Here is a 144,179-nt window from a genome sequence, read left to right as displayed (position 1 = left end):
TAAATCGTATAAATTGTGATATGTAATTTAAATTTTAGTTGTAATCCACCCTGAGCCTGCTGATGTGGGGAGGGCAGAATATAAATCAAATATAAATTAAAAAAAAACAAATATTCATCCTTGAAACTTCACAAATCATATTTATTTCTAAATTAACCAACATCAAATATTTATAAACAATTATTGTAGGTTTCATTTTTTGTATTGATTCAGTGAGAGTTTCCAAAAGTAGGGGAGACTCTGAAACACTCAGTGCTGCAGGGCCATATTTAGATACCAAAAAATATTGCAGTTGTAAATATTTCCATTCAGCAGAAGCTGACAACTCATAAAACTCATCATCACAGCCTATCAATTGATCCACTGTAAAAATCCCGCTATCTGCCCAAGCCTTCCATACACAGGATTTCCTCCTAATTTTTAGATCTGGATTGACCTATAATGTTAATTTAGCATGTAAATATTAGTCAAATTGATATTATTGTGACATTATGAGCCAGAATTCTCTAACAGCAGAAATTGCTGTAGCAGCAGTATTCATTTTAGCATGAACAGACAAGAAGCCTCCAAAAAGAGCTCAAAATGGATAATCCAACTGAGAGGAGCAATCCCAGTAATTAGTACAAGTTAATAAATATGCCTGATGATATAAACTAACACTTAAAAAACCCAAATCCTCCTTCATTAATTGAAAGTTGCATCCTCTTTAAAGGAATCTGAGGAGCAAAACCAATATAATTTTAGATATAATATTCATTTTTGGGGTAATTACCCCATAAAAACAGGTTCTAACATTGCTCATCTGTCCAAATCCAGATATATTGGCAATCAACTTACTGAAATTTAGCATAATCATATGGAAATATCCTTGATACTGATTGTACTAATCTCACACTATGTAATCCACTTTACATAGTCTCAGTGAGAAAGGCAGATTATAAATAAATAAATAAAGCTAGGAATTAATATTCCAAGATAAGTAAGGACATCAGGCATCACTGAAATGTCTATCAGCAAATACAGTCCATAATATTTTGTCTCTCAGTGGCACCAACTCAGTCTCTCTACACAAGACATCTTAAACAAGGACGTCAAGTAACTTACTTGCTATGTGGTCTTATATTCAAGTGTACTCTGTCTCCCTTGCAGTGCATGTGTATCTCCAAGGGCAGAATAAGTGTAAGATCTTTCACTCGATCTTACTTGTGTAAGATGTCTTGTGTAGAGAGACTCTCAGATTTTGTCCAATTAAATGAATAACTCTCCAAAAGTATTAGTCATATTCATTAATACAGGAATGGAAGACTGAGGTTCTGAAATAAACAATAAAAGATAATCTACATAAATAATAATATTAAATTCCAGACAGTTGTGAACAAAGCCATAAATATTATTTTCTCTAATGGCACAAACCAACAGATCCAAACATGGATTTAAAAACAGAGGCATTGTACCTGTGTAGTTGACATCATTCCATATAAGCAGCTTGTACTGGCTTGCTTGGATTAAATATGCTTCAGGGTCATGAGCAGGTCAGGTGTCAGTTAAATTCATGAATTACAACTTAACTCTTGCATTAGTATATTTTCTTGTTTTAGTCAGTGACAGAACATTCTAATTCACTGATGAAGGCAAGTTTGGTGTAGTGGTTAAGAGCATGGGACTGTAATCTGGAGAACGGGGTTTGATTCCCCACTCCTCCACTTGTAGCCAGTTGGGTGACTTTGGGTCAGTCACAACTTCTAGGAGTTCTTTCAGCCCCACCCACCTCACCGGGTGATTGTTGTTGTGGGGATAATGATAGCATACTTTGTAAGCCTCTCTGAGTGGGTGTTAAGGGCGGTATATAAATCAAATATTATTATTATTAAGTATCCCCTAGGGACCTGGTCAAGCCATGTCAAACAGAGATGAGAGATCCAGAGGAGTTAGCCGTGTTAGTCTGTAGTAGCAAAATCAAAAAGAGTCCAGTAGCACCTTTAAGACTAACCAATTTTATTATAGCATAAGCTTTCGAGAATCAAGTTCTCTTCGTCAGATGCCTGATCAAAACTGGGCAGATACAGAAGAGGAGGGGGAAAGAGAGAGAAAAAAGGGAGGGGGCATAAATCACAAGAAGGCAGAATGCAATTAGCATGGAGGCTATCAAAACATTCCTTTGCTTGGAAATGTAAACATTTCCTTTTGGTGTGCAGTCAGTTTGTAGCAGTGAAGGTATCCAATTCCTATGTAGTATAAGCCTTCAATGACCACAGCTCTCCCTGCCAGCTGCATCTGACAAAGAGAACTGTGGTCCCCGAAAGCCCACACCAGGCGTCACTGGGCTCCCCCAGATCACGCCTCTGTAAAGAGAATCTGTTACCTGTGGTAATGTGATAACCATTCATAGTCTCTATTCAGTCCCCGCTTGACAGAGTCAAATTTGCATATGAATTCCAATTCAGCAGCCTCCCGTTGGATTTTGTTTTTGAAAGGTTTCTGTTGAACCACAGCGACCTTTAAGTCTTTGGTGGAATGTCCTGGTAGATTGAAGTGTTCTCCCACTGGTTTCTGGACGTTTCCATTTCTAATGTCAGATTTGTGTCCATTTATTCTTTTGCGTAGAGGTTGGCTGGTTTGTCCAATGTACAGAGCAGAGGGACATTGTTGGCACATGAGGGCATATATCAGGTTGGAGGATGAGCAGCTGTAAGAGCCAGAGACAGTGTAGTTGATGCCATTGGGTCCTGTAATTGTATTCCCTGGGTAGATATAGGGGCAGAGCTGGCATCTGGGTCTGTTGCAGGGCTTGGTACCTGTGCTGGTGACTCTGCTGGCCGATTCATGATTGTAAGTGAGAAGTCGTTTAAGATTGGGGGGCTGTCTGTAGGCAAGGAAAGGTCTTCCACCCAGGGCTTCTGAGAGAGAGGTATCATTTTCCAGGATGGGTTGTAGCTCACTGATGATACGTTGGATCGGTTTGAGCTGGGAGCTATAGGTGACAACCAGTGGTGTTCTGTTGTTAGTTCCTTTAGACACCCCAGGAACCACGACCAGGAAGATTCTACCTACTACCCAAAATCCACAAAGCGGGTAACCCAGGACGCCCAATTGTTGCAGGAAAATGCACCATCACAGTAGGAGTCTCGGGATACATGGACTCTATCCTCAGGCCCTATGCCACCAGCACACCCAGCTATTTACGGGACACCACTGACTTCCTCAGGAAAATACAATCCATTGACAACCTACCAGATGACACCATCCTAGCAACCATGGATGTGGAGGCCTTGTACACCAATATCCCACATGCAGATGGATTGCAAGCCATACGGAATATTATCCTGGACAAAACCACAGCAAACCTCGCCACTGAACTTTGTCACTTCGTGCTCACTCACAATTACTTCGAATTTGGCGACAACTTATATCTACAGGTTAATGGCACAGCCATGGGCACACGCATGGCACCACAATATGCTAACATATTCATGGCGGACTTAGAGCAACGCTTCCTCAGCTCCCATCCACTGGAACCACTACTATACTTAAGATTCCTGGATGACATCTTCATCATTTGGACCCATGGGAAGGAAGCCCTTGAGAGATTTCATCAGGACTTCAATAACTTTCAACCTACTATCAACTTAAGCCTGGACCACTCTACACAACAGGTACACTTCCTGGACACCACTGTACAACTACATAATGGACGAATAAATACCACCTTATACCGGAAACCAACAGACCGATACTCATATCTACATGCCTCCAGCTTCCACCCTAAACATACCACTCGGTCTATTGTCTACAGCCAAGCCTTACGTTACAACCGTATCTGCTCCAATGCTCTCGACCGAGACTCACACTTAAGAGATTTACAACAAGCATTTTTGGGACTACAGTACCCACCAAATGAAGTGAAGAAACAAATTAACAGGGCCAGACTAGTACCCAGAAACAGTCTGCTCCAGGACAAACCTAAAGGAACTAACAACAGAACACCACTGGTTGTCACCTATAGCTCCCAGCTCAAACCGATCCAACGTATCATCAGTGAGCTACAACCCATCCTGGAAAATGATACTTCTCTCTCAGAAGCCCTGGGTGGAAGACCTTTCCTTGCCTACAGACAGCCCCCCAATCTTAAACGACTTCTCACTTACAATCATGAATCGGCCAGCAGAGTCACCAGCACAGGTACCAAGCCCTGCAACAGACCCAGATGCCAGCTCTGCCCCTATATCTACCCAGGGAATACAATTACAGGACCCAATGGCATCAACTACACTGTCTCTGGCTCTTACAGCTGCTCATCCTCCAACCTGATATATGCCCTCATGTGCCAACAATGTCCCTCTGCTCTGTACATTGGACAAACCAGCCAACCTCTACGCAAAAGAATAAATGGACACAAATCTGACATTAGAAATGGAAACGTCCAGAAACCAGTGGGAGAACACTTCAATCTACCAGGACATTCCACCAAAGACTTAAAGGTCGCTGTGGTTCAACAGAAACCTTTCAAAAACAAAATCCAACGGGAGGCTGCTGAATTGGAATTCATATGCAAATTTGACTCTGTCAAGCGGGGACTGAATAGAGACTATGAATGGTTATCACATTACCACAGGTAACAGATTCTCTTTACAGAGGCGTGATCTGGGGGAGCCCAGTGACGCCTGGTGTGGGCTTTCGGGGACCACAGTTCTCTTTGTCAGATGCAGCTGGCAGGGAGAGCTGTGGTCATCGAAGGCTTATACTACATAGGAATTGGATACCTTCACTGCTACAAACTGACTGCACACCAAAAGGAAATGTTTACATTTCCAAGCAAAGGAATGTTTTGATAGCCTCCATGCTAATTGCATTCTGCCTTCTTGTGATTTATGCCCCCTCCCTTTTTTCTCTCTCTTTCCCCCTCCTCTTCTGTATCTGCCCAGTTTTGATCAGGCATCTGACGAAGAGAACTTGATTCTCGAAAGCTTATGCTATAATAAAATTGGTTAGTCTTAAAGGTGCTACTGGACTCTTTTTGATTTTGCTACTACAGACTAACACGGCTAACTCCTCTGGATCTATGACCTTGGAAAGCACCGCATTCAGCCGAATGGAGAGGAAATCCATCAACCTCATGAAGAAACTGGCACAGATACAAACAGACATCATCTTTCTTTCTAAATGCAAAAGACTGGACATTCTACCCAAGGGACTTCGTGTGAGGAATCCATTGAAATCCACTTACCACACAGACTACAGTGAGAAACTATGCAACACCTTATCCAGGAAACTCTTAATTCACCTCATTGGACTGATGTACAGCAAGCAACAATGGATCAAGCAAGAGGTCTCTGAACTAGACTCTTCCATGAAGTGCACCCCCTCTGCACAGACCGGTAACTGGGAGATGTTTGCCACAACCAGAGAAACTATTTATTGTAATCTATTCACTGAATTACAGAACAAGAAGGAGAAGAAATTCTCAAAACTCCTGCCTGCAACAGAGAGCAAAAACACTTGGGATCCAAACAACATCATCAATCTTTCCAGTTACAAGCTGAGCCCAGCAGAGGAATCAGTCCTCTCACGTGGACTATCCTTTTGCCCAGCCAGACCCACACAAACCATACAACTTTGTGGAGACCTGGAGGCCTATTTTAGACGCCTAAGACTGAAAGAATTCTTCAACTACTCTGCTGGACAAAATGACGAACAAAGCACTGAACAGACACCATCACAGCAGCCTCAGCAGCCCCCACCCCCCCAACCCAGCAATACACAACCATCGTTACAAAACTCCAGGAAAAAGAATTCCACATGGACACCACCTGAGGGCCGTAACTCCTCATTGGACTTTTACATTGAATGCTTCCGTAGACGGGCTCAGGCTGAGATAATTGACAAACAACAACACCTAAAGCAGAACCTCAGCCGTGGAGAAAGAGAGGCCATAAACAGCCTCCAAAATAATTCTGGCATCGTAATCAAGGAAGCTGACAAAGGCGGAGCAGTTGTCATCATGGATAAACAAAATTATATACAAGAAGCAGAAAGACAACTCTCCAACACAACATTCTATAAAATACTACCTTCTGACCCCACTGAACAATACAAAAGGGAACTCAATAAAATATTAAAAACACTCCCCATGGACATACAAGAATGCATCCATACAGACACACCCCAGGAACCACGACCAGGAAGATTCTACCTACTACCCAAAATCCACAAAGCGGGTAACCCAGGACGCCCAATTGTTGCAGGAAAATGCACCATCACAGTAGGAGTCTCGGGATACATGGACTCTATCCTCAGGCCCTATGCCACCAGCACACCCAGCTATTTACGGGACACCACTGACTTCCTCAGGAAAATACAATCCATTGACAACCTACCAGATGACACCATCCTAGCAACCATGGATGTGGAGGCCTTGTACACCAATATCCCACATGCAGATGGATTGCAAGCCATACGGAATATTATCCTGGACAAAACCACAGCAAACCTCGCCACTGAACTTTGTCACTTCGTGCTCACTCACAATTACTTCGAATTTGGCGACAACTTATATCTACAGGTTAATGGCACAGCCATGGGCACACGCATGGCACCACAATATGCTAACATATTCATGGCGGACTTAGAGCAACGCTTCCTCAGCTCCCATCCACTGGAACCACTACTATACTTAAGATTCCTGGATGACATCTTCATCATTTGGACCCATGGGAAGGAAGCCCTTGAGAGATTTCATCAGGACTTCAATAACTTTCACCCTACTATCAACTTAAGCCTGGACCACTCTACACAACAGGTACACTTCCTGGACACCACTGTACAACTACATAATGGACGAATAAATACCACCTTATACCGGAAACCAACAGACCGATACTCATATCTACATGCCTCCAGCTTCCACCCTAAACATACCACTCGGTCTATTGTCTACAGCCAAGCCTTACGTTACAACCGTATCTGCTCCAATGCTCTCGACCGAGACTCACACTTAAGAGATTTACAACAAGCATTTTTGGGACTACAGTACCCACCAAATGAAGTGAAGAAACAAATTAACAGGGCCAGACTAGTACCCAGAAACAGTCTGCTCCAGGACAAACCTAAAGGAACTAACAACAGAACACCACTGGTTGTCACCTATAGCTCCCAGCTCAAACCGATCCAACGTATCATCAGTGAGCTACAACCCATCCTGGAAAATGATACCTCTCTCTCAGAAGCCCTGGGTGGAAGACCTTTCCTTGCCTACAGACAGCCCCCCAATCTTAAACGACTTCTCACTTACAATCATGAATCGGCCAGCAGAGTCACCAGCACAGGTACCAAGCCCTGCAACAGACCCAGATGCCAGCTCTGCCCCTATATCTACCCAGGGAATACAATTACAGGACCCAATGGCATCAACTACACTGTCTCTGGCTCTTACAGCTGCTCATCCTCCAACCTGATATATGCCCTCATGTGCCAACAATGTTCCTCTGCTCTGTACATTGGACAAACCAGCCAACCTCTACGCAAAAGAATAAATGGACACAAATCTGACATTAGAAATGGAAACGTCCAGAAACCAGTGGGAGAACACTTCAATCTACCAGGACATTCCACCAAAGACTTAAAGGTCGCTGTGGTTCAACAGAAACCTTTCAAAAACAAAATCCAACGGGAGGCTGCTAAATTGGAATTCATATGCAAATTTGACTCTGTCAAGCGGGGACTGAATAGAGACTATGAATGGTTATCACATTACCACAGGTAACAGATTCTCTTTACAGAGGCGTGATCTGGGGGAGCCCAGTGACGCCTGGTGTGGGCTTTCGGGGACCACAGTTCTCTTTGTCAGATGCAGCTGGCAGGGAGAGCTGTGGTCATCGAAGGCTTATACTACATAGGAATTGGATACCTTCACTGCTACAAACTGACTGCACACCAAAAGGAAATGTTTACATTTCCAAGCAAAGGAATGTTTTGATAGCCTCCATGCTAATTGCATTCTGCCTTCTTGTGATTTATGCCCCCTCCCTTTTTTCTCTCTCTTTCCCCCTCCTCTTCTGTATCTGCCCAGTTTTGATCAGGCATCTGACGAAGAGAACTTGATTCTCGAAAGCTTATGCTATAATAAAATTGGTTAGTCTTAAAGGTGCTACTGGACTCTTTTTGATAGAGATGAGAGATTGAGAGATCACGCCTTCTCCTTTGTGCAACTGGCATACATTATTTACATTATTTACATTTAATAATAATAACATTCGTTTTATATACCGTCCTTCAGGACAACTTAATGCCCACTCAGAGCGGTTTACAAAGTATGTCATTATTATCCCCACAACAAAACGCCCTGTGATGTGGGTGGGGCTGAGAGAGTTCCAGAGAACTGTGACTTGCCCAAGGTCACCCAGCTGGCTTCAAGTGGAGGAGTGGGGAATCAAACCCAGTTCTCCAGATTAGAGTCCCGTGCTCTTAACCACTACACCAAACTGGCTCAAAACTATCCTAAACAGATCGATTTCAGTGACTTTAGAAGGGTGTAACTCTGCTTAAGATGGCGCTGTTAGTGTAGGTGCTGCTTTTTGTGCTTACACAGTTGGCAACATTCATCATGCTAATGCGTGGGGAGAACAAATCTCTTTCTGCCTCAGGATTGCCTAAGGAATACCAGGTCTCCCCCTGCAAATGAACCACATGCAAAAATTATTCCTGATCCAAACAGGTCGCATGACTTTCTCAAATTTGACATGTGACAGATTAGAGTGAATGAGAAGAGGAAAATGTCAAGGAGAGCTGCCAAGAAGCACTGTAAGAATATGTAGGATCAACATGCCCTTTTATAATTTAGAATAATTACAACATAAACAGTTTTTGCATGTTCAGGGTTACTGACCAAGGCTGACAAAGCATTTCTGAATATAGTACAGGGTTCATGAGCAGATTGCACCTGTGTAGTTGATACCATTCCATATAAGCAGCTTGTACTGGCTTGTTTGGATTAAATATGCTTCAGGGTCATGAGCAGGTTGTGTGTCAGTTAAAAGGCTACCAAGATGTTTGAAACTGATCAAAATATCACAGAAGCCATTAATGCTGGGTGGAACTGACTGTAATTCTAGGAGGTTGTGACGAGTCTCCATATGGCTTCCAGAAGCGCAAGATAAGTAGCTAAGGGCTACTGGCTCTGGGAGAAGCTGCTTCAGATTGTCAAAGGAACATGAGATAAGCACACAACAACAAAATACCTTTCAAATCATGGGGCCCTGATCTAGAGTGTTCAGTGGGGTCCCTCATCCAGCACCATGTGACCATAAACAAAACAAAAGACTTTTAAGATTGTATGCTTCCAATTTTGGCACCAAGGCACCCTGAAGAAAACAAAAATAACCTTTAAAAATCAAGAGAGCTTGATATGGTAGCTCCCCCTGATCCTAAACTAACACCCCTGAACCATTGGGCTGGATATGAAGGAACATTTCTGCTGATGAGATGCTGTTTCTGGGGAATCTCCCAGCTTCCAGGAGCAACATCTGGTGGCTAAAGCAGGAGGGAGGAGTCAAGAAAGTTGTGTTTTGCTGATGTCAATAGTAATTATCATCAGGATCGAAGCCATACAAAGAACAGACAAAAATACTGTTAAACTCAGTGGCTCTGCTTTAGCTTGAGTGCACATTCCATGGTGAAAGAGGCACATCCAGAATCAGCGACAGCTCAGTTGGGAGTGCAGCACAGGAGGAGACAGGCCTCCCACTGCTCAGGCCACTGCTACCCAGCTCCAAAACTCCATGGGTAGAAACGGAATACTATTGCCTGTGCTACTCCTTCCAGCTCCAAGGGCTGGAGGGAACACATTGGAGCTTACTGGAGGGAATACACACACCTCCTATACGTTCTATCCCTACTAGCTCCAGCAGCTGTGATGGCCTTTGGCTGCATGCAACAAACATTTTTCTCAGTTCTGAGCTCCAATAGCTAAGTGATGGTGTATACACATTAAATGATGGCCACAGGTCTAAGTCTAACCAAGTGTACCCATGGAAAATCTTATTTGTGGTTTGGCCCTCAGCTTCTGATAGTATGTAACATAAGCCTTGATTAGGAAATACTGCTGAGGCTACACAGTAAAGCAGTGGTGCAAAAGAGAATTTTTCTTGTAATGTAGCCAGAATTCTCTATGTTTAACTGCCTCAAAGTTATGTTACATTCATTCCTCCACTCCTGACAATTCTGTCACTTTTCCCTTGGGACCTCTCATGGGGAATTTCTTAGCTGAACCCCTAAGCTACTGCTCTCTCCAAAATCTCTAATTTTTATTATTTTATATAATCATTTAATAAAGCAGAGCTAAACTGAGAGCCAGTTTGGTGCAAGGCCGGATCTTGGGGGGGGGGGGGGGTTGCCTGCCCCGGGCGCCATCAAAGAGGGGGCGGCAAATGGGCAAAGAGAAGAATCCGAGTTCTCCTCCCCAGCAAACAGTCGCTCGTGCCCAGCTCTCCCTCTTGTTTTTTTTTCTGCCTCAACTCTCAAGAGCAAAGCACACCAAACGGTGGGACAGCCAGCAGAAGGCATGTGTGTGTGAAGGGGGAGGGGAAGGGGAAGGGCTCCACTGCTGCCCCCCCCCCAGGCCCCGGCAGCCAGCAGGCGCCTCCATTTGCTCCATCAAAGAGAGAGCGGCCTGTGCGCTGGCAAGGAGGGGGATCTGCATTTGCCTCTCTTCCCAGCAAATAGGCGCTTGTGCCTGGCTCACTCGCTGTTTTCCTGTCTCTGCATGTGTGCGCTGCTGCCCGGGATGAGAAGAGCTTGAAGTGCCACCGCGCCAAAAGGTGTGCATGGAGGGGGAGAGGGGGCTCCTCCATCACCCCACCAGCTGGCAGGCACCATTCTATTTGCTGTATTTGCTTAGAGATCAGCACAGAGGGAGATGATCAAACCAAGGCAGGAAGGTAGGGGCATGGGATACTAATACTAATATACTTTATACTTTTAAATTTAATTATTCCACATAGCACACTTCTATATGCTAAGTTGTTAAATCAATAAAATAAGACATGATTTGTCAGGAAAGTAAGTTAATGAATTGCATACATATCAATTTCCCCCCAAATTTCCCAGGTTATGTAGCAAAAAAAAAAGGAGGGGGGACCTTTTTCCTATGGCTTGAAAACTTGTGGAAATTTTACACCACTAGTAAGAACAGTCCTTAGCATCCAGCCTTATGGTATGGTGGTTGCCAGCTTCCAGGCTGGAAATCTCCCAGAATTAGATCTGCTCTCCAGCCAAAAGAGATTACCTCAGGTCAGCAATGTATCAGGAGTGTTTGTCAAGACTGGCTATATTGTCTATTGAAAGTGGTGTGGCAAATACCATAAATTATGATGATGCTGTGAGAAGTTTTGCAGGAAAAAAAGCCAGAAAAGTTCACTTTTAGTTGAAGTTAAGTAGTTATCTGCATTTTCTCCTAAGAACATGATGCCCTAGCAAGAGAGTTTACTTTTCATATATCTCTACTTTGCATCTGCTGAGGATTCTTTTGGGTGTCAGAAACTTGCCTTGCCTAACCAATAAATGTTATTTTTCTAGAATTAAGAATTTGAATCTATTTTCTTTATTTGGGTAGTGGGCTTCCATTGTTGGAGTTTAAATTTCCCCTGTCATTGTGAGTTCCCTACCACATTTGTCTTACTGGAACATTGACAGCTTGAGCTTGCAATAGCTCTTGTTTTAGGAGAGCCCACCCTTCACTTGCTCCTCTCCCTTCCAGTATTTTTTGCCATGGAATGACTCTCGTCAGGCCTCTGAGTTCCTTAAACTCTGTCTTCCTAATATCTAACATGCATGTCTGCCTATGAACTCCCTTGGCTCTCTACAACAAAAGGAATTCTAGGAGGAATGCTTAGCTAATGATGGATAAGATAATGTAAAGTTGTTATTATTAACAATTCATAGAAGTCAACGCAATTTATTCTGTGGTTTAAGAGTTGTTTATTATATATCGATATTAAAACATTGATCATATATGTATATATAAAGAAAAAATATAAGGGGGTGCCATTTTTCACTTTTGCCCCCCCTCAAAAAATATGTAGATCCGGCCCTGGTTTGGTGTAGTGGTTAGGAGCGCAGGACTCTAATCTGGAGAGCCGGGTTTGATTCCCCACTCCTCCACTTGTAGCCAGCTGGGTGACCTTGGGTCAGTCACAGCTTCTCAGAGCTCTCTCAGCCCCACCCACCTCACAGGGTGATTATTGTTGTGGGGATAATAATGGCATACTTTGTAAACCGCTCTGAGTGGGCATTAAGTTGTCCTGAAGGGCGGTATATAAATCGAATGTTGTTATTATTATGTTATATTATTCCCAGCACAAACAAGAAAGTTGGTAAAACAGCCCTCTTCCAAAAGGTATTTATCATTTCAGAAAAGGACAGAATTAGAAATTGGGGAAACAATATTAAAACATCTGTCTTAGAATTCCGTTGTTGATTTTATTGTCCTTGGTTTATATGTCAGTGATTTCCTGCTGCATTGTGTTAATCCCTATTGCAATCACTTCAAGAATCTTGGCAACTAAGCGCGTTTCAAATAAACCAGCACAAATAATTGTTTGCACATCTTCCTGCCCTGTTGCCCTTGTTTCTTCCTTTCTTCTCTTGCTCATTTGTTGTCACACTTAACATCAATATCATTCTTTCTCATGTTATACACACATTCACATAATAAATGTCAGCCTGTCAAGAGTATTAGCCTTTCCTTAACAGCATGTTCAGATTTATGGGAACAGCAGTATGCACTGTATTTCAGGCTTATGTCCAGCAATTTCACTGTATTTACATCAACAGATCTCTTTGGATGTCTCCCCTTTACTATTTGACTCAATGTTACCCGGCCTCTCCCTTTTGTGTATAAAGTCCTGTCAAGTTACAGCCAACTTATGGTGACCCCATAGAGTTTTCAAGGCATGAAACTAATAGAGGTGGTTTGCCACTGCCTGCCTTCATATAGTGACCATGAACTTCCTTGTTGGTCTCCCATCCAAGTACTAACCTGGGCTGATCCTGCTTAGTTTCCAAGATCTGAGGAGATTGAACTAAACTGGGCCATCCAAATCAGGGCCAGCTGCTCCCTTAGGCTACTTGTATTACGTTACAGGTAAAAACTCTTTGTTGAGTTTTCATTGTCATTTTGTAACCTTAATTGCTTGCTTAATACGATGTAGCAAACAAAGCCATTACTAAACAGTTATCTAGAATAGGAGTTTACAATTGGATTTCAGAAAGTATTTCAAAGGGAGTTGTTTTGCAACCAGGAATAAATTAGCAATGTGACTCGTCATAGGGGGAAAACTTACATCTTCATAGCCAAGACCAGTCTCAAGATGAACTGTGACAGTATTGCCACACAATGAAGAATTGTATTATTAGAACTTCTGCAATCTCATATGCAAATATACAAAAGTTCAGGCTTGCTAATTTGGGTACCATCTACTTTGGGGCGGGCCATATGACAACATCTAGGGAAACTGGCATGTAAAAGAGAGAGTGGAAAGATGAGTGTACAGGATGGAGAAATGTTTTCTAATAAGTTGTAGAGATGTACATTTCAATATTAACTAATCATATAAATTGAAAATACTCCATTTATTAGTGTAGTTATTATGACTACTGGAAAGTCAATTATGGTCATTAATGGTAGGGAATCTTAATTTTTGTTGCTGTATTGCTTGTTCTGTTTAATACTTATTTGTTGCTGTCACTGTGGGGCATTGATTTTTCTTTTCTTTTTTAAATAAAAAGGTTTATAAGATAAAAAAACAAAAAAGACAAATCATAGAAATACAATAACCCCCAAACTAGCCAAATAAAATGATTAGCAGACAAACAACAGTAGCCAACCGTACAAACAGTGTAACAAAAAAGCAGAGCAAACCGCAAGTGGAGTGGGGGGGGGGACAATAATCAACTCAGAGATGCAAAAATCAAAACTCAAATAAATAAATAAATGCAAAGTCACAATCAACAAGTATCATAACAAGATATAGACATTCAATAAAGATGTAAAAGTTTGCAATAAATAATCGATCATATGCAGGCAAGCCGCTCCATGAAATATATTTAACAACTATAACCAAACAGGTACAGTCCTCCACGATGCTGGATCACAAAGTGAGTAGAAACAGGTAAGTCCACCAAATAGATGTTCACAAAGAGTTCCAAAGACACAAGATAGTATTCTCTCGTTCTTCCTTTTGACAGGGGCAGGGAGCGTGTACTCCATGATTATTTGTCTTTTGCAACATACCTGTCATACCTGTTTTTGATCATTACTTGTTGCTGTTGGGTGGACATTAGTTTGCAGTTTAATATTTAAATGATTGTTTGGTTGTTGGGTTGGTCCGTCGGTCAGTGTGGTGCTTTTGCAGTTGGTGAGGGGCATTATTTTTTTATTACCTGCTATGTTAGTGGACTTTGGGGGTTATCTTGTTGAGCTGTTCTAGGTTTTAATAAGTTTTTAACGCAGGTGAAGGATACACTTTTTTAAAAACAACAAATTAATTTTCTGATTAGGGAGTTTCCCTTGAAAGAGACTTAAGCATTAATGGCAGTTGTTGCTATCAAATAGATAAATAGACCTATATTTTAACTGTACAAAAATTTTAAAAGCTGCCAACCTTGCTCGTGGTCTTGGCTTCAGTGAAGCCAGGTCAGGCAGCTTAGAAAAGTATTGCTTTGGGGTTGACCTTTACTACCATCTGGGTTTCAAGAAGAGAGTTGTTTGATTCTTGAAACAGAATTAAGCTTCTTTGGTAGTATAATTAGAATAATAACATTACCTAAATAAGGCATTTTAAGAAGAGTTCATATTTCCATTTTCAGTTTAGACCCATAACAATTAGCCAGCTTTTAGAGCAGATAGTCAGTAGAGATATGCACTGAGAAAATTTTTGTTCCAATTTTGACTCTGGGGTTTTCAAAAAATGATTTATTCTTATTATTTTCTTAATTTTTAATTTTTATTATTCTATTGGCGCAGAACAAAAAATAATTTAAAAAGAAAAAAGAGAAAAACTGCTGGCTACAAAATACTATTGGCAAATCTATACATACATATCTATAAAAGATTTCCAAATATCTCAAAAATAAGTCCATAGGTAGGGCTCATTTCGAGGGGGAATGCACAGGAACGCAGTTCCAGCAGTTCCCCAAAGAGGTCACATGTCAGGAGGCCCCACCCACCTGACTCTTGGCCATTTTGGGCCCGTTTCATCCTGGATTGGGGATGAAATGGCCTGAATCAGGTCTCTGACAGCCCGAATCAGGCCTCTGACAGGTGGTGGATCACTCTCCCGCTCATCAGTGGCCTGATCTTGACCATTTTGGGCCCCTTTTCAGCCCCTTTTTGTCATTTTGGGCCCAATTTTGGCCCTGAATGGCCAGGATTGGGTCCAAAACAGCCAGAATAGGTGTCGTCAGAGGGTGTGGCATATGCAAATCAGTTTTACTAATGACACACTTCCAGTGATGGCAAGAGGCGTGGCATATGCTAATGAGTTATGCTAATGAGTTCCTCCATCTCTTTTTCTACGAAATGACCCCTGTCCATAGGTAATTGCTTTCTTTATGCAATATACTCAAATGTTGATAAGTTTGTCAGGTCTTCAATTCAGTGATCTCCAGGAAGAGCAAGGGCATGGATGGTCCACTTCCATCAACCATCGATTAGCTTCCAATAGACAGGCAAATAGTTTAACAGTACATTAATATCCTAAAAATAAATTAGTTTTCTAACACAAAATTAATATGACTAATAACTTTCTCCCCAAATGGCTGAATGATTAAACGTCCAAAACATATGCTTAAGAAATGCATTTTGTGAATTACAACACCAACAGTTAGACAGTGTGCTTAAACCTTTAGTAAAAAGATGTTGTGGTGTCCAATGTAGCCTAAACATAATTTTTTGCTAAGTCATAACTTATGGTCCATAGCAGCCTTATCCCATTGCGTTAGCAAAATTGGACACTCCAGATAGTTAGTCCATTAATCTCTAAGGCTCTTTGTGTATCATATATGTTAATTGACCTCAAACATTTATATACAAATATTGTAGATTTCGTTTTCTGTATTTATTTAATAAGAGCCAGTTTGGTGTAGTGGTTAAAAGCGGCAGGACTGTAATCTGAAGAACTGGGTTTGATTCCCCACTCTTCCACTTGAAGCCACCTGGAAAACTTGTGTCAGTCACAGCTCCTTCAGAGCTCTCTCAGCCCCACCCACCTCACAGGATGATTGTTGTGAGGAGGACAATAATAACAAACCTTGTAAACCATCCATTAAGTTGTCCTGAAGGGCAGTATATAAATCAAATGTTGTTGTTATTAAAATCTCCAAAAGGTGGAGACATTTTGAAGCACTCAAAGCTGCTGGACCACAGTTACAACAAACTACAGCCCGACCATAGTTAGACACCAACACATTTGCAGTTATAAATATAGCCATTCAGCAGAAGCTGGCAAATCATATTTAGACCTCTGTCGGAGAAATGAGAAGAATTCATCATGATTACCTATAAATTGATCTAAAGTAAACAATTCCCTTATCTGTCCAAGCCTTACATAAGACAGATTCCTTCCCAATTTTTAAATCTAGATTTAACCATAATGTAAGTTTAGCATGTAAGGTCAAATTGATGTTGTTGTGATATTATGTGCCATACTTCTCTACCTGCAGAAACTGGTGGAGGAACAAAATCCATTTTAACTTAAGTAGATCCTAATGCATTCTGCTTAAAAAGTGGTTCCAAAAAAGAGATCTCCAGGAGAGCCCAATTGTGTTATTCAGCTTAAAATATTCCGTCAGATCTTTCTTACATTTTTGTACTTCTTTGTCTTAAAAGAGCAAAGTGTCATTTAATCTCCATCTTCTTTCTTTCTTCTATTCTTCCATGATAACTCTATCAAATTATGATCTGCAAAAATCTTTGGGAGAATCTCGGGGGGGTTGACTTTTGTGATTAGGATTTTTGATACCCAAAGCATCTGTTTTTGAATATGATTGGTGTCTGTCTGAGAAATACATATAGTCTCTTTCATTTGGGTGCAATAGTCTCCAAACAGCTTCGAGTTCTAAGATAACTACACATTGCCACCCCAGTCAGAATAAGAGACGGACACCAAGTTGGATCTAAGGGCCACTTTATTAACTATTTACAAGCAACAAGCCAAACAGCGGCAAGGACCTAAAAGCGGTACAGGTCAAGCCACGGTGTCCCCCTGGACCACCGCCTTGACCTGTCTGGGCGAGCCCCGAAGCCCCAGGTGGGACCCATCCAATGGATGGGGCGGACCCAGCCGGCCAGGCAATTTTGGTCACCCCCCTTTGAGCTCCTGAACACCTCAGCCGTATAGCAGTGAGGGAAGGACTCGCAGGCTGGGGTTCCCGAAGGCAGCCTGCCTCTGCCTCTGGCAGCCATCACAGCAGTACCAGACCTTTAGGCAGGCCCCTCTTCCCCACAATAGGGAAGCGCCAAGGGTGCTCACCGGCCCGCATCCTACTCCTACTCAAACCCGCCAACGCCAGAACCAAGCCTCTGCTTAGGTCCTGGCGCCCCACTGATGGCCTAGGGCCAACTGAAGTCCTTGCCGCAGGTCGTCTATGAATATTTGATTGCCAGTTTGGGACAAGTGCACCCCATCACCCCTGTAGAGGTCGGCAATTTCGGCCCTGATCCTAGGGTGAGGCAGATATACGCCTAACCCCTCCCCCAAACCTTTCTGGATGGCCCTATTGGCCTTCATCCTTGCCCTCTCGATGGCCGGACGACTTTCAGCCTCCCTCCAAACCCGACGAGGGATCATGGCCGACCACATGATCAGAACTCCCGGCCATCGCGTCGCAATAAGACGCATATCAGACAGCACCTGGGAAGACAGCGCCTTACCCTGTTGTAAGCCGAGGTCGTTTCCCCCCAAATGAATAACGAGGATGTGGGGAGGCGGGCCCCCCCAATCCAAACAACAATGGCAACAGGCCCGGCCACCGAAGGCCACGTCGACCCTGCCACTCGACCGTAGCCTGAGCACTAAGGCCAAGCTGAGACCCGACTGGCGTCCTGCGGGCTTGATGGGCTGCCCAGAAGACAAAGCTGTGCCCACATATCAGGATGCGTTGTCGTCCTACCCCCAGCATGGGACCTAAGAAAAAACACGAATTAGTACAATCAAAAGTGAGAAAGGGGGCGTACATAGGTGCGGAAGGCCGAAGACCGCCACCTGCCTACCCCCTGGATGACTTGTCCAGAATAGCCCATGGCAGCGGCCGTCGATGCCGCTCCAATCCGAAACGAATGCGTTCCAAAACTCACTCCCTGCAACCCCAGCTCAGCCAGGGCCCGCTTAGTCATGGCCCAAAACTGGTAACGGGTTAATGGGGAACCATCCATGTGCCTAAAGAGGCAGCCTTGCTCGGTACCCCGTGCCCGCCAATACTGTCTCAATGCCCTAACTGGGCACAAGTCCCCGTCAGAGCAAGCCCCTAACCTAACGGTTGCCCCCTTACGCATCTGGTCAGTTTTGGACCAACGAATCTGCAACACCGCTGCCTCACCATCAAAAGTCAGGTCGCTTGCCATAAGGGCCCTACCAGAAGAATCCTTGGCAGATGCCACCACAAGCTCCCCAACCCGAAGGGCGCCAAAGAAAGCGGTTAAAGCAGCCGCATGAAAAAGCCTGGCTTCATAGCCTGACTTGCACACTACCTTCCAGACTGCCCCAAGGCCTTTAAGCACTAAAGGAGATATAGGCTCACGCGGACCCTTGCGTACCACGCTCTCCCTAGACCATCCCTCGAGCATTTTCCGTACCCGGAAATCCCCCGTGGCCTCAGGAAATCCCTGGGCTTTACTAACAAAAGCCAGGGCGGCAAGCAGCCCCTTAATGGACTTCACTGCCAACCCGCGGCCCTTCTGCCAAACACAAAACTGCAGAATATGCTCCACCGGGACAGGCCAACACCGACCAATCCCGGCCCCCCGCCGGAACTCCTCCAACTGGCCTACCGCTCTCCAATATGCCCTCCTCGTACTGGGTGCAATGGCCAGCTGGATGGCACGACACGCCTCGGCCTCCCAAGCAGCCAAAGGTCTGGGGGCATCACCGCTGGGCGAGGATCTGCCTCCGGTGCAAGTTGCCAGAAACGCTCCATCTGTTGGCGAGACAAAGCGTCCGCCACACCGTTGCTAACACCAGGAACGTGTCTGGCCTTAAACAATATATTATTCCGCAAGCACAGCAACGTAAACTCCCTAACCAAACGCATAACCCTGGGGGACTTGGACGTTAAGGAATTGACTACATGCACCACCACCAGGTTGTCGCACCAAAAGTGGACAGTGTGGTTGGCCAATTCCTCACTCCATAATCGGACTGCCACTAACATAGGAAAAAATTCTAAAAAGGTCAAATCCCTAACCAAGTCCGACGCCAGCCAGTCTGCCGGCCACTGTTCCGCACACCAATGCTTTCAGAAATAGACTCCGAATCCTGTGGAGCCTGAGGCGTCAGATGTAACTTGCAACTCCGCCTCAAGCAGCAATTCGTCCCGCCACAGGGTAATACCATTATACCCTTCCAAGAACTCATACCATACCTCCACATCTGCACGCATACCCTTCGTCACTCGCAAACGGTGATGGGGGGCACGCAATGGAGCCATAGCGTCGCACAATCGACGCAGAAAGGGGCGTCCTGGAGCCACCGCCTTACATGCGAAATTAAGGTGCCCCACGAGCTGCTGTAGCTCGACCAGGGATGCCTTCCGTTTACCTAAGAATTCCCGAAGACGAACCCTAAGGTCCTGAACCTTGTCCTCAGGCAATCGCATGGATTGCTGAACCGTGTCCAACTCAATCCCTAAGAAAGTAAGAACCATAGAAGGGCCTTCCGTCTTCTCGTGGGCCAACGGCACTCCCAGCTCAGCAGCCATCTCAATAAAGGTGGCCAGGAGCCTGGCGCATTGAGATGATCGTGCCCGCCCAACGAACAAAAAATCATCTAAATAGTGGGCAGAGTCACTACAAGCTGCTCGTCGCCTAAACTCCCACTCCAGAAAGGAGCTAAAGCACTCGAAGGCCGCACAAGAAACAGAACAACCCATCGGCAGGGCACGGTCCATATAGTAACTGCCCTCAAAGGCAAACCCCAGAAGTTCAAAATCCCTGGGGTGGACAGGAAGAAGACGAAATGCCGACTTAATGTCGCATTTTGCCAACTCAGCGCCCACCCCGGACCTGCGCACCACCTTGACCGCTTGGTCAAAGGAAGTATACTTTACTGAACAAAGTTGCCCCGGAATGGCGTCATTCACCGACTCCCCCTTGGGGTAAGACAGGTGATGAATGAGGCGGAACTCACCCTCCACCTTCTTTGGCACCACCCCCAAAGGGGAAACCCTAAAATTGGGGGTCGGAGGGGCCGCATACGGCCCCAAAACCCTACCCTCGGCACATTCCTTTTGAATCTTTTGCCTAACTATATGTTCCTTACCTTGGACAGATCGCAAATTGTCGGCCGTGAACGGGGCCCTAGGTCCCTGAACAGGGATTCTAAAACCATCCCTAAAACCTTCAAACAGATAAACTGCCTCCTTCTTAAGAGGGTAAGCCCGCAACAAGCGCTCAAGGACCCTCAGCCTTACTGGGCTGGGACCCTTTTCCAGGAGGCTGCTGCCCTCCGGAGCCACCTCCGCCCTGCTTCCTGCCACCCCAACCTTGACGGGCCTTGCCACATGCATTGTATGGGTGTTGGCCCGCACAAGAGGGGCACTCATGCCGAAATCGGCACGGCTTCCTTGCACAGGTTCCCTTATACGCATACTCCCAACAGAGCAGCCGGGGTTGAACCTGCTGCCCCGCTCCACCGCGGGTATTGGACACCTGGGAGTTGCGATGCACTACATGGCCGCTGTCTGAGCGATCCACCAAATTGGGCTTTGCCGGGGACATCACCGACAACCACAGTTGCTGGTGGATACGATCCCACTGGAGACTAGAGTTCATGGCAGCCCGCATCCGGAACTCCTCGTCGTACTGCATCCATGCAGCCCCCGAGAAGCTCGTATAGCCCTTCAATATGATGTCAAGGTATTGAAACAAAGACGCAGCCCGACTAGGCTGCGCTCTGGCAATTACCCCCGCATAAATCAAAAAGCCGGGCAGCCAATTGTTCCATGTCCTATCCACCCGCCTCCTCTTCAATCGCTCCTTATCCCTATCGTCCATGTCATCTTTATCTTTCTTCTCTAACTCGCGGTAGAGAAGGGAAAAGATGTCAACATATTCACCCCGCAAAATTTTATCCCTCGTAGCCTGTGTAAGATGGTCCCCCAAAGGCAGGGCCGTATCTCCAAAAGGCATTGCATTAAATGGAACCTGACCATAAGCCAGGGATGGATAAGGATAGTAGCCCCAAGGAGAAGCCGGGCAAGCAGGCTAACCAAACGGCGATCCCACGTAAGCTGCCGTCCCTGGAGCTCCCCAAGCCTGGGGAGTAACCGCCTGCTGCTGCTGAGCAGAAGGTGAAAACCCCATGCCAGGAATGGGCTGCACCCCAGCAAACGAAGAAGATCCCTGGCTATGAGTTGTGTCCTGTGTCGTACTAGTGGACCCTCCCATGGCCCCCAGTGCCCACGGCCCCCAAGGCCATGGGTAAATGTACTGTGGAGTGTTGTCCTTACCCGTCACTTCCACGGGGTCCACAGCCACCACAACAGGAGGTGGGTCCTCAGACCAATCCTGCTCCACTTCCCCGGCTGGTTCCTGGGCCGTCACCACTGTCGCCGTCTGCCCACCGCTGCTTCCAGCTGCTGGTGCCCCAGTAGCACTCTCCAGAGCTGCTAAACGATGCAAAATATTACGGTTAACAGCGTTCCTGGACGCGCGACGAACTGGCCTCCCAGTATTCACAGCCTGCCTAGGTGCACCCCCATCCCCTTTCGCTTGCTCGAGTGCTGCGAGTCGCCTCAAGATATTCTGCTGACACTCAAAAGAGTCGTCCTCGTCAGAAGAGGACACTGCCGGGGGAAGGGGCCGCTTAGAAGGCACCTTTTTAGCAGGCTGCTTACCCTTAGCAGAACCACCCTTTTTGGGTGCCATTTCACCTTGCAGACTTGTTGTAACAATTAGCAACCAGAGGGGACAAAAAGAACCAAGCCAAGCCCTCCTCTCCCAAAGGCCAGGGCAGTACACCCACCAAGGCAGGGAGCCAAGCCTGCTTAGCTGGTCAGCAAACTAAGTGAAGAGTAATTGCACTCCGCACAACGCAAAACTACGAGCCCAAAATGGCCGCCGCCCACCCAGGCCAATCACAAAATGGCTGCCGTAGGAACTGTGCCACCTACGTCCAGAAGGGGAGGAAAAACGGAGGGGGGGGCAGCAGGCCGCCAAGCTGCGAATCCAGCAATCCCCCCCGACTACAGTAGGGGGGAGTGGTTACCCGGACCTGCAAACCCCCACCACCCAAGGACCAAAGCCCACTCAAGGCCCAGCCGCCCTTATTCGGCGCCAGAAAAACCCCCGGCACACACCCGGCACAAAGCCCTCCAAAGGTAAGTGGGAGGGGGGGAAGGGGGGGTATGCAGCGACGCTGCCCACCCAGCGACAACGACCGCCTGTCCCCCGCAAATCCCGCCGCAAACACAGGCAGGGAGGCCGCTTGGCGCGACACCTCCGCCCCAGCAGCCCCGAACCCCTAGCCTGCTAGGGCCGCCCGTGCTAGAACGCGGCGCGGCCCGACCGCCCGGCCGAGAGGCCGCTCAGCCCCGCAGCCGCAGCCCGGCCGGGAGACCGTCCAGCCCCCGGCAGCAGCACGCGGCCGGCAGCAAGCTGTTGCCACAGCCGCCGCGCCGGGACGCCCTCCTCGAGCCGAGGCTCCGCCGCCGCACGCTCTTCCCCGCCAACTGCGCGCCTCGACCGCCTCTCCGATGCTCTCGCCGCCTGGGCCCTGACTGCAGTCGCTCGGTTGGAGACGTCCTTCTCCTCCGAACGACTGTGCCAACTGAGCTGGAAGGGCAGAGCTGCGCAACACGCTCTAGCTCCGCCCTCCCAGCCTACCTTATTAGAAAGGAGGGGGATGGTGCCGTCTCCCCTCCGGTGCGCCAATCAACGGCCCCTGGCTGAGCAGCGTAGCTGCCTGCCAGGAAGGGGCCGAATTTTGGGAGTTTCCCTCCAAGATTTTCTGATCTTTCTTTTTTAAAAATCTAGCACCCCATTGAAAGTCTAATAATACTTGATAGAAATTTTCAAAACATTCATTTTTAATATTATTTGGTGCATACATTGATGCCAATGTCCACACTAGTCCTTTTGATAATTTAATCTTTAAAATCAAATATTTTCCATCATGATCTTTAAATTCTTCAAGGGCTTCCAAACTTTGGTTAGTAATATATATTGCTACACCTTTTTTCTTTGTTAGTGCTGATGCTCTGTAAATGTTGCCCAATCTTTTACAATTTAATATTCTCAATCTTTTTAATATGAGTCTCTTGAACGCATAATTTATCTGCTTTTAATTTCTCAATTGATTAAAGATTTTTGATGTTTAGTGGGCAAATTTAAGCCTTTCAAATTCATTGAATTAATTTTAAGTCTGTTCATTCCCTCCCCTCTTTTTTTCTCCTTTCTTTTGCTGATTGCTCCTTCCTCTTATGTAGTTCAAAAGTCTGCATCTTCTGAGCTCAAGCTTTGATCATTGCTCTTTGCTTCCAGTTCTTGTAAAAGTGCTTCCACTTGTTCACCTATTGTTATTATTTTCCTGCTGTGTGTCAGAAATATTTCTAGAGCAAAGGGAGTTATCCAATGGTATCTTATTTGCTTCTGCTGCAGCACTCACTTCAAATTTCCAAATTCTTTTCATTTCTTTATTATATTTGGTGGTAGATCTTGAAATATTTGTATTTCTTTTCCTTCATGGGTAAAAATATGTAAAATGTCTCAAGGTACCTTGTTCTGATTTTTGTACTTTGAACTGATTCTAAAAATTTGTACAATTTCTAGAAAATCACCTTGCAGTTTCATATAATCTGGTATTAACTTTCAAAATCCATTTTCTAAATCCAAATTACTCAAAGTTTCTGGAATTCCATGGAACCTTATGTTGTTGCTCCTGAGTTTAGTTTCTAAGATTTCTATTCTTTGGTCTACTTCTATCAAGGAGCTTGCTTGTAGTTCTTTGATTATTTTAATTTTTCTTGTACCCCCCCCTGAATTCCTTTTGCTGTGTCTTAATTTCATGGATGTCATGTTTATTTTCTTGGATATTTTTCACTTATTTCTTGTAATCCAGAAGATAACTCAGTCCTTAACTTTTGTATATCTTCCCTTATCCCTTGCTTCAGTTCTCTTGAGAGAGTTTTAATTTTTTGTGAAAGAGTTGATATTATCTTCTCAGTTATTATGTCTATGTCATACTCTGAGTTGAGCTCCACTTTTGTTTTTCTGGTACCTGTTGCCATTTTCTTCAATTTAGCTAATTTTCTTCTTCACTTAAACACCCCATAAAGCTTATCCATATAACAATGTAGTCATATGATCATAGAGAAATAAAATCTTAGTCTCAATCTTAATCTTAAACCATATCACCATATAGTTAGTACCATACAGAGATAAGCTAATATTTTATAAGAAATTTTCCTTTAATTTTCTATAAACAATCACAAGCACTAATGTTTGATATAGGTATCAATATTGGCCATTTCCAAACGGCACCTTGTTCCGGAAAACAGCGAAATCTTGTGCTAAATCTCGTGTGAAATCACGTGAGAAGACGCTGTCTTCTCATGCAATAACAGCATCTTCTCATGCGATTTCATGTGAGATTTTGCTGTTTTCTGGAACAAGGTAAGCCATGTGGAAACGACCATTAATTATTTAGGCAATATAAATTTAAATCTCATATAACAGTATAAATTTTCTTATCTCAGTCTTGAAATCAGTGCTGTCTCCAGCCAATAGATGACGAGAAACATTTTCTTATTTAGATCCTGGATATTAAAGATAAGTTCATTCTTCAACCAGCAGAAGGTAGCAAAGTTCTCTTAATGAATTTTAAACAGATAAGATAGTTCATTCAACAGATGGCAGTTTTAATTATTCAACTGCATTATTTCAAAAAATAAAAACAAGTTCCAAGAGAGCTCAGTGATATTAAAAAGTCAGTTTTATAGCTTTGAATTCTTCATGGCAAACTATAATTCAATCAGTGATATAAAATGTAATACTTTGTAATTCAGAAGCAAGGGAGGGAAAGTTAAAAATTATTCCGAGGAACAGGGCAAAACATCAATTGTTGTGTCTAATTCTATTTTGAAAGGGGGGGAGGAGGCAAAGAATTAAAACAAAGAAAGAAATATAAATATCCAGTTTTGGCAGACTTCCTGGGTACATTTGGAGAGTATTTATAAAATATTTTTATCTTCCTTTAATAGTCAGTTAGATTGCCAAAATAAAATGGTGGCTTATCTCTGTGTTATAGACTGTATCCAATTAAACTCTTGTAAACACAAAGTTTGCAAATTAAAACACAGTTCAAATAATTTTGAAATCAAGTATCAACATAAAAAGTAAATAATTGCATTTAACAGAGAAAATCTTGTTAGCTCTCTCCATCCATACAGAAAGAAGCCAGAAAGATGGAAGGCACAACTTGTACGTAGCTTATAGTTATTGACTGAAGTTTCACAAAAGAGAAAAAAGAGAAAGAATTATTTAAAAACAGTCTAAGCAAGTTCCATTTAGTATATAAACAATTTTTTAAATTGGCAGACTTATGCAGCCCTTTAGCTAATCTCACTCCACATCTGCTTAGATAGTAACTGCATTATCAGGAGACAAATCTCAGTCCTCTAAAAAGGCCCCCAAATCCTTCGATCTTCCCCCTACATGGCAGCTAGAGCACCTCTTAGTTGTAAAGAGGTGGGTTACAGTTTTTCCCAATCCTGCCTGGCAGATACCCAATACATGTCTATTCTGGAATATGATTGGTGTCTGTCTGTGAAATACTTATAGTCTCTTTCATTTATATGCAATAGTTGCCAAACATCTTCCAGTTCTAAAATTCCCATATAACTGCATACATTTTTTGGAAGTTTACCTCCAAGATTGCCTGTCCTGTTAACAGGCCTGCACTGAAGGACAGAAGAGGGAGAAAGCAGCAATTTCACCACTACATGTCCTGCATTCTGCAGGCAAGCCAGGACCAGGCTCCTTGGCAGTAAGGCCTCAAGTTTGCCTGGCTAGGCTTAGAAGCCTAGACTGGAGATGAAAGGTGGAACAGAGGGCTTGTACCTAGTGGACCAGTTCCTCCGGCAGTGCAGCCTTCTCAAGCCTCAGCCTAAATAGGCTGAGAAGCTATCTGGCTTGGCTGCATTTGCTGGCAGGTATTGAGGCTCCTGAGACTGAGCTATGCCTTGGCCAGGAATCTGTGAAGCAGCTCTACTCTCAGAGGCCTGGAATTGTGTGCTGCCAGCCTTGCACTGTGCCTTCTTTGTTCTATCTTGGCCTGGGCCAATGCCACTCTTGCAGAGTGAGAGCAGGTCTTTGAGGCCCAGATTTGCATCTTGCTTGGCTGATGGCTAGTGGTTATCTCCAAGGCTGGTGGCAAAGTCTCCCTGGCAGGGAGGGTCTGGCAGGGTGACTTCTAGCACTGCTGGAGCATGGCTGATTGGTCAGCTGGCACCACTTCAGCATCAGGCACTCCCTGATCCTGCTGGACCTCCAGATTTTCTGGCCTTTTCTTCATACGACTATTGTCCTGCTAGTGTTTTCTTTATATGTCACTAAGGGACAAACTACACATTATGTCTTCCATTGGGTTGCCACAGTGACTTACAGCCATAGAACAGCTGCATATTTCTGCTAGGAACTCCATTTAGATTCATTTCAGAGGCCTGATTCTGGTGTGGGTGATGGAGGGGGAGGAGCTTCTGCCCTCCTATGCATTTGCCTAGCTTGAAAGGGCACAAGCAAACATTCAGTACATGTGCACCTCCCCCCCCCACAGGACAAATAATGCCCTCTGGCACCATTTGGGGTCAGGGAAATGTCATAGGAGGAGGCAGGAGCTCCTGCTCCCCCTGTGCTGTGGCCCCAACTGTGTTTGGGGCCCTGCTGCAGTTCTAAATGGAGTTTCCCATGGAGAATGTGCAGCTGTCATATGGATGCAAGTCTTGGTGGCAACCCTGTGTCATTTGGCCCTAAATCAGTGGGGCATTTCATTGACTGGCTTCCAGTTTAGGGTGGTAGCTGGCTCAGATGCACAATGTAGAGCTCGGTAATTTCAAACTTAAGCTTGCGTTAAGACTATCTGCTCCTTTGAAAACAAAGGCTGTAAAAACTGAGAAAACCTTGATTATAAATCTCAGTCACAGAATCTCTTTGAAGGCCACGTTAGAGAAGGGAGTTAAAGTTATAAATCTTCCTGAAGGCCCTCAGTGTAAGGAGTACTAGTGCTAATAGTACTCCTGTTTTACTGGAGATGAAGAAAAGCAAAAGCCTGAAAGGGACCAGAAATGTATCACTGACCTCCAGCCACAAACTCTCAAAACAACTTCTCGTTGATGAACTTTTAAATGCCAGATAGATGAGTGAATCTATTCCTCTTTTCAAAAATAGATGTAGTGCACTAGAACATTTGGAGGACTTGAATTATCTTAGTTCATCATATGCACAGCCTATGGATGAGCAAGAGGAGTCCCTGGAAGGAAAAGTGGGAGAGGGAATCTCTGTTAGCCCAGAGCCCAACATAAACATCTGCTCCTCCAATTTTATGTCTGTAGAAGGTTCTGGAAAAATTTCAAAAGCAAACCTTATTAAACTGGTTGGGGATCCTTGCCTCCTCACAGCAGAGACAGTAATTGCTATTTTCAAGCAGCTTAATAAGATAACTGCCAAAATGAAACAGCTGGAAATTTGTTAAAGGGAAAGCTGGAAGGAACCAACACTGAAACAATGGCAGCCCCTGAACATCTGCATAGAATAGGGGCCAACCTTTCCCTAATACAAAAAGGGCCCCTAATTCTATTGGGTGCCTCCATTCCAATATGAGTAAAAGAGCAGAAGTGAATGCTAATACAGAGGGTGGCCTGTGGTGGAAAAATAATCAAATTGCCCTTGAAATTACACACGCTATGGTAAATGTGACCCGCTGGAGAAATAAACAGAAAATCACTTATTCTCTATGCCACCTTCTGCAATTGGAAGTGCATGAGTTAGATCTTGAGCGATTTGAGAAACTTCCAAATCTTTCATTCAATAGGAGGTTGGTTTTGTCATTTCGGCAAGCCACCATCCCACTGATGCTGTTAAAAATGAAAGGTTTTCTAGCCACCTTTGGTATTTGCCCAATCAGAGTCTTTCAAGTTGAGAGTAAGAGAACTCTCCTTCTGAGAAGTCCTGGATACCCCTCTCCATCAGAGGCAACCTAGAAGCTCAAGAAACAGAAGTGCATAGACAAAGTCTTGGTATCAGTGAGGGATTGGCTCTGGCTTTGGAAATTCTACGTTAGGAAATGTTGCTCCCTCTGAATTGATTCATGAGATGAGGCAATCAGTACATGCAACAATAAATAAACCTGAACCTCAGAAGAAATTGTTAAACTCTGATATGTCAGGGAATACCCTCCTGCCAAATGCAGTCAACATCTCACAGTATAAGAATGATCAAGACAAACAATATAACAGGGTTCCAAATTTAATGGATTGCTCCTCTGCTATGCTGGACCTGCCCCTCTTCTCTGAATATCGATAGCTACTTTGCATGAACCATGTTGATTCAAGATCAAGAAAGATACCAGAGGGGGAGATTTTATAGATTCATCCCCATCTGCTCTGGAGGATGTGGGTCTGGAGTTAGCAGTACAAAAGGATCATGATTCTCTTAGGAGATCAGAGCCCCAATTCTGGCAGTTTAATCCTGGAAATAACCAGAGATTCTCCCCAGCTATTGAGTTATTATCATGGAATGTACAGAGTGGAACTGCTCATTACCCAGATAGTCTCTTTTCCCATTGCAACTATGATATTATCCCCTTGCAAGAAACTTTGTCCGATAGTGATTTAATTTTAGATGGTTTTAATGCATTTCAGGTAAAAGTGGTATCAGGATGAGGAACAGCGAGACTGAAAGGAAGGCTGGGCATACTTTTAGCAACTTCTTTAAAAGTGAAATGTGTTATGAAGCCCCCCTTGAGACAACTAGCAATGGCAGTAGTCATATTCTGGGCAAGAGAAAAGCTAGTGATTTTAAACTCTTATCTACCTCCTACTAGTTGAAAAATAGAAACAGAGGAGAACTGGTTGTCTTTAGAAAATTATGTCAGGGTCTAAATGTTAGAACTTCCTGAGGCCCTGTTTCTGCTAGGAGGTGATTTAAATGCCCATTTGGGCCCAAATGATACATCTCTGGCTGCTAAATTCAAGTTGGCTTTGAGCACGGCAGAAGAAAACTCAGAGCCCCCTATTATTCAAAGAACAATGTTCAAATTATGCAGGAGCCTGTTTGTTCCAATTTGCCCACAGATTAAGATTTTATGGGAAATGACATACCAGGAAAATTTACTTTTATGGCAGGTTTTAGATCCAGTACAATTGATTATATATTGGTTTGCAGAGCTCTACTTTCTATGGTGTAGGATTTTCAAATTCTCTGTGGTAAGCTGCAGTACTGCAGCCCAAGCTCTGCTCACTACCTGAGTTTGATCCTGGAAGAAGCCAGGTTCAGGTAGCCTGCTCAAGGTTGACTCAGTCTGCCATCCTTCTGAGGTTGGTAAAATGAGTACCCAGTTTTCTGGGGGTAAAGTGTAGATGACCGGGGAAGGCAATGGCAAACCACCCCGTAAAAAAGTCTGCCAAGAAAACATCATGATGTGACTCCCCCTATGGGTCGGTAATGACTTGGTGCTTGCACCTTACCATTTCCCCTTATTTTTATGTATTCATCTAGACCTTGAATATCTCCATCTGGTGTCAAGAATATCTCCATCTGGTGTCAAGATATCCTATTTTAATTGCACCCAGGGCTTTTTTTCTGAGAAAAGAGGTGGTAGAGCTCAGAGGGTTGCCAGCACAGGGGGCAAGTCTTGGCGGGAGGTGGTGCCCCTGATACCACATGTACACGCGCAAAGTGTGTGCATGCTCCCAGAACCAATTATGTCACTTTGGGTCAGTTGGAACAAGGGAGAGTTTTTAAAAGTTTAAATCACCCTTGGTGAAAATGGTCACATGGCTGGTGGCCCCGCCCCCTGATCTCCAGACAGAGGGGAGTTTAGATTGCCCTCCATGCCCAGCAGCATGGAGGGCAATCTAAACTCCCCTCTGTCTGGAGATCAGGGGGCAGGCCACCAGCCATGTGTCCATTTTCAAGAGGTTCCGGAACTCCGTTCCACTGCGTTCCAGCTGGAAAAAAAGCCCTGATTGCACCTCTGGAAAGCTATGAATGCTGAGCAAGATGGTCCTCTGAATTAGCCCAAAGGGCAAAAGAAATTTTAACCCCTGGAAAGTTATCTGAATCTTGTTAATCCCATAACCAATTATGAAAACCTTATACAAGAACTAAACCCACTTCTCTTCTATCCCCATAGTACTAAATCTAGGGAATTATATAACTCATTTAAACCATGGTTTAAATCAAGCTGTGTGACAGCAAAAAAAGTTAACATGAATTTATCAACAATATCTGGTTTCTGAAGAAAATACTAAACAGAAAGTTCAGCTTCAATTGCTGACCCAAAAAAGAGAATATAAATTGTTGATGCTACGCAGTAAGATGGAATATGCTAGAGAAATATGGAAATGATCCAAATGGCAAAGGTAAAAAATACATCCCTTTTTTGGAAATCAATATCTTAATATCTTCCTGCAGACCACCTGACCAATGGACCTCATTTTTCAAAGAGTTATATGAGGATGCTGTGCAAACAATACACCTAAATGGCCCCCTGTAACCTCAGGTGAGATCAAATCCCATATAGAGCTATTGAAAAATACTAAAGCTCCAGGGTATGATGGTATTTCACCAGAACTTTTGAAAGAAAATAAGGACTGGTGGGTCTCTTCTTTGGCCCCTCTCTTTACCTATATTGATGACTCAGGCTGTATACCTAAATCATGAGGTCTGGCCATAGTAGCTCCCTTTTATAAAAAGGGCAAAAGAGAGACCCTAAATCAGGATTGATGCCAGTGTAGTGGTGCAACAAGCCATTGTTACGACATAAATAATTGCAAAATAAAGTAGGGAACCAAGTTCTCATTTAAACAACAGCAGGTACAGATTGCATCAAAATTGATGATGCAAGTGCGTGGTTTCTCTGTTTCCAAATATGCAGTGAGATTAGCACCCCCACATAGCTGTTGCAACACACTGGTTGGCAGATGGGACTGATGTTCTGTACGGTAGGTTCAGTTCTTAGCACTGCAAAATGCCAATAATGTAAGTAAGTAAGTAAGTAAGTAAGTAAGTAAGTAAGTAAGTAAGTAAGTAAGTAAGTAAGTAAGTAAGTAAGTAAGTAAGTAAGTAAGTAAGTAAGTAAGTAAGTAAGTAAGCCTCCAGTGCTACAGACGGCAAAACAGTAAGATGGAGGCGGCATTCTATTCCTTCAGCAGAAATGAGGTAAGAAAAGGAAAGCTTGAAATACTTAGCAGACTCAATAGCTGAAACCGCCCTACTGTTCCCTTTGCTCAATGGAAAATCAGTGAACATCAGGTCCCAGTGAACATCAGGTTCCATCTCATAGCTTTGGAATGTATGTGGGTCTCTTACATGTATGGACAAAGAGGTCCATGCCAATAAGCGCTATGTCAAGAATGACTGTAATAAGGATCTGTACTTGAACCCCGAACACTGAAGTGAATGAGGCAAGCCCTAATAATAATATTATAACATTTGATTTATATACCGACCTTCAGGACAACTTAATGCCACATTCATAGATGTTTACAACGTGTGTTATTATTATTCTCATGACAATCACCCTGTGAGGTGGGTGGGACTGAGAGAGTTCTGAGAGAGCTGCGACTGACCCAAGTTCACCTAGCTGGCTTCAAGCAGAGGAGTGGGAAATGAAACCCAGTTCTCCAGATTAGAGTCCTGTTGCTCTTAACCACTATACCAAACTGGCTCTCTAATCTAATGGAGTACTATGTGAATCTCAGATTTCCTCAGAACTTTCAGCTTCCATGACAGAGCAGGTTGTAGCATGCTCATATAAAAGTAATAATAAAATAAGATAACATAAAATATTTTCTTCTCCCAGCCTTTCCAGACAATGCAGATACCTAGAATTGTACTTGTACTATTACCAAACCATTGCTAGTAGCATGATGAATGAGGGGTAGCCTTTCTGTGGAAGAATGGTCAGCCCTACTCCATATTCTGACAGGGTCAGCTTCAGAAAAAAAATAATGGCATAGTTAAAGAAGAGGTGAGGGAAATCTGATGGAAGGGAGCAATCTTCATCTTACATACTACCCATCTTCTCAAACAGAAACAAACCTACATTTCACATTAAGTATCTGTAATTCAAATAGGGTTGCCACTCCCGGAATTACAACTGATCTCCAGGCCACAGAGATCAGTTCACCTGGAGAAAATGACTACTTTGGGGGGTGGACTCTACGGAACTATGCCATGCCAAGGTCCTTTCCCTCCCCAAACCCCACTTTCTCCAGATTTCTCCAGGTTTCACCCCCCAGATCTCCAGGAATTTCCCAACTTGGAACTGGCAACCCTAAATTCAAACCAAATGGATTTATAGGTGATTTTTAATATTAGCATTTGCCTCACTTCCTTTCAGCCTTGGATGTGCATTACATCAAATATGCTCTCTTTCAGCTGATACTAACTGCAAACCATTTGGTGCAACTTTGGAAAGAGGCTTGCTCTTGTACTCAGTGCCATGTATACTTCAAGTGGATTTCACAAAGTGAACAATCATCCAATAATTATGATGGAGCATCATGGGGAAGAGGTTGATGGAGAATATGAACGTATATAAGAGATTTTCATGCTGCCTCTTCAGAGCACTACTTGAAGCAGCAATCAAAGATTTTGCTGATCCCCCAGCCTCATACAAGCATCCTGTGCTCTCTCTGGGATATTACCAGTGCCACCCTAAGCAGAGGTACACCCATCAGATTTCAATTGACCTAGACAGGTGTGGCTCTGCTGCAGAAGGCACTGTATACCTCGTAGCATAAAGTTTAGATGCCCAGTGAAAACTGCTGCAGATCGTATGTTTCCTGGAGCTAAGGAAAGAAGAAGAATGATCGAGGGACACAGGGAGGGAAAGAGAGAAAGATTGACTGTGTCTCATATATATTCATTTCCTGACACTTTGAAGCCAAAGAAGACATTAAGCAAAGGACAAATAAGCTGGTGCCTTTATTTGTGAAAAGCATTATTAAAAAAAAAACAAGAGGCTGTCAGTATGAGCTGAGGAATTGTGTATGGATAAATATGGTCATCCCTTCCCATCATTTTTCTATTTAAAATTGTTCACCCTGAGTGCAAGCCTGTGTGCAGTCTCCAGAATCTTCAGTTAAAGAGCCAGTTTGGTGTAGCGGTTAAGAGTGGCAGGACTCTAATCTGGAAAGCCGGGTTTGATTTCCCACTCCTCCACTTTAAGCCAACTGGGTGACCTTGGGTCAATCTCAGCTCTCTCAGCCCCACTCACCTCACAGGGTGATTGCTGTAAGGATACAATAAACACTCTTTGTAAACCGCTCTGTGTGTGGCATTTAGATGTCCTGAAGAGCAGTATATAAATCAAATGTTGTTGTTATTGGTGCTATTATAAAAAGTGCAAGCAACAGGACTGCGTAGGACCTATGCTTGAAAACTGGGAAAACTGCTTCAAGTCAAAAACTACCAGTCGTGGGTTATGTGGGCTAATGGGCGTCTTAGTAAAAGGCAGCTCTGCTTAATACATTCATTCATTAACTGCTGACTTCACTTTCCCATCACTGAAATTGGACATGTGCCAGTGTCAGCAATGCAATGTACTTTAAAATTCCAGGTATGTAATCTGTCAATGCATCTTATAAACAGGAAAGGCAATAATTAGTGAAGCTACTTTTTCATGTCATGAAATTACCTGTGCTCTGGGGAAATATTATAATGAACGTCAAGATGCTAAAGTTAGTAAGAATCAGTTTTCATGTTATTAGCAACAGGCGTGGGTAGTAAAACATTGTAGTTTAAACACACACATATACTTCCCATCAACATCCACATAAAGTGATGCTCTTTAAATAAGCTTGTACAGTACAGTAAAGGGCCTGGATTTAACCTCTATATCCTTCACACATACACAAACACACTTCAATGTACATACCCTATCACAGGCCATTTCCTCACATCCTTAGAGGTACAGTTCACCCTCAGAACTGTAGCAGCTTTCCCCCAAGCATACACACATTATTGTTTGCCAGCCGTGTGCATATTGGTTTTTTTCTGCGAATTTACCAGGACCACACTTGCTCCGATGTTTTCTTTTGCTGCGAGTTTTGGGGGGGGGAGGGGTGTTGTTGTTTGCATTTTCTGGCATATGAATTTGAAGTATTTCTGAAGAAACCTCCTACTCCTCTCAGTCTTCACCAGTTCTGTTCAACCACAGACGCTTGCTGGCAACAGTAGCTGCATGTAATCGTGCATGTGCAAAATTTAAAAAAAAAATTAAAAGGATGCGGGCACTTTTAGTCTATAATGACAAAAGTGTTCAACTTCACCTCCAAAACTGCTTTTTTTTAACTGTTTGGAGGTTTTCCTGCAACCTCAACCAAAGGTAAATGCTTACGGGTACTGCAGTTGGAAGATGAATTGTCAGGGCGACTCAGCAAAAAACAGACCTAAAGTGGGAAAAATGTGGGACCAATGGGCTGTACCGAAGCGGCCATATAGACACCCTGATATTATCCATCTGTAAAGTGATATTGCATTGCAGTTTTTTTAAAAAAACACTCAAGATGACTAAAATTTTAAAACAACCTTTGATTTTAAAAGTAGACAAAGCAAGTTAAAACATTAGATAATGAACTGGGGAAGTCTTTCCTAAAAAAGCCAACATAAAATCTAAAATAACAATGGGATAAAAGCAATGCACTGGTAAAAGGCTTGGGAAAATGAAATGTTTTCACCTGACACCAAAAGTCTTGTAATTTCAGTGCCAGGCAGCTTTGGTTGGGAGGGTCCTAGAGTTGGGGTAGTGCTAGACTGACAGTTCTGACCTTGGAGCTCACTCATCTAGGGGCCAAGCTACAAGTGACGAATGACACTTGAACAGCAAGTGAACAGGCTCATATGTATTCCTCCCTGTTCACTTGCGCTCCACTTGCACTCCACTCGATCACTATGATATCGAGTGGAGCGCAAGTGGAGCGCAAGTGAACAAGGAGGAATGCATGCGAGTCTGTTCACTTGCTGTTCAAGTGTCATTCGTCACTTGTAGCTTGGCCCCTAGATTGAGAGAACAGGGCAGACAGAACAGGGCCTCTAATGGCAATCTCAGTCATTGGGCAAGTTCCCATGGGATGGGATGTTCCTTCCGAAATCCTGATGCCAGTATGTGAATAACATGGTAGGTAATAACCATTTTTAAAGCTTTCTCCTGCTGGTAGTCCTGTTTAATGCCTAACTTCCATTGCCAATAAAAGGAGAGAAGACATTCATTGTTACTATGAAAAGAAATATCTGTTATATTTTATTATAGAAGGCAAGGACTGTGTCATCATAAATTATTTCAGTCGCATACATTTAAGGTTGCAATAGGCCTGTAATTCATGTACATTACAATGTATCTTTCTACGGAAATCTACCAGTCATTTCTAATTCCAGTTTCACACATGAAATTCGGCATGAAAATTTCTCATAACCACTCCATTATGGCTTTAATAGAGATACAAATACCCTGTGGCATTCAACATGGAAATTAAACAGAACAGCAAATACAGTATCTGTTCACTTTAAAGTGCCATTAAATGGCTTGCTATGATTAAAAAATGTTGAAAATTTTAGTGCCATAGTACCCTGTGTTAACAGCTATTCTTGTAATTTGCCAGCCATTTTCTTTACTTCTTTTGTAAAGCAGACTATGATATACTGGAAGAAAGGGGTGAATGTTCCTATAGCTAGATGAAAGGTTAATAAAAAGCTATTAACATCTTCATTTTTGAGGGGCAGCAAGTAAAGTTCAAGGATGCAACAGAAGCAGGATGCTACCAGGAAGGATATCACTCACTTTTATTTCAGCAAATCTTTGTCTTCTGAGTTCCAAGTCTAGATGGGCAAAAAGTCTTCAGCAGGAACATGGATTTACTAACATATAAGTCCTTTTCACTTATATAGCAATAAAAAGGAGTATGCAAATGAGGAAAGTGAAGACCTCTTATCTCGCTATGCTTTGTAGTGGCAATAGGATTCCCAGTACAAAGCTATCAACTGGTGGGAGGCTTATGTGGTTGAGGAAGGCTTGCTGGTGATGTAAGGACATCACCAGTGACACACTGATGTCACTCCCCGTGAATCTCAAAGTTACATCAGTGCATTGCCAGGGATGCTCTAGAGCATCTTTGGTGATGTACTAACATCACTTCTGAGTGCATGGAGAATTATGTCAGCACATTGAGCTGTTGCCTATGCCCCCCCCTGCCCCCCAAAAACACTATCCAGCTATTTTCTTCCTACCACCCAGTTATGCAGCAACAGGAAGTGCCCTTTTGGTGGCTGGGGGAACAGAGCAAGGTGGGAGGGAAAGTGCTTCTAATCACAGTCAGGTGAGGCTGAGGGTTTAAGGCTTTAGCCCTCATCACTTTCATGATCCTTTTCATGTAAATATAAATGTAGATGCACAGGTGGAACAGCAATGGAATAGAATGTTTCTCTTACTCAAATGAGCAGCTGATGCAGATTGATTACCATCAGAAATGGTCACATAATATAAATAGGCAAGTACTTCTGAATGTGCACAGGAAAAGACTGAGCCCCCGATGTATTGGCCTTGCACATTACCTGAGTAACAGCAAAAACACCATGCCAGTTATTTCACAATTGTTAATTGTTAAGGTTCTTCAAAAGTGTGATATTCCATATAAAAGAGGACTTTGCTGTTAGTTTTTCCCACAGGAATTGTTTGTGCAGGACTTTTATAAGCTTCATGCCGCTTCCAAGAAGATGAGACTTATGAAGAATTTTCATTTGTTCTTCCTCGTCGTGTTCCTGCATGCCTTCATATTAAATATTGTATCTTGTCTTCCTTACTGGAACTTTCAGTATCATGGGCTACCTTTCTTCAAAATGCTTAACAATAAGATAGCTTGCTACCCAAGTCACTGTTCGTGTGGCTTATTAATTTTATTTCATATATATTAAAACTATTTCATATCTATTCTTTATATTTTTCTCCCACCATTTACCAAGCCTGGGAGCACAGCAAACCCCTTTAGGATTACTAAAAACAAACATGTACAAAAACAGTCATTTTTTAAAAAAATCCCTGATAAGAGTCATTGGAGCAAAATCAGTGTTTCTTCTGTGACGTAAAGATATTAATTCTAAGAAATGCACAACAGAGCATAAATTGATTCAAAGCAGTACGTAGTATTAGACAGAGATTCAACAAACAACAATTATGACTACATAAATCCCTCAACAATAGATGTACAAACATGGCATTACAACATCCATATTCCACAACAAAGAAACAAATGAGAACAGAAACAGTTTCCAGGAAAAGGTAACTGGTTTGTTGTTCTCTTTCCAGCCATACAAACCTAAGAAGATTTACACCTCTCTAAGCCTGTTGAAGTTAATGAAGTTAGAAGGATGTAACTCTGTTTACTGATTGCACTGCTGGTATACTTGATTCCAAATGTGGTTGGAAAGAACATAATACAGTAGTGGCCTTGCTACAGCTATGCAGGTTTGGATCTGCTCAATGCCTGGATGTGAGACCTTATGAGAATTCTACATAGGCCGCCTCATGTTCCGTGGGAGAGGGACCATAACTCTGGGTAAAGCATCTGCTTTGCAGGAACAAAGTCCCAAGTTCAGTTCTTTGTGAGTGATGGGAAAATCCTAAGCTTGCCAGACCTACTAATGGCATGCCCTATGGTTGGCAATCTGTGTTGCCTGCCACCTCAGAGTGGCATTGAGAGAAAAATAAAATAAAAAACAGCAACATTGCTGGTATTTTTACTATAGAGATTCCAGTGATTCCTAGAGCTACCCAATGTCGCATAGTGACATTGTCCCCATCTCTAGCCATTCCACTGGTTGCTAGACTTCAACTTGAACCTTAGAAAGCTGTTGCCAGTCAGTGTAGTGAATACTGACCTTGATAGATTAATGGTCTGACTACTATAAGGCAGCATTGAGTATATGTTCAATCCAAGGGCACTCTTAGATGCGGGGAATCCAAGGTACTTGCCCTGCCCCCCCAGGCTGGGGGGCCCTGACAGCCCACAGTCTGTTCCCTCTGACTAATGGGAAAGAAGAGGAAGAGCTAGTTGTGGTCACCCCATCTGAGGTGTCAGCAGTAGCCAATTCAGAAGCCACTGTACACACTTACTCCTTGAAGGCCTTGGAACCCATTAAAAAGAATTCTGGAGAGCGCTGTAATCAACCAGGTGCAGCCCTTCTGGGGCATGGGCGAAGATCTTACCTCATTTAAAATACTGTGCGCAGTTCTGGTCATCATGTCTCAAAAAGGACATAACAAGTACAAAGAAGGACAATCAAGATGATTAAGGGGTTGGAGCACCTTTCCTATGTGGAAAAAGATGGAGATTTGGGGACTTTTCAGTATAGAAAAAAAGATGGATAAGGAGAGACATGATAGAGATTTATATGCATGGGATGAAAAAAGTGGATAAAGGGAGCCTCCCCACACCCCCCATAATACTAGAACCTGGCAAGGGGTAGGGATCCAATGAAACTGTTGGGAAATTCAGAACAGACAAAAGGAATTGTTTCTTTACTCAATTAATAATTGGAGTGTGGAATTCTCTGCCAGGGGAGGTAGTGATGGCCATAAGCATAGCTTTAAAAGGGAGTTAGACAGATTCATGGCCCAGTCCATCAAGCTCTACCAGCCATGGTGACTGAAGGGAGTCTCCATAGCCAGAGGCAGCAAACCTGTGAATACCAGTGTTAGGTGCCAACAATAGGGGAAGGCCTTGGCCTCTGTCCCATTTGTTTGGCCCTCCAGGGCAACTGGTTGGCTGCTGTGTGAAACAGGATGAGGGACTAGATGGACTACTGGTCTTATCCAGCAGGGCTCTTCTTACGTTCTTAGGTGCTATTCTTAGGGTTTTAAGTGAGTAGAATTACTAAGGGTTACAAATTTAATACTGGGCTTCCTAATTTGGGGACCATGTGCTACTTGGTGTCTCTCAGACACAGGATTACTATGAGGCTAAAATGGAAGAGCGTTTCCTTGGAGAGGGGGCAGGGTAAGAACATAACAAAGAAATCAATTTGTTTGCTTAAAAAGAATTTGCAAATGTGATACAGACATAAAAATAAAGAACAACAGTGACAATTTTCCATCACTGCAAATAAAGGTTCTGAGCACCTGTTACATCTTGCAGGGAACTCCCAGCCCACTCTGAGTTTGGGGTGAGCTTGGGCTCTGCAAATACAAGAGTAAAGGTAGTGGGCGGCTCAGTAGTAGAGCATCTGCTTTGCATGCAGAAGGGTCCAGGTTCAACCTCCCAGCCTCTCCGATTTTAAAAGGATCAGTTTGTAGGTGATGTTTAAGGTCCTCAACTGCAAACCTGGAGAGCTGCTGTCAGTTAGAATAAGCAATACCGATCTTGATAGACCAATGGTTTGGTTCAATATAAAGCAGATCATATATTCACCCCCTTTAGAAAGAAAGTAAATGAGCGAACTGGACTAAAATGCTCAGACTTGATTGCATATCTCCTTGGTCTTCTGAGGAAGGTTGTCAGTTTAGGACTAGCATTGAATCAGAATGTTTTTTAACCTAATCTGATTCTGTGATTTTAACAGAAATGGGATGTGGAGAAATAACCAGGTGATGTTTTTCATGGCATGGAAATACACACGGGGTCTCTTAATATCTGCAGATCAAATTTCTAGTAAAGATTCAGGAAAAGGAGCCAGTAAAAACAGCCGATGCTTCTAATGAGATGCCAGGTTCAGCAGCCCAGATTAGTCAGAGGCACAAGCAACTGCTTGATGAACCTGTCTGGTTGAAAGCTCTGCCCAGAAAATATCTGCTGAACAGATCCATTTTTCTGTTAACAAATCCATGCTCATCACTCTCTTTAATATAGCTAACCACCTATCATTAACAAAAGGTTCCAATGTGTAAGATTACAGAGAAGAAATTTCTAAAGCCAATTTTGGATTATGTCTCATTAGAATCATAGAGCCAAATGTAGCTCGAGGATACATTTAAAAGCTTTAATTCTCTTGCAGCTTATTATTCCACAGTATGAACACTTCATACAATACTTGTTGAGCTGTCAAGCTGAGCCTCCTTCAATTATTGCTACTTTGGTGGCCCTGATCAGTATTTTATTACTATCCTCATCATTATAGTGGCAAACAATTATTGTTTCATGATTATTTATTTATTCAGAAATATATATTACCTGTCCAGAGATCTGTTCAAAGTGACTAACCAGGTAAAAACATTATAATACAAAATTCCATCAGGAGCTGAGGTCTTCCAGCTGCTCTGGCCTGAAAAAGTGCTGCTGCCTGTGGCTGCTGGTGCTGCTGCCTTCCAGGAGAGACTGTTCCTGCCCATTGACTGCTCTGGACGGAAAAGGTGAAAATCTTATACGATATGCCTATGAGGGGGCAGTGCAGGTCGCTAAGAAAAAAGTTCTACACGGTTTCCATTGTGTCTGCAAGCTCTCACCTGGCTCAATTGTTTAGAATAATTAGGTCATTGTCCCTTTCACAGGGAACCTGAAAACATATTAATTCGGTGATTAGCTGTGAGGCTTTTGGTAGCCATTTTGCAGATATGGGCTGAATCCACATTCACCCATTACCCGCTTATAAATCGCTTTTCTTTCGGTTTCCTCCAACCCGCAACTTTTCCTTCTCCGTTCACATTCAGGCTCCCCATCCGGCTTTCTCGCGCGAGCCTCCGGTCACACGTCCGCTCGCCAACCGCTTTTGTGGGCGGTACCTTTTTTCCCTCCCTTTTTTTTTAATTTTTTTTGAAAACACTTTTCCGTTATTTCGTTTTATCGAAATGAGGAAACATCAACAAAGCGACAAATCACGTGAACATCTCGATAGCCACTGGTTAACTTTTTTGGGCGGGCGATTCGAATGGTCTATAAAAGGGAAGGTTCTCGGCAAAATCTATTTGTGGGTGTGAGCGGATGGTTGGTGTGCATGGTGTCGTTGTGGTTACTGTTGCCGATTCGGTTGTGGGTATGGATCCTATAGTCGCCCTCATCGGACAGCTGATGTTTACGTTGCTGGCTTGCCAGACGCAGCTGCTTCTCGCTTACCGGCGCTATTCAGCCCAACGCCGCAGAGCTGCAGCCAGGATTCTGTTCCAGGATTCAGTCTCCACCGTCGCCTGGACGCGCTCCAGAATTCGGCGCCGGCAGCGCTTCCAACATTGGTTCCTGCTTGCGCAGATGGAGGAGCCACGGCAGCACTGGGTATACCCGAGAAGCACCGACTGGTGGGAGAATATCGTGTTGGTGCACTGGGATGACCGTCGGTGGATGCGCCGCTTCCGGATGTCCAAGAGGACCTTCATCGACTTGGTGGAAGCCCTGCGTCCAAGGCTGCAGCGTCAAAACACCTCCCTTCGCTCTGCAATATCGGTGGAGAGACGAGTCGCGGTTGCAATTTGGTGGCTGGCCAGCGGAACAAGCTACCAGGTGGCGAGCGATCTGTTCGGGATTGGGAAGTCAACGGTAGCCTCCGCGGTGGTCGAGTTCTGCCTCGCGGTCGAGGTGGAACTTCTATCGAAGACTGTCTCCTTCGGAAGTGGGATTGGACAGGTAATTTTTATTTTGAAATATCAAAATTTCGCTATTACAATTTATCGTTTAAAAAAAAATTGTGACATTAACGGAACGACCAGTACACAACACTCTGGTGTGTACATCATCCCCCTCTCCCAGTCATTTTAAAGGTAATTTTGAAACCCTCTCAAAATCTACAACGCTATGTGTTTGTTTGAGTGTGAGTGAACATTGCCCACAGACACCTTGAGCATGCAATGGCATTCAACCCTCATAGTGTGTTCTTCCACCACACAAATCCTTTTTTTTTAAGAAAAAGAGGGGCAACAACTGACACACACACACACCCCTCGCCGTGTGATCTGAAGCAGGTAACAAAAAGAATTGTCGTGGAGAGGGATTGCCTTTTTTGCCTCTGTGATATAAATATTTGGTTTACATAGGTGGGGTGGTGTGCAGGAATGCAGTTTGGTATTTCCCCCTACTGTGTGACCCTAATCGTTGCACAGTTGTTGAACACCTTCTCCTAACCCTCCTTTGTCAAACCTCCAAATTTAGGAATCCTGTGAAATATGGGGATACAAGTTTACCCCCCCCCATCCAATTCTTCACGAATCCTCCTAAAATCTCCATGGTTCTCTATGGGGAGAAACGTCTCCCTTCATGGTGGCTCTGGGTGGCATTGTGAAAGCAAAGTAAACACAACGTGCAAGGCACCTTATCCGACCTGTTATCCCACTCTCCAACAATTTCTAGTTAATTTGTTACCTGGGGGGATGTTTTGGTTTACCCCGAAAAACAGTGCCTCATACACCGCCAAACACCTGTCTCCAGGGTTAGAAAAAATAGAGGCCTCTGTGGCCCGGGGTGGAATTTTGAGTCCAGAATGGACCCAATTGTCATGGGCCCGTCTCACACCCGTTCTCGTTCCCTCTAGCGAGGCACAAGACGATCCCAATTTGGTGGGCCACTTAGTGGCCTCAAAAAGATGCTGATTTTTAAACCACCAACGGTCACCTTTATTGCCAAAGGGTGAGAAGAGAGAGACTTGTGTGGATATGTGGATCATTCAATTTAAATTACACCAAACATAAGAGAACCTCCACCCAACATTTCAGAATGCAAAAAAATCCTAAATTCAATTTACAAAAATAACCCTTTCAGGGTGTTTAAGAACTAGACATCGCTGAGTGATGATGATTATTTGATGCACAGTTTGCCTGATAGCACTATGACTTTTTTTTTCCTTTCTTTTTTCTTTCTCCCAGATAATGGACGGTTTCCGTAGAATGGGTTTCCCACACTGTGTGGGAGCTATTGATGGAACGCATATCCCGATCTGCGCTCCTGGAGGCCGCCCAGATCAGTACGGCAACCGCAAGAACTATTCCTCGATTCTGCTCCAAGGCACAGTTGATCACCGCGGAAGATTTGTGGACGCCGAGGTGGGGTGGAGTGGGAAGAACCACGATGCCTTCGTGTTCGCCCACTCCGCCTTCTGTGTTGCCATGGATAGTGGCTCACTAATTCCGGGAAACCCTTTCATGGTGGTGGACGGTGTAAGAATACCCCCGGTGGTCATTGCCGATGGAGCCTACCCCATGCGTAGGTGGCTTATGAAGCCCTACGGGAGAACGGCAACCACACAAGCTCAGAAAATGTTTGACACCCGCCTATCGCGAGCCAGGAACGTGGTGGAATGTTGTTTTGGAAGACTGAAGGCCAGGTGGAGGTGTCTGTCACACCGCCTCCAAGTTAGGGAGCACAACGTCATCGCTGTGGTGACAGCATGTGTTGTTTTGCACAACCTCTGTGAAAGCCGGGGACATCCCATCACTGGCCGCGGAGCAGCCCCAGAGACAATACTTGTTTCACATGGAGAGGGACAAGAGTTGACCACCCATCACAGGCATCTTGCCGAAGGAAAGGTGGTTAGGGATGCCCTGGCCAAGTATATGGGCCTAGATTCTACAAGTTGATGTTGCCTCCCTCGGTGCGGCAAGTGATGGACATCGGCTAACCTGCTTCGAAAAGCTGCTAAACCAAGGGGGAACATAAATGGTCTCAACCAGCAACTCTAATCTGTGTAAATAAAAAAAAAATTTGGTTAACTGAACTCAAAAGACTATTGAATATTGGGGTGCTGTCAGACAAGCGGTGGATGTGAATTCAAGTCCTGGCACATGCAGACAATACATTCCCACACAGCTGAGTGGTCCCCCGCATACATCGTTCACAGTTTGTCAGGGTATTTTTGGCCAAGTCTGGAATCCGCCCCCCCCCCCCAAATTTCCAATTTGGACTGCAAGTGCTCCTCCCAAAGATACAACTTAGCCGCATGTTGCAATCAGGGGGGGGGGAAGCGCCACTTGATTGGTAACTGCTGTGTTTCACTTTTTGCAGGAAGGCTGTTTAGAATGGTCACTACATGAGTGATGCCACTTACACAAAGAAACACAAATGTGATTCTTACTGTGATTTCATTGTATTGTCTGATGTTAAATATTCCTAAACTTTGGGGATTGCGTTGAAAAAAAAAAAGGGGAGTCAACATTGGAAACGATTGGCCATCATCTTATACCCTGATGATTCCATTTGATCCCAGAAAGTTAAGAATTTTAAAACAGACATACATGACTGGGGCGACAACTCCTTAACACACATTTATTTCAAATACAATAGATAAAGACCATTAAGGGGTCACCAGTGCAATGGAATCTGTCAAATGAATTTTGCTGCCAAAAACCATGGTATGTGGCAAATAAGGAGGGCAACGCAGAACATAGCTCCTCAAAGCGTCAGCCTCTCCCTGGCTTTGCCAACACAGGAACGCCTCGCTGCTGCCTTCTTCGGGGTTGCCTGTGAGGCAGGTAGGGCGGTTTGCCCATAATCGTGTGTTGGGGGGATGATTTGACGCTGTTGGGCGAGCATCTGTCCCAATGACTTCAAAGTGTTCACAGCATCAGACATCACCGAAATGTTCTGTTTCCAGGCCTCGGCAAACTTCTCACTCTCCATTTTAGTGTGATCCAAGAATTCCCTCTGAATCTTGTTCTCATCAGCCTTCCAACTGCACAGCATCTCTCTGTCCGTTCGCCATTGGGAAACCTGGACATTGTGTTCCTCTCGAGAACGGCGCATCATATCATCGGCTACTCCATAGAGTGCTGCGTTTCTGCGTCTCCTGTTTCTTAGTTGGAATAGTCTTGTTCCCGGTGAAACTTCTGCTAGGCATCTGTTATCTGCCCCGTCTGCTGTGGATGTAAGTCAGAGCAACAGATCAATAAATTGTTAACATCTCAGACATTATTCAGAAATCTAAGCCTGAAGAAAAGGATGCAACATGTTTTTTGGTTGGCCAGCAGCAGGCTTCATAGTTTGGGCACTTCCCCATGACTTCCAAAACCCACATAACAGATTTTGGCCTAGTTCATCCCGTCGCCCCCGCCGAGGCCAATGTGTTGCACATTTTTTGATAACCATGCATGCACAAGCATCAAGGTTTTTCCATAACGGGAAGGCTTTTACAATGCCACTTGCCATATGGGTTGTGCAGAAATAACATGGAGGACATACTGGCAGCAGTCAAAGCTATTATGTTTAAAACTGCGTTAGTGAGAGAGACCAATTTATCTGCTTTAGATAGCGAGGAGACGTGCTGTGTCCCGATCTGCCTTTTACACCAATGCTGACCAACGTTGCTCTTGCAATGTTCCACAGTGAGCACATTCTGACCATTTTCAATGTTATGCCAAATCAAGAATTTCCTTGAAATCCTGACAACATCAGAACATATGTGGTGGGAGCAACCATTAAAGAGGATAGGTGATCCAAGACGGTGTCTGGGTGTCCCTCAGAATTAATTTTTGGAACCGTGATTCATGTCAGTGCAGATCACATCAACAGTGTTGGCATTATCAATTGAGGGGTGCAAGGTGCGGTTCAATGTGCGCTGCAGATCTGAGAAACCAGCCAACAAATGCGATAAAAATTACATTGACAAAAATCTCACATGATAAATGGGAAATTTCAGCTACCAGTGGGAGAACACTACACTGTTCTGGGAAAATCCAATGCAGACTGTAAGGTAGCCGTAGTTTGTCCCAAAATTTTTTTTTTCTAACCTATGCACCCTGCGTGGCCGATGAATTGCAACACACATGAAAATTTCATACGTTCCATTTGGTTCAGAATGGGGACTATGCATGCTGTTCACAGTGAAACAGGTGACAGATTTTATTGCACCAGGTGGGGTCTGGGTGAGCTCGGTGACACCTGGCGTGGGCTTCTGGGAACAAAATTTTTGTTTTTTTAATTCATCTTGCAGGTAGGTCTGTGTCCATAGGAGGGTCACACGCCAAGGGGATATTATGGTCTTGCTGTTGGGCTTACAGAAACTAACAGGGCAACTGCCTTGGAGGCCAACAGTCGCACACAAAGAATGGAGATTTTGGACATGTGACATAAAAGGAACGATTGTGAGGCACCCTCTGGCCTCCCAAGATGACTCTGCTCTCTCCTCCACTTCTCTCCCCCCCTCTATATTTGACCATGCTCTGTTTCATATGTCAGACAAAGATAACGTGATTCAGGAGAGCTTATGCCACTCTGCAATTGTCTCTTCTCATAGGTGCAACTGGACTCTTTTAGATTCTGCAGATCAACTAAGCTTACCCGTGTTATAGCGTGAACGATGCCCCAGGGGAAGGTCTGAATCACTGTCGTTGTCCTCCATTGCGTTTGCACCTGTAGTGTCGTTTTCTGAAAATTTATAGGTTTTAAATGTGATTGGTTTGAAAAACACGGGGATGTGATATAGATAAATACAATTCAAACATTCACTTCGCAGGCACTGTCTTCTGCGTTGTCCTCTTTTCTTATTTGTATCTGTGCCACTATCAATATATAAGAGATGATAGGAGCTGTAATGGGACGTCTGGTTTTTTTTTGCACCACTATAATGACTAAGAGGTGGCCCTGAAAACCTGAAACAGATTTTGAATGTGCCCTCTGTCATCTACCCCTTATTCAGCCTTTTAGTGGATCGGAATGTCTCACACAGAAAATTGCACCAGTCCATGCACCCGTCCACGGTCTCATATTCCTGTGTTCATCTGTCCCTGAAGCTGGGCACTGGGTTTATATGCTTCGAGTGTAGAGATTGGAGTTCAAGTCAGGCATCCATTAATGAAAAGGAGACTGATCAAAAATATATTTGAATCCAGAGCCAACTCCATCCATGCATTTTGGTAAATATAGAACGGATAAACCGTGGTGTTGCTTGCATGGATGGGCTGGGCAGGAGTGAACAGTTGACCATTTGAAACCATAAGTCTAAGACAACCTCCACGGTGTGGCCGATGATGTCACATCATCCCCATAACTGACAGACCTCCAAACCATCCCATCACTGACAGACTTTCCCATATCTTGCAAACCTGAGGTCGTGCCCTTCTTTTCCCCTAAAACAGGCACTCTCATCTTGGCGTTCCCACTCTCGAGATGTCTTCAGCCTTTCCAGGGACTGTTTTTGGGTGGGCCACCATTGGAGCAACCTGTCAAAAAAATGCTCACCCTTGTCAGCAAGTCCATCTATGGTGCGGTCAAGATCCTCTTCACTGGCATCGGTGGATGATGACGAGTTCTGCGCTATAAACGTGAAATCAATAAAGGTGTTACGATTTCATAGACAGGGAAATGTGAAAAGGAAGAAAAATCATAGCTCTGAACTAGAATAATCAACGCTCCATCACTCACGTGCTGCCATGGGATTTGGAGAAGAGCACCACAGCGGTGCAGCATCTATCGTCTGCATGTCGTGCGAGAAGAGTTCCTCCGATCCCTCCATCACTTCCCTGGGGGCGCTTATCTGCGGGGGTCCTTGGGCAAAAGAAATGCTTCGCGCTATCCGTTTAGGTTTAACACTTGCGTCCCCTCTTAGAATACTGTCCAGCTCACGAAAAAAAGGACATGTAATGGGGCCGTTTCCAGAAGTGGAATTGTGTGCCATGACGCGCTTGTACTCCAACCGCATACTTTTTGTTTTGTTCCTGCATTCCAATGCAGTGCGCCGATGACCACGCGAGGACATCATTTTGGAAATTTTTTCAAAGTTGTCTAAGTTCCTGTGGGAGCTTCTAAGGGCTTCCTGTATCTTGTCCTCCCCCCAGAAAGAAAGGAGGTCCAATACCTCTTTTTCCCTCCATGTCGCTGATCGTGGAGCCACAGGAGCAGTGGCCGACATTTTCAAAAAACAATTGTTTATGATGGTGTCCGCAGATCAGAGTGTCGGTTGCTCTTCTCTCCCCACGTCTGCAAGAAAGCAAATGGAGGGCAGTCCACTGCACTGTGATCCGTCGACCAAGCACTGTTCTCCCGCCGGAAATCCAAGCCGTTAATTGCGCATGCGCTGTAGCCACCACCCGTTCCTTTGCCTAATTAATTTTAATGTGACAAAATAACGCTATGACGAATTTTCGTGGATGCATTGGCACGCCAGGAAGATGTTTCGTTAAAAGGACTGTAATGCGATGTGAAAAGTGAACCAATTTGTTGATAAGAAATCAACCCCTGTTCTTGTTAACAATGCTTTCTCATGCTTCACTGGAACTCAAGTAGCAGAAATAAAAATTATTGGCCTGAAAGGGCCTTCCCATGAGTGTGGGAGAACATAGTGTTCATTCAACAGCATTTGGCGCCGAAATCAAATCCTAAACACCGATTGGTCATCCTGTTTAAGCGCGTCCAATCAGCAGCCTTTTTTTCCGCGCCTTTATGGAGCCGTTATGAGGGCATGCTTATTTATGTAACAGCACATTTTCGGTATTTCGTTTAGGAACAAGTATGGCAGCAGCGGCAAAAGGAGTCTTCTGGCGGGATGAAGAGGTGGAGACCCTGCTGGACCTCGTTGCACGCTCCGGAAAAGCGGCGCGTGTAATGAGGAGCACACATCTGCCCACGAAGCTTATATTTCACAAGCTGTCGAGGCAGATGTGTGCCCGTGGTCACAGCAGGACCCCCGAACAGTGCAGATCGAAGTTCAAGAGGGTGAAGGGGGACTTCTACGGGGCGCTGGAAGCCTGGCAGGGGATCCCTCGCCAGAGTGGAAAGCCCCCGTACTTTGCGTCCATGATGAACCTCTGGGATCTCGCCGGAAGGCCAAGCTGGCAATCCCGTCATCATGCTGGTAAGAACCTCTTAAAAGCATTTAATTTTAAATTAACAACGCTGTTAAGTGCACGTCAATGTGGAGAAACTAGGCAAAAAGTTAGATGGTGGGGGGAGAGCTGAGATTCCATTCCCACCCCCCGTAATCGTCGCACAACGCCGTTTTATTGCAATAGCGGTTTTTTTTCTCCTACAAAGAAACCTTTTTTTTTTCTGCTCGGCGTGAGGGACCCCAAGTTTGGGAATGTGGCATGTGTCGAGCCGCTGTGTTCATCACGGTGCACAGTTGCTGGTGTTATCTTTGTTGCACCTTTTTGTCATGAATGTTCCGATTGCAATGGTTTGATGGAGTGTGCCAACATTTCTTCTTCACTTTGCAGCCCTTCTCCGTGGTAGAGCTCCCACCGCTGCCGTGGGGGAGGCAAGAGCAGACGAGGAGCAGGAGGCGCTTGAGGTGGCTGGGGAGCAAGCTTCCTCTGAGGACCCTGCACACGGATCACAACAGGCACCCCCTGGTAAGCATGTATTTGCCTAATATATTCTTCCCCACCTAAAATCAGGCAGACCAGCAACTGATGCTTTCCCACACCGTGCACTTGACCATCAACCTTCATAGAATGTGTCCATGGATGAGTGGGACCACATTTGCTTCCACACTTCCATGGATGGAGGGGAAGTTGTATATGACAGTGGTGCCCCAAGCACGGAGCATCACCACCCACCGGCCTTTTCCACGATTTCAAAAGTGTGCTGTGAAAAAAAATAATTGCCAGCCTTTTTTTATCTCCTTTGTAACAGCAAGAAAAAAAAATTAATGCTTTCCGATGTTTTATTTGCTGGAGCTATAACAGAGTTCCCATTTTTCTGTAATCATTGAAATGAAATCAGAGAATCTGGAGGTTGATGCCACAGTGGATCAGCCAGGATGTTATGACTGCTGTGGCCAAACCGTTTTACAAGATTTTGATTTCTTCCTTTCATTTCTGAAGCTAGTGCACAGGAAAGCCAACTGGAACGGTCGGAGGAGGGTCCCTCAACCAGCAGAAGGTCTGCTCCCCCAGGAAGAGCCCAACGCAGAGGGATAGGAGATCTGTTCACGGCCATGGAGAGGATGGAGGAGAGGCTAGGATCATCCAGTAAGTTTTTGCTCTGAATGGTGCTGTCACCCTTTTTTTGGGTGCCGTCTCTCAAAAACACTTTTCTTTCCCAAATTCAGTCTCAAATGTGCAAGAGAGGTTGAGCAGCGTGGAGGACCGACTAGCACGCCTGGGGCGGCGAGTCAATGTGATGGAGCGCCGTGAGAGAAGGAGACATCGTCCCTCTGCCTCTGGGGATGCACCCTGATTGTTCTCACCACTGTATATAGTTACCCAAGTTTTCTTCCCCTTCCCCCACAGTTTATTGTTGTGCTGTTCATTTAAAAAAAAAAATTTTTTTGTGGTTCTCTTTTGCTTAATTTTTTCCTTAAATTAAAAAAATATTTTCCATGATGTCACAGTGATATTTTCTCTGTATGTGGTCCATGTCTATGCATCAAAAAGATAGGTGTAATGGCTTTCTGGACTGTCCACTAGATTTCCCAAATAACAATCAATGCCCACCCCCTGTTGGTGCAATGTCCCACATCATCATAGGTTTTCTCTGCACCCCCTTTTTTCTAATTTCCCGCATCCCCGGCAAACACGTGAAGTGTTTGTATTTATCGTGACCTCGAACTTCATTAGCCTTACCTGCCAAAGTTTAGTCTCATGTGTCACATTCTGATTGCCACAGTTGACTTGACACAATTGTAGGTTTTTTGGGACATGGTATATAAGTGGCAAATGGTGGATTACACTGTTCCACAAGCACCTCACAAGCATCCCCCCTGTCATCATGTCACCAGACTCAGTTTTCCAGACGAGGGAAGCACTGACAATTTAAGGAGCATCACCCCAATGGCATAATTGGGCTCTAAATTGCTGATGTTGAGAAATAATGTGATATGACCTGTACTTTAAATGGCCCAAGAAACTGGTTGTTCCACCACATCACATGGAGACATCAAGCTGAAATTTGTTGGCACAGCGTAATACAAAAATACCAATTCTGATTCGTCTGGAATGTGCCGCTCCTGGTGTTACCCGTTCTTCCCTCTCAAAAGCACAGTCCATTAATGTGGGAGATGAAATCAATGGGTGAAACTGGCATTGAATGCATGATTTTCTGAATGGAGTGCTGAATCAATCAGTCCCCAGTGTTTTAGATTGGGTGTGATGGAAATGAACCACACGTGACGCCAAGTAACAGAATTTACAGGCGGGCCCCTATCTGTGCTGGATATCCAGATGTGTTTTTTCTTTTACTGGCGTGGAACAAAAGGAGCTGTTTAAAAGTGGAGGATGCCGAACGACACTTTGAATATGATGTCCAGAATGATTCTGCTGATATCCTAGGTTTCCCATTCATCACTCCAATCGGGGGGCCAAACGTCGTAGTCTCCAGCCTGGTTGGCACACAGGTTTGAGATGGGTTCCAAACACGAAGAACCACAAAGAACCCACAGAACGCCACATCACAACTTTAAATTTAGCATTCTGTCTGTATTCACTGTATCTTCAGAATGCTTTCTCCATTGTGTCCCCAGGCATAACACCAAATTTTACAGCAAAACAGGAATGGAAATACAGATAAGATTTCAAGGGAATGTATTTTAAGTTCATGGATGTCAATGTGGAACTAAAAAATTGGGTCACCAGAAATAAGAAGCGTTTCTTTAAGAGCAACAGAAAGGTGTTCGATTTTCAAAATGTTTTCTGCATGTTTTTGGACAGCATTTCCCCCGTTAATCCAAGATTGACAAACTTTCTTTATCTACTAATATTTTTGCCAGGAACACAATTGATTCCTATTCTGTCTCTGCGGCACGTAAATCTTCCCTCGATTCTCTGATCCTTTTTTTTTTCTAATTTTTTTTTTTAATGAATCTTTGGAATAGCGATATTTTGTTATGTGGGAATAAAAAAAGTATTGCGCCCAGAAAAGGCACCCTAGTCAAGTGTCCCCGTGGTGCTCAACCTTCGGTCGTGACAGGCGCCAGCCACGAGACGCACCCTGACCAAACGATTTAATAACATTCCAACAAAATAATTCCGGGTTGGACTTTCAAAGCTTTTTATTTTGATCAATCGTCACTGCGTCACGATGACTTAAGTTTTAAAAAAGGCAAAAAAATTAAAAGAGACATTTCTCAAGGAACAAGAAACACAGCTGATTTTAAAAACTTGTTTGTGGTATCATTCTAGAGCACTGTATACATGGGCCGAGGCAGGAGGCGTTAGGACGGCAGTTAAATGTGATCTTTGTTGCGCTGGAACACACTACGAAATTTCGCTATGACAGATCAATTAAAAAAAAAAATTAAAAGAGGAGGGGGGGGAAGAGGATATTCGGGTGGTTGGGCCACTAAAAAGATGTTAATGAGAAAAAAGTTTGGCTTTTGAGAAATCGAATGTTGCTGAACCAAGCAACGAAAGCAAATAAAGGGGAAATATAGGAGAAATCGCTCATGAGCCATCTCTGGTGGAATCGGCCAATGGGAATGCAAGGAAAGGAAGGGGAGACTTGATTGACGGCTGTTTAAAAAAGGAGCGCGAAAATTGCGCTCGCAAGCGTTCACATCCATCGTGAAACTCCCGCAAGAAAACCGCTACTAGTAATTCGATGGAAATCCGAGAGAGATGCGTGTAGAGGATTGGGTAATGTGACCGGCACTCTGAAATGCGGATTTCATGTGGAGAACAACCGGGAAAAAAGAGGTAATGTGGATTCAACCAAGGTCTTGTCACTCCGCTGTGACCTGCCAGCAACAATTGATACAGTATGTGAACTGGAAGCCCCTTGGCCATCCTTGGATCCAATATTGCACCAGTAAAGTTGAATGTCCCAGGATGAGGTGGACAGGATCCTGTGCGCTGTTAAGTCCACCACGTGCACCTTGGATCTGTGCCTGTTATGGCTGGTGAAAAATGGCAGTGATGGTATATGGGTTTCCCTGGTTGATATCATCAACTTGTCCTTGAACTCTGGGACCTTCCCAGGAGTATTAAAAAAGGCATTGGTGAGACCTCTCTTGAAGAAGCCATCTCTGGATCCTGCAGATCCTGCCAATTACCACCTAGTTTTGAATCTTCCATTTCTGGGTGAGATAATTGAGAGAGTGGTAGCTGAGCAGCTCCATGCATTCCTGGAGGACTCCTCTATCCTGGACCCATTTCAGTCCAGTTTCCACCCAAGCTATGGGACAGAGACGGTGCTAATTGCTGTTACAGATGACCTTCATTGACTCCTGGATCAGGGCAGGTTGATGCTGCTATTGTTATTAGATTTAACGGCAGCATTTGACAGGATTGAGTATGAGCTTCTGATCCACTGACTCACCAATGTGGGGATATGCAGGACTGCCTTTCAGTGGCTAGTCTCAATTCTTCATGGTCAGGAACAGAGGGTGGCACTTGGGGAGCAGATGTCTCCATGTTACCTTCTGGTATGTGGTGTCCCTCAGGGGGCAATTTTCTCCCCAATGTTGTTCGGCATCTTTATACGCCCCCTCGCCCAGGTTGTCCAGAGTTGTGGATTGGGTTGTCATCAGTTCACTGATAACACCCAGTTTTATCTGTTGATGGATGGCCAACTGGACATCAGAGGCCCTGGCTAAGGGTCTGGATGCATGGTTGAAACTTGGTTGAAAAATTTATTTTATTTCCATTCAATTTATATTCTGCCCTCCCCACATCAGCAGGTTCAAGGCAGATTACAACAAAGTTTAAAATCACATTTCACAGTTTAACAGTTTAAAAACATAAAACACCTTAAATATCATAGATTAAAATAACACACACATATATATAAATATAAACACAGCAGCACATAATCTGGATGACCACCTTTTTGCCATTTCCAGAGCATTTTAACAGGGAGATATGTGAGAGATGGAAGGTATCACTAGAAGGGAGGGCATATGCTTTACTCCCCCGGCTAGGGGGCACTGCCTCGCATCAACCATATGCCTGGTGAAACAGCTCTGTAATAAAATTCTACAAAGACAGAATGGCCCAGGTAATGGGATCCACCTCCCAACCCTTGATGGAGTGCAGTTGAAAACTTCACCAATGGTAAGGTAAGGAGCTTGAGCATGATTCTAGGTACCACACTTTCAATGAAGGCCCAGGTCTCAATGGCTGCCAAGTCTGCATTTTTTTCATCTTTGACAGGACAGGCAGCTTGCTCCCTATCTGTCCTCCCATGACTTAGCTACAGTGATCCATGCAATAGTCACCTCCAGGCCAGACTACTGTAACTCACTCTATGCAAGGCTGCCTCTGGGCCTGACACAGAAATTGCAGCTGGTCTAGAATGCAGTGGCACATGCCCTTATGGGGACAGTGTTTCAGGTATATATACATTCAGAGCTGTGTTAGCTGTGCTGGCTTCCAGTTGAGTTCCTGATCAGGCTCAGGTTTTTTATTCTGACCTTTAAAGCCTTTAATGGACTGGGACTAACATACCTATGGGACCATCTCTCCCAAGATGTCCCTCGGAGGTCTCTTCGCTCTTCTGATAAACATATGCTGGTGGTCCTGGCCCAAAGGATTCTTGCCTGGTCTCAGCGAGGGCCAGGGTTTTTTTGGCTCTGGCCCCGGCCTAGCGGAATATGCTCCCTCTGGAGATCTGGGCCCTCCAGGACTTATTACAGTTCTGTAGGGCCTGTAAAATGAAGATGTTTTATCAGGCCTATGGCTGGGGTGATCTGTCCTCCTTGGCTTTCCTTGTTCTGCCCTGCCTGCCTGGTTTTTTCATGAATATATCCATCTAATTCTATTGATTGGCTTCTCTGCAGCCATCTTATTTAGTTGTGTCAGTTGATAGCCTTCTATCTGGTTGTATTTATTGGATATTTATATGGGTTGTTGTTTTAATATGATTTTATTCTGTAATTTATATTATGTTTTATATAATGTTTGATATTGTTGTAACCTACCCTGAAGATTATAAACCAAAGAAGCTGTTACACTCGAGAGTGTCAAAACCTAAAGACTCAACAGAAGCTCTCGTTCCCACACTGTTAACAACTATTCAATAGGTTTACTGCAATTTAAAGTGCTCCGTGCCCAAAGTGCATTCTATATTACAAACATTACAAAAGTCAATACACAGTAATACACATGATCAATCTTCAATACATCTACAATTCATTCCGGTCAATAGTACCAAGAATAGTTTTATTCGTGTGTCTATAGCAGTCCGTTAACGTTTCCACCTATAATTCCATTATTCATACAATTAATGGGAGTCCATGAACACAGACAGTGGTTCAGTCAAATTATAATTCTTTCTTGAGGTTCTGCGCAGAGCCCAAAAACATATACAGCTTGACAAACTGCTACCTTGGGTTTGTTTCGCATGTAATTGCTTCCTCAGGAGCAAAAGGAATTATTGAACTGTTGTCTCCAATCACATACAAATTATAGGTACATAATCCACTAATTGCTCCCGTCATATGTTGGACGCCATAACCACAATGAGCCTGCTTGCAGGGAGGGAGGGCTATAAATTGAACAAAATAAATAATAAATTGAAATCATAACAACACAAGCATAAAATCAGTAGTAAAGCCAGCAATAAAGCAAGCAAGGAGCCTGCTGGACATAGAAACAGCCAAAAAACATTATTCAGCAGCAGTCTGGAAAAAATGTTTTCGTCTGATTCTCAAAAGAAAGCACATTAGGTGTTAGGTGAACCACAAGAAGGACACTCCAAAGGCAATGAGGCACACTGAAAAAGACATGTCTATGATTGCTACTTGCCTTAACTCTTACCTTAACAGAAAGACTGGACAGAATGGAAGCAAGTTGTCTTCAAATATCCTCACCCCAAGCTGTTTAGGTTTTTAAGCATGAGAAGAACTAATTCTCCCTGGAAATAAACAGGCAACCAGTACAGACATAACGCATGTTTGATCAACTGAAGTTTCTGGACAGTTTTCAAATGCAGCATCATGTAAAGTGCCTTAGAGTAATCTAAGCTGGATATGTTCAGAGCACAGATCACCAGATTTTTTTTGAGTGGGGGACAAATCTAACAGTCAGAGTCTGGCTTCTGTGGCAATGAGGCCAGCCCCAGATATAGTTCCAGAAAAATCATAGCCTTTACTTTCTACAAAAATTATTTGGGGTTACAACCTCCTAATTACTACTGACCCATGTTGGCAGTGTCATGCCATAATGTTCCTACATGCAAGTCTGGGAAACAGGGGAGCTCAACTACATTTCTGAGTTCCTTCTAGCCATCTCATCTATTGCTACCGCTGGCCAAGCATTCATGAAACCTCTTGCTTTACAAGATCAGAGCTCCATGAAGCCTCACTAGAAATTGCAAAAAGAATTCCACTTCAACAACCTAGAGAGGGTGGTTAAATACTGTCCCAAGGACTGCATTATCTCCCTAAACACAAATCCTAAAATGCTGAAATGTTCTAAAGAAGAGAAGTATGGAGCGCTAGTGGAGCACCTATATGGTCCCACTCTCACAAATCTATATCTGATGCCCAAGTGCTGAGTGTTTGAGGCCACAAGATCTTTGTTGCTTCCATTGAACATTATTGTCCTTATTTATCTTTCGTCTTTTTCCATGTAGCCATCCCACAGCGGTAGATACAAGGTGGCAACCTCCTCCCAATGCAGTGCAAATTTCAAACCCTTCCTGAGCCTACAACATAACCAACAGCTGCAATGACCAAAATTTATCTAGTTGATTTATTGTGGGATTGTCAGCTCTCTTGTTCCAGCCTGACACTTGCAAGCTGCTTAACAGAAGTTGTTTGTGGGGCCTTCCATGGACATGCAGTGATAGGGACAGTTCTACTTATGGTTTGCTCTCAGTCAGTGCAGCTTAACAGAACAAGAAAGTCAGCAAGCAACCCCATTCATCTGACTTATGTTCAGAACTCCTTCTCTGATGCTATTCAGTAAATGTATGGATTATTTCATAGCTAGACCTTGTTTTAATTCAGTAAGTAGGGATCTAAGCCCTCCCTCTTGTTAATAAAGTCATTTGTCTTCATCGTGGGGCTCACATTCAAAGGGGATTGAGAAGATCATCCACTGTGTTTGTGCAAGGGGAAGGAGAAAGTTCCCAGTCCCTGCTAAAGAGGGAAAGTAGGACAAACGTCATTAGGAGGAATATTAGCAAGCAGTTACAACTCATATAAATGCAGTGGAGGGATACCTGCATGGAAGGTGCTCTGTGACTGACAGTGCAAAATCCCACCTGTGCTTGGGATTCCTTCCCAGGTTATCCAGATGCTAGCAACATGCAGGGCTTGAACCAAAGACCTTCGGCATGCATAGTTTGCTGTTCTATAGCAGTTTGCCTTTCTTTGCACTCGTCCCTGCTTTGGTATTTATAGCTAGTTCTGAGACCAGGTCTGAATTTTTTTGTCTTCCAGTGTGTCTAGTTGGGCGTGTAGTTAGAGAAATGGTCTAAAATGTATGAGGTGTGGGTTCTAGTCCCACTTTCACTGCTGACTGGCTTCCTGCTGGCCAAAAGGCCCAGCCATTTGGGTATGTCCTTGTCCGGTGCTGGGGCTGGACTTAGGGAACCCCCCAGGGACCCCCAACCCAGAAACAAAGTTTGCAGCCCCCAGTCTAGCCATACCACCCTTAACACTCACCCAGCCAGGAGAGTACATCCCATCAGAGACACCAACAAGCCTCTTTCCTCAGCCCAGGGGAAGAACAACAGCCCAGCCAGGGAGAGAAGAGGCAGAGGGCAGGGACAGCCAGCCAGCCCCAACTCAAACAGCAGGCCAAAGAGAGCAAAGGAGGCACCCGGCCACACTACCACCCAGAGGCCGGCAGGAGAGCTGCAGCAGCACAGCAAACCAACAGACAGGCTAGAAAAGGCGGGGAGTAGCCTGGAAGAGCCATCAGCAGAGCAGTCACAGGTGTGGCAGCCAAGGTAGCAGCTAGGTTGTTAGGGGTGGGGCCAGGAGGTGGAGACTGGGACTGGTGAAGGGATAAGAGGGGAGTCCCCCACCACAAGAGTAAGGGGTTAGATGAGGTGTGGAGAGACAGGAGTATCTTGAGAAGGTAAGGATGGCAGTTAAAGGGGCAGTGGCTGACCCCAAACCCAGAGGCGCTGCCAAACCAGAGAGGAGAGCGTCACAGTCCTTTTGCCTCTTGTTTTATTGCTGTCTCATGTCTATGGCCCCCTTTCCTTGCAAAAAGCTGCTCATCAGTGCACTGCCCACCTCCCAAGCCAAACCCTTGCCTGGGAGAGGCCCTGGCCTTGTTTCTCACAGTTGGGCAAAGGAGGGGTCTGGGTAATATGAATGAAGTGACTATTCTTTTTTCACTGGATGAGCCCTCCATATTAGAACCACACACACAACATTTCAATTCTAAAACTTTATTGATATATTACATTTTTCTCACCCTTCCTTCAAGGGGCTCAGGATGGTATATATGGTCCTCCCTTCTTCCATTTAATATTTACAACAGTCATGTGATGTAGATAAATAGAGACTAACTGACCTAAAGTCTTCCAGTTAGTTTATAGGCAAGTGGAGCTTTGAACCTTGGGTATCCCCAAACTTCATTTAACACTTTTAACAACTACACCACACTGAGTCTTAATAATTTCCAGACAACTGAAGCCACCAAATCATTCCTTTTGGAAAGGAACACATAGAAACTTCCCTAAACCAACACAATGTAGCTTCTTTTTCCAGAGCAAAGTCCATTCTCTGCCTTACTCATTTTTAATATCATAGTGTTAGGCAACAAAGACCAGTGATTAGATCATGTTTCAGCTATTGAAAGGAAAGCACTTCATTCATGGTGTGATTAGTCCAAAGCCAGTCCTCTCCTTTTCTTGCAAATGCTGGAGCTCTGTGATAGCAGCAGTGTGAAAAAGGTTATCCCTTTGAAGACCAGTCTTTTGCTTATGCATGCAAATAGGCTTCAAGCCAAGTGTCTCCTGAATCCTTTAGACAGCTATAAAAGGAGGAAGGTTCTCATTAATCACAGCTGATAAAACATAGATAATTCTGATATTCTAAGTGGGAAAATTAACATACATGGGAGGCAGCATCACGGCAGCATGCTCTGACCGATACACTTCCATTGGAACATTATAGAGCTAATCAGTGTAACATGTACGGGTGTGTGATTCTTTCCATGCAACTGGGAACCCTGCGTTTTACTTCACAGTTTCAAGGAGAAGACCCCAAACACAAGCCCTTGGGCATACACAGGCTCTATAGCTACTGTTGTGGACGTACAGTAAATGGTTCTATCCTATGGGCTTGGCCTAAAATAGCATGCCTCAGGAGAGCCAGAGCCTATGACAAAACAAAGGAAATGATTCTTCATAACTCTCAATACTTCATCTCAATGGGTTTTAAGTGTTAGGAGATGGAGACAAGCACCCATAAGGGGTTGAAGGAAAATAGTTTAAAAGTACATAAACATTTTCAAAATTAAATTACTCCAATACAAAATTAATATGAGTAATGACTTCCTCCCAAAAGGACTGAATAATTGGATATGTCCAAAGACTGGATATGTACAAAATTACCACTGTGGTTTAACTGAAGCAACTTGGAGATGCACAGCCTCTCTATTTCTGGGATATGATATGGAGTGGAAAATCTGTTGCCTTGTACGAGTGTCTTGTTTGCGTGTCATTTGTTTATGTGTGTGTGAGAGAGAAAAGTGTCATTGAGTCACAGCTAAGCTGACTTATGGTGACCTCTGCTGGGGTTTTCAAGGCAAGAGACAAACAGAGGTGGTTAGCCACTGCCTGTCTCTACACAGTGATCCTGGATTTCCTTGGTAGTCTCCCATCCAAGTAGTAACCAGGACCAACCTTGCTTAGTCTTTAAACAAATAAAATAAAAACACTGTAAATCTTCCATTCCCTTTCCTCCAAAGGGAACCAAAATAAAAATACAGTAAGTGCTACTCTGGCATCTCTCATGCTCAGGAAACTCTGGAATACATATGAATATGCATGTGTCAGAGGTAGAATTTGCCACCACAGTCTTGATGCCTCATCACCACAGATTCTTTCTCTTGCTTAGAATAGTTGAAAAGGATTCAAAACATCTAGAAAATATTTATGTTTAGATGGGAGGAGTAGGCAGAGACAAGATAAACCAGTCATTTCAGACTTTGCCTAGGAGTGGCAAGGAAGTATTTAGAGGACTCAGAACAGAAGACTCTGCAAGATAGTTAGCATTTGAGAATGTGTTTTTACTACCAGACAATAAAGGTTGATTAGGGGAAAGCCAGTATTTTAATACTATCTGGACTTTATGATTGCACCTATGAGAAAACTGTGTGTGTGTGTGTGTGTGTGTGTTATGTGCCATCAAGTCGTCTCTGACCTATGGCAACCCTATGAATGAAAGACCTCCAAAACATCCTATCATCTATTAAGGTGCTGTACCTGGTTTTTAACTGTGGGGTACTATCATGTACTGGCAACCTTTGGGAACTTTTGGGGAGCAACATGTGGGGTAGGATAGCATTTCTGGAAATGGCATCTTCGTGTCATCAATGCTTTTAAGAATTTCCCCAAATCCCTGCAGTAATTACCATAAAGTTTGGGAAATTCCAAGAGGGTCACAGCAACAGTGACCAGAGGTGACATCACTGTGTCTGTTATCTCATCACCCCATTTTCTCCCATTGGTCAGCTTATTTCCAGTGGTTGCTTCCTCCTTTCTTTCATCAATCAGAACCAAGTGGAGGCTAAAATGAGTTTATACAAAACTGTGGCACAAGGAGCCTTATCCGTGCCATTTTCCCAACTTGAAACAATTCTGGGGAGCCATACCATGCTGGGATAAACATAAGGTACCCAATCACTACTTGCCTCATTTCCCAAATGGAGCATGAAGTGGCTCCCTAAGACTGTTTCAGGTCAGAAAAATGAGGCAAGGGGGAATCTCCTCACCTCACATCATTGTCTTCATCCATATTGGGTCCCTGAACACATAATTATTTAAAAAATGGTTATGAGTTCACTTCACAAAACATGATGTGTAATTGAAGAGAATGGCTACTTACCTTAAAATGTCTGCAAAGGCAGTGAGAAGTGACTTGCACTGATAATCTAAATCATGTTTGGCACAGAGAGATTTCACCAGGGGGGCTACCTTCCAGTAGTTGTGTCGAGGCATCATGGGAAAGAGACTGTAGGAAGGAAACAGGATGATGCAGCTATTTTATTTATTGGATGGTTTCATTTAAAATACTTTCAAGCCATTTTATTCCTAATAAAAACCTCAAAACAGCTTAAAGAAAGAAAACAAGAACAATTCATATTACAAAATTGTAAAGGTATATAACAACCTAAACAAGATATGAACAACTTCCTTATCCTTTAACCTTAGGGTTCCTATTCCTATGGGGGTCACTGCAGTAAGAGGTCAAGATCAGTAGGCTTACCATTTGCCTGCTGATAATGGACAAACTCCTGGGGATTCTATCTGTTGTCCACCACCACTCCGAGTGGCAGTGCAAGAAAAATAAAGACAAAAAAGGCCCTGACCTACTCACTGACACATCTCTTCTGGGTACAACCCCAAAGTGACAGTGGTAGCTCTAGGAATCACCTCAGAGTTTTACCATAGAGTTGTGGTGATTCCTAAAGCTACCATTATCATTTAAGGATTGTACCTGAAAGTGATGTAATGATGTTGACAATGTTGATGACATCACATGCCCCCACATCTCCACACACACACACACCCCAACCCTCCTTCTGGTTGTCAGCCTCAGTCTAGCAATCCTAAAGATCAGGCAGTGTCAGTTTTTACAGAACTGCAGATAAGGACATAAAAGAAAACACTGCTAGGATGAGCACAGCTGCTGCACAGTCTCATACAGGTAGAGTTGGTCCTTCAGCTATACATGTCATGAATGGTCATGACTCATGAACAGCTTTGAAGGTGCTAAAGAACTAACACTTCAAATTGAACTTGGAAACTTGGAACTTTTTTTGGAAGTCATGGGAAGTTCTCATAGGGAAGTATTGATGAAGATGGTTATATTATGCTTCTAACATCTCTGCTGTATGTTCTATTACCAAACTGCCCTCTAAGTAAGAGCTGATCTAAGACATTGTATTAGCAGCAAATTGTGCAAAAATGTCAAAGATAATAAATGAATGAGACTCAGACTGGGAAATTGTTTAATACCAAATTATGCAACTAGTCTTGGAGTCTACAAGTTTTCAGACGAATTGAAGTCTTTTAAAGGACCCCACAGTAAAATATGAAGGGCTTGACTGAGAGTTGCCAAGTTCCCCTGGGGTTCCCAGGGTTGCTTCAGAGCCTTTATTGTTGCCCTCCCTTTGTTGTTGCACCAGGAATGATGTCATTAGTTAGTCCCGTAGTAACCTCTGGGTCAATTCTTCCTTTTGGCTAAAGATCTCTGCCAGACATGTTCTCAGAGTGCACCCATATCCAGTCTTTCACCATACTCACTGGTGTTCAATTTGGAAATTCAAGTGTCCTGTAAACCAATCATTGAACCAGGACTGCTTCACATTACACGTTGCTGCCAGCTAAGGAAGAGAGTCAGAAAGAAAGATAAATATATAGCTGCAAAGCATTTAACACTCTTATTTATTCCTACCCAGGCTCTGTCCTTCACTTCTTCTGTCTATTCTCTATCATCTAGGCTTGCCATTTCCCAACCCATGGCAAGTGGACTCCCACCCCAACCATCAGTCACATGCACTCAATCAATTGAGCTATGGGGAAAAATGGGGAGGGGCAACATTGCAGATGCTGTGATGTCATTTCTGGGTGATTACCCCAAAGTGAAGTCACAGTGTCCATAATGTTCTAGATCCATAGTGTTCTAGGAATTTCCTCTAATTGGAGAGCTGTCATGGGGAGCGGGGGCTGTGATGTTACAGTGTTTGCAACACTCCCCCCCTTCCAGGATCTGTCCCCCTCTCAAGTTCTGGGGTTCACAGATGTGGCCTTTTCAACCCTACTCCCATCTATGTGAAACCACTGGGAGAGGTCATCCAGAGATTTGGGCTGAGTTGCCACCATTATCCAGATGACACTCAGTTCTTTCTTGCATTTCCACCAGATCTCAGGGAGGCTGTGGAGACTGTGAACCATTGCTTGGAAGCAGTTTTGGAATGGATGAGGGCAGGCTAACAAGCTGAAACTTAATCCTGACAAAATGAAGGAGGGGAGAAGCTTTGACTCAGGAACTGGGATATCTCCTGTTCTAGATAGTGTGGCACTCCCCCTAAAAGAGCAGGTTTGTAGATTGGGGGTGCTGTTGGACCTGGGTCTCCTGTTGGATAAACTGGTGTCAGCAATGGCTGGGGTACCTTTCACCAGCTTTGGCTTGTGAGCCACATATGGCCATTCCTGAGCAGGAAAGATCTTGTCACCATGGCATGCACTGGTAACATCTAAATTAGATTTGTACAATGTGTTCTCCATGAGGCTGACCTCAAAAACTTTCCAGAAGCTACAGTTGGCACAGAATGCTGCAGCTACAACACCAGATCAAGTGTGTTATAGGAACTGTATCACTTCAGTCTTGTTCCATCTTCATTGGCTCTCAATTTGCTTCCAGGCCCAATTCAAGGTGCCTTTAAAGCCCTATATGGTTTGGGGACAGCATACCTGAAGGACTGCCTACTCCCATACCTTTCCACTCCAGTCATCTTTGAAGGTCCTACTTTGGGTGTCCCTACTATCTCAGGCTAGATGAGTGGTAACCCTCTCAATTGAGAAATTCCTGGAGATTTGGGGGCAGAGCCTGGGGAAGGTGGGATTCAGGGAGAGAAGAGATCACAATGGGATATAATGCCACACAGTCTACCCTTCAGAACAGCTATTTTTTTCCATAGGGAGCTGATCTGTGTAGCACGGTGATCACTGGTAATCAGGGCTTTCTTCAGCCAGAACTCGGTGGAATGGCTTCAGAGGAACCACCTGAAGAGGCAACATCAGGCGGTGCTTCTTCAGGGGGAGAGTTCGAGTGGCACCACACGGTTGCCAGCTAGCCAGAAGGAGGCAGGCTCCTCTGGTGCTCTCCCCACACAGGTTCCTGTAGGGCAGGGATGCCAAGCCTCTCTGACAGAGATGCTTGGTAGGCAGAGCCCTAGTGTGCCCAGAGAGGGGATCCAGAAGGCGAGCTGGCGCATCACACACCACATCATCAATATGGTTGCTGTAGACGGGAGACCGTTCTCCATAGTGGATGACTTCGGCTTCTCAGGGCTGCTCCACGATTTCTTTCCCTGGTATGCTGTCCCTGCTCGCACAACATTGAGCAGATCGGTGGTACCCTCATTTTACAGGGCTGCCAGGGTACACACGAAGGCACAGTTGTCCTGGGTTGCCGGGAGAACTGTGCACTTCACGTCCGACATCTGGACATGCCCAAGTGTGCAGTAAGCGTACCTCTCGCTTACTGCACACTGTTGGGAACCTGAGGACCTTCTGGGTGGGGGGGGAGGTGTCTACAGTTAGACAGGGAAGGATGAGAGACTGCCAGGCCGGCTACCGCAAGGCCTTGCTCCATGCCAAGGTTCTCGACATGGCGCACAAAGCAGAGAACATCACTGCCACCCTGAGGAGACAGTTGGATGAGTGGGTAGGCCAGGGCCCCGCCACCGCGGAATGCATGGTGACGGATGGTGGCACCAACATGAGGACAGCGGTGCATCAAGTGAGCCAAGAGGGCATTTACTGTGCTGCCCACAAGCTTCACCTAGTGGTGAGAGATGCACTTGGGTCAGGCCCCACTGCGGAACCCCAGGATCCTGTGGCTCATGACTTCCAGTATCTCCTCCAGAAATGTCGGCAGCTCACAAGTCACTTCTCGCACAGCATGACAGCCACTCACGAATTGCACCAGAAGCAGACCAGGACAGGCATGCCGGAACACATACTGTTCTCGGACTTTACCACTCGCTGGAACTCCACCTGTGCCATGCTTGAGTGCTTGGTGGAGCAGCAGGCTGCACTCCACGTGTGGCTCTCCAAGAGCAGCGGTGCGAGTCAGGTGGGTGAGTTCAGCCAGGAGCATTGGCTCACCATCACCCAGGCAGTGGAGGTCCTGAAGCCCTTCAAGGACTTGACTGTGGCAGTCTCGTCAGACACAACGACCCTGGGTCTGGTCTTTCCTCTGGTGCACACGCTCCAGAGGTCTCTGGCCCCCTTTGTGGACCAAGACACACCTCATGCTGACACTGTTCCAACGGTGCACATGCTGGTGAGAAGGCTGCAGCGGGGCATAGCTGCCAGGCTAACACCTCTCACACAAAAGGAGTCGTACATGTTGGCAACTATGTGCAACCCACACATTAAGGGCACTTTCGCCGAGCAGGATAGGAACCTCACCCAAGCCAGAGATTCCCTCTGTGCGTGGGTGAGGTGCAGGCAGGCCAAGAGGGGACGCCTGTCACCAGAGGGAATGGGAGAGGGGCCCTGCCATGCGGGTCGCTCTTGCACCCACTCTGAGCGGGCTTCCCCCGCAGCCACCACCGGAGTGTTCATGGTGATGGAGATGCTCCGGTGGGCCCTCAGCCCTTCTGGGATTGTGAGTCGTGTGAGAAAGGATTCGGCAGAGGCAGTGGTCAGGGAGTACCTTGCGGAGCCCTGCGAGTTGCTGTCCACCGATCTGCTCAGCTACTGGGCCAAGAAGGAGGCGGTCTGGTCGGACCTCTCCTTCGAGGCGCAGCAGCTGTTCTCATGCCCTCCGATGAGCGTGGAGAGCAAGCACGTCTTTTCCTATGTGGGCGACATTGTCATCCCACATTGCTCTCGCCTTCTCCTATGGAGAGTCGAGCAGTTGACCTTCCTGAAGGTCAACTCTCGGCTCTTCGATTTCTCTGAATTGGACTTCTGGATTGAATGAGGTGAGCCCTCCTTGTGGCTTGCATCCTCTGCGAGTCTAGTCCTGGGGAATCGTGCTCTTCCCTAAACAAACCTGTAGAAGTAGGTGAAAATGGCCAGCAGAAGGTGGGTGGGACTCAGTGGCAAAGGGAATGCACCCTGCAATCCCCCCCCCAAAAAACAGGAATTAAAAAACTGACCAAAAACTGTGACAAACCCTGTGGGAACAAATTTATTCTGAAAAATAATAACATGCCCCAGAACAGTTGATTGCCACTGGAGGGAGAAATAGGTTAGATAGGGCCTGGTTAGGTTAGGGATGCTCATACTTTGCTCCTGTTTACTGTTTATTGATATTTTCCAATGTTGTTTGATGTTTTCTAATGTTATTGCATGCTGTTAAAATGTTCATGTTGAGTGAGTGTGGGTTATGGTGGTGGGGGCAGTTGGGGACGATGCAGGTGGCCAGCTAATGATGAAAGCTACATCAGTGTCTCACAGATGTTTGCAGGTACAGCCTGAAGCTGGCAGGGGGGGGGGTAACCTCTGTAACTGTGCTCCGAAAATGCCATTGTGTTGTGCTTGTGGCTGTGCATGGTTCTGCTCTGTGGTGTTTCCCCACTGGCTGAACTGAAAGCACAGCTGCAGGAAATGACAATGGTTCTGCTGGACCAGGTTGCAAGAGTTTCCCCCTTTCATTTTGGTTTGGGAGGGATGGAGGCTTGCCCTCATGTTGTGCCAAGAAATAAAGTGGTATGGAAAGTGTGTTTTGTTTTTGTTTTTCTGTCCTTGGTTTCTGGCATGGAGGCTTTCAACTGAGAAATTCAGTTGGCTTGAGGTGAGGGGACAGAGGTTTGCCTCCTATGGTATGATTGACTAAAGTAATAGATTCTCTGATGTGAAGTGAGTTGTTTTGTTTTGTGTAGGAGACTGTTTCATGCCCTGTGGTGTGCCCCCCTGCTGTGTAACCTGAAACAGTTAAAGAAATAGTGTTTTTGACAGCAATTGTGTTTTTGTGATTCTCTGATGTGAAGTGAGTTGTGTTATTTTTGTATAGGAGACTGCTTTCATGCCCTGTGGTGTGCCCTCCTGCCAATACCCCCCATTTTTAAAAACCTTTTTAATGCAGAGGTACTCTGAAGTTGTTTTAAATTTTTGATCAGTCAAATTCTGTGTCGCTATGCTGATATTTATAATTTATAATTGTATTTTAATTGTGTAAATGAGATGTTTTTAGAATTGTTAATTATAATAATTGTTTTATATATTTTAACCTTTATGTATCTTGTAATCCACCCTGAGCCTGCTGGAAATGTGGGGAGGGCGGAATAAAAATCAAAAATAAATAAATAAATAGAAATAAATAGTGTAACCTGAAACAGTTAAATAAATAAAGTGTTTTTGACAGCAATTGTGTTTTTAAGATTCTCTGATGTGATGTAAGTTGTGTTATTTTTGTGTGGGAGACTGCTGTTGTGATGTGTTACAATACTTTGCCTTTACAGTTGTACTTTGAAAGTTAGAAAATAAAAATTTTAAAACTTTATTCAATGTGTGTTTGTGTGTTGTTCTCTGGTGTGCAGGTTAGTTCCCATCATAGGGAACAATGGGGAGTGGCTGGCCAGCCTGCTCGAGGGGGTGGGGTAAATTTGGAGAGGGTGGCCGTGTGATTCAGGAGTGCCTTCCCAGGGACGAGCTTGCACCCAGGAATGTGCCCTCCAATGTCGCACCCCTGGCCTGTGCATAATTGCCCTGGGAAAGACAGATTAAAAGTTCCCATCATAGGGAACAATGGGGAGTGGCTGGCCAGCCTGCTGTGGGGGTGGCAGGGAACTTTGGGGAGTATGTCTTTGGGTCTGTGGGGATGGTAGGGGGGGTAGATTTAAAGGGGGGTCAGACCTGTGACCGTAGATGCCACATTCCATGTGTTCTTGCTGTGGGAGTCTGGATTTTCCCATAACAAGAACCAATGGAGAGTGGCTGGCCAGTAACTGCAGGGGTGGTTAGGTTTTGGGGGCGGGGAGGGTTCTTCTGTGATGAGTTGCTTGGGAGTGTGTGGTGTGGCTGGACTGTGGCTGCAGCCATTGGCAGCACCAATCCATGTGTTTCTGCTGTGTGGATGGAAGTCTTCCACACAGTAGAAAGAAATTGCATGGTGTGTTGGTGGGAGAACCATGTCATGCCCCCCCAAAGTGCAATCTCCCTGAATCTTAGGGGAAGGTGGGAGGACAGGTAGGAGCAGGTCCCCTTAAAGTTGGGTGCATTTTGCTTGCAAAATACCACCCCAAGCCAGAAAAGGCCCCTCTTTTTTTCCCTTTTTTTTAGTGGAGTGGGGGAGGAAAGGAGCACCTTCTTTGGGGGTCCATGACATGCCCCCCCAAAGTGCAATCTTCCTGAAACCTGGGGGAGGATGGGAGGACAGGTAGGAGCAGGTCCCCTGAAAGTTGGGTGCGTTTTGCTTGCAAAATGGCACCCCAAGAAAGAAAAGCCCCCTTTTTCCCACCATAGGGAATAAAGGAGAGTGGAGGAGGCTAGGGGCACCTTCTTTGCAGGTCCATAAAATGGTCCCCCAAAGTGCTATCTCCCAGAAACTTGGAGTAGGGTGGGAGGACAGGTAGGAGCAGGTCCCCTGAAAGGTGGGTGCATTTTGCTTGCAAAATGCCACCTCAAGCTACCTAGAAAGATGACTTGTTTTTCCCCATAGAGAATAATGGAGAGTGTAGGAGGATGGGGGTACGTTCTTTGTCCAATCGTTCTGAAACTTGGGGGGGGAGGTCATTAGAGGAGAGTTAGGAGAAGGTACCCACCAAGTTTGGTTTGCTTCCTAAAGAAAATGCACACCACCCCCCCAGGCTCCCGCTTCGGAATTCCCTTTATTCCAAATTGGTTTCCCGATTCAGGTAAACTCGAATCAGGAAACTTAAATCAGGCTGGCCCTGCACACCCCTAGTGCTGACTCTAACAGTAGCCCTGACTTAATGATTCCCTGACCTGTAATAGTACAATAGGGGAAGTACTGTAGTGAAAAATAAATTCCCCAAATGTTTTTAAACAACTGTGAAGTACTCATTATTTTTCATTCAGATGATCACACCCTAAGAACTGGCTGCTCCTATATGAGCCTGCCTAAGTTAAGTTAACTTTCTCAGAGTCAGAAGAGACTGCTAGATGGAGAAGACTGCTAGATGGAGGAAAAAGTGGGAAAGATTGCAATCCTTGTATAAGTGAATTCTGGGATTCAACCCAAATCTTAAAATTTTATGTTAATCTGAATCAATTATTTTTCAACTGTGACTGGGATTAATCATGCCACAATAGTTTACCAATGCAATAGGTTATTAAGGCAGAAGGGAATTAATTCTAACTATAAACATTATGTATGTATGTATGTACGTATGTATATATGTATGTCAGGGTTCACATATACCCAGGTATGCGTATCTTAGTTTTAAAAAAACTACTTGTGAATCCATATTCAAATTGTTAAAATATGTATTTGGATGGGGGTACCCATTCCCACAGACAGTTACCTGTGCAGACACCCAGTCCAAATTCTTGTCATAGTCAATGTTCATTGGGATGTGGTTCATTTGTGTGACCCAGATGAACCAACAAGCTTGCAGGAACCTGCGGGGACAAAGGTTGTCCATGAAATCATACATTTTTGCCTGTACTAAGCCACGTCATACTGCAAGGGTGATGGGGAAGGGGGTGCTTCATGTGATTGAATGCTTCTCCATATAAAAATATGTCTTACACAAAGAAAACTAGCATGTCACAGAGAAGGCAAGGCTAGAGCTTGCCTAGCACACAAAGTGTTTTTCCTTTCTTTTCTTTTATTATATGGAGGAGGACTCAATACTGTGAACTCCCACATGCACTGATAAAACCCAGACACAATGTTGTATCATGGCCATAAAACATTTAAATCACTTTGTCATTGCCAGCCCATGTAGCAATTATCTGTTTGCTCAGAAACATAATTCTTGCTTCTGTCCAGGTGCTTCTTCTCTCTTTCTTCTTATACCTATTTTATTCGTACTGTACTGGGCTGAGTTCCCCACCCCCTCAGGGCACCGATTTCTGAATGAGGAGGGATTCCCCAGCATCCCTTTCCTCCTCTTCTTGCTCCATCTATAATTAATCAGCACTGAGCAGAATTCCATTCAAGACTGTATGGGAGGCTATCAAGGTATATTGGCTTTCACAACTGGGCCATGAATTACTGAATAATATTGAGAGCCAGTGTGGCACAGAGGTTAGAATGCTGGACCAGAACCAGAGGGACTTCTATCCAAATCAACACTCCGCCATGAAGCTTGTTGAGTAATTTTCCTTCTCTGCCTAACCTACCTCACAGGGTTGTTATGGAGTATGCGTGTTTGTGAGTGCAGATATCCAGAGAGCACAACCCAGTGCCATGTTGTTATATGTGAGTTTTAGCAGGTGGGAGGGAATATAATATTTTAGCAAAATGAACGCTCTGGAAACAACAATATTCTAGCTCTGCTTCTGGCCAGCTGCTTTTTCTGTCCTGATTAAACCATATTTATGGTGAAAGGTAATCTGTACTGTCTGCCACTAAGTCTCCCCCTTTCAGGACAGTAGATATCAGGGCCATTTGGGGGTCTTGCATATAATTGCTGTTTCTATGTCTAAGTTTGTTTATTTGTCTTATTGAAGTCAGTATGCCCACACTCAGTTTGTCTGCCTCTGTGTGTCTTAGTGTACATGTTCTTATTCCAGTAATTTCTCCTAAACACTGTGTGTCTTGTGCGCACAGTAACAAACAGGGAGTTGTGCTTCTCTCTGAGAGCGGAACTACAAGTGACAAAAGGCACAGGCTGGACACTTGTCAGCTTCCCTCAAGTTTTGATGGGAAATGTAGGCAGCTTGGCGGAATGTTGAACAAGTGACAGTTGAAAAGTCCACTGGACAGCAGTCAGAGAGACAAGCTGCAAGACTAGGATGCCTACATTTCCCATCAAAACTTGAGGGAAGCTGACAAGTGTCCAACCTGTGCCTTTTGTCACTTGTAGTTCCGCTCTGAGATAGGAGCCAGATTCAAAGTAGCAGTGACATTCTGTGGTTCCCAAATGCCAACTCTCTTTTTGGGAGTGTCAAATGCCAGTTGTGTTACTACCTGGGCCCCTCTATAACTATGCCTAGCTTCCTATGAATGCAAAATGCAACCCAGTACCCACAGTGTAATGCTGTCTGTGTATTTGATGAACCAAATGACTCCCATTCACCTTCTGTGCAACTCTGCCTACTTTTCTTTGGGCGTCAAATGGCTCCCTGTGCTTGTTCTGCAATGCTGCAGTAGCAAATGTATACCTCTGTCTGTTCTAGAAACAAGAATTTTAATTGCCTATAAAATTGAGGTTAATTCTCCAATCTGCTTGAAATTTGGCAGGGAGAGTCAATAGGGTAGGGGGGAATAATGTTTGGTAATGTCATATAAATTTGGGGGGGCGGGGAGAGAAAAAAAGATGCAACCTGAAATGTTTTTCCATTAGAACCAATAGAAACAAAAATCAAATGATGAAAGTAATTAAGAAGTGAAGCACAATAATTTTTGGAAATAGAATAAAAGCAAAATAAAACATTTTGCACAGATCTAAACTGAAACAGTGCCCTGACCCGGATAGCCCAGGCAAGCCCAATCTCACCAAGTTGGCCTTGGTTAGTAATTGGATAAGAGACCTCCAAAGAAGACCAGGGTTGCAGAGGCAGGCAATGGCAAACCACCTCTGATAGTTTCTTACCATGAAACCCCACTAGGGGTCGCCATAAGTCAGTATGACTTGAGAACACTCCCCACCACTAAACTGAAGCAGTATACCTCAAAATGCCAATTAAGAGAGGGCAAATGTAAGGAGTTGGCAATCATCTTAACAGTCCTGTTTGTAAGTGCTTGTAAGGATGCACAATAATGGTGGACTAGATGGACTTTGTTCTGATCCAGCAAAAAAAAAATTCTTCTATCATAATCATAAGCGTTGTGCCATTTCCAACAGTCCTGGGCACCGGAGTATGAAGCTGCAGTCTCTGCTTAATCCCACTGATTAAGATAACCTAATTGCTATGAACGTGGCCAAATTAGGAGGACATGAAAGAAAAATGGACAGCCATGACCATAGCAGCTGTGAGCATCAGTCCTCCATGAGCTCTCCTACATTCCAAGAGAACAAAACCAAAACATGCATATAAATCTCTCTTCTGGCCTTGCATGCAACTAATACTAAAGGTCATACCAAAATAAATGTATTCATCTTTAATGTTCCACAGGACTCTGATGATTGTGCCACAACATATTAATGTGGATAGCCTCCTGAAATGTATCTTTCTGTAATTCATAAATCTGTACACTTTACAAAACAACAGCTAGAAGTGAGTTTTATTACCTGGCCAGCCAGTAGTATGCCATGAAGCTCTTAAATCCCATTAAAGGAATATATGTGAGAGAGATGCGGATATAGAAGATCAACATGAAAACAAACTCCTGCCAGATAGTAGATTAAAAAACATTAATTAAAAAGGCAATTCTGTTAGTCCACTACATCTTATTCTTTATGTGTCAGAAGGCAGCTTATAAATCTATATGAGATACTTGTTATAGTAATTAAACTATTGGATTTGTATAGCATAAAACTGGATTTAGATCCCTGCCCCACTATGAAGCTCACTGCATGACCTCAGGCATATTACTCTGTTGTAGTTTAAGGATGCCTCTCAGGACTGTTGCAATGATTATAAGAGACAACCCCATGTACAACAGCTTGAGCTTTTTGAGGATACAAATGTGTTGAATAAACACCTTCAGGTCTGAACATGGCATAATTTGTAACTCCAATCTGGCTGTGCTTTAACTTAATCCCTTACCAAACCATAGCAGAGAACCTGTTCTTACAGACTGGTTTCCATGAAAGAATACAGTGGAAATCATTCAGTTAGAACTAGTTGTTCACCTGTGTATTTTCTTTTAGGACATGTGTCAAATGTGTAGAATCAAATATTCTGCTCAGGAAGTTAGCTGATCCAATTCAGACTCATACGTCCCATATGACAGGCATCTTTTGGCTTGCATTCTCACTATATTAGCAGCTGGCCCAAAAGTTATCACTTTTATTAATTTGGGGCTGAAAAATTGAAAGTTGTCTCCAGTGTGCCTCCAAGGGCTGACTAAGGCAAAGTCCAATAGGCTACCTCCATCTTCACAAAGGATACACTGCATAAAATAATGCTTCTCTCTCTTTACCAATAAAACAAACTTGGCCTCAAAGGGATTCCCATCTGCCCCCCATCATATTTCTTGTCTGAAGATCAGTTTTCAGAAACAATGACTTGGATCTTAGGCTAACTTTTGGCTTGTGTTCAGCACTTCCACTCCTAGAAGAGGGGAAGTATGAGTTTTGCCAATTTTGCCTTCTCAGTATAGCCCCTTAATTTGGTGGCCATGTTCCTAGTAGTCCATTTTCAGGGTGTATAGATGGCTGCAGAGGGAATGGTAAGTATAAATAAATACACTTGACCTACAGTCAGTATGTGGCATGACTAGGTGATACTCGGGCATAGAATTTACAAACATAGGAGCAGCCATGCTAGTTCCGACCCATGTTCCATCTACTCTAGCATCTTGTTTCACACACTAGCCAATCCAATACCCCCAGAAGGATTACAGGTAGGTCATGGAGATTTTTGCCCTCAAACTTTGATGTTCAATAAACTTCTACCTGTGGACATGAAGGTTTCATTTTAGTCATTAAAACTTATAGCCACTGATGGCTCTGTCTTCTCTCTTTAATCCCATTTTAAGATAATTAAGCTGGTGGTCATCACTATATTCTATAGCAGCATATTCACTCCTTGAGTGAACAAATGCTTCATTTTGTCTGTCCTGAAGCTATGGCTCATCAGCTTCACTGAGTACCCTCAAGCTTTAGTACTATAGCAGAGGAAGAAAATATTCTCTGTCTTCACTTTTTTAATCCCATCTATAACCATTATCATATTCCCCCTCAACTAAATTTTCTCTAAAGTAAACAGCACCTAACTTCTTAGCACTTTCTGGATCACTTCAGTGTCCTTTTTTGCAATTATTCCAGTATTAAAATAACCTTTTTGAGATATGACAACCAGAACTGTCCACAGTATTTCAAATGTACATCATAGATCTATACAAATTAGGGTTGCCAGCTTCAGGTTGGGACATTCCTGGAGATTTTAGGGGTGAAGCCTGGAGAGGGAAAGATTTGGGGAGTGGAGTGGCCTTTGCAGGATACAATGCTATGGAATCCACCCTCCAAAGCAGCCATTTTCTCCACGGGAACTGACCTCTGTGGCCTGGAAACCAATTGTAACTTCAGAAGATCTCCAGCTACCTCCTGGAGGCTGGCAACCCTAATACAAGTGCTTGATGATACCAGTTGTTTTGTGTTCAATCCCTTTCCTAATAATACTTAGCAGAGAATTTGCTTTTCAATGCTAATGCACATAGAATTAACATTTTCTTCAATCTACTCACCATGACCCAAGATCTTTTTCATGGTTATTTACCATTAGTTCAGAATAGTGATGGATGTTAGCATTCCTGTTGAATACTTGGAAATACATGATGGACATTTGCAAGTGTTTAACAGGAAGCTTACAAAATTGTTGTATGCACATACACATACAGAAGTGCCCCTACTACCATCCTTACCACCATCACCCCTGAAGCCACAAACTGTACTTACCCCAAAGTAGTCCATCATGGGGAATGTCTCTTTACACAAGGGATAGGTGGGATCTATTTTCCCCATAAGTTATTATTCCCAATCTTTCCCCCAAAATTTCTTGCTAGGTTGACAAGAATTATATCTATATGGCCTCCCAGACTGAATCAGAAGGCCAAGAAAATGAGTACTCAGTAGATTCTGAGAATGTACTAACAGTGGCAACTGGCTAACCTCATTTGTCATGATGAAAAACACCAACTATGAAAATGCAAATTCAGTTTAAAAATGCTAATTTTCAATCAGAAACCAATAAGCAATTCAAGACTATAGGATGCTCAACTTAAGAGAAAATAGAGGTGTGGTTAGTTTGATTTACATATGCATTATTTGCAAGGATCACAGCAACACTAACTAGGAATACATACCAACCATTTTTTCCTTGTGTATATGAAGTAAAATGTAATCAGTTGAAAGAAAGGGACAATTGCACCTGGGGCAACCACTAGAGGAGGAAACAAAAATGATACCATTATAAAGAGCTAAAAATCAGGTAGTCTTTAGTTTAAATCTCACCTCTGCCATGAATAAGCATTTCCAGATTTTTCATGATAGCATGATAAATCTATTTTTGCCTGCATACATATTATTTTCTGTGGCCTCTGTTCAAACACATTTGCAGGTTTTTGTAATGCTTGAAGAAGCTGCAGAACTCATTTGACCAGAATGGGACAGAGAAAAATAAATATGTATAGAGTAGGTAATGATAAATCTATCATATTTTTCTCAAACCTTTGAAATACTGTCCTTTATTCAATAAATAGACTTAATAATGAACCACATTGTCCAGGTACAAACATTAATTTGCTGCAGATTTGATGGTACATTTTCAAAGAAGCTTCCCACAGTCCATGTTTAGTAGAAAAGGAATAATAATGTGATGCAAGGAGGCAGGGAACTCATGCATTGGCGACAGCTTTTCTCCACATGTATAGTTTGCTCCCTTAGTATAGCCAAGCAGGTCAGAGAGTATCACAGTAAATGCCAATACAACCAAAAGAGAGACGCCATGATAGACGAACTAAAGAGTAGTATATAATTCAATTCAATGTATTAAACACTATTCCATAATATTTTAGTGGAAGAAAGTGAATACATACATATAGGTTTGGTTACATATACATAAGACAAAGCATATTACAAAAGCAATAATAACCCAAGTTTCCTGTGTAAGTTTAAAGTGCTAGTGCCTGTAATTGACAAAAATGTCTATAGAGTAACCAACAATCAATCCAAGAGTATTTTCTTGACTGTGCAAGTAGAAAAAGTCTTCAACATATCAATCTGACATAATAGTATTTTCTTGGCAGTGTAGATGTATACGGTCTTATATCGTATATATTCATTTAAACACCTTCAGCAACTGTCCTCCATTCACCACATACGTCTAGAATGGAGGACGGTTGCTGAAGGCGTTTAAATGAATGACTGTTTGGATGTGTATATGATGAACTTTGATATAACGACTGCCAGGATGAAGAGATGAAACGAGTGGATTTGCTGGCTTCCCATTGCAGTTGTTACTATAATTACCATCGTTGTTGTCTAATATTGTTTTGTATAAGACCGTATACAACTACACTGCCAGGAACTTTCCTAGCTAGCATGCTGTCAGAGGCCCAAGGGTGCTTGAAAAGGGGTGGGACAGTCCCTCCTAGGGTTGCTGGTTCTCCGGTGGAAGCAGAGGATCCCCTGCTCCCAGCCTCTGTCTCCAGCCACCACTCACCTGGCTAGCAGGGGGAAAAGGCAGGAGAGTGGGCCTTCCGGGGTGTGCTCCCAGCACAGCGCAACAACATCACTCCCAGGTGTGAAGTCACTGCACAGGTCCCAGGAATGCTCCCATGCTTTGCACTGGGTCGCTTTGGGCCCCAAACAGTATGAAGCACAGAGGGTCTCCTGCGGCCGGCACAAGGACATCACTCCCAGGAATGATGTCATCATGCCGCACCAGGAGTATGTGCATGAGAGGAGATTTCGGAAGTGAGTGCTGGGTCCCTCCCTCCTGCCAGGAGGGTAAGAGGACCCGGCAACCCTACACCCTCCCCTTTTCTAGCCATCCTAAGGTCTGGGGGGAACTATTCTAGCAGGCTTGGTAGCATAGCCCTGATGATCTGGGGGATGGGCAAGTAGTTCTGATGGATATAGATTTGGAGGTTTTTTATATACTTATTTTTATATACTAAACCTATGCTTTTTCAGTATTACATGCTTTGCACTTTTTCTATGCTCAGGAGCCAAAGTACTACTTGTAATGTAACCTGTAAGAATTTGACACTTGAAACAAGAAGACTTGAAACTCTGTAAGAACTGATATACTGCTTTTAGGGCTGCACTTATATTATATGTTATATTATTCTATATATTCCAATAGAAATCAGTACCAGAGAGCCTTTTGTAGAAAGCTGATTTGATGCAGCAAGCTGGTTTTGGCCACCTGTGGTATTATCTTCCTTAAAGCTGAGAAGGAACTGGGGAAAAGGGCATGAATAGGAAAACATCCCTTCCTATCCACAGATTTCAGTTATCAGAAGATATCAAGGCACCAGATTGAGATTCATTGGCACCCTTGAAAGAATTATGCCCAGAAGAAAGTAGGTAAAAGGTTAGACAGTGTCCTTCCAAAATGAGGGCAGAGGGGAAAAAAACTGTGAAGACTGGAATTCCCCCAAATAGAGGGGCCAGCCCAGAATTGCATCTTCAAATCAGAACTGACCCTAGATATGTTATGAGCCAGTAAGATATCACATATTAGAATATTGTAATATTGTTATGATTATCTGAAAGTATTAATTGCCTGTGTTTCTATTGTAATTTTGATGAGCTCTGGACACAAGGAGACCACCTACTCCTGTGAAAATGGGCTCCTCCATTGTTTAAATTAAACAATCATATATTGCTTCATTCTACAGGACTCCGTGGTGTGTGTGTCTCTTATTGTGATTGGCGAGAGGGACACCTAAGGCACAAGTTTGTGCATAACAGTTCTTTCTGGGATTTGCAGTGCATTGGGTTGTGGAGGGTGGCAAAGGCACTCACCGCTAAAGTACTTGTGCTGGTGATTATAAGGCAAAAATTTCTTCTTCATTTTCCCAAGCTATAAAAGGAGACAGCACAACAATAAGCAAGGTTAACAACAGAGGCAAGATCTAATACATTTCTCACTTTGTCCTTAAATACATTCATACCTATGAACACTTCCCCTCTCGTTCATTCCTTCAGCTAACACTCATTCACATGCCGTGCATTTCTGATTACTCTGTGTCTTTTATGTCTAAATTAACCTTTCTCTGATCCTGTGTTTTTTAAAATCCCTCCAGACACATAACCTTATAGTGTGGATATCCCTTGACCAAACCTAGCACACTTGAATGAGGGAGTCAACTAGCCCACCTCAACCAGCAGTCAGGCTAGAGGAGGCTGGAAAGGAGAGGCTGGGAGCAAAGCAGCCACATGTAGGGCTGCCTGAGGCAATTAGCAGAGAAAGCCCGACAGCCAGCAAAGGAGGCACAGGTGTGGCTGCTCTAGAGCTGCCAGCAAAGCAACCACAGGTGTGGCTGCCTAGGACAGCCAAGACCACGGCTAGAGGGCTGGGAGGGCAGGTTTGGCAGGTGGAGCAGAGGATGAGAAGAGGGATATAAGGGAAGTTCTCCCACAAGATGGGGTGGTGAGTTAGAAACATGGGGAGGGGGGGAGGGGGAGAGTGCAGGGCCGGGCCGGGCCGGGCCGGGCCGGGCCGGGCCGGGCCGGGCCGGGCCGGGCCGGGCCGGGCCGGGCCGGGCCGGGCCGGGCCTCAATCCTTCCATGGAGTGAGGCCCTGCACCATCCCTGATGGCTCTCCAGAGTCGAAGTCAGGTACGCTGGCGTACAACACCACAGCGCCCACAGTAAAACATGACACTCTCCTCTATCATTCTATGCCTTGAAACAATTAGCTATAACTGTACTTGTACAGTAATACATCTATGCTTACCTCCCGAGAGAGTGTCTTCCCTAGGCTGAACAGATGGGGGTGCATATTGAGATCGGGGTCCTTGCGGTAGCAGTTGGGTTTAGCATGGTGCTGGTTGTGCATATGGTTCCACCAGCTAGCTGGTCCACCCTGTGGAAAAACCAGTAATGAAAGCTTCCAACAAGAATGGTACCAAAAATACTCAGACTCTTCATCTTTTATATCTTGCTACATGCAAGGCAGAGCCATCAACTTGTGTCTTGCCGCTCTTGTCTGCTGTGGATCCTTCCATCATCCCATGAAGTCTTCCCATGGTGAAACAGGCTTTTCTTCTGGAGGAAGGCTTCTGGCACTGTAGGGTTTCTCCACACTCAGCTGAATGGAGTGATAGGCTACAACCCATCTATATATCTAATATATTCAGAGCATCTGGTTGGCCACTGTATGAACAGTATGCTGGACTAGATGGACAACTGGTCTAAACTTAAATTCTGCCCTCTGTGGGAATAAAAAGAAACCACGCAAGCCACAAAGACAGGAAGGAAGTTCTGCATATCTGGGAGAACCTCTACATGTACAAAATACAAAATCCCCATTAACCCCCAAATTAAGCCAACTCACCCTCAAAGTGGTCTTTCAGTCTCTACATGCATCAAAAACACTCTGCAAAGGCAACCAAAATAGTGCCTGAAGCCTTGTCAAGTGCCATTTTGGGTTGTCATAGCAATCCAGTCAGGTGCCGAGGTCTGTTGCGCTGCACAACTTGTCTGCAGGTTACTGTGATTCCACTCAGGTATGGATCAGATGGATACCTGATATTTGTCCAAAAGCTCTGTAGTCTATAGAGAGGTCATTCAGCAACAGGAGCCACACACTTTAGCGTCTTCAGTTAGCTATGGCAACTGGAAATGTCACTGGAAATTTCATAACATCATCTTGCTGTACTCAGGACACTATTTTGAGTTTCCACATCAACTTGCTTTGCTACTCAGACCTCCTCACTGGATGAGGAGGGAGAAAGAAGGAGGAAGACCCACTAGGATTCTTCATACATTGCCCACTTGGGTGGCCTTGTGCCCACCAGTAGGACACCAAAACAGAGCTAACCACAGACGAGAGAGAGATTTCTGCATACCTGAAAGAACCCTGCAGAAAATATAGCTTTCCTCTCCCTTCTGAATGTGTTAAACTTCCTTCCATAAACTGATAGCATGCATACATGTGCCTTCCTACTACCATGAAACCCTGGAGGAATGAAAATAGAATGCAGGCACAAGCCCTCACTCTGCAGGAGAACTATTAGGCTTAAGGGAAGCAAGGGGCCTGCCACATGCTTTCCTTCAGTCTATAGCATAATTAGTCCATGAGCTAGGAGTAGGGTTGCCAGGCCCCCTCAATCTCCTGGCGGGGGACAGGGGCCTGGCACTGATCTCTGGGAAGAGGGGGGTTCGCATGTGCAGAGCGCATGTGTGCAGAGCACATGCACGCTCCCACAGGTGCGATGATGTCACTTCAGGGGTAACGTCATCGCGCGGCCCCGGGTGCTGCAGAACGTGCCTGAAATGGGCCTGTTCTGCCACAGATCGGGCCTGTTTTTGAGGCGCTGCAGAGCGCAGGAACGCTCCTGCGCTTCGCAGCGCCTCAAAAATGGGCCCGATCCGCAGCAGAACGGGCCCGTCTTGAGGAGCTGCAGAGCGCAGGAGAGCTCCTGAGCTTCACAGCTGCTGAAAAAGGGCCCGTTTACCATGGATCGGGCCCATTTTGAGCACTGCGGAGCGCAGGAGCACTCCTGTGCTCTGCAGCGGCCCTGATCCAGGCCAAAACAGGCCCGATCCCAGCAGCTGCAGCGCAAAGGAGTACGCCGTGCTGCAGGGGAGCGCGCAAGGAAGGTGCGCGCCACCCGCTACTCAGGTAAGTGGGGGGGGGAGAGTGGGGGGGAGATCTCCCACCCCCACCGGGGGTCTGGGATCCCTAGCTAGGAGCCAAAAATTGCATATTGGTATCAGGTAAGATGACAAACACCAGCCCAACCTAGTCAAATCTTGAACATTAAGCAGGGTCAGTACTTGAATGGGACACCACTAAGAGTCCAGGGTCACAACAACGCAGAAGTAGGCAATGTCAAACTACCTCTGTTTGCATTGAACATCCTATGGGGTTGGCACTTTACACATACACAGGATAACAAAACTTGTTTATATTTTTCTGTCTATATATTATATTTTGATTTGTTAACCCATTCTGATGGTTAGCTTGCTTTTTATGTCATCAAGCTGGCTAAAACCAATTTTTCTTACCTTTTCTAATTTAAGCCATAATTTCAAATGTACTGTTGGAAAGCTAACAAATTCCCATACAAATAACTAATAATGCCTCTGACAATTGCTGTTTTCTCAATATAAGGCATAAATCAAGGAAAAAGTCGATTTTCCCACATTTGTATACATTTTACCATAATTGAAATTGGTCACGTGGCTCACAAGCAATAGCTCAAATCAGAAAACACAGGGAAAATGTCTTTGGCCACCTTGATGACATCATAGAAGTTTTAAGCCACCAATCAGAATGAGTTATCACATCAAAACACAATACACAGCCATGCAGTTTTCAAAAACAGAAGTTTTGCCACCTTCCCTGATACTGACATCTGGTCTAGCCCATAGACCAAATGTGAGAAGTGAAAACTTAGTCAGGGAATGTGTGACATTATAGATAGCTTCCACATAACAATAATTCTCCATGAACTTCTCAGTGCCATAGCTAATGCAGAGGCATTCACTAGGAATGTGCATTCAGTTGTCTCTAAACTGTAAATATACCCCAAAATGTTTTTTCCCAGTTTCTTTCTTTCTTTTTCCTTTTCTTTCTTTTTTTTTGAACATTTAGAACAGTGAATTTTTTCATGACTCCAAACCTAAAAAGTTTTGGGATTCACCTCAAAATCTAGGGCCTACCATTTGCTGCTCTCTGGTCTGTTTTTTGGCTTTTTTTCAGCATTTCCTGGGCATTAAGAGACAGAAAGAAAGACAGCTTTCCCAGGAGGGATCAGGAGAGATGTCCTTGGCCCATCAGCAGGCATTGGACAGCCTCGAGGAGGGTCATTTAAATTGTTGCTTGCCAAGCCATCTCAGCCATTTTCTCTCCGAGTTACTAACTGTTGGCTGGCTGCTTCTTCTGCTTCTGTGTGCCGACCAGACGTGACCTGCCTTGCCCTGCCCCTATGGCCTCTTCACTCGCTTGTTTCTGAACTGGTTTAATTGACTGCTTCGATGAATTGCTATTCACTTTGATTGACTGATTGCTGTTCTGTTATTTGTGGGGGGGGGCAGAGTTTGGAAAAGAGCTCATTTGTGTTTTCTGGAGTGCAGGGATCCGTTTTGTTTTACTGTTTTTTATTTACAGTTGGCTTGGTGGGGGGGTCTTACATTTATTTTTCCCTTTTACTCTTTTTTGTTTCTTGTGGGCCCTTGAATATTAAATCCCTGCTTCATTTTTTTTCTTGTCTGGTTTTTATATACCAACCTTCAGGATAACTTAACACCCACTCAGAGCAGTTAACAAAGTATGTTATTATTATCCCCACTACAATCACCCTGCAAGGTGGGTGGGGCTGAGAGGGCTCCGAGACAGCTGTGACTGACCCAAGGTTACCCAGCTGGCTTCAAGTAGAAGAGTGGGGAATCAAACCCTGTTCTCCAGATTAGAGTCCCACACTCTTAACCGCTACACCAAACTGGCTCTCCAGTATAGGTTAAAAAGTAGACGCAGTTTATTTTTAAATAATTCTAATGTTAGGGTTTTTTTAAGAAAAAATCTCATGTGGGTTGAAAATTTCCAGTGCTGGTTGGTTCATAAAAATTCAAGGGCAACCCAATTTGTAGAGTTCAAAGAAATTCAAGGAGAGGACAGTTTATACAGTTCAAAAAAATCAGTTTTGTTAGGTTTAATAAGGGGGAAAGCATAAGTAAGAGGAGATCTCAGTGGGACCTTGGTGGAAAGGCTAAGGAGACAAACAGTTGGGCAGAGGACAGGAGCATCTGCAGGTCTTCCTTGCCCCCTGCCTGTGTGGATGGTGCAGCAGTTCACCAGTACCTATGCATCTAGCTGGTGTACTGCAATGCAAAGGCCATGCAAGTCTCTCTTCGGTGAAACTGCACCCCCCACAAAGATGCTGGTAGGCACTGGATCCAGAACCAGAAAGGATCTGTTTATAAGGCTACCTCTGCTGCAGCTATTGTCACTCAGCAGCAGTAGGAGGTGTACCCTGAGCTGTCTTTTAAGGTAAGCTTTGAGGTCCTGCTGTCAAGCTCACTCAAAAGATCCAGAGGCTGCTACACAAACAGGAGGAGAGACTTATTTCTTTTTCATTTGGAAATAAATAAATGCCCCTTCTCTAGTTCCTGTGGACTTCTGAAGTCCTTCAGAGATGAGGGTGGGGGGGGAGATACAGGAGCTGGTAAAAGAGGAAGAGATGGAGGTGTATCTTGAGGAGCTGCTATCTCAATACTTTCTCTTCAGGCATAGCTTTCTTCCCCCATCCAACGAGAGGAGGTTTCAATGGAGCTTACAGCTGCAAGGCAGCATGGTTGCTCCACTACCTCCAAGGTATGAAAAATCCTCGTTATGCACTGTACCAGCAGTGCAGGGCTAGGGTCAGCCATCTCTCAACATCTCTTGGTTCATCTCTCAACATCCAGACTGAGGAGTCATTTGAAGAAGCACCACCAGGCAGTGCTTCTTCACGGGGAGAGCAGTGCTTCTGAAGTGGCTGTCCAGCCACCAGTCATCAGTGAGGGGAGTTGCTCTGATCTCCTGTGCCAAATTTGGAATGCCAAATTTCTCTGATGGAGAAGTTTGGTGATGGCACTAGTGTGCCAAGGAGTGGGTAAAAGGAGGCAGACGGTCGCATGCCTAATTGGTGAGATGATCTCTTTGGATAGCAGGCCCTTTTCTGTAGTTGAGCACCTCAGGTTCAACAGGTTGTTCCAGTATGTGTTTGTCTGGTTCATGGTCCTTGCTTGCATGATACTGAGCAAGACCATGGTGTCTTTCTTTTTTAGGCCTGCCAGGGAACATGTGAAGACGCAGTTGTCCCACACTCATGGGAGGACTGTGCACTTCATATCTGACATCTAGACCAGCTCTCAGTCAAAACACGTGTACCTCTCAGTGGCTGTGTACTGGAGGCAACCTGAAGAGGTCCTGGGTAGGGGTGAGATGAGCAGTGCTGGGCAAGTTAAGGTGGAACACCAAACCATCTACCTCCAGACTTTGTTCCATGCCCAGGTATGTGACACAGGGCCAGGCTACAAGTGACAAATGACACAGGTTGGACACTTGTCAGCTTCCCTCAAGTTTTGAGGGAAAATGTAGGCATCCTGGTTTTACAGCTTGGCTCTCCGACTGCTGTCCAATGAACTTCTCAACTGTCACTTGTCCAACATTCCACCAAGCTGCCTACATTTCCCATCAAAACTTGAGGGAAGCTGACAAGTGTCCAACCTGTGTCATTCGTCACTTGTAGCCTGGCCGATAGTCACAAGGCAGCCAACTTCTCAGTGTAGAAGAAGGTCTGCATGCTGGCAACCATGTGTGTGACTCATGCATCAAAGGCAGCATTTCCCTGCATGCTAATAGGCTGGTTTGCTCTGTTTGCATGTGAGGCTGTTGCAAGCCAAGAAGGGCATGCTGGCATGAGAAGAGGAAAAGGTGGTATGCAGCCATGCTCCCCCACTCCCTATTCTGGCCACTTCTGGCTACTGCCAGAATGGCCATGTGGTTGCTAGGCGTTGGGCAGGCAGTTGGCACCAAAGGGAAATGTGTGGCGCAGGAGACAGGAGACAGCAGAATCAGTGGTGATGGACTATTTTATGAAGTCCTACCTAGTACCTAACACTGATCCTTTGAACTATTGGGCCATGAAGGAGACAGTGTGGCCAGACCTGTCTCTTGTGCCCCAATGGGCAACATTGACAGTTAACACTATTTATATCTGCTCCCCTGGAGGTCTGAGTACTTGATCTTCCTGAAGGACAACTTGCCACTCTCCAACTTGTCAAGCCAGGATTTGACAGAGACTAAGTGAGCCTGTGCTTCTGCCAGCATCCTATCTGTACTGTAAAGTAGAAGAAAGCTCATTTCCCAGGTAGGTTAACCATAAAACAACCCTTTGAAAATGGATAGATATTTGTACCAAATTCCAAATTACTAAAAACCCAAAAAATATTTTATCCTCCCCCCCCCCCAGGAAACAATGGACCTTTTCTGGGATTTTTTAAAAAATCATCAATTTCTATAGAGCAGTAACAACAATCCTTTGCCACAATTTGCTAGTTGCTGTAAATTCCCAGCTTTAAAAAAAGTAAGTCTCTAGCCTTTTTTGTTGCAGAGATGTAAGTGGTGCAGCTATTCAGGTTAGACACAAACTTAAATTTATGTTCCTGTATCCCAAATGTATCCTAAAGTATACCTTGAGAGATATTTATACAGTGCAATAATTAATATAATCAAGTGCAATATGGAGGGGGCGATTAAAGAAATTAATTCATTAAGATTTAAATTTCATCTGAACATACACTAAGCCAGGAAAAATAGTATTTAAAAAAAAGCAACACTAACTCTAACTGCTGCCCATGCGTACAAACACAGCAAAAATAGAAAGGTCACTGTATCTAACACACATACCTTCCTTGGTTGATTTGGTATTCAAACCTTACCAGGACTTTTCTTAACATTGTTTTCTCTCATTCTTTTTTTCAACTCTCTCAGTGCTTAGCTGCCACTTTAAAAGCTGCCTTGAAAGCGACTCCTCAATCCTTAGAATTTTAAAACTTCTACCAAACTTCTACAAGTTACAGGCTAGTCAAAGTAGAACTTGTGAGGAAATGCATAGTTTTGCCACCACTCGACAGAACGGCGTGAAAGGGTCACAAAATCAACATTTCTGTCTAAGTTCCCTCAGATATTTGAGGAGATGCAATTGGGTTGTCAGCTGGAAGGAGAAAAACAGACAAGAGCCCAGCTGGAGCTGACCTCAACATCACTAGAGATGTGTGGAATATTTTCTATTTTAGCGTTTCCCAGACTGTGGGTCAGGACCCCAAAGTGGGCATGAAGCCTCTGAAAGTGGATTGTAGGGCAGCCCTCACTAATCGCTACTCCTGCCCTTTACATCATTCTTTTTCTCCTTGACCTCCTTGTCATCTTCTCACATTCTCTCCTTCTATCTCCTTTGCAATAATAATGGGAATCTGTCTGACAACTAGTAACTTTACAGTAGAAGCTAGAAGGAAGGAGGGAAGGGCTAGAGGGTTGGTGGGAGTTGTAAAGAGGATGGCTAGGCTTCATCTTCAACTTGAAGCCCATGACTGAACAGTTCCTTCAGTAGCCTGACCTCTTGCCTACCCTCCTGTAGGACATCACTGCCCTCTACCTGCTGTGGGGAATGTACCATACCAAGCCCATCACTACCAACCCCTTCACTGCCATCTTCATACATCCCCTCGACTTCTCTCCCTACCCCAATGCACATCCTCAAACTCCACTCTGGCTTAGCTAGCAGCGGAGGAGGAAGAGGAGGAGATGACAGAAAGAGGTCCTCCTTCTCATGTAGTTGACCTCAGGAAGAGCATTGTGAAGAGAACACTTTGAGCCAAGCTACAAGTGACGAATTACACTTGCCTGGCAAGTGAACAGACTCACCTGTATTCCTCCCTGTTCACTTGCCATTCACTTGCTCTCCACTTGATCACACGTTTTCTTTCGGTTTCTTTTACGTAGTGATCAAGTGGAGCGCAAGTGGAGGGCAAGTGAACAGGGAGGAATACACATGAGTCTGTTCACTTGCCAGGCAAGTGTAATTCGTCACTTGTAGCTTGGCTCTTTGTTATAAAACCTTCTCCCATGCACATGACATGTTAATGACTGGACTTAGTTGCTCTATTAGCAACTCAACCTCCTCATACAATCATTAATGTGTGGGTTGAATTTTTCCTTTTTATCACAATGCGGGCACTGATGAAAGCCTACACACAAGCACTACGGAGGTGATTAAAGGTGGGTATAATGGTCAGTGTTAGGCAGTTTTGAGGAAACTGCTGTTGATTAGCATGCATGGTGGTTCTTTCCCAATGCTAAAAGAACCATGTCTGTCTTACATTATTAGATGGAAACCAGGGATGCTTCCACAGCTTGTACCACACTAAGCCCCTCATTTCGTACTGAGCTCAAAAAATTTATTGTGATTTATGCACATAAATTTCAGCTTTGTTGAGAAAATAACATATGCTGTCATATGTGACATGCTGTCATATGTGATAAATTCAACCAATTATGCTATCACAGTAAGCAAAAGGTGACATTTGAGCACAAATAATAGATATACACATAGTGGCTCCCAGAAGAATCAGCTTCAGGGCTTAATTTAAGGCAAGGCTTTGACTTGTATTTTGGAAACCAAGATCTGGTCCTGGAAATAGTATCTTCTATATCATGCATAAATTGGTATTTTTTCTTCACTGCATATGAATGTTGATCGATAAGAAATCAAGTAAGATGGTTACTAGAGTGATTAGAGGGAGTAATGGAAAAGAAGAGGGTAATCGAAGGCCGAATGTAACATCGATAAAGGCTGTGTACTTCAGAATGCCACTTGCTTGGGGTTCACAGTTGGGGAAGCTGCACCCTTTGTGTGATTTTTTTTTTGCTTCTCAAAAACATCTCATCAGCCACTGCAAAAAATGGAACACAGGACTAGATGAGTGCCAAGATCATAGTTCACCCAAGGAGCCATAAAACCTTGGGCCTGCACTTGAAAAGTCACCATACCAATTACAGATCATCATACTGAAAAGATTGAGACCATTGTTGTATATGGATTGGAAATTATGAGAGGAAAAATGAATCGAAGCTGTCCGAAATTTCCATACAACTTTGCCACAAAGAAACAACAATAAATGGCTTCTTAGATTTTGACTGCAGAACCCAACATATAAAGCTACAGCCAAATGGTCCACAGCACACTAGAAACCAGTTGCACCAACTTTCTGGCAAGTGTGCCACAAATCAAGTCCTGAAAATGAGAAGCTGCCATGTAACTGTGTTCTAAAATAGCATCTTATCCCCACCCTAATAATACTAAGGTATGGTATTGCCTGTAGTTTACCAAACCAGGGAGTAGATAGCAGTGTAATAACAACAAAAACATTCAATTTATATACCACACTTCAGGACAACTTAACGCCCACTCAGAGTGATTTACAAAGTATGTTATTATTATCCCTACAACCAGGGTCTTTTTGAGCCGGAATGCCCTGGAACAGTGTTCCAGCACCTCTTTAAAATACCCACATCATTGGTGTCATGTTGGTATTTTTAAAATGGCCTGTTTGGGACATTATGGGCAAGTTTGGGCCTGGATTGGGCCTGAAAATGCCTGGATTGGGCCCTAAAAGGCCTAGATCAGGCCTCTGCCAGGCAGGGAAGGGTTCCCTCACCTGGCAGCAGCATGTTCCAGGCCAACTCAGGCATGATCTGGGCCGTTTCAGGGCCATTTTGTCCATTTGGGGCCCATTTAGTGCTCAAAACCGCCTGGATTGGGACCAAAATGGCCAGGATCAGACCACTGCCATGTGGAGGAGGGCTCCCCTGCCTGGCAGCGGCCCGTTCCAGGCCAACTCGTTACAGGCCTTTTTGGAGCCATTTGGGCCATTTTGGGCCCATATAGGGCCAGAAATAGCCTGGATAGGGGACGGAACAGTCAGGATCGGGCCACTGCTGGGTGGAGGAGGGGTCCCCCACCCAGCAGCAGCCTGTTCCAGGCTAACTCAGGCCTGATCCAGGCTGTTTGGGGGGCGTTTTAGCCATTTTGGGCCCATTTAAGGCCTGAAACAGCCTGGATCGGGGCTGAAATGGCCAGATTCAGGCCACTGCTGGGTGGAGGAGTGCTCTCCTATGCACCAGCAGCCTGTTCCAGGCTTCTCTGGGTCATTTTGGACCTGTTTTGGCCCAATTTGGGCCCAAAAGAGCCCAGATCTGGCCACTGCCGGGTGAGGGAGTGCTCCCCTGCAGTTGAGCAGTCCATTCTGGGCTGACTTAGGATCAATCTGGGCCAAGTGTCATGGGCTGGGCCAGCCCAAGCAGGGTGGTTCAAGTCCAAACCTTAAGGCCAAAGTCAAAGGAGAGTTTCAAGAGCAAAAGCCAAGTCAAACCGGTGGTCAGAGCACGAGATAAAGCCAGGAGTGAGTCCAGAGTCGAAAAGCAAGGTCAGGCACAGTCCAAGGTCAGTCACCGACAGCGTCAGGTCCAAAAGCAGGCACGGGCAAGGTTCATGAAACGCGGAGTGGTTGCAGGCAGTAACGTTGCTTCCACGCCCGGCAGTTCCTCCCGGCGGCTCTTATAGCCAGGCGTGGTTTTCAGCCAGCTGCTGGGGCTCCATCCTGACACTACTCATCATCACTCTCCAGCAGCTGGCGTTGGCTCAAGAGGCGAGCACTGTGCCGTCTCTCCTGCAGTTCCAGTCTCTGGCGCTGCCTGCAGCGTTCCTTGGGTGTGGGTGAACCTGGGGGGGTGGAGGCTCTTGGCTGCGCTGCACCTGTAGAAGTCCCTGGCTGAGCTTCCCCTGTGGTGTAGGAGCTAGAGAGTGCTGGTGTCTCAGCTGCTGGCTGCAAGCTCTGATCAGCCAGCAGCTGTTGCTCCTGATTGCTGGCTTCTGCTGAATCAGGGCTAGGGCTGGCTACACAGGGCTCCTCTTCTCCTGAGGAGTCCTGGCTGGCTACACGAGACTCCTCTCCTCCAGAGGAGACCTCACTCTCAGACTGGGCCATGACACCATCCCCCCTCCCAAGACCCCCCTCCTCTGTGGTTCAGGCAGCCCCGGTTTCTGCGGATAGGCCTGATGGAATTGTTGGACTAGGCGGGGGGCATGGATGTTCACAGCAGGCTCCCAAGAGCGGTCCTCTGGCCCATACCCCTTCCAGTCCACCAAGTACTGTACTTGCCCCCGCCGGCAATGGGAGTCTAGAATCTGGGCAATCTCATATTCTTCGTGCCCCTCGATGGTAATTGGAGGCGGAGGGGGGGGTGGCCCGGGATGGTGCGGGTTTGGAGGTGAAGCTGGGACTAGAAGGGACCGGTGAAACACAGGATGGATTGGGAGGGTTGGTGGTAGTTGCAGGCGATAGGCCACAGGGTTCACCTGGTCTGTGATTACGAAGGGTCCGAGGAACCGGGCATCCAGCTTTTTGGAGGGCCGTTGGCTGCGGATATGGCGGGTGGATAACCAGACCTTATCGCCCACGGACAGGGGAACACCAGGTTGCCGTTTCCGATCCGCAGCCTCCTTGTAGCTTTCCTTGGCAAGCTGGAGTTGCTCCCGTAACAGCTCATGCATGGATTGGAGTTCTTGGAGGCGATCATCAGTGGCTGGGATTCCCGACAAGGGTGCTACGGTAGGGAAGAAACGAGGGTGGTGACCATAGTTTGCCATGAAGAGGGTCTGCTGGGTGGGGAATGCACTGCATTATTATATGCAAACTCGGCCAAAGGCAGTAGAGCTAGCCAGTCATCCTGTTGATGGTTTGTGTAGCATCTCAGATACTGCTCCAGGGTCGCATTGGTGCGCTGTGTCTGCCCGTCAGATTGGGGGTGGTGTGCTGAGGATAGGTGAACTTGGGTGCCAAGGAGGGAGTGCAGGGCCCGCCAGAACCGAGAGGTGAATTGAACTCCCCGATCAGAAATTATATGATCCGGACGTCCGTGGAGTCGAAAGACGTGCTGAAGGTACAGGTGTGCTGTTTCCTGAGCAGTGGGGGGTCCAGAACAGGGAATGAAATGAGCCATCTTTGTGAACAAGTCCACCACCACTAGGATGCAGGTGTGGCCTTTGGAGCAGGGCAGGTCTGTAATGAAATCCATGGAAATAGTCCTCCATGGGCCAGTGGGTGTGGGAAGTGGATGCAAGAGACCAGAAGGTTTGCCGGGGATGTCTTTGGCCCGTCTACATGTTTCACAGGCTGCCACATACCGGGCCACATCCGATTGCACCCGGGGCCACCAGAAGTCACAGGTTAAGAGGTGGGTTGTCTTGTGGCGGCCGAAGTGCCCGGCAGGTCTAGAATCGTGGACCAGCTGCAGTACCTTTGTTCGTAATGAGCCTGGGGGTACATAAATCCGGCCTCGGTGGGTCAGTAGCCCCTCTTCCTCTGCAAATTCATCTGCCTGGGGCTGGGGAGACCCCTGGACGTTCTGGAGGTATTTCTGGGCAACTGGGTCCAGTAACTGTTGAGTCTGTATCTCCTCCACCAGCTCCGGAGGGGTTTGCGTAGCGGCGAAAGTTTCTGGAGCCAGGATGGTTATTGGAGGTGGTTCCAGGTTGGGGGATGTGTTGTACTCCGGCTTCCGGGACAGAGCATCGGCCTTCTTATTCTGGGAGCTGGGAACGTAGGTGATCCTGAAATCAAAATGGGAGAAGAACAACGACCAGCGAATCTGTCTCTGGTTGAGACGGCGGGCAGTTTGGAGGTGTTCAAGGTTCCGGTGGTCAGTGAGCACTTGGACTGGGTACCGAGCCCCCTCCAGATGATGCCGCCAAACCTTGAAGGCTGCCTTTATTGCCAGCAGCTCCCGCTCCCAGATGGTGTAGTTCCTTTCGGCGGGGGTCAGCTGGCGAGAGTAGTAAGCACAAGGCTGTGGAGTGCTGGAGGGGGTTGCCCGTTGGGAGAGCACTGCTCCGATGGCGTTGCTGGAGGCATCTGCTTCGACTAGAAAGGGTAGCTGGGGATCTGGATATCGCAGGACTGCTTGCGTGGTGAAGCGAGTCTTTAGGGTCAGGAATGCCTCGCTGGCTTCCAGTGTCCAACGGAAAGGTTCTCAAGGCCGGAGAAGTCGAGTGAGAGGGACGGCTATGGATGCAAACTGGGGGATGAATTGCCGGTAGTAATTGGCAAACCCCAGAAATCGCTGTACATCCTTCCGAGAACGGGGGGCTTGCCAAGTCTGTACAGCCTCGACTTTAGCTGGGTCCATTTGGATTCCGTGGGGTGATAATACATGGCCAAGGAATTCCACAGTAGGCCGGTGGAATGCACACTTTTCCAATTTGGCAAACAGGCCATGCTGCCGGAGTCTTTGCAGCACCGTGCGCACATGCCGAGTATGTTGCGACGCGTCGCATGAATAAATTAATATGTCATCCAGATAAATGATGACGAACTGATCCAGGATATCTCGAAAGATGTTGTTGATCAGTCTCTGGAACACAGCTGGTGCATTAGTCAGGCCAAAGGGCATTACCAGATACTCGTATTGCCCATATCTGGTACTGAAGGCGGTTTTCCATTCATCACCTTCCCGGATGTGCACTAGGTTGTAGGCTCCCCTGAGATCCAGCTTGGTGTAGATCTGGGCTCCTTTGACTTGCTCCAAGAGGTCAGGGATCAGAGGCAGCGGATACCGGTCTCGGATGGAGATTTTGTTCAGGGCCCGGTAATCATTACACAGCCGGAGTTCCCTGTTTTTCTTTTTAACGAAGAGGACTGGGGCACAGGTAGGTGAGGTAGAGGGGCGGATGAACCCTCGCTGCAGGTTGGTGGTAAGAAAGTCCCAGAGTGCTGCCAACTCTGGCTCAGACAACGAGTACAGGTGTCCCACCGGCAGAGGGGCGCCGGGAATCAAGTCAATGGTGCAGTCATACAGCCGATGAGGGGGGAGTTGGTCTGCTCCTTTTTCCTCGAACACATCTCCAAGATCCACGTATTCCTCTGGCAGTGCCGAAACCTCCTGTGCAGCGGCCACCATAGGCCTTGGGCACGGATTTTCATGTGGGCATGGTTCCCGGAAACGAAGGTCTAACTGGCCCCACCGAACAATCGGATCATGGCGGCAGAGCCAGGAAAGTCCCAAGACCAGCGGAAACTGGGGAATGCCCACCACATCAAAACAGAGCCACTCCTGGTGCCGCTGGATCTGCAACAGGAGGTCCTGGGTTTCCTCAACCACTGGCCCAGAACGCAGGGGCCGCCCATCGATGGCCTCAACAACAGTGGGATTCTTCTTTGCCCGCAAGGGAATCTGGTGTTGTGCAGCCAACCTGGCATCCATGAAGCAGCGGGAGGCCCCCAAGTCTATCATGGCATACACGAATAGCCAACATCCATCAGGCAGGCACAACTTGACTGGCACAAGGAATGGTTCTGGGGGGTCACCGGAGGCATTGGCTGTTCCCACAAGTGGTTTAGGGTGCGCCGACTCCAGGCTTATGGCTAGGGTCCTTCTTTTGGCAGGGCAGCCATCAGCATAATGGACCACCCCACCACAATACCAGCAGAGGTTGTGGTTTCGGCGCCTCTCCTTTTCCTCTGGGGGCAAGCGGTTACAAGGTACCCCCACTGGCGTGGGCTCAGCCAGCTTTTCAGGCAAGGGCCGGGGTGGAGGTGGATGCCTTAGCGCATGTGCTTGTCTCCAGCTCTCCAGCCGTCCATCTATGCGGAGACATAGAAGAATGAGCGCTTGCAGTCCTCCTGGTCGTTTGGATCGGGCCACTTCATCCAACACTTCATCAGACAGCCCTTCCAGGTACTGGTCAACCAGGGCCGCTTCATTCCAGTCCAAGTCCTGTGGCAGTAACGGAAATTCAGTGGTATATTGGGCTACAGTCCCATCCCCCTGGGTGAGGGCACAGATCCTCTGGTTAGCTTTGATGGCTTTCAGGGGGTTAGCAAAGGCAGCAGTGATGTGAGCGACAAAGCTTGGAAAATCCCCTAGCAGAGGGGATTTGGCCAGTAACAAGGGTGTGGCCCATCTTGCTGCCTGCCCCTTTAACAGGCTGAGAATGAAGCAGACTTTGACTTTATCCGTGGGGAAGTCTCTGGCCAGGAGTTCAATATATAGCTGGCATTGGGCGAGAAATGCTGGGAATTCCTCCACATCACCCTCAAAGCTGTCAGGAGGCTTCACTGGGCACTTTACAGGCAGAGGTGCAGCAGGTGCAGCAATCTGCTGCTGCAGAGTCACCAGTGCTTGAGTTAGTTGCAGTACCGGGTCCTGCAGCAGTGCCAGGCTTCCTGGGGTGGGCGTTGCCGCATCCATGCCGGGAAGTTTGGGTGGAAGCAATCTGTCATGGGCTGGGCCAGCCCAAGCAGGGTGGTTCAAGTCCAAACCTTAAGGCCAAAGTCAAAGGGGAGTTTCAAGAGCAAAAGCCAAGTCAAACCGGTGGTCAGAGCACGAGATAAAGCCAGGAGTGAGTCCAGAGTCGAAAAGCAAGGTCAGGCACAGTCCAAGATCAGTCACCGATAGCGTCAGGTCCAAAAGCAGGCACGGGCAAGGTTCACGAAACACGGAGTGGTTGCAGGCAGTAGACACGTTGCTTCCACACCCGGCAGTTCCTCCCGGCAGCTCTTATAGCCAGGCGTGGTTTTCAGCCAGCTGCTGGGGCTCCATCCTGACACTACTCATCATCACTCTCCAGCAGCTGGCATTGGCTCAAGAGGCGAGCACTGCGCCGTCTCTCCTGCAGTTCCAGTCTCTGGCGCTGCCTGTGGCATTCCTTGGGCGTGGGTGAACCTGGGGGGGTGGAGGCTCTTGGCTGCGCTGCACCTGTAGAAGTCCCTGGCTGAGCTTCCCCTGTGGTGTAGGAGCTAGAAGGTGCTGGTGTCTCAGCTGCTGGCTGCAAGCTCTGATCAGCCAGCAGCTGTTGCTCCTGATTGCTGGCTTCTGCTGAATCAGGGCTAGGGCTGGCTACACAGGGCTCCTCTTCTCCTGAGGAGTCCTGGCTGGCTACACGAGACTCCTCTCCTCCAGAGGAGACCTCACTCTCAGACTGGGCCATGACAGCAAGTTTAGCCTTATCTGGGCCAAATTGGGCCCCCCATGGAGCACGAGAGTGCTCTCGGGGCAGCCACAGCCTGCATGATGATGTCACTTCTCGGAAGTGATGTCATTGTGCAGTCTCGGGAGTGCGCACGCACTGTGCACACAGGGATATAGTAAGAGGCACACCACCTCCTCCCAGGAGTTGCCCCCAGTGAGAGTTCCTCCACCTCTTTCCCCAGAAAAAAAAACCCTGCCCACAACAAACAAACACCCTGTGAGGTGGGTGGGGCTGAGAGAACTCCAGAGAGCTGTGACTGACCCAAGGTCACCCAGCTGGCTTCAAGTGGAGGAGTGAGAAATCAAACATGGTTCCCCAGATTAGAGTCCTGCTGCTCTTAATCACTACACTAAACTGGCTCTTATATAGGTTGGAGCAGCAGTGTAGGCCCAGCTGCATACCATAGCCAAACCCACAATCCCTCTTGCTTATGTGTAGGAATGCTACTAATCCCTGCTGCCTTCTCTACATTTGGTATCCATATACTAAATATGTATTACTGTGACATAGTATCCTCATTCATCTTGTAGACTAATAGTGAAGTTTTGGATGCAATCATGAATTTGTGAATTCAGAATAACCTTTGCTTATTTTCTACTGCAATGTGTAAAGAGCATGTCATTCTGTTGGTAGTGTACACATGGCCTAAGATGGGAAAATCTGCACTGACTGAAAAAGCCCTTCTCCTCCCATTTTTGAAGGTAACCTAAAGCCTGGATATGGCCAGAGGCATGGGTGAGGAAAGGAATATGTAAAGAGCATGTCATTCTGTTCGTATCATTCCCATGACCTAAGATGGAGACACTTGAGCTAGCTGAAGAAAACTTAGGCTGGGCTTCTTCAATCCTCTTTTTGCAAGTAACTTAAAGCCTGGGCTTGGCCAAAGGTGCAAGCAGGGACTAATGGAGCATCTACCCCATTTGTGGGAAACTCAAAGCGTAGGCTTGGCCAGAAGTGTGAGCTTTTGCTAAGCTAAAAGGCTCTTTGTTGGCCCATAGCCATCAGCTTGCATCTTGAGGCCCAGCATAACCTGTATTGCCAGAACCATCACCCAGGAATGTCCTTGCCTTTTGTTGCCCATTTTAAGTTTGACTGTGACCTGTTTGGTTGCATATATTGGTTTAAATTGATACTGTTTTGTTTTGTTTTGTACTGTACTGTACTGTACTGTACTGTATGGCCACTTTGTATCCCTACTGTGAGAGAAAAACAAGATAAAAATATTTAAATAATATGGTTGTTGACCAAGCATCACTTGGTACTTGCCTGAAGAAGACCCATCACAAGCATGTGAAACCATCGGTTCCATTTGGCGTTCTGGAAGACTGAGATATGCCCCAAATCGTGTTGAAACCAACCATACTGGACCTGAAATGTAAAACAGATTGCTCATAAAACTAAAGCTGACTCTCAATAAGTGTTCTACTGTTCTACCTATGCCGAATCATTTACATGTGTGTGTTAATAGCACCACTTGTTAAGCTGTGTACTCCATCATTATACTCTCGTCAACTACACCAATAATTATGTTGAGCAATATCATAAGCTGTTATACGTGCATCAAAGCACATTATGGGCAATATCATAAGCTGTTATACGTGCAGGGAAAAAAATGTGAGAACAAAACAATGCAGTTGGAGCTGAGATGAATCTGCTGTTGCGTCTATAAGTTCATTTTCCTGTCCATGAAAATAATTTCAAGTGGGTAGCCATGTTGGTCTGCAATGGAAGAAAGTAGCACTTTAAAGACTCAAGGCTCTCTGTCAAGGTAAGTGAACTTTTGCCCTTTGCCCCAGGGGCCAAAGAAGAGGTGCAGGAGGTAGGGAAGAGCAGTGGGGTATATACCTTCCACACAATTTTCCCTCCAGTTTGGAGACTTTTTACTGAGCTCAGCTTCAGCATGCCCTGCAGTGCTCCCATCATGCTGGAAAATGCGTGCAACAAAGGAGATGTAATGCTGTTTCTGATGGACTGTGCAATAGAAATGGCCTGTTCATCAGAAAGGCAACCTGCATAGAAAGATGGCAGGAGCTTGACAGAATATGCAACAGAAATGGCATAGCCATAAGAATATGTTACCCTTACATTAGTTCCTTAATAGAAGGCTACCAGTGCCCTAATGCATTCTATACATACTCAGAGGCATTGTGTCTTTGGCTGCAGAATTTAGAGGACAGCAACTCCATGGCAGCAACTCTGACAGTATAACTAGTGTCCTCCAAAGCCCAACCCATCCTTTTCTCCCCCCACCCCACCCCAATGCTGTGCATAGAAGCCAATTTTGACAGGAAGCTGTTTTTGTTGCCCTGAGCAACAAAAAATGCCATTGGAAGCCAAATCAGCAGGGGTGTTCTTTTTAACACTACACCAGCACCAACAACCACTTGGCATTCTACCACCTCATGTGCATGACTCACCCAGGCCAGGCTGCTTGCTACTGGTCAACAGCAGCCACCCTACAAAAGCCAATGGGGTGCAGAGTTGCAGGCTAGGACCTCAAATCCCCATTCTGCTGTGGAAACTTACTGGGTAACCTTGGACCAGTTACACATTCTCAATCTAACTTGTCTCACAGGCAGGGGCAAACTGGCTGTTAAGAAAAGCATGTCATCTCCTAGTGGGCCAATGCCCTCCACCCCACCTGGGCTGTGCCAGCCCTGTGACAGAAGGGCTGAACCTGACCCGCCAAGCCACATGCAAGGCAAAGTGGAGGAGGCAGTGCCCAGTCAATTCAAACTCCACACAACAAGACCCTCATGAAGAGAGGTAAGGAAGTTGGTGCCTGACTTGACCCACCCAAACCTCGCAAGAGGCGAGGAAAGGGAGGCAGCACCTGGTTCAGCCTGTTCTAACCCCACAAGGGGTGAGGTAAGGGAGACAACTCCTGGCTTGGCCTTCCCAAGGTGGAGGAGGCAGAACCTGGAGAATGCCCACCCATGCCACATTCAGAGTGAAGGAGGCAGAAGCACCTGGTTTGGCCCAAGCAATCCTCATGCAAAGTGAGTGAGGCAGTGGAGCCTGGCTCTGCCCACCCAAGCCCAGTGGGAAGTGAGTTATAGGAAATGGTGCTGCACCTGGCCCAAATAAGATTGCCAATCCCCTGCTCCAAGTCCCAACCTCCCCCTCACCACCACTCACCTGGCCAGTGGTGGGGAAAGGCAGAGAAACAGGCCTCCCAGGGCATGCTCCCAACACAGTGCAACAACATCACTCTCCAGAGTGATGACATCACGCAGGCCACCAGAAGTACCTCCAGGCTTCACTCCAGGTCAATTCAGCCCATTTGGGGCCCCAAATCAGCCTGGCACAAAGCCTAAAAGTGCTTCCGAGGCCTGAGTGATGACATCACTCCCAGAACTGACATCATCACACTGCACTGGAAGCACGTGTGCTCCTTGTGTGCACACATGAGAAGAAACTGAAGGTGTCAGGTCCCCCCACTTCCACCTGGAGGGTAAGGGTGCCTGGCAACCCTAGGCCCAAGACACATGTGAGGGAGGTGGTGCCCAGCCCAGCCTTTCCAAGCCTCTGGTGAGGTAACATCTGGTCTGCTTGAACCCCACACAAGGCAAGGAAGGCAGCATCTGGCCTGCCCTAGCACTGTGAAAGGTGAAGGAGGCAGGGACCAGCCCACCCAAACCCTGTACAAGCTAATAAAGAGTTGCCTGGCCAATTGTTTAGGGAGGCTGCCTCTTTCTTCCTCTATCTGTTCTTTGGGAACAGGGCCAAGACAGGCCCTTTTGTAGGTTTTTTCACTCCCAGTCCACTCCTGCTCATAGGGTTGTTCTGAGGATAAAATGGAGGAGAGGAGAATGAAGTAAGCTGCTTTGGGTCAGCAATGCAAAGAAAGGTGGGGCATAAATTATGTGTGTCAGTGTTATGTGCTATCAAGTCACCTCCAACCTATGGCAACCCTATGAAAGAAAGACTTCCAAAACATCCTATCATTAACAGACTTGCTCAGATCTTGCAAACTGGAGGACATTGCTGCTTTTATCTGTGTCAAGCCATCTTGTTTTAGGTCTTCCTCTTTCCTAGCATTATTGACTTTTCCAGAGAATCTTATCTTCTCACGATGTGGCCAAAGTACAATACCTTCAGTTTTGTCATTTGAGCTTCCAGCGAGTATCCACAAACTCTCCTCCAGCACCATATTTCAAATGAATCAATTTTCTTCCTGTCAGTTTTCTTCACTGTTCAACTTTCACATCCATCTATATTAATGGGGAATACTATAGCTTGGAAAATCTTGATCTTGGTTCCCAAAGAGACATCTTTATCTTTAAGAATCTTATCTAATTTCTTCACTGCTGCTCCTCCAAGTCTCAGTCTTCTGATTTCTTCATTGCAGGCTCCTTTTTGTTTGATGATTGCGCCAAGGAGTAAATAAACAGTGTGTGTGTGTGTGTGTGTGTGTGTGTGTGTGTGTGTGTGTGTGTGTGTGTGTGTGTGTGTGTGTGTGTGTGTGTGTGTGTGTGTGTGTGTGTGTGTGGTGCCCTCAAGTCAGAGTTGACTTATGGCGACCCCTAGTGGGATTTTCATAAATACAGCTGAAGATATGGAGGCAGGTAAAAAGTAGGTTAAGGAGAAAAGTAAACATGGAAAGGTGAAGATGTGTGGGTTACCAGGAAGAGAGGAAGAAACAGGAAATGGTGGGGGAGGGAAATAAGATGCCCCTGCTAATCATCATGCTGCCTGTGGGAGTGCACTGATTTTGGAACCAAAATCAGCCCCAAACAAATCGGGGGAGCAACTACATCACTTCTGGAAGGGAGAACATAGAGTCTGCTGGGAAGGAGTGCCCCGAGCATGTTCTCAGGGTGCCTGCTAGTGACAAGCATTCTCCATGGGGCCAGAAACCTCCTGCCAGTTGCCAGTAACCAGCAGGCGAGCAGGTAAACTGTCAGGAGAAGCTCATTGATTCACCGGCGGGCTAGGTTGTCGCCATGGCGAAGGATGCAGTGGAGGTGGGTCAGCCAGGATGGGGCGGAACACCCAGCCCACCTCCAGTCCAGCCTCGTGGGCAACGCCATTCTGCCCAGGTAGCTCGGAGCAAGTCTCATGGTTTACCGAGCATGCTGGCACTCCTTGGGTTGCAGTGCTATGGTGGGTTCGGTGCCCACCACACGAACAGGGAAGCAAACGAAAGCGGACGCCCCCCCCCTTTTTTTTTTGTTTCAAGATGACAGAATCCAGGTCCTGGCACCAAACTCTGAAAGACACCCTGAACCCTGCAGGAGGAGCAGGAGGAGCTGGGGAAAATTGTATCCTTCGTGGCATCATCCACAGGCGGGCTCGCTGGGCAGCTGTCCTGCATTTTCAGCCATCCTCTCCAGACAGCTTGCCAGACGGAGCAGGCGGGGTGGGCAGAAGGGATTCTGGAACCCCCTAGCAGGGACAGTGAGTTCAGGTACATGCCCGAGACCACTGGGTGTGCAGGGCAGCTGCAGTCAGAACACCAAATGGGGATGGATTAGTCCGGGTGTGAACTCCATGGGCCTGGAACACTCAGCAGGGGTGGATGTGTCCGGGCAGGTGCCCAGGGCAATCCAGACCCACATGGTGGCCGGCTGGCTGGCAGGTGAGGGGTTGGGCCATCCCAGCCAGTAGTTCCCTGGCCCAGTGGACTACAGCAGGCCAGGCCCGCTGGGAGCTTCCCAGCAGAGATCCTGGGCGGCCCGTCATGGCCACCCTGTGGACACCCAGGGGCAACTGACCAGGGCTGCAACGTCCTTGAGACCATGCTGTCCAGGGCAGCCTGTTTGCGGGGGCCTGGGCCAGCCGGGGACATGTCCCACAGGGCGGCTGCATGGGGTCACACCACTGGCAGGCAATGGCTGGCAGGGCAAAGTCCAGCTCCCCAGGACAAGCCACCGGAGTATGGTGCAGTGGTGTGGCCCCACCTGGCAGGGCATGCAGCCCACGGTCCAGTCCAGGCAGCCAGAGCACTGTGACAGATGCCCAGCGGTGACTGGCCAACTTCTGGGCCATGCCAACTGCTGCCAGCTCATGAGGTTTTGGTTCAGGGTGAGTTGCCCTGAACTGAATCTACACCAGGGCAGCTGCCCTAGCAGCCGGGGAGGGGTACCAACAGACCGAAGAGGCAATTGACCAGTGGCCTCCCGAGTGCCTGTGGGTCAGGTCGTAAGAGAAGGCACTAACGTTGTTTGATCTAGTTACAGGTGCAGCATCCCCCTGGGAATGATGGCAAGCGATTGGTAACAACATTAGAAGGAGCGGCGCAGCAGGAGCTTGGGCCAGGGGGATGTAGTGGGGGCCCCCTTTGGGTTCCGGCGGAGATCCCCAGTTCAGCCGGTCGCCTGCGGGGGCCAGGAAGGAATTTTTCCCACAAGGGGCCAGATTGGCAGGGGCGCCTTGTGGTTTTTTCACCTTCCTCCGGTCATCAAAGTCAGGAACCCCTAGGGGAGGGAAGTGGCTCCTACTTTCTTGGTTGCAGCAGTTGGAGCTTTGGCAGGAGTTGGGCCTCTGGCTCTCCTCCAGTGGCGGTTTTGTGGCATTGGGCTGGATCCCATTAGGGTGAGTGGGCCACGGGTCTGCTCACCCCGATGGATTGGGAAAAGAAGACCGCCTGGCATGTGCTGGTGGCAGAGGACACTTGCTATGGTGGGCCAGCATGGGGCTGGTGGAGGATGCACCGGTTGGCAAGGGGCCCTCCGATGCCAATGGGGATCCGAGCCCAGATGCCTAGCCAATGCTCCATCAAGCTGTAATCAATAAAGTTGTGGCCATTTTCTAACCCAAGAAAGATGTCGTGTGAGTCATTGAGCTGGAACGCAGACTGACATAACACATAGGCAACTAAAGAAGCTCGCTGACTCACCAGCGGGCTGGGTTGTCGCCATGGCAAAGGATGCAGTGGAGATGGGTCAGCCAGGATGGGATGGAACGCCCAGCCCACCTCTGGCACAGCCTCATGGGCAACGCCATTCCGCCCAGGAACTTCGGCAGGAGCAGCATGTTTCCTGCCCACCCACCACTATAATATGGACTGGAAAGAAGACTGTCACAACTTTATGGGTTTGGCGGTTTTGTGGCATTGGGCCAGATCCCATTAGGGTGAGTGGGCCGCGGGTCTGCTCACCCTGACGGATTGGGAAGAGAAGACCACCTGGCATGTGCTGGCGGCAGAGGACACTTGCTATGGTGGGCCATCATGGGGCTGGTGGAGGATGCATCGGTCAGCAGGGGGCCCTCGGATGCCAATGGGGATCTGAGCCCGGATGCCTGGCCAATGCTCCATCAAGCTGTAATCAATAAAGTTGTGGCCATTTTCTAACCCAAGAAAGGTGCCGTGTGAGTCATTGAGCTGGAAAGCAGACTGACATAACACATAGGCAACAATAAACAGCTACAAATCAGATATTTAAAATGGAAACACTAGTTGGGGGTGCATTTCATTTCAATGTCTCTGGAATTCAGGGGCTATTAGTGTTGCAAAACCTCCAGGTGATGCCTGGCGATCTCCCGAAATTACAACTGATGTCCAGACTATGGAGATCAGTTCCCCTGGAGAAAAATGCTGATTTTGAGGGTGAGCTCTGTGGCATTATACCCTGCTGAGGACCTTCCCCTCCTCACACACACCCCTCACCAGGCTTCACCCCCTCAAATCTCCATGAATTTTCCAACCCAGAGCTGAAAACCCTAGGGACTATCCATATACAGGCTATTTCACAGTGCTGAAGGATTATATTTCCTAAATCATCTGGAAGTGGAATTGAAATCTGAGTTGTGCATTACACTTAATTTGGGAATATATTCCCCATAAAAATCCAGCAATGCCTGTCCCCATAGGCACAATAGCTTGCTGCGTGACCTTGGGCCAGTTTCAAATGCTCAGATTATTCTGTTTCCCTGAAGGGTGTTAATTTGTATCAACCCACTAGTAATGGTTTCCAAAATACATGGGTTAAACTGGTTCATAAAAAGTTGCAGACGTCGGGTTTCTCCTTTGAATGTTTTAAGCAAATGGAATACGCCTCTGTATATAAACTGATTAAATCTAGTGTGTTACATTTTGACAAATGGAGCACTTGCAGAGCCTGGAGGATGGATGTTTCCACACAACTTACCTGCCTGTGGAACATCACGCAAAAGACCCGGAAGACAGCGCCTTCTTGCCCGAAATCGTGCCAGGAAGACACTGTTATCCGGGAGTTTTGCGCAAAATCACATCTTCCTGGTGTGATTTCATGCGAGAAGATGCTGTCTTCCGGGTCTTTCATGCGACTTACCTGCAGGCAGGCAGGAAATCATGTGCAAACAGCCAATATGTTCCTTATATTATTTAGGTCTTCTGATTCCAAAGACTCTGCCTCCTTACTATAAGCTCCTAATGGTCTCCAAATATTGTATTTTATTTTCCAAAGCAAGACAGTGCTATCCTAAAAAGTGTTACTCCAGTCTAAGCTCACCGATTTCAATGGGCTTAGACTGGAGTAACTCTTCTTAGGATTGCATTGCCAAAGCATTGCTGTGGAGGGAATTATCCAGTACATTTGCAGGATTCTGTTCTCTGAGTAGCTATGTGATTGTAAATCTGGAAAATTAGATACTATTTGGCATTTTTTCATTGATTGTAACAAATACAGTACCAATCAAGAGAAGTGGATCACAGTTTACATTCAGAAATTGACCCAACTTCAGAGCTGGAGATTGTAGCTAAGCTAAGCTGCACGTGACTCTTGCAGTGGTAAATTTTTTATCCATGGCATTTAATAAATAATATGTTATAATATACATATTGTGCTTGTAATTGTATTTTCTTTTTTATATGCTTATAATTAATTAGTCTATGAGCATTAATAATAAATGAATAGAATGGAACTCTCATCCCAACCTACCTCATAGAGTTGTTGTGAAGATAAAATGGAGGAAAGCCACCTTGCGTCCCCATTGTGGAGAAAGGCAGGATATAAATAAAGTAAATAATAAAGAAATAAAGAAATCCTACTTTGAATTTGCTTGTGAAAATCTTAAATCCCATACAGCAGAAATTCTGCTTCTTCATGCAGTTTTCCTTTTGTTCCATTGTTCCTCAGTCTACTTAAGCAAGCTATCTCAGTCAGCAGTTACTGTTGCATCAATTATCAATTCATTTATTTTTTATTTTATTTTTATATTTATATTTATTTATATTTATATTATATTTATTTTTCCCTTGTGAAGGGTAGGATACTGCTTTTTATTTTGTCTTCAGCTAAATTCACGGATCATTTTTAATGTTTTCATGATAATTATATTGTAATAACGTTGTTACAATAATAAAGAATTATTTTTTTAAATAACTTTGGCTGGGTAGAAAGTGAAAATCCGTACTTAAGAACCACCATTGCCAAAGAAATTTCTAGTGAATGCTGTGAGAGAACCCGCTGGTCATTAGAAATACATAAAGCAATTAAATAAGATGGTATGTGAAGGCAAGAGGGAAATTTAAAGAATTAGCAGCTCTGAGAAACCTGGGAGCCTCCACATAGGGGAGTCTGGCATTACCATGGAGTTTAAGCAGGGGGAAAAACCACAGCACAAATCAAGGCTGCAAAAAAGAAAGGAAGAGCCTAACTAGATATTAAAAACTGTATAAGTTTGCCATGAGAACTTGCAGTTATACTCTAGCTGCCAGACCTGGCGGCAACTTGTGAGTGAACATGAAGCAAGGCCTGATTCGGACTGAGACCACTACGCAGGAGAAGGAGGAATCCTTGCCTTCCCCCCTGGGCTGTTTTCACTAGCTGAAACAGCCCAAGGGGCTTGATGGGACAGTGTCATTTCCTCTGTGGAGAGCCAGCACATGCCAACATTCACTGCAAATGCTGACTCCCAATGGAGCAAATAACAATCTTTCCTGTGTCCACTGAGCTGTTTCAGCCACCCAAAACAGCATGGGAGAGAAGGCAGGAATTCCTTCTTCGCCTGCACGACAGCCCCAATCTGAATTGGGCCATGCAGCACATTTACTCACAAGTTGCCACGAGGAACTAACAGCTACAGTATAGTTGCAAGTTCCTGAGGTGAATTCATGCAGATTATAGCATCTAGTTAAGTTTGAAGACAACTCCAAAATACTTGAATACAGCTGGCAGCCAGTAACATTGTAGGGCTTCCCCATTAAAACTGAGTAAATGAGTACTGAACATTTCAGATTTTGTGATGGATTGGAATCAACCTCTTTTACAGACTTGGAAGTTTCCTTAATGAAAACAAAAAGGTATCACAGTATGAAGCTGATGAATTTAAATTCATATGCAGATTTGGTACTTCCAGTCATCCTGTGTGACCACCTAGAAAATTACATATTTGCTGATTTGTTTTAGAGATTTGTGTACTTCAAATTGTTTTGCCAATTCATCAGGATCAGGAATTGGAAGTAGTTCAGTGTACACACTAATGAGATTATTTACTCTTTTTTCATACATGCAGTGCATGTATGCAAAATTTAAATTATTACTTTGTTTATTTGAACTGCTTTTATTGTGCCTTTTGATAAAATTTCCCCACCGGGTAGCTTATATAGTGTTAAAATTGCTACAATAAAACAGCAGTAACCTCACCCAGGGTAATTCAGGATGCTCAAACACTCACCTGCATAACTCAGGGCCAAGCTACACATGACGAATGACACTTGAATGGCAAGTGTATTTCTCCCTGTTCACTTGCCCTCCACTCAATCCACTTGCCATTCAAGTGTCATTCGTCATGTGTAGCTTGGCCCTCACACTCTGCCTGCTGGTTGTAATCAGTGATCCAACTGCTCCGTGGGTTGTTATTTTGCCCATGGGAGGCTCAACTCTCATGGTTGGGCCTTCACCCTCTCCCGCTACTTGGCAGGTCCCCCTGCAGCTCTCCATCACCACCACTCTGCAGGGCTCTCTACCCCTATTCTCCTGCACAAAACATCCACTACCCTTGCAACTACTAAGCTGCACCCTCCCATACCTTTCCAGTCACCATTTGGCAGCTGCTCAAGGCTTCCACGATGAGGCAGCGAGCTCCAAGGCTTGGACCTAGACAGTCAAAGCAGTCGAACACTGTGTACTTGCCTACAGAATCTGCCCATTATGAGGTTTATGGCTTCTCTAATAGTAATGAAGCATCTAATATCTAATGCTGAACATAGGCACAAAACGTCTTGCCAATACCAGTAAATTGAAGTGGAGGCACTGTGGCTCAGTGGCAAAGCGTCTGTTTGTATGCATACTGAGAGCCAAGCTACAAGCGATCAAGTGGAGAGCAAGTGAATGGCAAGTGAACAGGGAGGAATTCACATGAGTCTGTTCACTTGCCAGGCAAGTGTAATTCATCACTTGTAGCTTGGCTCTCAGTTTCAACACTGTCAGCTCCAGATTAAAAGGCTCAGGTAGTGAATGATTGAAAAGACCTGGGAACTAGAGACTAGAGCTATTACTAGTCACAGTAAACAGCACTAACCTTGATAAACCAATGGCCTGACTCAGTCAACTTCATGTGTTCATACCCAAGCAGAGAAAAATTCCTCAACCTCACCTCATTTACAGGGTATGCGTAATATGGTGTTTGTGATGTTACTTAGAGGGGAAAGTGAATTCCATAGAGAAAGAAACGAGGAGAAATCAGAAACTAGGAGAAATCAGAAACCAATACACTATTTCTAGAGGATTTGAAGAACAATCTAGCCCCAACAATATCATTCATACAGGTGCATTTACCTGAGCAGTTGCAAATATCATCATACTAAAAAGAAAAGGCACCCAGGAAGTTCCAAAGTAGATGATAATGATCCCGGCAGCAAAGTCCAACAGAACAATGTGTAGGAACATGAGGGTGAAGAAGAGATAACTGGAATTCATGAGTCCCATCTTCTTGACAGTAACATATAGAGCTCGAAAATCCTTTAATAGCAATTCCTGTGAGAAGAACCAACAGTAAAGCTCTCTTCTGGATATGTGTAATAGAAAAAATATTATCTGCAAATCTAATTTAGATCTTTCTTCTACAACCATACACAGGTTGCTGTGGGACAGCATAAGTCACTTGCATGGAAGGCACCCTGTGGGGTGCCGCAGGGTTCAGTATTATCCACTGTATTGTTTAATTTTTACATGAAGTCCTTGGGAGAGACTGCCTATAGATTTGGAGCAGAGTGTCATCAATATGCTGGTGACCGCCAGCTCTACATCTCAGTTGCTAAACCAATGGAAGCAGCCATTTTTGTCCTGGGACAGTTTGTGATAGTCATAGTCAACTGGCTAAGGGAGAACAAGAATCTTGACAAGACTGAGGCAATGCTGATTGGTAAAACTGAAATTTTTGAAAATATTGTTACCCCCATTTTTGAAGAGGCTCAGTTGGTTTTGTCTAAAACAAATCAGAATCCACTCATTATGATGGATCCTTCTCTGTTATTGAGAAAACAGGTGCTACTGTGAAAAGTGCCTTCTTCCATCTACATCTTGTATGGAAGTTGGCTCCCTACACTGACTGTTGAGAGATTAAGCCATTCTGATCTATACCACAGTAACCTTAAGATGAGGTTATTATACAGCTCTCTACACGGAACTACCATTGAAGGCAATTTGGAAACTCTAGTTGGTTCACAGTGCACTAGTACATCATATAACGAGAAGCAAAGAATAATTTTCATATTACATCTGTGCTTCAGGTTCAATTCAAGGTACTAGATCTTCTCCAGTGCAATCCTATCCATTGTCTACTTAAAAGCAAATCCCATTATGATGCTTACTCTCAAGTACATGTGGATATGATTGCATCTTTCAAGTTCTTCATGGCCAAGGAGGACACACATATCTACAGGACCATCTTTCCTGTCACGTCTGCTCTCAGCAGAACCAGTACTCCTAAAATCTCGTCCTTCTTATAGAGTGGCCTCCCACAGTAGCTATGGCAGCCAGCAAGCATCTCCCTGTATGTGACTATGGATGCAGACTCGCTTTTCACTTCCTCCCATCTCACTGCCAGCAAAACAGCTCTGGGCACCAACGAAAACAGCATCTGAGGAGGCTAATGCTGTTGTAGTTGTTGCTCAAGTCTAAGCAATGGGCACAAGCTTACCTTTTTGATACCACCAGCACTTGGATCCAAGCAAAGAAACCCTTGCACAAGTTGCTGCCCAGTGACAAGAATAGGTACCAGCTCAAATATTACTTTATTCTCCTTCTACCCTCAGCAGTGAGTCAAGCAACCTTGAACCCAACTTATACCAGCATGGGAGAACACAGTTGGCAAGTGGCAACCCTATGCCCATCATTGCCCCAAGTGTTTGGGTTTGAGTGACCCTTCAGGGTGATGGCCCAGCAGGTACTTTCCTGGTAAGTTAAACAGCCAATTTGCCCCTTGACTGGTTCTGGGATCTGTAGGACCAGAACTCATGAATGCCAGGCACATCTTGGAGGTTGTGGGTTGAGATAATTAGTTAGTGTATCCAATAGAACCCAAAGCACATCAGAAACACAGCTTTTAAGACACTCACATTTTTGCTGGGCTCACAACATGGTTGATCCGGTGCCAGCTCTCCAATCACCAGTGAGTTCAAGTATCTCTTTACCAAAGCTTCATTCTTGTGAAAAGCTGTAAAGGCATCCTAGGAAGCAGAATAGAAATGAAGCATGAACAAAAGAGAAAGCATGCTAGAAATATTTCTCCTGTGGGTAATCAGGAAAGCTATTTTACAATGTCAGGCACAAAGACAAACTGGCTAAATATGATCAAATATGAAGTGTTGTGAGTGCCATAAGAATGATGTCTGTGTTAATCAATAATAAATAATAGGACTTACAAGAAGCTCCAGCCAGAAATGTTTATTAGCATAAACTATAAGCATAAGAGACATAACATGAAATATTAAACCTTTTCATCAACCTATGCTTCTCCCCATTCTCCTATGTAACAACTCCGTGCTTCCTCCCAAATCCTGGCAAATCGATTAAAATTGTGATAAGAATTACCTCTGAACAGTGATCACAAGGTCCTTCATCTTTACATGCATGTAAACATGTTTTTATAATCCCACATTTTGCACTGCTCTCACTATACCGAGCTGGTCAGTTGCCTGTTCATATTGTCATTTAATTTTGTATTCCTAGTTCTATTTCATTGTTCAATTGCATTATCTTGTTGTATTATCCATTCTTGTTGCATTATCCATCCAATGTCCTATACTATATGATTACTTCTCTCCCCCCACCCACTCCCTTCCTCTCTCGGTTTTTTAGACAAACATACACACAACCTTGAGTCTCAGTGAGAAATGTGGGCTATAAATAAGCTAAATAAATATGTAAATACGCACATTTAATAATGCTAGTTCCTTAACGTTCTGTGATGGTAAAATGAAGTGAGAGTCATAGGACTAGGGTTTCCAATTCCAAACTGGGAAATTCCTGGAGCTTTGTGGGTGGAGCCTGCAGAGGATGGGGTTTGGGGTAGGAAGGGGCCTCATCATGGAATCATACCAATGAGTCCACCTTCCAAAGCAACCATAGTCTTCAGGTAAAATGATCTCTGTAATCTGAAGATCAGTTGTAATTCTGAGATCTCTCCAGGCTCTACCTGGAGATTGGCATTTCTACACCAGATGCTATCCTTTGTCCCAACATCTCAGGATCTTCAAGGCCCAGAGATGGTTTAAAACATTTTGATGTTGGAAGAAGAAGAAAAAACGGCACCCCGTTTGGTAGTAAAAAGATACATGAAATTATGAGCCATTTGCTGCTATTTAACAGTACAACAAAATCTGATTCCTTGGGTGGTTTCCAAGGCTAGGCCAAGAAATGCTGCTGCCTGAAGCAGAATTGCCCTTCGTGTCTCCTCCTAAACTCTTATCCCTTCCTATATAGCACGATGAGTATAGCATTATACATTACAAGTACTGAACTAGAAGGCAATATCGCCACATGATCAGAAATTTCACACCCATCCATCTTATACATAACAAATAATAAAATAACCCAATGTTAATTCAAGTATGATTGAGCTATGGCCACCAAACTGACAGCTGAAAGAGTCATTAACACCTTTAAGCTGGGTGATGTGGATGATGCAAAATGGGATAGGAGGCAAAACTCAGATACAGTCATAGTGGAGGAAAGGCCCTGTGAAGTGGCAGCTGAGGTATGAACCATCTCTGCATATAAAAATATGTAGCTAGTGAATGGCTAGCAGAAACATCCTGCATTGGTGACTTTCTCCGTACTGATGTGGGGTGCTGCTGGGCATTCAGCAGCCATGTACCTTCATAGAGCCACTTTCTGCCTCAGCTACTGTCTTTCATCTCCCTCCAACAAGAATGTGGCCAAGAACTATGTTGTAAAATTGGTAATGAGGGGATCTTACTGCTGTAAGAAAAGACTGCATTGCAGTGAAGCCCTTGATACTGTATTTCTGCCAGTCCTGTCTGTGATCTGAAGACTGCAGGTGAGTTAGCTGTTGTGCAACTGTTCGAATGGCAGAAGCTTGTTCTGAGACCAGAACCCTCCCACACATAGCTGCAGTGTGTGTGTGCATGCCTCTGCACGTGCACACTACTACTCGGTAGTCTGGAGCACCCTCTTTCAGATACTTCATAATAGGGCCAGCTCTGCAGCCTGTCCCACCCAGTATAAATCAGAACAGTTGCACAAAAGAGCTCATTTTGGGTCAGGTTAATTGGCTTGTAAAGGATAAAACATACTGTAAAGTGTCTGAACTCATTTTCAAATTGCTCCTAAAACTATGTTAGGGATGATTTTTTAATTACTCGTACCCACTATTTCAACCCCCAAATCCTCATGTCAATTCTATGTCTCTCTTATTGAAAGGAAGCTTATAATCCCTTATTTTCAAACCAATTTACTTTTCCTCAAATTGATTTTTTGCCCATAAAAGGTACATGTTTTTGCAACATTATTTGTGTGTGTCAATAAATCAGAATTATACATTATGCTATATAGTAAAGAGTCCAGTAGGACCTTTAAGACTAACCAACTTTATTGTGGCATAAGCTTACAATAGGCCTCTGATGACGAGAGCTGTGGTTCTCAAAAGCTTATGCCACAATAAAGTTGGTTAGTCTTAAAGGTCCTACTGGACTCTTTACTGTTTTGCAACTACAGACTAACATGGCTAATTCCTCTGGATCTATGACATTATGTTATAATATGTTTATACATATACCATATAAATTACATATAAAAGCCATACAACATGTGTGCTCAATACAAATAAATCAATAAAGCCAACATCAAAAAGAAAAGATTTAAAACCATTGACAGAAACATAAATATATATTGAAAGAAATTAAACAGCAAACATTCTCGCATCCCTAATAACATTAGAAAATGATATTTGAAAATATGAACAAAGCACAGCAAGAACCCTAGAAATATAATGTCACAGTGTCCATGCTTGGCAGATACTAGCAAATCTTAGGGAAGCTATGGGAGCACCTTTGGCATCATCTTTATTCAGGGAGTATGTGAACATGGCATTAAAAAGAATTTCCCCTATGTCTGTGATCTCAGCAAACACTAAGGGAAACAATGTTTGTTTGTTTGTGTATGTAAATTTAACTGGACTTCTTGTTAGAAGTCTCACAAATTGGAACATGATCCTATAAGTAGTTGAAGGGAGAGAAGGGGAGCTGATTTGATCATAAAATCTCCTGTAATCATTCCTATTAACTAGCTTGCAAACAACATAAGCTATTTCATCTGTCATGCTGTTCCTATCCCAGATGTTTGTAACTTTTGCCTAGTCTTTTCTTGCCTTCCTGTACAAACAGACTTGTAATCAAGACTTTATCACCTACTGTTCCAGAGAAGTGGGTACGCATGCTCCAAATCATCATGGAAAATCCCTTCTGCCTGCTGCTTCCACATGAAAGACTGTTCCAGACCTAATCGAGATGCTGCCTTATTCTTGTATTTGGAATGCCTTCTCTACTAGTATCTGACGAAGAGAACTTGATTCTCGAAAGCTTATGCTACAATAAAATTGGTTAGTCTTAAAGGTGCTACTGGACTCTTTTTGATTATATTTCTCTAGTATCTCTATATATCCCCTGCCCCGAGAAACCTTCCCCATAACAAGGTTTTTCTTGTATCCATGGTGTGAAATCCTACACTATCTTGCAGCCAATTACTAATGCCTCTAACAAAGAAACTCACCGTAGCATCCTGTCCTGCAAAGTGACTGATGACACGGCTTCCTCCCGGATGCTGTCGATAGAAGTTGCTGATATCATAAACCTTCCTGTTGATGACGAGCCATTGGTCCTGCTTGGAAGATCTCTGACCAGAGTGAGTTCCAATCTCTTCCCAGGTAAAAAGCTGTGGAATAGTGGCACCGCTTTCTGGTTTCACCTGTGTAGGTTCTGACTGTGGAGGCATTCTGTATACTGAGTGACAAGCGTCTCTCTTTTCTGCTTTTCAGCTGCTGCAAACTACCAACTTCATGCCACCACTCTACAAAAGAGCAGAAGAAGCCTTCTACCAACCACACATCTTCCAGCCCCAAATGCTTCCAGTTCTGCTCAGCCCTACATAAACTCATGCTATTTCTTCATCTTGGATAATGACCTCCCTAGATAACATCAGTTATACAGCTACATGAATATACAAAGCTATTGCAAAATAGAAATGGTATGAAAGGAGTTTTTAACCATGATTTTTCTTTAAGATGCAACAGGAAAATATCAGTTCAGTAGTACATAAACTAGAATGTAAGCAAAAAACCCCGCTGATCCTGGCAAATACCAGGGATGGAATGAAATAAAAGATATATGTCCCATAAAATTCTAATTCAAAAATATGTTATTATATGGCCATGCCTGTTTCCCAAAAATTTCATAGCTGAGGCACACTTTTTCTGAATTAAAATTGGAGGCGCTCTTTCACCCATAAGTATTTACTCTCTCAGAGGAGCCAGGCCATGTCTTCTTGCAGTACACTAGTAGTTAGTTCCCTAGCAACATACAGCTTGGGATTAATTGCTTGAGACAGCAGTCTTTATTGACTTCCATCAAACCCATTAAACTTCCATGGTAGCATTCTGCCTATGTTCTTTGCAGAGAGACCTTGTGGTGATAAGTCACAATCTGCAGCACAGGAACTACAGAACATTGAGTCTCAAGCCCGAGCCCAAGCATTATTTCTTTGGGCCCAGTACAAACTTGTAATATGCTCATCCCTTCAACACCAATATCATAATCTCTCATCCCATACATGCAATCTCAGGAGCCATGAAAAAAATTGTTTTAATTCTGAAATTATTCTTATTCTGAAAAATGCTAGTCTTTGCTTTAATAGTAACACCCATCTTGAGAGTCGTGCACATTTGCTACTTTTTAAACTTTTTGGTCATTATACTATCAATGTTTCATTTTTTAAAAATTCTAATGGACCAATATGGCTGCAAATATTAGGCTAATTAGCTTTAAAGATTTGTGTGTGTGTGGGGGGGGGGGTGTTTGGCCATTTTCATTGCAAAATCATGAATTATCCCTCCAAAGTCAATTTCTCTTGCAAGTTCCCAATCAATAGACAAGGTGGCTAGGTTGTTGCCTGAATGGTTACATGGGTCTGCACCCCCATCCCTAATGACAGTTCTCTGAGAATGTCTGAGAGTGCAAAGTGGAATTCATGGGTTTAATCTTAAAGCAGTGCTTTCCATGGTCATAGATGCAGAGGAGTTAGCCGTGTTAGTCTGTAGTAGCAAAATCAAAAAGAGTCCAGTAGCACCTTTAAGATGCATCTGATGAAGAGAACTGATTCTCGAAAGCTTATGCTACAATAAAGTTGGTTAGTCTTAAAGGTGCTACTGGACTCTTTTTGATCTTAAAGCAGGAATCTCTTCCTCTATATATCAGGGCCTATTTCTTTTGACTATGGAAAGACAACAGGAGTGGGGTGGAGGGGAGAGAGAGTCTTGGTGGACTCCCACCCACCCCCCGCCCAGTGACTTGACTAACACAGTGAAGAATTAACTAGACAAAGCACTAACAGTGGGGAATTAATGATACATGAAAATTAAGGAAGGACTAAAATGAGGCTTTACTACAAACGGGGATTACAGTAAAAACACTCACCAGGAAAAATTCTAATATGCTACAGCAACACCAAAAGATTTTTGACTTCCTACTTCCCATACATGATGGACCCCCCACGTCCCCACTCTGAGGCAGATTTTTGTGCCAAAATCCAAATTTGTCTACCTTGGCTGAGCAGCCCCAAGTAGCTTGTCTTTATTTGTGCTTTTGTGCTATGTGGAACTGGTAGTTCTGCCCTTAACTGTATTTCTCTCATCTTTGAAGCATACATTTCTTTTTCATGTTCTCTCCCAGCTTCCCTCTCTTCGCTATCTGCCTGAATTTTAGCCAATTCTAGTTGTTGTTCTTTTTTAATTCTTGCCAGTTTACCTTTCATTCTCATCATTTCGAACTCTTGTGTCTGACTATGGCCTGTAACTGATGGGAAACCAATTGAGTGCCTGCAAAAATGGGAGTGATATGCATGCTCCATCTAGCTCCTGAGAGTAAACAGATCCAGAGGAGTTAGCCATGTTAGTCTGTAGTAGCAAAATAGAAAAGAGTCCAGTAGCAACTTTAAGACTAACCAACTTTACTGTAGCATAAGCTTTCAAGAATCACAGTTCTTTTCGTCAGATGCATGCATTGTTTCGTGTAAGGATGGTTAAGTAGCGGGCAGATGATTACCTCTTTGAGAAGCTGAGGGAAGGTGTCTTGAGTTAGTGACTGATTAATGATGACCATCCAGGACTCCTTTATGTGGTTTTTGCAAGATTTTAGTAGCCAGGATGGGCCAGGATCCAAAGTACAAGTAGTGGCCTTTGCAGATGCTACAATTCTGTCAGCATCTGTCGCTGTGACTGGGTCAAAATGACTCAGAAACAGACTAGACGGTGTGTTAAGCATTTCTTCTGACTCCTCCATATTACAGGTGGTGTCCAGATCAGAACGTATTTGAACTATTTTATCAGCAAAGAACTTTGCAAAGGTGTCACAGCTAATTGTTCTTGAACCAGCCAAGATTCATATTTAGGGGTCAAAAGATGCCAAGATCTTAAATAGCTGGGATTGACATGAATTATCCAATGCAATAGTTGCAGGAAAGTGGACAGGTGTGTGTGTGAAAGAAAGGTCAGAACGGGCACTGGGAAGGACAGAATGAGAAATTGACAGACTCTACAGAATTTAACAAAACCAGAATTTAATTTAAAAAACACTGGGTGTGCAGCATATCTCTCTCTCTTGCGCTTGTTCTTGTGCTCTCTCTCTCTCTCTCTCTCTCTCTCTCTCTCTCTCTCTCTCTCTCTCTCTCTCTCTCTCTCTCTCTCTCTCTCTCTCTCATGCTCTCTAGGATTTGATGTAGGATAACAGAGATGCAGCCATGTGGGGGGGGGGTGCCTCTGAGCTTCCACCTGCGGTCAACTTCAATATTTGTAAATAAAAGACATACTACGTAAATGCGATAAGTCTTCAGTCTCCAAACAGAAGCAATCTGGATGAGTTGCTAGATTTCTTTTTTACTATGTTCAGTCACAGACAATATGACACATGCTTGTTCTTCTAGTATAAGGAATCAATAATAAATTCAGGTTTTAGGGCAAATCTTTCCCATATCTTCTGTAGGCAGGATTCATTTTCAAAGTGTACGTAAGTAGGAAAATACTAGCTTACATATCTACTGGTGAGGGTGTGGCTTTTAGCTAAGAAATATGGTGACTTAATACTTGGGTGTGAAACAAAGCTACTAATTACTACAAGAATGGAACATAGCTAGCAAAATCAAATGAAAGCTGGTATTTCCATTTCCACAGCTCTTGCAAAATTGGGTGTAGGAAGGAAGATTAAATGGTAAGCTGAAAGCATTTGTTTTTAAAAGCAGCCAAGATTATCAATAGTTAAGAGAGGCACATTTCTAAGAGCATTATAAACAAAATTCATTGTCACCACTTGACTTGTACAAAAATATGTGTCAGAATCTTGTGATCATCGGGGGCATGCCAGCATTGCACCCTAAATAGAAGTGTTACAAAACCACTACCTGTTTTGCTCCCATCTGAGGGCCACATACTGAAAGTATCACTTTTCTCTGTGCTGGAACGAAGTCCCTTGTCATAGCCTGCTGTCTCTCATATACTCCCTAAGAGCACAAATACATTCACCCTCATACCTATGGGACCGTCTCTCCTGGTTATACCCCCTATGTGCTCTACACTCCACAACTGTTGGTGGTTCCTGGCTCTAGGGCCATTTGACAGTCTTTGACCAGAGGGAGGACTTTTATGGTTATGGATCCCTCCCTCTGGAATGTATTAACAGAGGAGATTCCCTCCCTCCAGGACTTGGTGAAATTCTGGAGGGCTTGCAAAGCAGAGATTATTTTGTCTGGCATTTGGAGGTTGATTCTGATATTGTTATTGGCTTGACTTCATATGATTGATTTATTGTATACAATGGGCATGAGTAGGATATAGTGATGGTGCTGTTCTTTGAGATGTATGGATTTTAATGTTTGTATTTAAATTATTTTAATATTGTATTGTATGTACACATTGTAAACCACCTCGAGCTCTAAACACAGTGAAGAGGTGGTATAGAAATTAAATAAATAAATAGAGGCAACGTATCAAACCAGTATGGGATATGGGAGTTCCATACATATCTCCCATACCCCTAGCCAGTCCTCCTCTTCTACTCAGCCATGCTATCCAAATGTACAAATGGAAAAATAGAGAACAATAATTAGCAAATTCCCTTTACTGTTTGGCATACTCTTTAATGTGCAGCATAATTCTATAAATCTATACAATTCCAGGTTTTTAACCAGTAATGTTATCTACAGCTGGGTCAGTACTGTTGCTCAAAGACAAAGGAAAATAATCTGTTTTAGCAAACTTTGTGTCCAGCTTCAGGAAAACTTTAACTACAATAGACCATGAGCACTGGCACAAACGTCAGCTTCCAGTGTCCTTCCAGTGACCAAGCAAAACATCTGGCTTAAGGTCAGACTCAGACCAAAACCACACATGCATAGTAAAACACAGGGAAGTTGGAATGTGATTGTAAACTAACCTACTTGCATAGTCATCAGCTGGTAAAAGGGACCAAAGTAAAAAGCAATGGTCCAACTTCAGATTCCTAGTAACCATTGTGCTTACTCCCTCATTGTGAGAACTGTCTGGTGAGCACCCCAAGGTTTTTGTCAATAGGAAAACCCAAGCATATAATGTCTACTAGCTCACCCTTATCCACATTCTTGAAAACTAGTTCATCAATATGCTATCTTTAATAATGCTTCCATCATAACAGATATCAAGCTAAGTAGCTTGTAATTTCCTAGATTGCCTCTGGATCTCTTTTAAATCTGGCATTATATTTACGGCCGTTCAATACACTCCAATGTATCTTTGGGGAGTAAAATGCCAACCAAAAAGCTATGTTCAGGAGGCAGAAGTCAGTAGGTTTCACAACAGCTAGGCCCTATTTTAATAATCTATCATTATTAATCATCATTAATCACTAACTTCATTTGTATTTTGATGTTATTTTTTTTACTTTTAGTGTGTATCTCTGTGGTGAGGCAACTTGTTGGAATCTGTGCAAGTGTCCTATGCTCAGTCATGAAAGAGTTAAATTGTTGTTCTGTTTGTTTAGTCAGATAGCTAGTGAGCATAGGACCACTTAGGCCTCGAGAGAAGTTCCCGCCAGAGAAAGTGGGAGTCTTTAGTCTTAATGAGAGAATCCAGGATTGTCTATTGGATGAGCCAGTTTATTGGGGGGGGGCAATTAGCTAGCAACATATACTAAGGTTTTATTACTCTTTGTTCAGTCTGCTACACCACTTCTACTACTTCACTAGACCATGCAGTCTAAGCTTTTCTCTCTCTAGTACTTAGTTGAGACTATCAAGATGTAGTCAGAAACTGTTTGTTGTTTTTCCTATCAAATGTACCCTTTTTACCCTATTATGTAGTAAAGTATTTTTATAGAGCTAGAATCACAGAAGTCTGTCTATTTATTTCCGCTGTGCTATTATCAAACTCTGCTACTCTGCAAACTTATCATCATCATCATCATCATCATCATCATCATCATCATCATCATCATATCTTGTTGCTGCTGCAACTACCAACAAGGTTATGGGCCCAGATGTTTAAAAGACATGACTCTGTGAGTTCTCAGCTTGAAAAAGCAAGACATTTTTAAGAAGAAACTTTTCCCAAGATTTTCCCTGGACTTGCAAACTAGAGGACCTTTTCTGATTTGAGCTACCCCTGAGGAGACAACCAGAAGAGCTGAAGGAAAGCTCATGCCAGGAGGAAAGAAGTAACAAGAAGCAAATCAGCACATCAAAGAAATTCAAACAGCCTGCAGAAAGCAGAAGCAATGAATGGAAACCGAGGAGCTGTGGGTGAGAGAAATCCAATCTCTTCCTTTATGCACATCCCTAAACTGAATGACCAAAATTTTTTAGTATGGAAGACAAGAATTTTATGTGCCCTAGATGTTAATGATGTGAAACACTTAATCTCAGAGGACCCACCTGAAAATCAGGCTGAGAGGCAAAAGTTCATGAAACTAGATTCTCAAGCCAGAATTATTATTCTGAGTGCAGTTGGAGATGATGAATCCCCTTTAATAATAAGTGCCAGCACAGCCAAACAGTTGTGGAATCAGATTGAGCAGAAATATTCCCAGAGTTCTGACAAGAGAATCCAACTCTTAAGAATGAGACTTTATAGCATGAGGCTTTCTGAGCATGATGATATTCAGGCCCACTTAAAGGAAATCATGCAGATCGTTGGGCAGATTCAAACGTCTGAAACAGAAATCAGCAATTCTGAAATTAATGCTGTAATCTTAAACAGTCTTCCTAAATCATATTCAAGTGTACGATCTGTCTTGGAATCGCGAGACAGAATAGACATTAATTATACTTTGAATTTTTTAAGGGACTGATCCATAAAAAGATCTCTTGAGCAGTCAGAAATAAAAATGAGTGTATTAAAGGTAACTGAAAGACCCAGAGAGACCAAATGCAGCATCTGCCAAAAGGCTGGTCATTTGACCCAATACTGTAGACAAAGGGAAAGACCACGAGGTCGTTTTGAATATCAAAGCAGAAGGGGACATTCCAATCCTCATGATAACAGAAGCACACCAAAAGGCTTTACTTGCAAGATATCAAACAATGATTTTAACATGAAAGATTTATTCCTTCTAGATAGTGGCAGCTGTGAGCATATTTGCTCAAATTTAAACTCTTTCCTAAGTTTCAATGGAGAAAGCAGAAAGAATCTTTTCCTAGCCAATGGGGATCCTATAGAGATAAAAAGGATCTGGAGATCTTAAGCTGACAGTTGTTGATTCAAAAGGAGATGCTGTGAAGTTGATTCTAAAAGACTGTGTTTATTCTCCACAAATAAATCAAAATATTCTGTCAGCTGGTAAAATTCTTGATGATGGGCACAAAATAACAATGGATAAAGATAATTGTAGCATTTATATTTCTGAATCGAAAGTTGAAATTAAGGCTCTAAAATTGGCAAGAGCTTTTACTTAAGAAGTGCTGATTCTGTGATGGGACAGCAAAGTGAGGTGAAAAGTGATGCCTGTGAATATACATATCAAAGGGACGGCTCTCTCAGCCACAGAGCTGAGGAATTCTCTTTTACTGATCTGGCAAGACCCCTACCTGCTGACTGGGTTGCCAACCTGCAGGGAGAAAAGCAAGCAGTTCTCTTGCCAGAAAGGGAGGCAGAAAAGCAGGGTTCAGAAGGGGCAGGAATGGGTGAGTCAGAGGAAACTAATGTGAGTCAGTCTCAGCAATTAACCCAGGCACCAAACTTAAAGCTATGTGCAAGTGAGCAACCTAACTTTGAAGCTGCTAAAATACCCATCTCTAAGCAAGTTGCAATAAGAGCTATGCTCAGTGTAGCAAACTACAAGGAAATGCATGTTGAATACTTTAAAATCAAAGCAGGATTTTCCAAAGAGAAACTGACTATGCTGTTAAGAAAGATGTACTTCCAACCAGGAAGGGCAGAGCCAAGCCTGTTTGCAAAACTAAAGAATGGACAGTTTCAATACCTGCTAATCTTGGATGAGAATTTGATTTTGTGTTGTGCAAACAGAAAGGATGCAAAGGAAACTTCTAAATACCTGAGTAGGGACATGGACTTAATATCTCTCACAAAACTGAGTGAATGTCTTGGATTACAAATTGATAAACTAACACATGAAAATTTTCTCCTAAGCCAGAAAGATGAAATCTTCAGCCTTGTACAATCTCTAGGAATGCAGAATGCCACAAGAAAAGACACATCAATGGAACAAGCTTTTCTCAACCTCACTGAGGGAAAGCAACTTGAAAACAACTAAAGCAGCTGGAAAAGCCAAAGGCAATATCTAGTGACCAAGCCTACCACTGAAGCACAAGCCTGCAATGAGCTGGAATTCATCCTGCATCTACTCAAAGACTTTGGCATAGACAAACTAAACCAATTTTTATATTTTGCAGGTACCCTCATCAAACCACCTGAGAAGAAGAAGCTGGAACAGCTACACAAGAAGAAGAACCTTCATGACCTGAGCTTCAGAACTTGAGAAGGGGTTGTGGGAATCTGTGCAAGTGTCCTACGCTCAGTCATGAAAGAGTTAAATTGTTGTTCTGTTTGTTTAGTCAGATAGCTAGTGAGCATAGGACCACTTAGGCTTCGAGAGAAGTTCCCGCCAGAGAAAGTGGGAGTCTTTAGTCTTAATGAGGAAATCCAGGATTGTCTATTGGATGAGCCAGTTTATTGGGGGGGGGGCAATTAGCTAGCAACATATACTAAGGTTTTATTGCTCTTTGTTCAGTCTGCTACACCACTTCTACTACTTCACTAGACCATGCAGTCTAAGCTTTTCTCTCTCTAGTACTTAGTTGAGACTATCAAGATGTAGTCAGAAACTGTGTATTGTTTTTCCTATCAAATGTACCCTTTTTTACTAGACATGGGCATGATCGGAATTACGGTCTGAAAATTGCCCCGATTTTGGCGTTTGCACCATCGGGACCAGGCTGATCGGTTCTGACCACGGCTCCCGGATCAGTGCTCGGGTGGGGCGCTCTATCGGGTCTCGATCAGATCGATCGATTTACGTTTGGGATTGCAGTCTGCAGACAGTCTGGTGCCAGCCATCTATTCCCGAGGGAACGGAGCCCCGTGGAAACGGAGCCTGGGGAATGCCGGAGCTGTTTTCCCTCCTTCTGTCGCCCTGGAAACGTGAATGGAAGCCCAGCTTTCCTTGATCAGCAGGGCTTCCTTCCAACCATGGAGCAGCCAGAAAAGCGAGAGCCCGTCTCGTCCATTTGGGAGAAGAGAGGGGAGGGCGGGGGGAGGGGGTGTTCTTCTGTAGCCATGGGCACTTGAATCTCACCCCTGCAAAGCCTGAGAGGCAGCTCTTATGGCCAAACACAGCCCTCCTGCCTAGCAGACCCAGGCTTTATAAATAGCCATGTGCTGCGCAACAAAGTTTCACTTTCCGCTTGCGGGTGGAGTGGGACAGAGGCGAGCTCTCGCTTGCTGCTTTTGGAGAGAGAAAGCGCAAGAGAGAGGGGGGGAGCTTTAGCTTTGGGCTTCAGAGGATAGGGAATTAGGGAATAGGGAGCTATCTCCTCTGGTTCCAGGGCTGCCGCCTAGCTCTGGGGCTAAGCTCGGTGGGCACCTCGGCTGAGGGCTCAGGTCTGGGGGGGAGTGTTGCAGCTGGGGTTGGGCTCTATTCCTATTCTCTCTCTCTGCTTCCAGGGCTGCCATCTAGCTCTGGGGCCAAGATCAGTGGGCACCTTCTTGGCTGAGGGCTCACACAGTATTACACACTCTAGTGCCTGGTCACTCTGGTCTGGGGAAGTGTTGGTGGTGGGGCGCCCTCCCGCGTTGGCCTTCCCGATTCCCGATTCCCGATTCTGTATCGGAAACGGGACTTGATCAGCGAGGTTCGGGTACCTGGGTTCGGCGCCACCACAGAATCACGATCAGCTAAATCGGGATTATTTTTTGGATCGTGCCCATGTCTACTTTTTACCCTATTATGTAGTAAAGTATTTTTATAGAGCTAGAATCACAGAAGTCTGTCTACTTATTTCCGCTGTGCTATTATCAAACTCTGCTACTCTGCAAACATTATTATTATTATCATTATTATTATTATCATTATCATATCTTGTTGCTGCTGCAACTACCAACACAACTGTTCTTCATTAAGGACCATTGTTTGCACCAACCTACAGCCTACTATAACAGTTGAAAATATTCTGAAAGGACAAAGTTATTGAGCCACTTCTGCATGTATTCTACCAAACAGAATGATTTTGCTTAATAGAGCTACTGTCAAATGGTTCGACAATGCTTATATCTCATATCATTTCCTAATCGTCACTCAGGCTCAAGTCCCGGGGTTGCCTCCCCTCTAGTCAATTAGATGAGTAACTGTTCCAAGGTACAAACCTTTATGATATCTAGACATTTTATCTCTTTGTCATAACTGGAACATGCATTTACCTTGCCAATGTGAAGGTAGTTTTCTGCTTTGGGTGCCTCCCTTATTTCTTTTCCCATATTAAGATCACCCACAGTGTTCTGGTCAGGTGGGCACTAGAATGCTGCATGTTTTAAGTTATCTTTTGAACCTGGTGTCTCCACTTACTCTAATGAGAGAGTTTATTTCTCTTATTGTTATGATAATGGCTGTCCGGGGTCTGAGGCACAGCCCCCGGCCTCAACAAGAGGAAGCAGGGGGAGGCAGCCAGGAGACAGCAGTCCTGCCACCTCAGCCAGCAGCCAGGGCCAGAACCTGCCTACACCAAAGGGAGAGGGCAGAGGCAGGAAGAATTGGGACCCAGCAGCAGCCCAAGCAGGGCCCTTACCTGCAAAGGGGGAGAAGCAGCCACAGCAACTCAGAGCCATGCCCCAGCATCCACCCCAGCTTGAAGATGGCAACCTGACTCAGGAGGTGCTCAGAAGCCAGCCCCTCCCGGTAGAGCTGCTGAGGGCACTCTGTGGGAAGAGCTGGGCAGCCAGCCAAGGGGCCGCAGCTGGGCCCACCTTCCCTAATCAGCTCAGCCAGAGAAGCCCAGTAGCCAGCCAACAGGGTGCAGCTGTGGCTGATCCCGGCAGCCCAGCCAGCTACCCCTGCTGCAGCAGCTTGAGACAGCCCATGGCCACGCCAGGGCTAGAAGACAGCAGCCTGGCTCAGGAGTTGCTAGAAGCCAAGCCTCTACAGGGGGGGCTGCCACAGGCATTCTGCGGGAGGAGATGGGTAGCCCCGCCCAGCATTGCCAAGCAGGCAGCACGGAAGCTGGCTAAAGCAGCTCCTCGTGAGCAAGGCCAGGCAAGCTCAGTAGCTCAGAGGCTGGCTGGGGCAGCCCCTCGTGAGCAAGGCCAAGGAGCCCTCAGCTGGGGATGGCTCACACTCAACCCCACCCTGCCAGCTAGGCAAAGGAGCCCAGAAGGGATTAGTGGTTGGAGGGAAACACCTGGGGCAACGCACAGCTGGGCCCGGTCAGGAGAGGGAACAAGCCTGGAAGGAGGGTGGGGTGGAGATAGGAAGCCCTATAAAGGGTGGCTGGGAAGAGCTCTGGGGTGGTGGGTGTGAGCGAGGAGTGATGATGTGGAATGAGAGCAGTAGGATGCAAGGGTGGAGGCTTGGAGGAGAGTTCTGGAAGGAGGAGATGGAGGACACAGAGGGTAAGCAGGCCAGGTTGAGCAGGCCAGCGAGTGGACTGAGAGGGAGTCTGGGTGAGGTATACCGCCCCTCCTTCCACAGAGCAGGGTCCTGCAGAGTCCCTGGCCCCCCTGTGACGTCAGGAGCAGACCGCCCAGTGCCACGCCCAGCGGCAGCCGCGGCAAGCCCTGACAAGTTGGTGGCCCGTACGGGGAAGGTCGTTCCAACGCAGGCGCCAGGCGAGGGGATGCACCCCAACGCCACGGTACAGCTCAGACCATGGCTAGAGGCACACCTGGACGAGATGTGGAGGAAGCTGGAGGCAACCTTCCAAGCAGCTCAAGTGGAGCTAGTGCAGGCGGTGGAGAACCAGATACAAGCCTGCACCCCTGCAGCCACCCCACCAGTGGTATGCGCATTTGCGTGGGAAATTAACCCACCAGCCGGCAAGGCGGTGCAGGGTCTGTGCGCCACCGTGAGAATAGGGCGGCAGACCCTACAAGCCCTATTGGACTCAGGGAGCGCAGTATCAGCAATTCGTTCCCAACTCATCCCAGCTGACACCCCAGTGCACCGCTGGGTCCCAGTGACAGACGTGATGGGCCGCACCCAGCCGTACCCTATGGTCTGGATCACAGTGGAATACCTGGGAGCGCTCCGCCACCTGGAAGTTGCCAAGGTAGCCCACTTACCGCTCCCTATGCTGCTGGGGAGAGATGCCCCGGGGTTCTCCAGGCTACTTAGGGAGGCAGCCGAGGGACTGGCAAACCCACAGGTGGCCCCAGCGCTGCAAGTGGAGGAGGCTCCCGACCCAGACGAGGGTCCCTCTACCAGGCCAGGGGCAGGCCCGCGGGCCAAGGACCCAGCGGGACCTCCGGCCGACCGCCCCTTCTGCGAGGCCCAAGGGGCAGATGAGTCCTTACAGCGCTTGCGGGAGACAGCAGCTCGTGAGGAGGACCGAGTGCAGGATGAGCGGAGGTCCCAACGGCTTCCCCGCATTGAGAAGCAGGGAGGGGTGTGGGTCCGCCTAGCCCGTGCCCCAAACGGCCAGGGAGAGATCCGCCAGCTACTGGTGCCAGCAGCTTACCGGGCAGAAGTCCTCCGCACGGCCCATGAGCACGCTTGGGCCGGGCATCTGGGGCACCACAAGACCCTGAAGAAGATCCTCGAGCGGTTCTTCTGGCCCTCCGTGAACGCGGACGTGAAGGCCCACTGCCGCTCGTGCCCCACCTGTCAGCGGGTGGCAGCCCGGCGCCCACCAAAGGCCCCCCTCTCCCCGCTGCCCGTCATGGAGACGCCCTTCCAACGCATTGCGATGGACTTTATCGGCCCACTGCCACGCACACCCCGGGGCCACCGCTTTGCCCTGGTGATCGTGGACTATGCTACACGATTCCCTGAGGTCATCCCGCTTAAGACGATGCAGACCCCGGGGATGATACGAGCCCTGTCCAAGCTTTTTGCCATGGTGGGACTGCCTGATGAAATCTTGACAGACCGGGGGGGCCGTTCCGGGCCAAAGCCATGCGTCAACTCTGCCAGAATTTGGGGATCCGGCAGGTATTCACCTCGGCATACCACCCTCAGACCGACGGTTTGGCAGAGCGTCTGAACCAGACCGTCAAGGAAGCCTTGAGGAAGATGACACGGGACAAGCCTCGACAGTGGGACCTATACATCGACCCCCTCATGTTCGCCCTTAGGGAGACCCCGCAGGCATCCACCGGCTTTAGCCCCTTCGAACTGCTGTACGGGTGCAAGCCGCGGGGGATGCTCTCTCGGCTGGCGGAACGGTGGGGTCCCCGCACCAGCAGCCCTGCTCCCCCCATACCGGAGTACATGAGCCAGCTCCGTGAGCGGGTGCAGCAGTCCCAGGCCGAGGCCAACCGCCAGCTGACCCACGCCCAGACAAAGCAGAAGGCGGCCTACGACCGGGGCGCAAGGATGAGGACCTTCCAGGTCGGAGAGAAGGTCCTGGTACACCACTCGGTGTTCCCACGGGAGGAGGGGGACCCGTGGAGGGGCCCTTACCAAATTCGGAGGGTGCTGGGCCCCACCACCTATGAGCTGCAGTGCGGGCCAGGCCAACGCCGACGGAGAACCCTGCACGTGAACCTGCTCAAGCGGTGGCATGAGCGGCCAGAGGACGGGTGCGCCTTGGCTGAAGACCCCTTAGACCTCCCAGACAGCGAGCTGCCATGGACCGCTGACGCCCCAGAGTTCGAGGAGCCGAAGGTGGATCCACAACTCAACTCTGCACAGAAGGCCCAGCAACAGGCCCTGTGGAACCAAGTGCCCGGGGTCTTTTCAAGACGCCCTGGGGTCACGAACCTGGTGCACCATGCCATCCCCACCCAGCCGGGGCAATCTGCACGGGCCACCTGGCGACCCATCCCCCAGAAGCAGTGGGAGGCGGTGGATCGGGAGACGGAGGAAATGCTGCGCCTGGGGGTGATTGAACCGTCCCGAAGTGAATGGCGCAGCCCCATCGTGTTGGTGCCGAAGCCAGACGGGTCCACTCGGTTCTGCGTCGACTACCGCGAGCTGAACAAGGTGGCCAAGTTCGACGCGTACCCCATGCCCCGGGCAGATGTTCTGGTGGGGCAGTTGGGGCCCGCACGGTACCTATCCGCCCTCGACCTAACAAAAGGGTACTGGCAGGTGCCAGTTTGCCCCGAGGACAAGGAAAAGACAGCCTTTGCCACCCCCCGGGGCCTCTTCCAGTTCCGCCGCATGCCCTTCGGCCTCCATGGGGCAGCGGCTACCTTTCAGCGACTGGTGGACCAAGTCCTGGGGGACTGTCGGGACTTCGCAATGGCTTACATTGATGACATCGTCATCTTCAGTCCCGACTGGCCCACCCACCTGCAACATCTGGAGAGAGTCCTCACCGCGCTCCAGAAGGCGGGGCTGAAGGCCAACCCCAAGAAGAGCCACTTGGGGTTCCAAGAACTCAAGTACCTGGGGTTTGTCATAGGGGGTGGGCAGGTCCGCCCTCCCCCTGAGAAGGTGGCCTCCATCGGGGATGTCCCCCAGCCTCAGACCAAGCGTCAGCTCAGGCGGTTCCTGGGGCTCCTCGGCTACTACGGGCGCTTCATTCCCCATTTTGCATCCCGCGCAGCCCCCCTGACAGACTGCCTGAGGAAGGGCAGCTGTAGTCGCCTCAGCTGGACGCCAGAGCGGACGGCTGCCTTCCAAGATTTACGCACCGCCCTGTCAGACACCACAAAGCTCTGGAACCCCGACTTTGAGAGGCCCTTCATCCTGGCAACTGACGCGTCGGCCTCGGGCCTCGGGGCGGTCTTGATGCAGGAGCGAGACGGGGAGAGGGTGCCCATCTTGTTCTTAAGCCGCAAGCTCCAGCCAGCAGAGCAGAAGTATGCCACCCTCGAGAGAGAAGCCCTCGCCATCAAGTGGGCCGTGGGGGCTTTGAGATATTATCTGGCCAATAACCCCTTTACGCTGGTGACGGATCATGCACCGCTCCAGTGGATGCACCGCATGAAGGAGCACAACCCCCGTGTCCTGAGGTGGTACCTGTCCCTGCTGCCATACCGATTTGCCATCACCTACCGTCGGGGGGCCAACCACATGGACGCAGACTTTATGTCGAGACTCTTCGAGCCAGACCCCCCGGAGGTGGCATCCAGGCTAAGGGGGGAGGTGTGTCCGGGGTCTGAGGCACAGCCCCCGGCCTCAACAAGAGGAAGCAGGGGGAGGCAGCCAGGAGACAGCAGTCCTGCCACCTCAGCCAGCAGCCAGGGCCAGAACCTGCCTACACCAAAGGGAGAGGGCAGAGGCAGGAAGAATTGGGACCCAGCAGCAGCCCAAGCAGGGCCCTTACCTGCAAAGGGGGAGAAGCAGCCACAGCAACTCAGAGCCATGCCCCAGCATCCACCCCAGCTTGAAGATGGCAACCTGACTCAGGAGGTGCTCAGAAGCCAGCCCCTCCCGGTAGAGCTGCTGAGGGCACTCTGTGGGAAGAGCTGGGCAGCCAGCCAAGGGGCCGCAGCTGGGCCCACCTTCCCTAATCAGCTCAGCCAGAGAAGCCCAGTAGCCAGCCAACAGGGTGCAGCTGTGGCTGATCCCGGCAGCCCAGCCAGCTACCCCTGCTGCAGCAGCTTGAGACAGCCCATGGCCACGCCAGGGCTAGAAGACAGCAGCCTGGCTCAGGAGTTGCTAGAAGCCAAGCCTCTACAGGGGGGGCTGCCACAGGCATTCTGCGGGAGGAGATGGGTAGCCCCGCCCAGCATTGCCAAGCAGGCAGCACGGAAGCTGGCTAAAGCAGCTCCTCGTGAGCAAGGCCAGGCAAGCTCAGTAGCTCAGAGGCTGGCTGGGGCAGCCCCTCGTGAGCAAGGCCAAGGAGCCCTCAGCTGGGGATGGCTCACACTCAACCCCACCCTGCCAGCTAGGCAAAGGAGCCCAGAAGGGATTAGTGGTTGGAGGGAAACACCTGGGGGAACGCACAGCTGGGCCCGGTCAGGAGAGGGAACAAGCCTGGAAGGAGGGCGGGGTGGAGATAGGAAGCCCTATAAAGGGTGGCTGGGAAGAGCTCTGGGGTGGTGGGTGTGAGTGAGGAGTGATGATGTGGAATGAGAGCAGTAGGATGCAAGGGTGGAGGCTTGGAGGAGAGTTCTGGAAGGAGGAGATGGAGGACACAGAGGGTAAGCAGGCCAGGTTGAGCAGGCCAGCGAGTGGACTGAGAGGGAGTCTGGGTGAGGTATACCGCCCCTCCTTCCACAGAGCAGGGTCCTGCAGAGTCCCTGGCCCCCCTGTGACGTCAGGAGCAGACCGCCCAGTGCCACGCCCAGCGGCAGCCGTGGCAAGCCCTGACAATGGCATTCTATTGATGTTCCCCATTCCATCTAGTTTCTGGAACATCCACTTTATCTATGTTCCTGTTTAGCACCAAGTGCTCCAGCTCCCCTCATCTAAACGCAGCAACTTCTAGTATTTATATATAAATAAGCACCTATGCTTCAAGTATTTTTGAAATGCACATTTCCCAGTATGATCTTCCATTTCCTAAAGGATTTTTAAAGAACTGACTTTATTATTAAATCCTTTGCTAACAGTGCTATTAAATCGATGAGGTATAGTTATTCTAATAATTTTTATATATGACCCACCAGGTAGTCCCATGAGGCCCAGAAGTCAGCAGAGTGCTCCTGATAGCCAGGCTGGAAGTAAATATGGTCAAGCTGGAAGTGATGTTCCACTGCCAATGGAAGGGCAAGCAGGCTTGCCAGGTGCCTGCTTATGGCTGGCAATCTCCTGGTAATCCCTGCCTGTGCCTGCTGGTGGGAAGAGGCAGGCCAGAAAAATTGATGTGCACATCATCATCGTCCCCAGCTGATGATGTCACTTTTGGCACAACCCTATACTTTTAGAAGTGTTAATCAACTCCAGTGCAATTCCATTGGTTCCAAATTGCCAGGGATCATGATTGCATGGTTACCCCATGGTTAAGTTCCTCCACTCCCAGCCACCGCATTTCCCACCAGTTGCTGGGGGGTGACAAATTTACAGGTAGGGAATAGCCTGACCTTCTGGGTCTTCAAAGGCTGGTAATGGGCTGACAGGAGGAAGACCCGAGGAACAGCCTCAATGGCCATGGGAAAGCCAGGATGGCAGACTTGAGAGGGCAGGCATGGCATGGCATGGCACAACACAAACCAGGAGAGGCCTCAGATGGAGGCAGCATGAGAGGAGCCTTTAGAGGCCCAAGCCAAAAGAAAGTACAGCAGGAGAGCCCAGCACAGCTCTGGAGGGACGTGGGGGACCAACAGAGCCAGAAAAGGTTCAGAAGACCCAGGGCTGGCTGGAAATGCCCAGGACCCTCTCCCCAAGGCTGGAGCTAGAACTGAAGGATTGACTTCAGAGTAGGGGTGCCATTCCCCTGCCCGGGGCAGGGGATCCCCTGCTCCCACCTTCCCCCCTGCCCCCACTTAACTGGCCAGGGGGGTGCATGCTCCACAGGGCACCCCCCAGAGGGTGTGGCACATCCCCGGGTGGCACGGCATGTTTCTGTGCCCACAGTGGCCCAATTTGCGCCCCCCAGTGGGCCTGTTTCGGCTGAATCATGCCTTGCAGCAGGGCGATTCAGCCCTTTGGTAAGCTTGGGAGTACTCCCAGGCTGCCCTTTTACCCATGTGATGATGTCACTTCCTAGCAGTGACATCATCACACCAGCTGGGAGCACACATGACAGAAAGACACAGGGACAGAGCGAGGTAAGAGCCAGCATCCCAATCTGTCACTGGGGGCGTGAAGGGACCTGGCAACCCTACCTCAGAGTGGTGCCCTTGTGGGGACCTGATACTTACCTGGGAGGTGGACTGCACCAAGATGGTGGAAGGCGCAGCAGTGTGAGGGATCCACAAGGTGATACCAGCTGTAAAAGAAAACCAGGAGCAGGGGAAAAGGAACCACTTCCAGGAAGGGGAAGGACTCATGGGAACCTGCTGTGAACTAAAGGGGGAGGGGACTCAGTCTGAGGCTGTGGGAAAATGTCAAAATTGGGGGCTTCTCAAGGATTTTGTGGAGCTGTTGCCCCAAACAATCCAAGGGAACCACTTTATTTTGGTGCTGATAACTATGCTGCCCACCTACCAGAAGCCATTTCCTTGGGAATAATGAAGACCTCTGCAGTGGCTGGAATACTGGTGGCCTTCTTTTCATGGATGGGAATGCCTCAAGAAATCCTCACTGATCAAGGACATACCTTTACTTATTATTTATTTATTTATTTAATCACATTTCTAGACCGCCCTCCCCGTCAGACGGGCTCAGGGCGGTTTAACAACAGCTTAAAACAACAAAAACATTATAAAAACCTTAAAACATCATATCAAAACAATTAAAATTGGAGGGTATAAAATATTAAAATACAGCATTTTCCTGCATGGGTGGTGGAAGGTCTTCAGTGGTATGGCCGGCGAGAGGACAGCCTAGCCCCCACCAACTGCCTGGTGGAACATCTCCATCTTGCAGGCCTGGCGGAAAGATAACAAATCCTGCCAGGTGGCTGCCCCCTCTCCTGCGAGGCAAGCAAATGGTGTGGGCACCTGCACTGCCCTTTGCCTGCCCTGTGAGATGGGGTGCGCGGCAAGCCGGCCGCCCCCTGTCCCACGGGCAAGCGAAAGGCAGCACGGGAGCCTGTGAGGCTGCCCGCGCCATGCACCTGCCCCGCGGGACAGGGGGCGGGCGGCTGCCCCCTCTCCTGCGGGGCAAGCGAATGGCGTGGGTGCCCGTGCTGCCCTTTGCCTGCCCTGCAGGACAGGGGGTGCACTGCAAGCTGGCCGCCCCCTGTCCCGCAGGGCAAGCAAAAGACAGTGTGTCTGCCCATGCTGCCGCCTGCGCGCTCCGGCAGCTGGGAGCTGCTCCCGGCGCCCCCTCCCTGGCAGCGCCCGGGGGCAGACTACCCCCCTGCCCCGCCCCTAGATCCGGCCCTGATTCCAGCATAGGGTTGCTTGGTCCCCTTAACCTCCCAGTGGGAGGGGGGACCCAGCACTTGCTTTTGTGGTTCCTCTTACAAGCGCTCCTGGCACACACAATGACATAACTTCTGGAAGTGACATCATTGTGCTTGGTGGGAAGCATGCTCCTGCCCTTCACAGAGGCCAATTTTAGCCACCGGGCACAATAATGTCATTTCCAGAAGTGACATCCGCATGCTCATTAGGGTTCCCAGGTGCCTGCCGGTGGTGGGCAAAATCCATTCCCGGTGCGACAATAAAGTTTCTGGAGCATGCGCATGCAAAGCTTGTGTGCACAGTGTTCCCTCCCCTGCACACAAACACCCTGACCAACCTGGTTTGGACCCTGGGGGACCTGGCAACCCTAGCCAGAAGTAAACGTGGTTGAACTAGAATTGGTGCACCAACAACAACAGAGAGCAGGACCTGGCATAGCCACCTAGGCCTTCAAAGGCCAGTGACAGGCTGACAGGGAGGAGGCCCAAGCAGCAGCTACTGTGGTCAGAGGAGGGCAATGGTAGCAGAGAACTTGAGAAGGCAGGTGTGGCAGGGCTCACTGCAGTCTCTGATACTGTCCTTCAGTCTCAATGGGGCCAAATTGGCCCCAAACATAGCACGCGTGAGAGAGGCCCAGATTAGGGCCCACTGTCTTCTCACCACCACCCCATCCTCTAGTTTCAAGGAGGCGGGCCTGGCAACCCTAGGAAAGACCTCAGATGGAGGCAGCATGAGAGGAGCCTCCAGAGCCCTGGACCATGAGAGAAACTCCTGGCAGAAGTGTGGAAGAGCCCAGAAGTCCCAGCACTTGCTGGAAATGCCCAGGACACACACACACACACCCTGGGCTGGAGATGGAAGTGAGAGGTTGGGCCTAGTTTGAGGCCCTCAGGGACCTGATAGTTACTTGGCTGCAACAGGGTGGTGGAAGCCACAGCTTTTTGAAGGATCCATGAGGTGATAGCAGCTGTAAAAGAAAGCAAAGACCAAGGCAAAAGGAACCCCTTCTAGGGCCAACACACAATGATTAAATGTCATCAGGCAAGCATCCTCTTAAAGAACTTGGTACTGTTTTTGTACCGGGCATGCAAGGGTTGGTGAGGATGGGTCATAGCTTGTAGAGGTACTATCCAGTCCTTTTACCCATGCTGTGACATTGGCATGTGAGTTTTTCTTCAGGTACTTCCTCATCTATGTATACACACATTTCTTCTGATCTTCATGAACTAAGCTTGACAGCCAGACATCAGAATAACCACCAAACTGGTGGATTTCTAACTATTACTGTCTTATCTTTTTTCTCAGTTTGGATTAGTTATAGTAGCAAACACTTTTTTTAGTTTAGATTTTGATTAGCTACTATTTGAAGGCACTTCCATGGAAGACAATTCTGTTGTTGGGGAATCACCCGGAAAGCAAGTTCATCTACTCAAATATTGAATCAGTTATGTGTCACATCTTGATCTCATTTGGCAGTATATCATCCTATGTAACCTTCTGTTGCAACACAAGGTCTAGGTAGAGGTAGTTGCACAATAGGTGTGGGGAATTATAACATCGGTATTTCTGGGTGCCTATCAGGATGCAATCTGGGGTGCAGCCTTGGTTGCAGGTTTTGACTCCTGTTCAGTTGCACACTTACAGCCGCTGTTCTGGAAGACTGAGGCTAGAACATCAAAACATACGAAGAGATCACTTTTAATGGCAGGTGCCTTTTTCACATTCATGTTTAGGGCACCATCTATCTCCTCTTTTATGCACATCTGGGCACCAAAGAGGATCCCCAAAGGGCTAAAGCAGGGACAGACTGGGAGGTCAAAACAGCCCTGGAAAAAGGCTACGCTTCCTTCCACCAACATCACACCTCCTCTTGCTGCTTCCCTTAATTGTGGAAAGCCAAAGAGCCATCTGAAGAGAAAGGAGGAGCTACTATGCTCTTTTTGGGCATGGTGGGGCTACCAAGGAGCTCCACGACCAATGTCAGGTACAAAATTGCACCTGTGCCCCTTGGCCTTGTTCCTCAGGGCTGATCAGACTCTATGGCAGGGATGTGGGCCTATGGGGTTTGTATCCAGCAGTGAGCAATCCCAGGTAAAGATCCTTAAGTGAAATAAAGCTTTATTGAAGGGGGCATGGCTTCAATGGCTTGCTGAGTAGAAGTCATTATCTGCTGCTCCTAGGGCTCTTGTTCTTAAAATAGCTTCAACTTACTATTTTGAAACAAATTAGTTTTGGAAAATGCCACCCAAGGCTTCTAAGGCTAAGCAGAAACAAAATAATGTTGGGGGAGTTTCTTTGTTAGAGGATTTTTTTGCTTCGGCAGAAGCAGCTAGCACCTCCGCAGCCCTGTCAAGCCATGGAGACATAAATACTGCAGGCTCTCTCCTAACAACAACATTTCTACTAGAAGCCTTAGGGAAACAGCATCAAGAATTAAAACAAGATATGATGGATATGATAACCCGTTTAGCTCATCATATGGATGAACTGGAGACTCAGCATAAGCAAACTGCTCAAAAAGTGGAAGAAGCTATAAAGAAAGTTGCTGGCTTGAAAAAAAAGATTGGAATAACTTCTCAAGATGGTTGGTCTAGAGAAAAAAATCATGATACTGGCGCAGAGTGGTAAGCTGCAGCGCTGCAGTCCAAGCTCTGCTCATGACCTGAGTTTGATCATGGTAGAAGCTGGGTTCAAGTAGCCAGCTCAAGGTTGACTGAGCCTTCCATCCTTCCAAGGTTGGTAAAATGAGTACCCAGTTTCCTGGAGGTAAAATGTAGATGATAACCCTAGGCAGCTGGGGTTAAATATTGCTGAAGCAGCCTCTCCCAGTAGAAATATAGTGGTGGAGTTTGCTGATTACCAGACCAGGAGGAAAACTTTGATGGCAGCACATCAGTAGAACAGTTTGGATTTCCAAGGAAGCAAAATATCAGTATTTCCTGACCTTCCCTCAGAAATGCTTAAGATCCACAGAGATTTAAAACCCACCATTTCTAAACTGCAGGCAGCTGGGGTTAAATATCATTGGCTATGCTCTGGCAAAATGTTTATGGAGTATAAGCAAGCTCAATATATCGCATAGGATCATGCTTCTGGAACAGCTCTACTATCTGCACTGGGTCTACCTTACAGCAAGTGGGAAAAAAGAAAGACCCAATCTCCATTGACTTCAGCTAAAAGCAATAAATTTTATGTTACTGAAGAAGCAGAAGATGGAGAAATAGTATTAGAGGGGTTCTAAGTAGAGATGGGCATGAACAGAAAACAAACAAACATGATATTCATTGTTCGTTGCCATCCATGAACAGGGACTCACAAACACTTACGAGCATGACCTGTTCACTAATATGTTTGTGGTTGGATGTTTATGGAGGCCAGCAGGCTCTCCTCCAGCCATCATCCAAGTTTGTAATATCAAACAAAGAGGCTCCTCCATGGGAACACTGATATAGAAGGGAGCAGAATAAACTGCAATGGAAGGGATAATATATACAAACTATATGGTACAAAGTCAATCCTGTAATAAAGTTAATAAATAGAAAATCATGTCCAAACAGTACTACAACAATACATATACACAATAAACAAAGTCGTGAATATGAAGTAAAGGAACAGTCAAGTGCAGGCAAGCCACTCCTGCAATAAATGAAGTCCACGGAGTGACCAGTTTCTACTGGAGTGGTAGAAAGGCAAGTGGAAAGGTAAGTCCACACAATGTATGTAAACCAAAGGTCCACAAAGCGCAAGATGGTGATTCCTATTTCTTCTTGCTTTTAACAGGTGCATGGCTAGGAATACACACTCCTCCACCCTACAACCAGGGCTGGCTGTTACCTGTTGTTTCGTGCTCAGCACCTCCTCAGGGGCGGCAACCAGTATCACCTGTAGTCATACAATCAACCATTATAATAAAAGATTCTACAAATAGTGCATTCTCTTATATTTTCACAAACCAACATCAATGCAAAAATCAAGACTCACCAGTACAAATATCCACAGTCAAAAATCAGTCATGTAGTCAGACAAAAATCAAAACCAAAGTCAAAAGCGGCAGCCAAGCACCGACAAACCCAAGATGCCCAGTTTTTAAAGCCCTGATTGATAAACTTCTTAAAGGCATAATGCGACCAATAAGCTCTCCTTCTAATCTGCCGATATCACATTACAGAATATCTGGTACCTATAAGAAACATGACAAATTTAGTTCATTGTTTAAACCGAAAGGTTTCAAAGAGCGTAAATGATGTATCCAGTAACACTCTTTTTGCAGAAGGGTTTTCTGAAGCAATCGGGAAGGAGCTGATTGTCCCAAAAATAAAACCATGACTTCAAAGTCATCCTCATGATGCTGTGATTGTATAAAATGCTCCACTAAGGGGCATCTAGAGTGCCATTCCTAATCTGTAATAAGTGCTCCAACATGCACACTTCTAGGGCTCTACTTGTACTACCAACACAGAACTGATTGCAACTGCAAATAATTAAGTAGACAAGAACAGGTGTTTGGCATGTAACCAATTCCTTAAGGTTCACAGTAATATTGGTACCAGGAATGCAGACATTAGTTCCCATAATGACCATGGAACAGATGTGGCAATGGCCTCATTTATGAACACCAACGGGATGGTTTATGTCATGTCTATTCGTGGCAAAATCAGAATGTACCGTCATATCCTTTAGATTTCTAGTGCACCTAAAACCAATTGAAGGTGGCACCTCACAGCCTTTAATGTTGTTAATAATAAACCAATGCTTATTAACTATACTTCTGATCTTATGGAACAATGGAGTAAAGTCTAGGGTCCGTCTAAGGCAGCTATCCTGTTCTCTGTTCTGTTTGGTAAACAAGTTCTCCCTAGGTGCCGAAGATGCATGAGGTAAAGCTTTATTTAGGGTATTAACTGGATAACCCTTATTGTAAAAGGCCTGCATTAAACTCCGAGAGTCTCTCCTGAAATTTGTATCTTAAGAGGAGTTGCATCTAATACACAGTAACTGGCCAAATGGAATATTCTGTTTGAGGGACCTGAGATGGTGAGAGAAGTAACTCAAGTAAGAGTTGCGGTCCATTGTTTTACGAAAGGATCTGACCACCAACGTGTTGTTATCATTTTTAAAAACAACTATATCCAAAAAACTCAAATTGGTTCTACTCCAAGTCCAAGTAAAAGAGATATTCTCATGTATTGAGTTCATCCATGCACCAAACTGCTCTAAAGAGCCTGCCTGTTTGTATATTAAAAACACGTCGTCTATGTAGCGAAAATAATAAATAATAGAATCAAAATATGGGTTGGTGGTGGCATTACAAATGAACTGTTCCTCCAGGTGTGCCATAAAGAGGTTACCCATGCCGGGGGCAGTGGCACACCCCATGGCAACACCTCTGACTTGACAATAAAATTGCTCTGAAAAATGAAAATAATTCTTTTCCACTACGAGGTCAAATAACTGTAACAAAAATTCTTTAGAGGGTACCTGATTCGGTCTCTTTCGTAAAGACGTTTCTACCACCATACAGGCCCCATCATGTGGGATTGAAGTATAAAGGGACGAGACATCCATAGTTACCAAAACAGAGTCTGGCCCCACAGATAATCCCTCTACATGTTGAATAAAGTCTCCAGTATCTCTGATATAAGTTGGCATTCTGGCGACTGCTGGTTGTAAAAACTGATCAAGAAATACAGTTACAGGCTCCAATATGGAATTGCTTCTGGATATAATCGGACGTCCGGGGGTGGAAATACATTTTTATGCATTTTAGGCAAGATATAAAAAACTGGAATTCTAGGTGAAAGATTAATAAGGGTCCTGTGTAGGACCTCATCTATGTCACCATTTAGCATGGCCTCATCCAGAACCACCTTAATCAATGATTTTATATGTGATGTGGGATCTCTGTTTATAGAAAGATAACTGGATGTATCTGCTAGTTGGCATTCCACCTCATTAACCTGTCTAACACAATTTCCCCACCCTTATCAGCTGTCTTAATTATTGTATTGGGATCTTGTTCTAAGGTTTTTAATACTAGCCTGTCTTCTCTAAATAGATTGTGCCAATGCCTATTTCTTCGTTTCTCCAATTTGTCAATTTCACTAATGATCAAACTCTCGAAAGTGTCTCTAGGGGGCTCCACAATGGGGGGCATAAATGTGGAACATTGTCTTAATTTAGTACTAGTTCTAGGTAACACAGTTTTATCTGCAAAGAATTTTTTAAATTTGATTGATCTTACTAATTTGAATACATCAACACGAGTTTGAAAGGAATTATATACCGGGGTAGGAACAAAGCTTAAACCAAGATTCAAAAGTTGGATTTCTGAAGGTGTTAGAGACTGAGAAGACAAATTAAACACTAGGTTTTCTTTTTCCCCTGGTAAAAACCTCATTTGCCCAAAAAAGAAGAATTAGAGGAGGAAGATCCAGAACCCGTGTGAATCCTACGATTACATAAATTTCTAGTACTGAAGTGTCAGAGTCTGAAGGTCCAGAAGTGTCTAAATCTGAAAAGGATTGTAGCGGTTTAGCCCAGGTAACCTGTTTCTGATTTGCAGCTGATTTATCCCACCAAGGGTAAACCCTGCCAGAAGCATAATCGTTACTGTCCCTTTTAAATTTTTTAACTTTGGCCTCTCGTATTTTAGCAGCAAAAGCCTTGACCTGTTTGTCTAAATCTTCGAGTTTGGCATCGAACTCTGCCAGTACCATATTAGCTTTAAGAGCTTCCAAAACCCTAGTTACTTCCTTGTTGGTCTCCTCAATCTCTTGTTTGCACGTCTCAATAATCAATATAATCAAATACATGCTGCATTTATTCAAAATAGCAGCCCATTTGGTTCTAAAGGTATCCATATCGGCAAACATCCCAGGGGGTTTGTTAATACATAAACCTCTGGGTATCTGTTGTAATTTAAAATACTCAGTAAGAGAAGTCATATGTAATGTCAATTTAGCAGTCTTGGATTGTAGAAACTCAAGCATCTGCCAGTCATCCTTTTGAGGGCTGTCCTGAGTCACAGAAAAGGAGGGAATGCCTGCAACTATCTTATTGCATTCCTTTGAAGAATATGCATAAAGGGATTTGAAAGCATCCATGACCTTTGAGCAATGCTAATAATGTCAAACAAAGAGGCTCCTCCACGGGAACACTGATATAGAAGGGAGCAGAATAAACTGCAAGGGGAGGGAACATATATACAAACTCTATGGTACAAAGTCAATCCTGTAATAAAGTTAATAAATAGAAAATCACATCTAAACAGTACTACAACAATACATATACACAATAAATAAAGTTGTGAATATGAAGTAAAGCAACAGTCAAGTGCAGGCAAGCCGCTCCTTCAATAAATGAAATCCACGGAATTTTATTATAATAAATAATAGCTTGGCTCCAGAGCCTGGCAGCAGCCCTGGAACTTGAAGGGATAGATCCCTACCACACCACTCCCAGAAACCTTACCTGAGCAGGCAGCAGGAAAGGTACCAATAATAAATAATAGCTTGGCCCAGAGCCTGGCAGCAGGCCTGGAACCTGAAGGGGTAGATCCCTATCCACACACAAAGAAAATTCAAGCTCCAAAATGCCAACAGCAGCTATCTCTCCCTCTCCAAAGCCAGAGCTGGAAGCCCCCTTCCCCCCTATTCTTTGCTCCCTTGTAACAAATTTGGAGCTCCACACTTGAAAGGAAGACCTGCCTATCAAGCTAAATTGGGCTTTTGATTGGGGTTTCCACGGCAACTGCAGGAGTTCAGACAATCCCTGCCTAAGTTGCAAAGGGAATTGATTGGAGGTGCCAGACTGTTTGGCTTGATGAACAGCAACGAACGAGGCTTGCAACGACCACCTGTTTGTTTAGAATGGGGCCTCATGAACAGCTTGTTCGTGAACAGCAGATTGGGCTGTTTGTGGCTTTTTTTGTTCATACTGCTGTTCGTGCCCATCTCTAGTTCTAAATTCTAAATTCTGAAAATTTTGAAGATGTTTTACTAAAATTAGTAAGTTGAATATGTAATAACCCTTAATTTTCTGTATGCAAGTTGCTGGGGGATACAGGCAGCAATTAGGTATGTGGCCTCACATCACAGGTCTATAGGTGGGGCAGATTTTCTTTTTCTTTTTTTGGTTTTCTTTCCCAGCCAACCACTTGGACTTCCCTAAACCTGCTCAGTTTTTTCGAGTTTCTGTACATATACCTTTTTGATAATTAGTTGTATTATATGGATTAATACAAGAAGATAGAAGACCTCGAAGAACCTGAGAAATTAGATATTGTTGATTGTATTATAGCATTAAGTAATGATCATGTTGTAAAGTAAAGGGGGAAAAGAAGAACATAGTTTAAATGCAGGACCAGCAATAACACTGCGTTATCAATATCTAATGTTAATTATAAGTTAGGTTGATCGTGCATTGTAGACTCTCTACAAGGAGTTGAGATAATATACTTCAAATAGTATTTTTGTTTGGTTATGTATTGTAATTAATTAGTTGTAGATGGTTCTTCAATAAACAGTTTATTTTTTTAAAAAAAAGATTTATTGAAAACATTTGTGTATCCTACTAATCTAATCCACATGCAAGACTGCCCAAACAAGAGAATTCTATTGATGATGGCAGGTAGAACTCTTTTCTGGCCTCTATTTACTCCATTGTTTGTAGGGCTGATAACAAACAGAAACCATGAACGGGTATCTGAGGGCAGTTTTGAGATAGATGAGGACTATTAAACTGAAATTTAATTCTTACAAAATGGAGGTGCTACTGGTGGGAGGAAGATTTGACCTAGGAGTTGGAGTACTTCCTGTTCTCTATGGGGTTGCACTCACCCTAAAGGAGCAGGTTCATAGTGTGGGTTCAGCTTGGTAGTGCTGTTGAATCCAGGCCATTTGCTGGATAAACAGGTGGCAGCAGTGCCCAGGGGTGCTTTTCACCAGCTTTGGCTGGTAAACCAGCTTCAGCTCTTTTTGGGAGGGGGAATCTTGCCACCGCATGCCCAGATAGCATCTTGATTAGATTACTGCAGTGTACTCTATGTGGGCTGCCCTTGAAAACTGTCTGGAATCTACAGTTGGCACAGAATGCTGTAGCCACAATGTTGACTAGAATGGGTCATAGGGACTATATCACTCCAGTCTTGTTCCATATGCACTGGCTCCCAATTTGTTTCCAGGCCCAATTTAAAATGTTAGTATTGATCGTTAAAGCCCTATATGGTTTGGGGCCAGCATACCTTTGGGTATCATCATCTCCCATATGAACCTACCTATCCATTCTTGTCATCTTTGGAGGCCCTGCTCTGAGTGCCTCTGCCACCTGAGGCTAGATGGGTGGCAACCCCAAAAATGGCCTTCTCAGTCATACCACTGAAATTTTGGAACTACCGTCCCAGGGAGATTTGTCTGTCTCCGTCTATTGTTGTCTTCCTACAGTCAGTGAAGACTTTTTTTGTTTTGTTTGGCATACCCCCAGCAACTCTTACTAACTCTTTTCTCTGGTTGTGTTTGTATGTCTATATGTTTTATTGTTGAAATATTTTATATGTACCTTATTTTAAATGCTTTTTTAATGTTTTAAATTTTTTAACGTTTTGATGTTTTCTGCCTCGGAGACCCTATTTGGGTAGAAAGGCAGCATAGGTAATGTTCTAAATAAATAAATATATAAATAAATAAATCTGCCCCTTCTCTGCTCTTTCTTCTCTTCTTTCCCCCTTTCTTTCTAAACATGGGTGCTCTCAGTTCTTGTTCCCTGTTGACATCTTTGTTACCCTTTTATTAGGACCATCAGCCCTGTCCATCTCTGTTTCAGGGTTTCTTCTCCTTATCTTGCCATACAGGTTGGGGGCAGCTGGGAAAAGGCTGACTACATGAAGAGGTTCAAGCACTTCACATGTACCATGTCAGAATGGTACAATCACTTCCCAGGCCAAGGGAAGGGACCTTGATCTTCAGCCTAGATACCTCTTCTCTGCGCAGGTATACATATCCCACATGCTCTTGCAAGCATTCTCTATTTCTAAACATGGCTTAAGAAATGTTATACTAAGGTAGCTGAATAAACAGAATGTTTCCGGGATAGTTATAGTTATCAAAATAGCTGTTTTCTCAGTCCTGCAGACATAAAAGCAGGCATATAAGTATTTAATGATGCATAATCCATTAGCAACAAGTATTAGACATTTAATCCATATTCCATGTCACACATTCCCTACCCATTGACTCTCCTGAGAAATCAGAAGGGGAGTCCATGCTTATGAGTTTTACATTGGATCTGGGCATAGAGGTCCTAGTGATAAAAGTCACAGGTGAGGAAATATTATAAATGTGGGGGGTAGGATCATCATGGCTGCTTTTACAGCAGCAATATTAACAGAAGCCCCTTGTAATCAGAAATACCAAATTTGGAAAAGGTGCTCACATCCTTCCACCACGGGGCTCAATATTGCCATAGGCATATGTGTATGAGTATGAGGGGGTATTCCAGATTTTGAGGGGGCCTCTGAGAGGTTTTGGAAAGCAGCAAGCATATGGAGCAAATAGGGCAGCCATAATTAACTACACTCATGGTTTGAAGGTCTGACCTTGAACAAAACCATTTGGAATCCCATACATGGCATTTAGCCCTAGTTTTAAATATATCTTTGTTCGGCCCACTTCATAGGAAGGCAGCACTTCTACCTGAGCCTTGCCTCTTGCCTCTCCCCCTCTGCTTCCTTCATATGAAGTCTCAGATCAATTTTCCCCAGTTGGGATGATCAAAAATATCTGACACCATCATCTCAACTAATAACATCTGGATTATCAGGAAAATCTTAGTAAGATAAAACATAAAATGGTTTGTTATTGTTCCTGTAAAAAAAAATCTCAGTTTGGGCCATTTCCACACGACTTACTGGCCTCCGGAGCATTGCGCAAAACACGTGGAAGATAGCGTCTTCTCGTGTGAAATTGCGCCAGGAAGACGCGATGTCGCGCAAAACTCCCGGATGATAGCTTCTTCCTGATGCAATTTTGCACAAGAAGACACTATCTTCCGTGTGTTTTGCGCAGCGCTCCGGAGGCTGGTAAGTCTTGTGGAAATGGCCTTGGTTAGCAAAATAACACCATTACCATTTAAACAAACAATTCAAAATCAAGCTGTAACTTTATGACTCATTTATAAATCAATTTTATATGAGGTGATAAAATACCCAACTTTTTAAATTCAGAGAAGTTTACGTATCACAGATGTGGTTCAGTCTGGTTTTCCTATCTGAGGTTAGCAAGGGTCTAGGAAGTATGAAGGCCACTACTTGTGATCTTGATTCATGTTCTTCTTGGCTTGTAAAGGGAATTGTGTCCTTTAATTCAGTGGAGTGTTTCTGTGCTCTTTCCTTTCTGGTTATTAAAAAGATAGTGGCAAAGAAATACTTGGATGAGTCATCACTTGATCCTTTTCAGTCATGCTTCAGGCCTGGCTTCAGGGAAGAGAAAGGTTTAGTGGCACTTGTGAACAATCTCTGTTGTCAGATGGACAAAGGGGATGCATCTCTATTGTTTTTGTTAGTTCCGTAGGGGCCTTTGACATGGTAGAGCATGCAATGCTACTGTGTCGCATGGAAGAAGAGGTGGGTTTGGCCAAAGTAATGTTGAGATAGTGCTAGTCTTTTCTATCAGACCTTTCACAAAAGGTTGCATCACCTTTGGAGTTGACATAGGGAGGTGCCCTTAATGTGATTGTTTGAAATTTTGGAGTAGGTTATCATCAATCTGCTGATCACATGCAGCTATATATTACTCTGTATAAGCTAGGGTTGCCAGGTCTCACAATCCCCCGGGCAGGCAGTCAGAGGCCCAGCACCACCTTTGGCTTTCCCCTTTCTCACGCACGCTCCACATATGCACGATGAGGTCAGTTTTGGGAAGTAATGTCATCGTGTGAATAACATGCCTCCCTGGGAGCGCTCCTGCGTTCCGCAAAGGGCTGAATCAGGCCCAAATTGACCCAAATCTGGCCGCTGCGGAGTGCCCGTTTCAGACCAAATCTGGCCAAACTGGTCCCGATTTGGGCTGAATCTGGCCCAAATTGGGCCACCACATAGACCAGGAGCATGCCTCAGGATTCGGAGGCACATTCCCCCTGCCAGCCAGGTAAGCGAGTGCGGGGATGGAGGGTGGGAGCAAGGGCTCCCCCACTCCCAGTGGGGGTACTGGCAACCCTAGAATAAGCCATCTGTTGTCTGGGTCCTACTGCTGTCTGAATGTGATGTTCAAATGTCTGAGGAAGAACAAACAAGCTAATCTAGACAAGATGGAGGTGATGCTGGCTGGAAAGAATACTTTATAAATGGGATTGTTCCTACCTTCTATGATGTGCAGCTTTTGCTGAAAGGCTCTATTAAGAGCTTGGGAACCTTGCTGGATCCTCCTGATCTCCTGGTAGAGAAATAGGTTCCGTGACAGTGAGAAAAAAAACCCAACTACATCTATTTTGAAAGCAAATAGATCTGCAAATGCCTGATCTGCCATGCTGATCCATGTTTCAATAACATCCAGGCAAGATAACTGTAATTCACTCTACATAGAGCTGCCCATGAAGGTTATCTGTAAATTGCAATTTATGCAAAATGCAGCAGCCTGTTCATTATCAGGGGCTTGCTGATGGAACCATTTCAGTCCTATTAAAAAGTCCTTTCAGTTGCGGCTGATAAATTTCTAGGTCTAATCCAAAGTATTGGTGCTCACCTTTAAAACTCTTCATGAATTGAAGCCCACATACTGCCTGTTCCTCCATATCCCCACATAGCAGCTTTGTTTCCCAGCAAGGCCTATTGTCAGTACCCCTCTTCCCTGGTCTAAGGCATTTTCGGCAATGGCTCAGTGGGCTTTTTCAGTGTCTGCTTATGCCTACTAGTTTTTATAACTGTTGTTTTAATGTTTATTGTTTTATCAGTGTTTATGTTGTTTTTATACGGTTGTTATTCACTGTGCTTCCTGAGATGCTTGTAAGAAAGGCAGAGATATAAATATTTTAAGTAAATAGTTCCCCTCACCAGCCACTCCAGGCCCAGGCTTGCACAAAATAAAGATGGTTGCCATTGTACCCATACTCTACTTCACTGGCTGCACTCTGCCTGGGCTGGCAAGGCTAACCCAGGCACTACTGTGTCTGTGCTCCTTCTCACCAGCCTGGGCACAATGAGGCCAGCAAGGACAACCGCAGTCATCACCATGGTTCTCCTCACCAGCCACACAGAGCCTGAGCTGGCCCAGGGCAAAGCGAGGCACCACTGTGCCTATCATAATGAAGATTAGAAATT

At 45.4% G+C, this 144,179-nt stretch overlaps 1 protein-coding gene across 1 annotated transcript; it reads right to left on the bottom strand.

The window, feature by feature from the left end:
* Window positions 1-58,616: 58,616 nt before the first annotated feature.
* LOC129324105 (acyl-CoA (8-3)-desaturase-like) lies at window positions 58,617-112,171 on the bottom strand. The gene is made up of 12 exons (XM_054971107.1): window positions 111,835-112,171; window positions 108,162-108,272; window positions 106,381-106,578; window positions 95,942-96,043; window positions 78,832-78,960; window positions 77,898-77,955; window positions 75,230-75,306; window positions 72,492-72,589; window positions 69,615-69,711; window positions 62,695-62,774; window positions 61,274-61,399; window positions 58,617-59,195 (listed from the first exon to the last, which is right to left on the bottom strand). The coding sequence occupies exons 1-12, from the start codon at window positions 112,054-112,056 to the stop codon at window positions 59,144-59,146; spliced, it is 1,350 nt and encodes a 449-aa protein (XP_054827082.1). The 5' UTR covers window positions 112,057-112,171; the 3' UTR covers window positions 58,617-59,143.
* Window positions 112,172-144,179: the final 32,008 nt, after the last annotated feature.

This window comes from Eublepharis macularius, chromosome 2, assembly GCF_028583425.1.
Source record: "Eublepharis macularius isolate TG4126 chromosome 2, MPM_Emac_v1.0, whole genome shotgun sequence".
Lineage (NCBI taxonomy): Eukaryota > Metazoa > Chordata > Lepidosauria > Squamata > Eublepharidae > Eublepharis > Eublepharis macularius.
Note: the sequence above shows the minus strand (reverse complement) of the source record. Positions and strands in the feature narration are given on the sequence as shown.

What these genes read in the sequence shown, in the direction of transcription:
- LOC129324105 (XM_054971107.1), bottom strand. Translation starts at nt 112,056, where the DNA reads ATGCCTCCACAGTCAGAACCTACACAGGTGAAACCAGAAAGCGGTGCC. An exon ending in TTGTGATGGGTCTTCTTCAG is followed by an intron (nt 78,961 to 95,941) that starts GCAAGTACCAAG and finishes GTTTTTCCACAG; the next exon opens with GGTGGACCAGCTAGCTGGTG. An exon ending in ACACAAGGAAAAAATGGTTG is followed by an intron (nt 72,590 to 75,229) that starts GTATGTATTCCT and finishes ACTATCTGGCAG; the next exon opens with GAGTTTGTTTTCATGTTGAT.